Source organism: Falco rusticolus, chromosome 9, assembly GCF_015220075.1.
Source record: "Falco rusticolus isolate bFalRus1 chromosome 9, bFalRus1.pri, whole genome shotgun sequence".
NCBI lineage: Eukaryota > Metazoa > Chordata > Aves > Falconiformes > Falconidae > Falco > Falco rusticolus.
The window spans coordinates 40,082,988-40,218,584 of NC_051195.1; the positions used below are offsets into that span (position 1 = coordinate 40,082,988).

Below are 135,597 nucleotides of genomic sequence, written 5' to 3' on the forward strand. Positions count from 1 at the left end.
GTGATTGAAGGCTGGAACCTGAAGCCAAGCTGAGCAGTAACTGGGAAGAAAATAAAATGAGCTTTACATGTGCCAGCTGTGTCACTGAACATGTCGCAGCGTGCAGGATGCTGTGTGCTTTGGGCCTTCAGGAGGGTGGAGATACACCACCAGCAGCAGCGGGCTGCAGAGCAAGGCTGGGGGGAGGTATGTGTGCTGCATGGGCCTGGCATCACCGGAGGAAGAGCGAATTCCCCTTTCCGTGAGCTGAGACGTGACACGTGCATCATAAGGTGAGAGCGTGGGGCAGAGCGCTTTGCATCCCAAATGATCTGTGAGGCCATAGTCTGGGAACGAGTGGAGTCTGCAGAAGGGGAACAGCATGTGTAAACAACTCCCCAGTACTCCTGGAAGACTGGGGCAAGGGAGCAGATACTCTGAATACTGAGGTTAGCTCCATCCATCCAATGCATGAACAGTTCTTTCATCTCCCTTTTCTGCAGTCAGCAAGGGACCTGATAAAATAAGGGGAAAATGAAGTGATTTGCAAAAAGAACCGATAAGGGTTCAGCCATGAAACGTACCTTACATCGGCACTGGGTCCCAAAGCTGTCTCTGAGACGTGCCCAGGAATACCGTAGCTGCCTGCACCAGTCGAGAGAAAAGCAAGGCTGCAGTCAGGTTTCAAATGAAATACAGATGCAGAACTAAGCTTTGAGTGTTTTAATGGACAGAGGGTGACAAAAAGTACAATTATGGTTTGACCAGAGCAGCACTAGCACTGTTTGTCTGGACACCGAGTAATGTCCTCCCTGGAGGAGGGCATTTGTTAATGTCTCCTGGAACATTTCGAGCTGTTCTGCAGTTGCTGAGGTGATGGGGTTGGTTTGCGAGATGCAAGTTTTTACGCTTGATTTCAAGTTGCTAAAGAATGAGCGGCATGGTCTTATTAAGCCAACTCGAGCTCTATTTCTTCCGGCATCAGCTAATGCGGTGTCATTCGCCACTCCGGCAGAGAACTGTTCTCACCCTCCAGCCCCTCAGCCTCAGGCAGTACCTGCATCACCTGCCTGGGTTAGCAACCCTAATCCAGGCAGCAGGACAGGGTAAGAGGTTGGTGAGAGCACAGCCCTTCCTGCAGCCTCAGCAGCAAGGCTGCTCTCGCGTGTTCCCAAGGCAGTGGATTGTACCAGTACAGACATCGTAGCCACGCAACAGACTGACAGAAAACTTCTAGAAAGCTAGAACAGTTCAGTGAAACTTCAGCTACTTCCCATGGAAGTTACTTTCATAGCTGTGACAGTCATGAACAACACATGCTTCTGGGCAATGCAGGCTTTCTGAGACAAACTCTGCTGAAATTGGGTAAACGAAACCTGAAGCAGAAGTCTTTGTAGGCAGAGACTGAGAGGAGCAGGCACCTTCCTCTGAACCAGCGGAGTAAGATTTACCAGAGCTCACTGCTGCTCAGAAGGATCTGTCCTGCAAGGCCTCCTGGCAGCAGGAAGTTTGGATTTTCTCATTTTTAAACTTTTCTTCATAGCAGAAGCTCCCAGGAAGCTGTCAGACCCTCTCACCAGGCAAGGCAGGCAGCAGTTGAATGCACATTTATTTATTGTAACACATTTTCAGCACAAAGTATAACACTTAAGCACAGGAGTGTTAGTTACTATAGTCTGTACAGCGTCTTCTCTGGCACAGACAACACAGACATGCAGGCTCTGCAGCAGATTCAAAGGCAGCTGCAGTGGCTAACAAATACAGCTTAGAACAAAGAAGAATTCCAACAGTGTCTCATTCTCTGACCTCCCCCTGGGCCTGGCTGGGTATACACAAGCTTCCAATAAACAGGACAGTAAAATTAACATGCTGAACGCTTTTAAAGAAGAAGTTGCTGTTTCCAGCAACCATTTGGTCTAAAAAAAATATCTGAAGGCCATTTGTCTTTTCAAAGAATTCTCCTTAACACCTTTTCCTGCTTTCTGTGTCTTGAGTCAAAGCACCGCCTTTCCCTCCTGCCTCCCCCGCTTGCTTCTTCTACGAGGAGCTCAGGAGATCCCATCCCCATGCAGAGTCTGGTACCACTCAGGCCAAGCTGCAGAGCCAGGCTGCGGGGTGCGTGTGCGCTGTGGAATCGTTCAGGTTTCAGTACCAGGAACACACCCTTTGGTTCCTCAGTCCATGAGAGGCCCACCTCTGCCTTGCACTGCTTCCATTAAACTGCACTCAAATGCTTGCAAAGATTTAACTATTGCCTTTCTGGCTTATGAGATTAACAAAGAACTTTTTTAAGAGCCCTGCTGAGAAAAGTAGAGTTTAGCCTTTTTTTTCTTCATTCCTCTCTCTGCTGCCTGCGAGCAGATGCTCCTTGGCCATGTTAGTGGCAGTAGGATGGGGAGCAAGTTCTTTCTGTTCATTAAATGAGCCACTGTATACACAAACTACATCTGTGTTGAGAAGCTGGAATGACCTCAGCACACAGGTGGGCGCTTGGCTGCAGAAAGCAGCTGATTCCTACAAAGCTGCTTCAACAGCCTGGGACCTGCTCAGCCAGGCCCCTCCCCAGCACTGAATTACCACCCTGTCCAAGGGTGACCCATCCAAATTGGCTCTGTGTGAACAAAGGGGCTCTTCTGCATCCTTTGTGCCCCCTCCACATCTCATGGCAGATGCGGAGCCATACCTGGGCTCACAGCAGGGCCAGTCTGAGAAAGGGGTTACGAACCAGCAGCCCTAAATTCCACATGAGAGCTGTCCTGTGTCCTGCTCCAAGGAAGCCTGCTCTAACAGCTCTTGAGTTTAAGCTGCTCATGTACCACCCCTGTTTGCTGAGCACCTGGAAGGCTCCATCCCATAGCTACAAAGCTGCAGGGAGCTTTAGCAGAAAGGGTACAGCGGGAAGCCACGGGGAGAGAGGACTCATCTTCCAGCTTTGTTCTCTGAAAATGTGCTGAACACATGAAATCAGGTACAAAGAGAAAAAAAAATCTGCGGGACCATAAAGGTGTGGCTTTAGTGGCTAGGGGAGAAAGAAACAGCCTCTTTCAAAATTTCTTAGTTGATTGTAACAGAATTTGCAAGAACTGGATAAAGAGCAAAACCAGGAAGTTGTGACAGCTGTGCACCACCAACACAAAACTACCAGGAGACCATGTGGCTTTAGTCAGCCTCAAATAACAGGTTTCTCTAGTTGCAACACTGCCAGCTGGAAACATAAATAATGTTTCATTATCTTTATACATTTGAGTTGAAAGAAAAATACCAAAAGCAAAACCTGCAAAGGAGCAGAGACTCAGTTCACTGAGGGCAAGCTGGGAGCGCTGGCTTCTTGTAAGCAAACAAAAAGGGGAAAGGGCTTAGGTCAAAACATATCTTAGCAAAGTCTGGCTGCAGTGCCAGAGAGGAATTACAGAGAAGCTGCTTTTCTCCCAGTCTTGCCCAGCACCACCCCTATATTCAAAGCCACATGAAAGGACGGCAGAGGAAAACTGCCTGCCCCAGAAGTGGTGGTGCGAGCTGCACACACCTTCGAGTACCGGACAGCGGAAGAGATTGGACTCCTCAGGATTCCCCAGCCTTCCATCCCCACACAGGTGTATCTGTGCCATACCTTTGCTGCCCCATCACACACAGATCACACAGCCCGTGTTTCTGCTTCAATCTTCTGCTCCCCATGTAGATTTCCCAGGTCTTGGACCTGGGCCACATTCTGTCTGATAGCAATCTCTGGGCCCCCTCCATACAGTGTGCTTAAATAAATCCACGTCTCCTCGGAAATCTGCCCGTAGTCTGCACCTGAAAGGGAAAACAGCAGCCATCAGGCATGCAGCCAGTCTGCCCCTGGTGCAGCTGCTGGAGGGAAAGGTTGGTGCACCACAACACAAGGATGTCCTCTCCCACCACCGCTGCCTGCACAGGCCCACCCCCAAGAAAAGTTAGGCACACGAGGTCCCCCCGCCCTGCTGGCAGGTCTGCGTGGCACAGCTGTAGCCACAGCAGCCCCCACCAGCCCTCTGCAGTGCCACCGCTGCTGGAAGCCACCAAGGCTCCACAGCAGCATAGCTGAGCACTGTGGGGTCCTGCTGCAGCCACTTCTTCCTTTCCCCAAGAGGAACCGAGTGGCAACAGCCCATGATGCCAGGACCTGCCTGATCCCTCTCATACACAGCTGTGAATGAGCGCTGAGAGCCCAGGACCTACAGCCACGCACCCAGACACCCCACCCCAGGAAGCTGGGGTTGAGCTGCCTGGGAGAGACTGAAACCCCTCTCCAAGCTGTCCTAGAAGGGACACCTTAAGGGGGTCAAAGCACAAAGCAGAGAAAAGCAGAGAATGTTGCCATAGTTTAGAGAAAAACCAAAAAGCGTTGCTCCGAGAGGTAACCAAGATGCAAATACTATCTTTAGCTGCTTGGCAGGACAGCCCAGCAAGGACAGCACAAGCAAGGTTATTTCACAAGCTGGACCACAGCAGATGCTCAATAAAGACCAAGTCAAGAGCAACACAAGATCGAAGCCACAATGCAAAGGTGGGGGGAAGGGGAAGGGTGGAAGGGGCCTGCGGCACAGCAACAGCAGGAGATGGAGACTGCAGGCTTCACCGTCACAAGTCGTGTCAGCAAGCTGGTCATGCAGGAGCTGCCAATGAAGAGCAGAGATGGCTCACTCAGGGCAGTCAGCACTGGGTTGTGCAGAGAACTGTCATCTTGTTGGGTCATGGTTGTGCAACTCCGTCCTGCTCTGTGACTGCTTCACTACGGACAGCTAGACCCAGTGATACATTTCCCTTCACCTTTTAGGAACATGGCAAGATGGCAGCACAAGCCTTACCCTGCTTAACTTGCACATGGCCACCTGCTTTCGTGAGTGCAATCTTGCTGTTGTCAATTGGTCCGGGAGGCTCTGTAAGAGAACAAACATGTCAAAAGCCATTCTCCTTTCCATGTTGCCACCAGATTCAGCTTTTTTCCTGAGCTAGTTTCTCTTGTTATTTCTGCTCTGCCCTTGGGGAGCTGCAGACAGTCTGAGCAGCCGGTGTCTGAACTCCAGTCAGCTTCAAGCCACGGCAGTCAGGTGCAGTGCAGTGCTCACTGAGGACCAAGCAAATACTTTTTGCCTTTCTACCACTCACCCCTGACAGACTCCAGAGGTCTCTGGCTTCTTACCATTATCCTTCCCCTTGACAAAGGCTTCCCACTCACGGAACCACTGCATGCTGATACAGTAGATGACGCTTGGAGACTCCTCTGCCTGGAAAGCCTTGTTCAGCTGGGATAACAGAGGAGAACAGAGACATGCAGGAAGGATTTAGTCACTCCAGAGATCTGGGGGAGCTTCCATTAACTGTAAGACAGCCTTGCCATTCTTGAGAAGAACCCCATCTAACTCCACCTTCCACACCTGTTCCTGCTCACTATAGCAGGCAAGAGACTAGGATGGTTTAAAATTTGTGTCTGCGTGCAGCCGTGCACAGAATTATTGTGTTGCGGCTGCCCCTCCCCATGCTGTGAGCCCTGGGGAACCCCGAGGTCAATCTCCTTGCCATGCTGTAGATAATGTTCTGGAAAACAAGGGCAGGAGTCCTCCACTAACTGTCCGTGGTGACAGGTCTCCATTTCCCACCTCTACCCTTTGCCACTGCTTCCAGATGCTTCCCATACAAACCTTGATGAAGGTGTCGATTTCAATTCTCCTGCGTTTGGCAAGTGCCTCAATCTCCACTTGGCAAATGGAGCACACATACAGATGGTTCACAGCAGGGCCGCCCCCAAACCTGCGCACAGGACAAGAGGGAGGGGAATGGAGAACTGCAGGAGAATGGAAATGCCTCCCAGCCCTGCATCCTACAGAGACGGATTTTTATACTTCTCAAGACACTGGAAAAGGAGGTGTGTCTGCAGCCGCATGGGGAGTACTGCCTTTACTCAGCACAGCGAGGGTCACTGTATCATTCTGGGACAATGCATCGATATAGCTTGTTCTGGTTTAGATTAGGAGGCTCTATCAAATACCAGTCTTTGCCAAGCCACACCAAGTACTGCATGCCTTTAAGGTACATGGCCCTGGGAAGGCATTACGTCTTGGTCACTGCCCAAGGTGTGAAATAAAAACCAAAACACATTGTGAGAAAGAAAGAAATGGCCATATTCACCTGTTGTAGAGATATTCCCACACGTTTTGAGGCAGAATCACAACCAGGTCATCAATGTAGTGGTACTTATTAGGAGGGATCCCTGTGAAGGAAACACAAGAGGAAGAGTTAACCAGGAAACTCACTGCTGGGTAAAGATGCAAATACAAAAAGGCAGATCTTCCTTGCTGAAAACTCTGATTCCAGAATCTGCTTCCTTTGCTAATTGAAAACAGACAAGATTTCATTAATTGTGGAGGTTTCTCAATTCATGGTCTCAATTTCTAATCAAGTGCTTCATTTCCAGGTGGAGACTTATAAACATGAGGGCTCCCCAGCACAACAGATGAAGAAGAACAACAGTAAAACACAGTATCGGTCTCTTCAGTAGCGCATGCTCCGTTCTCCAATGAAACACTGAATGCCAGCCTTGCTGACAGGGTAACACAGCTAAATGCTGCCTTATCTGCTCTCTACAGGTTTGTTTTTAAAAACAAATGGACAACTGAAAACCATTGTTTCCCAGCACTACACATCCCTTCAGGCCTCTGAAGCCAAAGAAATGAATCCTACTGCAGCATATACTGTATCAGGATGAGAGCTGGAGGTTTTTTTCCTGCATTTGTTAATGCACCAAGAAGCATAAAGGTGCAGCTAAAAGCTGCTATTCCCAGGTCCAGCAGCACTGCCTTACCTCCGTGAGAGCACAGAAAGGTGTGATTGGTGATGGGACCAGGCTCAGCAAAGGTGTTGAATTTATTGAGCCACTCTCGAGAGATGTAGAACTGCAGTAAACTGTGCTCCTTCATGCTGGCAAGAGATACAACTTTCTGACGCTCTCGCACAGCTTCTTCACTGCTTTTCCTGAAGTGGGGAAATGGAAAAATTAAGCAGTTCCTGAAGACTTAAGTTTGTGAAATGCATTTCTAGGTATTCCGAAACCAGCAAGGGACTACTGCATGCAGGGGGCACAGCTCACCTGTAGAACAAGACATAGGCTTCTGCATTCTGTACCACAGTCTCATGGACTTCAGTGACATACTGGTCATCAAACTCATACCACTGGCCATTGATCACATTCTGGCAGTAGGCTATGTAATGCCCACCTGTAACAGAGAAAACACAGCACTGCTTGGATTCAGAGTGCAGAGAGAAGTCAGGCCTGGGACAATGTCAGCAGCACAATGAGGATTCGCTTCTGGCAGAGAACAGAGAGCAAAAGAAGAGAAGAAGAAAAAAAAGGCATAATTCCAGCTCAGACAAGCTTTGCAGGAGCAATGGAGCCTTGCACCATCACCCTGATTTGCCTTCCTCAGAAAGGCCTCTCAGTGGTGATGCTGAAATAGCTGCAGGGCATCTGTCACAAGCTGCTAGGTTCACTTTTCAAAGGGAAGAGGCTGAACAAGCCTGGGAACGGAGAGGGCAGGCCTTACACTGTACTTCATCCCAGAAGAGGTGCTGGCTAGTCCTTCTGCTTTGCCTAGACTCATCTCGCTCCTGTTCACCTCTGCCCATACTCACAGAAGGAGGACTTACTGCCTGCTGTGCCGTGGTGACAAATGACTGACAGGAGATCATAGGTCGTGATCTGGGAGACACACTCCTTGGCTAGGAAAGGTTGCAGGTCCAGCCCTTCCAAGGGGAAGGAAACATGACTGTTGATCTTGAAGGAATACATCACCTCATGCCGGAACCGTTTCAAGTGGATGCAAAGAATCTAAAAGACCCAAGGACAGAGAACACCAAAGTACAGTTTTGCCATGGGTCTTCTGATAAAACAGCACATCTCTGTGCATCTCATCTTTGCAAAAGCTCTTCACCTGTTAAGTCATGAATCCTGCTGGCTCATCAGCTTAGAATGGGGAAGTCTCTTCTGGTCTAGATACAGGACTTTGCCACCAAAACAAACTGCTACTTCTGTTCTACCTCTAGCCTCCTTACCTCCTCAGCGGCTGCTAAAAGAAAACTAGAAAACAAGGAGCTTTTACTCACCTCTGGCAGCCGGAGGACTTTGCAGTACTTTACTCCATTCCGCAGTCTGAGGGAGGAAAAGACACTAGCTGTGAGAAACCTCTAAAGCAAAGGGATGCCAAAAGGCAAGGCTGGGTCTTGCTAGCTTTGAAATGCAAGACAAATCCTGAATTCTAGCAACAACAAATTCAGGCTCTTTGCAGTATCCTTCCCAAATGAGGCATGGCCTGAGCAGTTTGTCACGCCTCTTCTTTCTAACACAACAGCTCCTTAACTGCCAAGCCACATCCTTGCTCATATCCTTCTTTTCTTTTCCCCCCAAAGACAGCACTTTTCCAATCTGCAGTCAGTGACCTCTCAAGACCAGGACTCTAGTATAAGGCAAGGCAGATTTTATATGCCACTCAGCAGAAGAAATGTCCAGGCAGAGGGCATAGCAAAATGTCTGACAGCAGTACAGAGAAATAAAGTGCCAGACACACAACATGATACAGATAATGCAAACTTACTTTTTACACCGTTCACAACTGTACATGTTGTCCCCTGTAGACAAAGAGAAGAAAGCCATTATGCAGATTCTCAGAGCACACAACGCTGATACGTCTACATTTCTATCCAGTGCAGACAAATCAAGTTAAGCAACCTCTTGGGGAAGCCAGGGTGAGATCAAAACAAGCACTTCTCTCAATAAGTGTAGGCAAGAAGAGAATGCAGTCAACTATCAGGAAAGAATGCAATTGCCCACCAGCATAAATGAATACAACCAATTGTTTGAAAGCAAAGAAACTAAGGTGGGTAAGGAGCTACAGCACTCACAACTAACCACAGCTATGTCTGCTCCTTGCTGAGGACACTCTCACCCAGATTTCCCACCCTGAGCAGGTGGAAAAACTCACTTCTGCTCAAAGAAGCTGAACTGCCCACCTTTGGTACTGCCAGTCTCTAAATGAAATATTAAGGCAGGATTTCCAGGAGATTCAATCGACCTCCAAAATGCACATGAAATACTCCTCCACGCGGTTTTCCTTGGTTTGTGCTGTCAGACCCCACTGAAGAAAACTCACCCTTCAACTCATCTGCTGCAAAAAAGGCAGCAAGGCAATCCTCCAGCGTCACAACAGGACCCCAAAACCAGCTAGGGATACAGGACACCACAAATCTGCAGAAGAGAGGGGATTAAATGCAAGAGTTACACATAAAATAGCTGGATGCTTTGGTGTACAAAATTCCAAACAGATGATGGGCTTCCTTCTAGCTGTAGGTCCTAAGCTCATCACACATCCCAGAGGAGCAGGGAAAGCACGATTTCTCTCAGCTGATGTTCCTACTGTGATTGCTCAAGCTGGAAATGATTTGGAAAACTACACCAGGAATTAATTTGCTCTGGAGGGCAAGACTGAGCTAAAGGCAGAAGTGAGGAATATCAGCTGCCCAAGAGATCTCAAGGTATGTGATAAAATTAGAGGAACAGTAGCAACTGGTTTAGATGAAAAGGCTCAAAAGACCTGTGAGGTACCACATACTGTCCTCCAAAGAATGGTTCCAATTGACATTCTGCTGTAAATATCACTGGTTAGGGAGAGATGCCTTCCAGCACTGCTGGGCAAACCCCAGAAAAAAAGAGGTTCTGCAGAGGGAACACACCTCCGGATATACTCCATGATGAAAGCAATCCAGCTTTGTGAGGCATAGTTGTCCCCACATGCCCCTGTCTTAGCTGGCACATTTTGGTAGATGGCAGAGTGCAGCTTGGCCAAGTCCTCCTTCCCTGGGATTGGGAGTGACAGGTCCTGGAATGTCTCCACTGTCGTAGAAACCTGGAAATATCCAAGAGAAGAGGTCTGGGTTTCCTGTGTGTGTAATGGATCTAGCACATGACGTTCATCACCTTTTATCACTGCCTGGATTTTGTGTAGGATAGAAACCCGAGTTGGCAGTAAGGCAACTCACACTGGCTAATTATTCTTCACTGCTGTTAGCAGGATGACTTTTGTAATGTTTTTCATAGCACTGGAATCAGTTCTCTAATGTGAATGTGATATTGCTAGGCCAACTTAGTAAACGTTGGTAAGCAAACAGACCCCTACAGAGAAATACAACTTTTTGGCATGGCAGGTTTCTCACAGCTCCCCCACCACCAACCTCTCATCATTTTAGCAGGCCCACTGCATCCTACAGTGTTTGGAAATAGAAGCACCATTTCCTAAGAAGAGACCTATAACATCTAGAAGACTGTACTCTTTGACTGACAGCCACCAGGAGACTCACTCTGTCACACGTGAGACACTGCACCAGGCTGAGAATGGAGCCATCAAAGATGTCAGAAATCACACTGCGATAACGAAGTTCTTTCTTCTTTTTCCCAGAAGCCTGCATCTGAGCTGGAAGACAGACAAAGAAGTTCCATTGTGTAGCAATTCCTTCCCAGTCTCCTGTCTCAATAGAGTCACGCAGCCACATAAGAACACAGGACAAGTGCTGTCCTGCATGTTCAGACACCACTTGCATGCCAGTGAGACAGTGGAGCCTGCTGTAAACACTTCATGTGGTACAGAAAAGGGGGAGGTAGCCAAATGAACCAATGCAAACATGCCAGCTCTCAGCAGACAGAAATTGTCTTACTGGAAATCCTGTTTCCATTCTCTTACTACATGTTTAGAAGTCTGGCTCTGCCACAGAGAGTCCCTGCTTTTCTCAAGTCTTGTGACATTTTGCTCTAAGCTTTACACTTTACTTCCTCTACTCCCTCACCTGCCTGTGTACTTTGTCCTTTTTTTTTTCCCCCTCTGACATTTGCCATGTGTTCCCCAGGTGTCTTGCACTGGAGAGGACTCTCCACAGCAGGGACTGGCCAAACACAAAGTTTTGTTTAATAACAAACCCTCTTCCCCATGCACACGTGCATGAAGACAGAGTGCTTTTTATCCAGCCAGAACATCTGTGGTTGTGCTGACCTCAGCCAAGGGGCTGGGACACAGCTGAAGAAAGAATGACATTATTGAACAGCAGTGGTATAAGCACATGCCATTGTGCTTGCAGACTATGCAATGCTGAGGGATTTCAATCTGCAGTTTGCTCGGGATGAAGAGTCCAGTTTGCTAACAACAGAAGCCAGGCTCCACTTTGAAGCCTAACAATACTCCCAGCACTGGACTGGTATCTGCAGCCTTAGTTCTATTACCGTGAGCCTAAGATGTCCAAGAGGACAGCAAACTCTCTCTCAGTAACATCATCTTACGGTTCTTTGGCCCACACGCTATGAAATTCAAGTCTGGCAGACAAATGTTTACACATACCCACACTCCCCTAAAGGGACGAAGCTTGTGCCTGGGACTTCATAGCCATTTTATTAATAACAAACACAGCATGCAGATGCAGACATGGAAATCATTTCAGACTCCAATATAAGAGCATACTAGAACATCTGTTGTGCCCAGAACTTGACTTTACCTGCATGTTTAATGTAGTCTTTGCCTAGTACTAGTCTGGAAAGCACTGATGTCCAGGGGCATCAGCAGTTACAACTGTTAATCAAGAATCATGATGGATTCCTTCTCTCTTCTGCAAATGAACCTCCTCCTCTACATGCTCCGACCCTCTGCCTCCCAGCACACACACTCTGGCTCTACCTTTCTTGAGTATGTAGGAAGGTCCAAGCCTGGCAGGACTGGAGCGAGGAGGACTGCTAGAGAGCTTGGAGTGCATTTCATGATGGACTGGACTGCAGGGGTGTGAGGAGCAGCGCACAAAGGCATCGTTGTCAGGTTCTGTTTGGGAGAATGGGGAGGGAGAAGAGCACTGGTGAAAACCTCAGTTATAAAAGGCAACCCTAGTATAGTCAGTGACAGCCTGGCTCTGCGTTCCAGCACAGAATCTTTCCTGATACGTACAGTTCAGTGTCTATTAACTGTCCTGCTTGCACAGGTTGGCAGACCCAGCTCCCTCAGTGCACGGGTAAGAGTGCATAGAGAGCTACACTGAACAGCTAATAATTACGTATTAAAAAAAAATGCCATTTTTTCCCACTTATGACTAACTAGGATTTATAGCTTGCTCCTGTATCCCTACTCCACATAAACAGCATTGCTGTCTTCAGTACCAGTTGGCAGAATAAGATTCTTCTCTAAAGAATTGCTGAAAGGTTGGATATGTTCAGTCTGAGGTGACTCCACACCTACATCTTAACTGCTGCTCTTTTCTTTTCCCTAAGACAGAGAAATGCACAAACTGTGCCTCTCCCTTTTCCCTCCACAAAGCCCACAGTCCGACATGAACAAATACCCTCTTCCACACCTTTTCCACAGATAACATCTCCCCAGGCCAGCCTATCAGCTAAAGCAATGTACACATACAAAACCTTTTTTCTAAATTAGGAAAAGGCATAAATACAGTGTTTGCAGGTTTGGCGGAGGCAGCTATCACTGTCTTCAGGACATAGTCTTTACTCAGCTCCATAGCACTTTAGCCTGGCTAAGCACCTCTCTGGCTCACATATTACATTTTCTTACAGAAGCAACTGTGCACAAAGGCAGAACTGCTGCCAGGGACACTAAGGAAAAACCTGGATGCAAAATTTCTTGAAACCCATAGAAGGAACAGTGACATTATGTGTTGTTTGCCACTGCACTACAGCACTGCCCCTGTGTAGACTAACATCTTCTCACAAATAACATGACTGGAAGAGGTGTATACCTGGTGTCCTGCATGGGCTGGCAGGACGAGGAGCTGACAGCACCTCAGGTGAGGCTCTACCATCAACTGGCATCATAGTAGTATCAACATCTGCATCCTCATCCACCTGCTCTGAGTTGCTGCGTCGATGGCCACAGGAGAACTTTCTGTCCTTCATCCTCTCTTTCTCAGAGATGCCTCTCCCTGCTTCATCCTGAATCAACAGCTCCGTCTCTGCAAAGGAGCTGCTGCCCATGCCTCCTGTGGTCCGACTTTGACCATCTCCTTCACCCCTGTCACTGCCTGAGTCACAGGAGAGGAACTCATCCTCCGAAGGACTTCGGTCACCCTCTCGCTTTTCATCGTGGTCACTGGTATCCAAATCCTTTGCCTCTGCCACAACTGGTTCCTTCAGTTCTTCATGAAGCTGATCCATCAGGCATCGCAAGAACTCCTGAGTGTCCTGAAAACCAGGAGTAATTCCATGTTAGTATCCATCCAGAAACGGGGCAAATGAGAAGGGGAAAAGAGGAGAAGGCTCCATTCATAGCCTCTTTCAATGCTGCCCACAAAGGTTAGCCACCTCTGCAACACAAGGAGGCCCTACTAAAGCAGAGAAAGTACCGTGGCCATGTACCAAGAAGCTGTCTGCTACATACATGTTTTTAACTTCTAAATGATAAAAAGCTCAATTTGCATCTGAATATCTTCAGCTGAAAGACACCGAAAAGCCACAGAGCAGCTATAGCATGCAAACTTTATCAGGCGTTTACCACTGATAAGAGGCAAGAGAGACAAGAAACCTAATGAAGACAGCAGGCTGTAGAGAATACTCTTACCCACAAAACAGATTTCATGAACACTTGACTTCTGCTCATGGCAATCCCTCTCTTAGAAAGGGCATAGTAAAATATCTAATAAATAGGGAATGGAACCAGAAACCAAAGACAGTCTAGGTGCAAGTTCCTACATTCATAATACATGGTAAAAAAAGCTGAAGCATCGGCTTCAAAGGACCAGCTGGAAAGCAACTTGGTATTTTGACAACTTCAGAAAGTTAATTATGACACTTCTCTTATTTTATGGAACTTTGGCTTTTAGCCTGCCCTGCCTTCCTTTCAACTTTATCTCTTTACAGTTGAGAGTTTTCCAATCCAATGTACTTCACATCAAAGATAAAACATAGGAGTTCTTGCATTAATCATTATTTTTATTCTCTGTTTTGATTTCCTGTCAGTATCACAGTTTAGATGTACTGTCACTTCCCTTGCAAATTTTCTAATCATAGTTTGATGTTTATGTTTTATTCTAAAGAATAAACACAAGATATACACTGACAAAAACTTTAAAGAAAAAAAAAGGATACTATCTTTAAATAAGATTTAATTTGCTGTAATTCCCCAGAAAAAGAATATGGAACATTCATATCTTAACTTTTTAGTTCAGATTTATCCAGGTTTCTCAGCTCTGATGTGAATAAATAATACCCGACTCTCATGTAGCACATTATCAATAGATCTCAAAGCCCTTTATAAAGGAGGTGACCATCATAATTTCAGAGGTGAGAAAGCTGACACAGGAAAATGCACTGATCTGGTACCAGCAAGGCAGAGACAGAGCCTGGAAGAGAGCCCAGGTTTCTTAAAACCCACCCAAGTGCTCGATCAGATCATTAACACTGACACAAAACGGGTACGACCCCTGAGCTCAAGCTCTTCCTCCTGAACACAAGCACCACCACTGCAGGAAGAAGAATCCCACCATCTTTGGAATAATGGCATGGTTTTGTTGAGGCCCCACCTGCTGTGCATAGCCTCGGAACATGGGGTTGACGAGTTTAATGCCATGGGATAGACTGCTTGGAACAACATAACTCGGGCTGTTTAGATATGGGAAAAAAAAAAAAAAAAAAAGAAGTTAGTTTGCTTATCAGGCCTGGAGCCAGTTTGTCTAATAAGCCATAGAACAGGGTGTGGTAATTAAAGAGGCAAAATATAATTATGCACCTGCAAAGCCTGGGCATATATTTCTCTATTAGCTGGATTTTAAGAGACAGAAAACACCTCGCAGTCATTTCAGTCTATCCTTCCAGGGACACCCTTGCCTAAAGCACATTTAACTTAAAGCTGTGTCCACACTTCGAATTGTCTCAAGTGATTCCTTCCAGAGCAGGGTTCTGCAATTAGTAACTTGATTTGACTTTGCAGCACCATGTCTGTCTCAAAATCTGTGTGGGCTGAGCCAGTAAATGAGGTAAATCAAAAGCAATATTAAAATGACATTATACTACTTCAAGGTCTACAGCCTTCTCTTCCAGAAAGACACAGTTCACATTTGCTCTGTATCTTACTTATCCTTGTTACCAACTAACACGAAATGAACATGCAATACCATTTAAATTCCTAGTTTGATTTTTTTCAGTTGACTGCACAGAGCAGACATCTTCAGATTTTAAGAGAACTGCATTATTTTACACTATCCTTTGGACTGGTCTAGAATTTGAACCAATAGCAAGTATTTCCCAAAACGTCACCTGCACTCTCCATTCTCTTTGGTACAACTCTCTGTATTGCTTTTTCCACCCAAATCCTCAACCCTGCTGACCAGCAGTGCAACTACAAGCTGGTCAGTCCATGCAAGATACTCAGAAATGGCCAAGAACATTCCCTTACTCCATCATTTTTTCTTCATTGCCAACAGGAAGTTATACTAAAAAAAAAAATCTTCCTTTTTGAAGATATAACATTAAGTACGTATTCTTTTCACTGACATCAATATGCCAATTTTATCGTGAGTAGCAGGACATTGGATCTCCTAGATATGAAGGAATCCTCGCATACCCATCTATGTAGGGTTCGAACTGACTCCTTTAGACAATGCAATTATCCCTGAAGATCAAATTTCCTCTTTGCTGATGCCAGACTTCAAAACTAACATAACTATGAAACCTGTCCATATTAGATTAGGGAGTGATTACTCACCGCTTCTTATGCCAAACCTCAGACACCAACTTCTGGTAACTTTTGCACAGTGCTGGTTTCTTATCTGTACGGACCAGTCCACCACATTCCAGAAAAAACTGTGTGAGAGGTGGGCTACAAGAAAAAAAAGGAAGAATTCAGTGTACAGAAATTTCTCCTCTGCTTCTGTGTAAGGGTTTATCAAAACTTAAAAGCATGCCTTTTCAAAACCATGCTTAAGATACTGTTTTTAAATCGAGAGAAGTGATTCCAGATACAGACTTGTCTCTTAACTTGAAACAAATGAAAAAGGCTGATCTGAATCTGTTCCCAGTACAGAGAAGAGATCCTGGAATTAGCTCTCAACAGGATGGCTAGAGGGTATTTTAGGATATGGGTTGTTAGAATGATATCACTAGGGGGAATAAAGAGCTGTGACATGGCTTCCCATGTGATGAATTACATTTCTGTCACAACAGAAATGATGGAGTTATACTTCAAGCACTCATCTAAACATGAGTCTTGTAAGTAGTCACTCAAGTTTCCTGCTGTAAACCTTCTGTTGTCCAAAACAAATACTTAATTATTTCTGCATCTAGTCTGGCTGATTTCTCTTTGCAAGACTCATGAAGGTCTCAGATCAGAGGTGCCACTTCTGGTATTTAGTGAAGTCTAGTAAAGGCTCTACTGAAAGGCCCTAATGCCTACCAGTTAGAGAGAGCCTGAAGTGCTGCGTTCATGTAGCAGGAGTTCCCAAGATTTTTCATTCCAGTAAGGCCTAAAGCACAAACAAGAGAGGCATGAAACACTTTCCAGATGTGCTGCTTTCTGCATTCCTCCCCATTCCCCAAAGGAGAGGGGATTCAGCCCTTTCCAGGCAGTCTGCACACTCTGCTTGTAGGAACCTCTCAGTGCAAGTCCTACAGATTGCAGTTATCCTCACAGTCCTTTCATCAACTCAATGCAGAGTTACCTCTTGGTTTCAAATCGTCATCCTCTGATTCAGATTCACCTTCATCAGCCACTGCAATTGGAACAGCTTTCAGAGGGTGAGCAGGCAATGGTGAATCCTAAAGATGGAGAAATAAGCATCAGTGAGAGGCCGGCTTTGAAAGATGAGTTATGACAGAGACTGTCTTATACATAAATCAAGCCAGTCTTGAAAAAAAGCACTCTGGAGAGAAAAGAACCAGTTGCACTGTCTACCATTCTCACTAATGCAAGGAGGGATTGGAAATAGTACCATTACTGCTTCCAGTACACATGATAAGAGAAGCATCGGGAATATGCAGCAGTGTCACAAGTACATGTGTTTCTGGTCTGACAGCTAAAACTTCCACAGGCCGTGCTCTGAAGTGAAGATGTGACAGCTGTTTTGATTCATCTCAGAAACAGATGCCCCATGGAAGAGGCTAGGAAAAGTTAAAAATAAAGTCAGAATGGATATTCAAGTCATATGGAAGCCTGCTTGGTGGGAGACCCTTAAGGCAAGGCTTTGGGTCCCCTGGCTACAGGTAGCCACTTTCAGTAAAAAGAGCTCTTCTCACAACAAAAGCCTGGACAATAGCGGAAACTGCTTTGCTAATTTTGCAACAGGTAAACAAAACCCCCGCCAAGCATTCAGCCCTTGCCACACTGACACAGACCCACCAGTTCAGTGAACTTTACTGGTGGTGACTGCGTGTGCGCTGCCAGCCGCTGGTCCAAGAACACCTCCTTTTCACAAGCATAACACCAGATGCGGAAAGTGGTCAGATTCACCGTCAGGTTGTGCTTTTTGGCCTAAAAAATTAAAAGGTGAAATAATGAATCTCCCTTGACAGCCGGCTCAAGTTGAAGCACTGGCCTACCAGAACAGGGTAGAGGAGGGTTAGGTAATGGGAAAAAATCCAATTCACTCTCTCTTAAGATGGGCAACAGAGAAAAGCTCACCTGTGCATGAAGTGTGCTGTGGTCAGCAAAGGACTCTCCACAACCAACATAAGGACAACCAATCTAGTGAGAGAAAAGAGCAAAAGTACAATGGGCACATCAAATTAGACCCCTCACAAAACAGTCTGCAACTCCAGTCCCATCAGCAGCTGCAACTTCAAAATTGATCTTGCCAGTTTTCTAACCAGCTTTTTATTCAGGGCCTGGAATAAGGCAGAAAATTGGAATTGCTCAATTTAGGAAAGAAAACCTGGAGCCAGGTTTACATCCATGTAAAGGCTCCATACCAAGGCAAGTGCTCCAACAGGCTGCTCATCTGAGCAGTCTCAAAACATCTGAGCACCAGTGTAAAAATCAACTGCCCCCACCCACCGGCATGCCCTTGTCATTCCTTTCCACCTTGCTGCCCTAAGCAATGTCACTGAAGGTCTCACACTTGCAGCCTCCCTTTGCAGTTACCAGCAGAGGCAGGATCCAGGCAACAATCAATGCTGGGCATGTTATTCATGTCCTAATAGGACTACCAGGGTAATCACCTCTGAGGAGTGAACTCTTACATACTGGCATACCCTAACAGTGTTAGCCTTTGATCTTAGTCTTCTCCTTGGAATCCATCAAAAACTGGTGGATAGTTCTACGGTGAACGCCCTCTTTGGCCGCCCAGTTTTGGGGTTTTTTTCCTTCAGTATAAATGATATTAAAGAGAAGTCCCACCATACATGCACACAAATAGCAAGCCATTTTTACCTGAAGACAAGCCCAGAGATTTGGTCCCACAGCTCCACATGACTGGCAAGTTCCCTGTATATTCATGATAAAAGAAGGTTTGTTTGCTTGTTTGGTTTTTAAGTAACCCAGTCCTTCAAGAGTGGGAAACCTCTACAAGACAGGCCTCGCCCACCTGCAGCTCACAGTATTTCATTTTTTAATACCACACTTCCAATTAAATAGACGCTTTGAGGCATTCTAGCTAAGTGACACATTTCAGCAGGGTAAAATGACAGTGAGAAACAGATCAGATGGGGATGATAAAGGCTTAAGTTACGGGACATGTGCAGGGTCCATCAGCACTGGAAGAAGAGTTTCTGCCTCTCCTCTATGGAGACAGGCAGCATTTTCTTCAAAAAGCAAACATGCAAACGCATGCACAATAGCTAAAAGGGAAAGGACTGATAACCAGAACACCCCTGTACCTTGGATTTGAGCAGCAGATCGTCCCTGGTCACCTCTCCTATGGAATCCAGGTGAGGACAGATGTCTCTTGTATCCCCCATTTTCACCAATGCTCACCTGCAGGTGGGTGTTCTCCTAGGACAAGTAAGGATAGTTCCTTTCAGCTACATGTCAGATTTGCTCTCACAGATCGTAAGAAAATAAATTAGCATGTTTTGTACATTAAAGATTATGGTGTTCATCTTTAAAGTTCAGAGATCAAAACAAATCTGAATCTGGAGCCAATCAGGTTAACTAGCCCAGTTCTGACCCATTGCTGAGCAGCTGCATTGTGGTATTGTAAGGGAGCAAGGCAATGGCAAAGAGAAGGAAACACATGAATAAAGCTAATAATCTGTACAATGAGGAATGTGTGTTCAGAAATGCAGGGAGGTGCTCAGTACGCAGGCAGAGCTTCAGCAGAACAGCTGCCGACTTGGTTTCAGGTATGGGGATGGATTTGCTGCCACCCCAAAATGAAAACCGCAGTACAGTGACCTGCCGACCAGCCTCTTCTTAAGCTCCCAGACTGCCTGGATCACATAGCATCTCTGAATGACAAGAGTCCTACAGCAACAAATACAAACCCTCACTAATTCATACATGCTTTCCATACATAGCTTAATGGCCTTGTATACCATGAATACTCCATGAACCTGACTAGATAAGCTATGTTCTCCCCCCTAAAAACCAGGTGTTCTCTGCTAGTTCAGCAGGTAGGGTGAGAAAACAAACGTGCTGATCTGAACTGACTTCCTCTTGCCAACCACAAACACACAGCATGAGAAGATACAAATCTAATTAGCTTGTCTGCATCAAACGTGGATTAAAAGTGAAAGGGCACTGCAGCCTAAGACACAAGTATTTAGCCTATGGTGTCTGGGGCTTCACGCTACCCATACCATGCTGATCTGAATCTAACATTTAGCTATTATGCCAATTTATCAAACACTAAAAATACGATTACTGTTGTAAACAACGCTGGGCAAGAGGGAGACAGACTTAAATGATCGGTATCACAGATAGCCAGTCTTCAGTCTCTGAAGAATTTACCATTTGACAGATGGATTTTTACCAATATGATCCACATAACTCTCAAAGACTGTACAAAACGTACCAACACACTCTTCTGCCCATCTTGTACATCCAAGCACTGCAAGTATAGAGAGTTTCATAGCTGCGTGCTTATGAGCACAACAAACACTTTCATGGTGGTCTACGGGTACTTAAAAGACTTTAAACATGTCTTGGTAATGTGCAGCTATAAAAAAAACAAGTTAAAAGTTTGTAGTTTTTAAGCATAGTTTAAAAAACCTCACTCCTGGCTGTTAGGAAAAAGCAAGCAAGTGATACTAGTAACACAGACCAGGATCTAAAATATTACAAGTGGCTGGAAATGAGGCAGATGTGAAAAGTCCACATCGTTACAAAAAAGACGTGGAAAAACCTGATGAACTTGATGTTAGCAACTCCAGCAGCGTGGCTGCTACTCTCTGTTGTTTTCACATTTTGAGGACATTTGAAGGAATCCCCCGTGTTATCTGGTCTGAATTACAGACAGTGGACTGGAAGGAAGGAGGGGGGAGGGATATAAACAAATAAGCTATCAGCAACACTATCTTGGGAGCTGAAAAGCTTGCCTAGCACCTTGCATTGGCACAAGACAAACCTCAAGGATCACTTTATAACCATGTTTATCCAGCACTCTTTGGAACTGAATAAACTGAACTGGAGGAGCAAAGCAAAACTAGAGAGGGAATAAATCATCTTTGCATGCCAGAAAACACAACAGTGGTTGTAACCAGGATCTCAGTAACACATGAAGAGATGCTTAACAAACAACTGAGCAACTTCATGCAGCCTCACAGCAAAGCAAAAGAGTATCAGGTAACATATGCTGATTTACAAAACAAGTGACAGGAGCACAGTATCTTTGACTAACACATAAAACTGGGACACTTTCAGGCTCTCAGTCCCTTTATCAAAACCAACCCTTTTTCCCAAATGCATCAGCTGCTGCAATTTAAAGAAAAAAGCATCACTGCCACATTCGCTATTTCACCTTCCTTTATTTCTCATTCCTTTCCTAGAAAACCTAGGAACAAAATACTGTTTTAAAATTAACTCCAGACCATAATCTTCACCAGCTTAAGCTAACTGGGAATTGGTTTTGGAGCACACTACGTTAAGTACAGTCTTGTGGATGTGGATGGTTTTAGTGCATTCTGTGAGACGACCCCTCTACTCCAAACTAAAACCAGGCCTTTAAACGGTCCGGTACTGGGATGCTGATCATCCCACCTGAGGTTTCCTTTTGTGAACAAAACAGGGAAATTCTCATCTTCGACTCTCAGCCCTGACTGAACACATCTGAAAAGGTTTGATTTTTAATTGTTCAGAAAGAAGCATTCAATCCCTACCGTCCCATGACTCTGCCCTAAGAGCTTCAGCTGGCACACACATCTCTCCAATGCTGCTCAGGAAACTAGAAACTTAATAATAAGCACTGTCAGAAAGCTTAACTGTGCTTGTCAAAATATACTGTGTATGACGGGAAGTTACCTTAAAACAAGTTCTTCAGCCTGTCCTCTCAAGCAGCACTGTGGAAGAACAGTACATGAACATGTCAGAACAATTCCACGGTAACTGCAATCCACTTTCAGTTGCTTAAATTGCTGACAAACCCAGTGTCTCTGCTTTCTACGTATTTCTTGGGGGGGGGGTGGTGGTGGTGGTGGTGTGTTTTCTGCTTAGAACAACTGCGTGCTTCTGTACCAAAGCTAGAGACAACAATGAAGAATTTTGGGTCTATGCAGACTGACAGTCTGCAGAGTAATCCTGACCAAATAAAAGAAGTCTTACCACCATTCATCTGCAAAACAACTACCGAGTCTACTTGCTCATCTTGCATAATCTACCAAGATAAAGGAGTATCTGCAGTTTGTGGCATTTTATACTTGAGATACTGAAGAAATAAATATTTACTGAACTGCCCTACTGTACAAGGAGGAACCAGAAAGCAGGTGCTTCTGACTCTTAGCTGAACGTCTCTGCACTGCATCACAGATTGGAAAGCCAGGCGTTTTATGTAGAACAGGCAAAGCAGACCAGGTTTTAACACAGATTTATTATTAGAGGTCACAACATGACGGCACACCTAGGGATTTAGCTTTTAAGAAAAAAACACCTTCGGGTTAATGTCCCCCTTCGCCCTGCTATGTCGCTCCTCAAGTGCGGCAGACCCCCCCCCAAAATACAAGTCCTCTCCTAACAGACGCTACGGCTGTTAAGCAGGGGTGAAGATGAACGTAAATACGCCTGCACGCCGCCGGATTCGGGCAGAACGAGTCACCGGCACAGCTGCCCCGCGGAGTCCCACTCCGAGGGTCGCGGAGGCCGCCGTCATCCCGGGGAAGGCCCCGGGCCCCGTCCCGCTGCCCGGGCACCGCGGGGCCTCGGAGGGCCGGGCCGGAGCCACCCCCGGCCGCTGCTGCTGCATCATCCCCGGCCCGCCCGCCCGCTCGCCCCGCAACACCGCGGCCGGGGCGGAGCGGCCGCGAAGGGCCCCGACCCGCGGCCCACACGCCACCCCCCCGCCCGCGGCCCTCTCACCTGCGGGATACTCGGGGCGCCGCCGCCCCCGCCCCGCCGCAGGGCTGCGCCTCAGACCGCGCCGCCGGGTAGGCCGCGCCCTGCGGCCCGGCACGGGGTAAGGGCCGCGACGCCCCGAGCAGTGCGGGAGGCGGCGGCGGAGCTGTAGGCGCCGCGCGGGCCGTGGGCGGGGCGGGCCGTGGGCGGGGCGGGAGGCGCGGGCGCTGCCCTTACGGGCCCCGGGAGCGCGTTCCCGGGCGCTCCCCACGTAGAGGGCCCGCCCGGATCCCGCGTTCGCTCAGGGCCGGGAGCTCAGCCCCCAGCCGCGGCTTTTGGCGGGGCATCTGCTGCAGCAGGTGCCGCTGGAGGGGCAACCCCGGCTCCCCTCAGTGCGGCCCCGTGGCGGGGACACGGCGCCTCGTGCTCCGGCCGCTCGCGGGTTTGGCACTGGCCCGACGTGAAGGGCCACGTCCCTCTTGCGAGGACGGGCCTTAACACACGAGTGGGCGACAAGCGCTTCCGAAGGCACCCTGCCCCTTTGGCGTCCCGGCCGGTCACCCGCGCCCGGCCGAGGCGGCTCTGCCGGGACTGCGATAAACGACACGGCCCTCGTGACTCACACGGGATCCCATCGGGAAGGAGAACTCGTGGCCCAGGAGGGCACGGAGGGGTCTCGGCCCGAGCGGCAGCGGGAGGAGAGGTCGCCTGGCGGGGCCGGTGGCTCCTGCCCGGCCGCGGAGCTGGCGCACAGGCGGCGCCGCCCGGCTTCGTCGCGGCGCTGTGGCGTCATCGCGGCGCGACGCGCCCAGCGCGGCTGGGGCGGGGGGGCAGAGTCGCGACGGCGCAGCAGCCGACGCCATGCCGGCCAAGAAGTCCTTCCGCCGGCGGAGGGAGGACTCCGAGGAGGAGGAGGAGGACGAGCAGGTCGCTGAGGAGGTCAGGTGGGTCGGGAGCCGGCGGAGAGCCCGGCTGGGCGTGCCCGGCCCCGCATTCGCCCGGCGGCGCTATGTCCGCCCGTGTCGCGCCATCGTGCCGTGTCGTCATCTCGTCACGTGATGCTTCAGCGTTCCAGCATTGCGTTGCGTCACGCCGTCCGTTGCATCCTTTTGCTACGACTTCGTCGCGTCACACCATTGCATCGCCGCGCCGTGGCGTCACATTGCGGATTTACGCTGTCTGCCGGTGTGACGTCCCACCGCCGCACCTGGCGCCGCCGCCCGAGCGGAGCCCTCCGGGCGCGGGGGGGGGGGGGGCGGAGTGGTAAAGGTGCCCGGCATGAACCCGTATTGCTCAGTGACCGTCTGTTTTATTGTGGGTAGGATATTGTCTGGAGGCCTTAGCAAACTAAGCGTGGTGATCTTTGGGTCGTTCTTTCCATATTGGCTTCTTATTAAAGCCTTTCAGCGTTTGCGTGGTGCTTTCCTCAGTGGAGGCAAGGCATCTTGAAGGGACGTATGCAGCAGACGCCATGGGGATTTTCTTGTGATTGCTTAAATAAATGGAATTGCTTAAAGAAAGGAGAATAGAAAATAATCTGTCTAATCTGTAACCACAGAAGAGGACAATGATATGCAGGAGTTCAGGGCAAAGTCTGTCTGGAAGGTTCCGTGTTAACTGCAGAAAATCAAATTAAGTTAGTTAATTATAGCCAAAGCATCAAGTCCTAAGTCAAATGTTTTTTCTTTAGGTTAAAAGTTGAGGAAGCCAAAGAAGTTCAGAGCCTCAGAAAGCGACCCAATGGGGTGAGGTAAGGGATGTGGCACCAAGGATGTGAAGTTGTGTTTTGCCCGACAGTGTAGTATAACAGTAGATTTCTCTCTTGTCACGTGCCTCCTTTCAGTAGAAACTGTTACATGTCAGATAGTGGCAAAACCATGGTAGAGGAGCTTCTACATTAAAGTCTGAGATGGAAAAGAGGGAGGCTTTGATACAGGTGTGCAGTGTCAGTTTAAGTGAGCAAAGTCTGGTCTGTATCCTAGCCATGAAGAAAAAGATCAAGATTGGGATTTACCACGGCATGGATTTTCACCAAATTACTTCTGTTCTGCACACATGATTTAAATTGGACACTTTCACACCTACTCCATCCTAATTTTCCTCTCTCCCCTCAACTAGTGGCATTGATTAGCTGATGAGCTAGTTGAAATGTGCACCAGCAGTGAACTTTGTTCTTTATTGTGGTGGCTCACCTTCTCATCTCCCCAAAACAGTACTAGTTCCTCTATCTATGTGGGGGGATTAGAAAGATTTGACAATTTAATGTTAATACAGTGTGTAAATCTGCTAGATTTAGAGAACGACAAACAAATTCAGTCTTGTTGGTATGTTTCCTTCTGCTTAATGTTACTTTATCTGCTTGACCAGCGCTGTAGCTCTGCTTGTGGGAGAGAAGCTGCAAGAAGAAGCAACACTTGTGGTAAGTGTTAGACACTTTCATCACCTCGGCACTAAGATGTAATGAATCTGTAACCATCAGTGTGGTCCAGCCGATCACCATGCAAGTCTGGCCTGGGATAGGACTGATGTCATAGCTCAATACTGAAATGTTTTCTGGTTTTATCCAGATTTCAGAGAGTAGCATTGAACTAGAGGGAAGCTTCAGGCTTTCTTGTTATTTCTTATTTTACAGGATGACCCATTTAAGATAAAATCTGGGGGAATGGTGGACATGAAGAAGCTGAAAGAAAGAGGCAAGGACAGGTTGGTGCATATGAACTCTGAAGATCTCTCCCTGAACTAGTACTCAGTGAGAGCTAGTGGTGACATAATCAGTTGTGTTGCTTTGAAGAGTTTAACATAATGCAGTTTGGCTACTTGCTGTTACCCTAACTTGTCAAATTATTTGTAAAATCCAAAATAAACCCAAAACAAACAAAATAAAACAACCTAAAACAGTAAACATTGTGGTTTCCCTTCAGGATTAATGAAGAGGAAGATCTAAACTTGGGAACTTCCTTCTCAGCTGAAACCAACAGGCGGGATGAAGATGCTGACATGTAAGTTGTGCTGCATTGTGTCTGTGATGTTGAATTCGGGGTTTGTGTCCCCTCACGATTATTTTTTTTTTTGTCTTGGATTCTGAGTAGTCCCAGAATATCTTCCCAGTTCTCTCTGAAACTTTCACTTGCTCTTTCACCTCTGAGCTGCCAGATGTGAGGCTTTTTATCATGGACAAAGATGGGAGGTGCCCACCAGCTAGCTTGGCACTAAATACTAGTGGGAGCCTTCCCTGCTGGTTGTGAAAGAGCTTGGAGAACCCTGTAACTTCTTGAACAATTGCTTCTTGCAATTGATGTTAGCTGAGCTGTTTTGGAGAGATTATTCTTTCCTTTCTCTGAGCTATTGGGGCAGCGATGCAGCTGTGCTCAGTTTTCTGTGTGCAGTTTTCAGTACAGAAAACAGAATTAAATGCTCTGTCCCTCGTGTGCTGCTGTTTAGGATGAAGTACATTGAGACTGAGCTGAAGAAGAGAAAGGGAATTGTGGAGAGTGAGGAGCAGAAGGTGAAACTTAAGAATGCTGAGGACTCTCTGTACGAGCTGCCAGAGAACATTCGTGTCTCCTCTGCCAAGAAGACTGAGGAGATGCTGTCCAACCAGATGCTGAGCGGCATTCCTGAAGTGGATCTGGGAATTGAGTATGTGGTTCACAGAACCTGTTGGTTATGGCTTGAATTGCCAGGATGAGCAACTGTTGATTGGCAGAGCAGTGGCATGGTTGGGTTCTACAGGCCCCGTTTGGCTCTGTGATGGGATTGAGCCTTGTTCTGGATCAGCACGGTATGTAGCACAGCATGTTCTACACAGTGGTAGGGCTCCAGTGCAGCTCCATCATATGGCTTCTGGGAAAAGGCTCAATTTTTGTGATTTGAATCTCGCAGCTTTCTGGAGGATCTGTTATGCCCTGCACTGAAAGAGGGTGCATTAAAGATGCAAGCTTCTTTTTTACATTTGAAACAAAACATTGGTTTCTGTAGCACTGCCCCTTCTCTCAAAAAACACATCAAATACCATAGCAGCGCTATTGCTATCACTGAAATCCACTTAGCATTTCTATGCCTACTACCCTTTTAAAATATGAATCGGTACTTTTTTCTTTGTTTTTCCTCTAGCGCAAAAATAAAAAACATCATCTCAACAGAAGAGGCCAAGGCCAAACTGCTGGCAGAGCAGCAGAACAAAAAGAAAGACAGCGAAACTTCCTTTGTTCCCACCAACATGGCTGTTAACTATGTCCAGCACAACAGATGTAAGTCTTGCATGGCTCTCCTGACCCAGGCGTGACCCCCTCTGCTGAAGAAAACAGTTGGGACAGGGTCTGATGCAGGAGAAATTAGACAAGCAGCTGTCTGATTCTTTGTTCTGGGATGTTCATATAGACCCCACCTGGTCTGGTCATCTTCTTCCATCTGTCAGAAAGGAGAGGGACATACTACTCATAGCTGGACTTTCTGCTCTTGAACTCCCAGCTGACACTACCTCATAAATTACAAGACTTTTTAAGTTGTGTCTTGAGTGCGTGCTTGAAATGCCTGCCTTGTCAGCTATGATAAATGATGGTTTATAATTGAGAGAATCCATTCTGTAGGCTGCCAAAGCAGACAGGTGGTCAAGAATACATATACCTTAGTAGACCAGCAGAGACAGGAATTAATTTCCAGGAGAGCTTCTCATACCACAGCCATCTGGGGGAAAGGCAGCCTTCTGTGTGTCTGACCATTCTTACAGGGGTGATTTGGAGTCAGGTTTGTGTATTCTGAAGGAAATGAAGAGTCTCGGGGCCACTTCTGATGGAACTGGGATACAGCAAATTTCAGTAGCACATCTTGTGTGTATTGATTCTCCACAGAACCCAATTACAAGAATGCTTGTTCTGGGGTTCTATTGTTTCTGCTAAAGATCAGTTGTAACAAATGCCATAGAAATGCATCTGTCTGCCTTATCTGATGTTTTCCCTCTTTCAGTTTATCATGAGGAGCTAAATGCACCAGTGCGAAGGAACAAAGAAGAGCCAAAGCCCCGTCCGCTGAGAGTGGGGGATACAGAGAGGCCAGAACCCGAGCGTAAGTTCCTCACCTGAAATGTTGTAAGGAGAGGCACTGAAACTCCTCAGGGGTCTCACACTGAAAAATGATCTGGCTCCTGAGATAGTGAGGAAACAGGGCAGTCTGAAGTTCATGAGGGGCTGTTACACTTGATGTGCTGCTACTAGGTCAGGTCACACCCGAAGCCCTCGCAATGGAGGATGTCTTTAGAGATGCCCAAGGGTGGAGTAGCAAAGGTCACAACTGAAACATGTTGCCAAAGCAGGCTGGCAAGGGTTTGATGAAAGCTGGAATAGCAAGGGTTGCACCCCTGGGGAGCACTGACGGGTAAAGCAATAGCATTTTACATAGCGAGGGGCTGTATAAGGGAAGTGGTGGAGTTAAGGAAGCGTCTCCTGTGGAAGGACAGGGAAATAGTATTTCCTCACCTTTCTTTTGAAGGGTCTCCTCCAAATCGCAAACGTCCACTCAATGAAAAAGCAACAGATGATTATCACTATGAGAAATTCAAGAAGATGAATAGGCGATACTGATGAACATGGACTGAAGTCTTTGCAATTCTCATTTTCCGCTAATAAAGGATTTTGTGTCAGTGACCTGAAGTGAAGTTGGGGAGAGTTGCTACCTTCACGTGCTGGTGTTAGCCTACAAAGCTGTCCTTGTGATCTTGTAGTGAATCTGTTTGCAGGTGATTGTGAACTCTTCGGTCAATAAAATCTTGTATATTTTCAGTTATAAAACTTCATTTATAAAAATGTGAGCTTTCATGGTTGGCATTCTTTTGGCAAGAAGACAAAGTTGCTTTTAACGTTCTTTAACCATCATAAATATGAAAAAAAAAAAAAAAAAGATCCTTTAAAAGCAGCAGTGCTGTTTGCCTTGCAAATATAAAGGGAAGGTTTAAAGCCTGTTTGCTTGAATGTAACTTTGTAAGGGACTTCTTGTTTGTTCCCAAGGGTCTTTGCTGTATAGTAATGCTGCAGCAGCATGTTCAGTGCTGCAGTTCCGGCACCCGGCTGGCCAGTGCTGCAGAGCTGCGCCTGCTGCTGCCTCACTGGGTCTGCTATCAGCACGAGAAACAGCATAAACTGTCACTGGGTCTTTGCTGTCATGTGCCGTGTTGGTTTGTATCTTTTTCTCCCTGTAGACTTATTCTGTAGCAGTTTACTGCAATTTATTTTGGCTGCGAAGAAGAACATTGGATCAGGTTGTAACTACTGGAGGAAAGTCTCATTCTCAGCTCTTATGACCAGGTCCCGATGGCAGAGGCCCCACCACCGGTGTTGGCCATGTCTTCCCTGGAGGTGTGATGTGCGGGCGCTTGAAGGAGGGCTTGGAACTTGAAAATAGTAAAAGTGGTTTTGAGGGATTTTAAATGATATTTTTTCTTCTGGGACACACATCAACAGTTTCCAGGTGCTGGTGGTAATGAGGGCCAGGGTGTCCCATGGCTGTGCAGGCACCTATGTCTGGTCACTCAGGAGTGGAAACTCCAGGGAGGGGTGAGAGAGCCCCAGATTTTACTCTCTCTCTCTCTCTTTTTTTTTTTTTTTTTTTTTTTTTTTAATTAAAAAAGAAAAGTCTCTGAGCCTGTGCCCCCTTGCAGGTCGGGGATGGCATCCCCCCTGCGTAGCAGCAAGCGCGGCACCGCGCATACAACGTCCGAGCCTGAAGGCAGGGCTCCCAGGCGCGCCGCGCGGGGCCGTCCCGCAGCGCCGCCCTCCGTGCCAGCCCCGCCTCTGCCCGCACCCAAGATGGCGGCGGCGGAAGCGGCGGTGCGGGGCGGAAGCGGGGGCGGTGGGGCGGTGCGGCGGCAGAGCCGGGCGGGCTATGAAGCTGCGGCGGGGCACGCTGCGGGTGGCCTGGGGGCTGGTGCTGCTGCTGCTGCTCCTCAGGCCCGTGAGCGCCGTGGAGCCTATCAGCCTGGGGCTAGCGATCGCGGGCGCCGCCGCCTCGGCCCTCACCGGCTTCATCTCCTACCCGCGCCTCTACTGCTACTTCAGGGAGTGCTGTCTCCAGCGGCAGGACCAGCGCGCCGCTGCCGGTGCGGGGCCGGGGCGGGCTCAGGAGGCGTTATGGAGGTGGCAGGAGGGCGGTTGGGGGTGCAGAGGCCCCGGGAGCCGGGCCGGGCCCGTGGGGCCTCCCCGTGGGGCACTGCTGCAGCCCAGCCCTTCGCCCCCTGGCCTGGGCCTGTCAGCCTTTGTGCCGGGGCGGGTGCTGGGCCCTCGGAGGGGGGCAGCAGGCGGTGCGACCCCGTGCCGGTCGCTGCTGACGGTGGGGTCTCTCTCTCCAGCTCTGCAGGAGAACTTGGACAGGAGGCTGTTCGGGCAGCACCTAGTGAACAAGGTGGTTGTCAAGGCTGTGAAGGGCTTCTTGAACAACACCAACACCAAAAAGCCTCTTGCGCTGTCCTTGCACGGGTGGACTGGAACAGGCAAAAACTTTGTCAGTAAGATAGTTGCAGAAAGCATTTATAAAAGAGGTCTGAAAAGTAAATATGTCCATCAGTTTGTGGCAACTTTACATTTTCCTCACGCTCACAGCATCAATCTCTACAAGGTAAGAGTGTGCTATGGAACCCGTGGCAGTGGGACACGGCTCTGTTGCAGTGAATTGCAAATGCTATGGCTTGATCAGTACTAGAAACCTAGATGTTATTTTATGCAGTGAAATATAGCCTGTGCCATCTTTGGAATCTTGTAAATCCTAACATCCATCAACATGGGTTTCCCATGAGTCCAAAGTTGTTTGCATGTGTTGAGCCTCTCTTTAGGGACGAACAATAATGGTTAATTTTCATACAACACTTTGCTTAAGAGATGTGACTGACTTAAGGGTAAGCAGGTGCTGCAATTCATCAGATTTCTGTGGTTAGGTGGTATGCTAGTGGGTGCTGCAAAAAACTAATGGTTCATGACTCTGGGGAACCAGCCAGTGACTTCCAAGTGTGTCAGGTACCATGGCAAGCTGAAGCTTGCTCTCTGAGGCATGGGTGTAGTTGCCAGTTTTAATGCACACTGAGCAGGTAATTTAGTTTTTTCTGTGCATCCATTTCCCAGCCGTAAAATAAAATCACAAAATACTCTGTTGTCAGAAAGGTACAGATAAATGTGTTCAGAATTGATCTGTCAGTTTGTTAAGTGTCAGCACAGTTCTGTAGGCTGGTGGTTATCATGTGGAGCGGTAGCCCAGATGCATGTTTTCTGCGAGTTTTTTTGTTCTGACTTTGTTAACAGCAGAATTTGAATGAGAACCACTGTCTTGTAGTACTGAATGTTTATATTCAGTTTGTATATGTTAAAAATGGGAACAGGATGGTCTACAAACCTGATTTCTAAATAGAGGAAATGCCTCTTTCCTCTTTTAGAGCTTACTTTTCTCCTTCTTGCAACTGAGTTGTTTTAAAGTAAAATTAATCCTTTTTTGATTTGAGGTGAATTTGTTTGGGAAACTTGCTGCCCAAGGCAGTAGGAGAAACCATTGCTTCTTACCCACAATACACCTGATGCCACTCCTGTGCTGCCTCTGCAGTTCGGGGCTAAGTAACAGTGAATATAAAAATGATGAATCATTGGAAATGGTCAGAACAGTTACTTCTCTTTCATTGGCCAGCAGATCAACCCCTCCCCCGCCCCTCGTTACTTCATTTATTGATCTTAAATTTAACTTAAGTGGAAGAATCTGTTAGCCCTTCTGAACAATACTGTGTTTAAGAAGGGCTTGTAATTGTCTTCTTTTAACTGCTGAATTATTAAAGCACGGGGTGAGAACTGAATTCTGTTTCTGCTTCTGCCAGTGACTGCAGGTGCAATTTCTGGTGCTGCTCAGGTAGCAAATTTGGTACTGTTTGTAGCTTTGACACCTAAGGATGTTTACTTTTGGCAGTACTTTGGTCTAATCCTCTTGTCAGGGCTTTGCTTTTTGTTGCTGTTCCTTGGTAGTACCCATCCCTTGTCCTACTGTGCACTTTCATTTTTGTTATGTTTACAGGAATATCTTTCTCATGAGGAGATTTTCTGCTTGTCCCATCCTGTCTCTTGGTGTCTTTAAATTTTTCAGAACCAGCACGAGATTTTGGTAAAAGGTTTTATTTACAGCTTTTAACCATGTTTTAGTCAAGAAGCCAAAGCTATTAAAATGACACCATTAAAATCACTCTTTCAGGACAAAGGTCATTAAGCAGAAGTGCTATTTTCTGACTTTCAACACAAACCTTTTCAGCATCTTTTATTTGTGTGCCACTCAGGATCAGTTGCAGTCGTGGATTCGGGGAAATGTGAGCATCTGTCCCAGATCACTCTTCATATTTGATGAAATGGATAAAATGCATGCAGGACTCATTGACTCCATTAAGCCATTCTTGGACTACTATGAGCTTCTGGATGGCTTGTCTTACCGACAAGCCATCTTCATATTCCTCAGGTAAGAGGAGGCTTCTCAGGTTTGTTGTTCTGTACACTCAAAGCCTTTCAAAACTACCTTGAGCTATAATCTTTTTCCTTTATTTAGCAATGCAGGAGCTGAAAAGATAACAGAGGTGGCACTAGACTTCTGGAGAAATGGGAGGACAAGGGAAGATATACAGCTCACAGATATCCAAAATGCATTGTCTGTGTCTGTTTTCAATAACAAAAACAGTGAGTAAAACTGCGATTGTTTTTGAGGTAGTAAAATTTCCACAAAGGGATGGGCTGCATTTTGTTGCATTTTTACAGCTATGTTTTCTACTTGATGTGGCCTCCGATTTTTACTAGCCAGGAGCCACAATGCAGTTTTGGGGCCTACAGTCATTCAGCATTTAGAGATGAAATGTGTACACCTTGGCTACCAGTGGGTTTGCTGTCTGTTGGATTGCACGTGTTGGGGGAAGTCTACACTATGCATTTATTGACATACTAATGGGCTAAAGGGAAAGCAAACAGAAATCCTGACAGTAAGGCTAGATATTGCGGTAGCTGAAAAACCTTTAACCAATAAAATGTTTTATTATGGGGAAGCCACCTCCTTGGCCCCCAACCCACTTAGCCTATATCTCTGTCTGTTAAAAGCCTTCAGGCAGCTATTTAGGAGCAACAAGCAGACGTGCCAGCCCTGCTGTGGGCAGTCCAGTGCTTCCTAGGTTTGCTCACGCAGGACTCCTGGTGAAAAGGGGTTTTAACATAATTGTGCATTATAATTATCATTACTGTAGTTTTTTAGAAACGTGAGATGCAAGGTCCAAAAAAATGAGCAAGGAAGCTGGGCCAAGAGAGCTGGTGTGAGATAGAAAATCTGTTCTTGCCTAGTTGAGGGAGGGGAATATATGAGACTAGCACCTGGGGAGCCATGCTTAAATGCATTCAGTCATTCAGCTCCAATGGACCACATTTATGTGTCTGTCCAAAACTTATGCAGAAAGTGCCAAGAGAAGGGGCTTGTATTTGGACTGACTTGTGCATTATAGGGCCCTAAAAACACAGGTGAATTCTTACTGGTAGGTAGCAGAGGGCTATGATATGCCTCTTGTTCCCATTCAACCCATAGTAGTGTTAACTAGAGGAGTAGTAACAAACCCTTCTCTTTCCCTTTGTAGGTGGATTTTGGCACAGCACCTTGATTGATAGAAATCTCATTGACTACTTTGTTCCTTTCCTGCCTCTGGAATACAAACATGTGAAGATGTGTGTTAGGGTTGAGATTGAATCACGTGGCTATGCTGTGGATGAAGACATTTTAACCAGAATAGCTGACGAGATGACCTATTTCCCCAGAGAGGAGAGAATTTATTCAGATAAAGGATGTAAAACTGTGGATGCAAAGCTGGATTATTACTATGACTTCTAACACTTTATTGCTACAACCTGCAAAGAAGCAAATTTAACTTAATCACAAAGTGGCAAACCCAGGACATTTCATTTTTAAGCACTTTTTAAAGGAAGGAACATTATTTTAAAACTGGTGTGTAAATAAGCAGCAGTGCCTCTGCATTTTTATTCTGTCACTAGTCACAACTCCCAGGTACTTCAGCCTTGTGTTGTCAAGTAAGAACAAACCACATTGTGAATGCGGGGGTCTCTGTCTGACAGTGCCAAGGACTCCTCTCGGATCATGTGTCGATCATCAGAACCCATTGGCAGGCAGTTGGCATGTACATAAGGACTGAGACTATGACCCAATTTTAATTGGATTTTGGTTTGATGTGGATGATCCCTAGACAATATTGAGAATTTTAATCAAAGTTCCTATGTCTGTGAAAGCCTTCATTGGGCTTGTGTGGGAATAATCCTGTCACTGCATTAAAAGCAGAATATGTGTCTTTTTCCCTTGAACAGCTTGGCTCTGGTAAAGATAAGGGGGGATTCTGTAATTAAAAAAAAATTCTGAGTCTTCTATCCAACATCATGCAGTACCATTATCTTTCTCGAAACAGTTGTATAATTTGGTCTTCTGCATGTCAAACCAAGAATATGAAACTCTTTGGTGTCAACAGTGTTCAGAGGAGTGGACTTCATATTACAGGGAAGTGAGTTGAAGTCCTTGACTGCCACATCCATGTAGTTGGTTCCTTTTTTGGGTGGTTTTAAGTATGCAGTTGCCCACAGCATGCTCTCCCAGGAGTGATCTCGGGAGGGAGAGTGTGCTCAGGTGTGCTGTCTGGTGAGTCAGCCTCATGGAATGGGTGTAACCTAATAGGAAACATGTACAGGTTAAATTTTACACCAAGGAAAAGAGGTTTCTCCTCTTCACCTACATGTAGAATTCGGGGGCTGGCTTGCAGGGTTTTCCCATTTTCATCTTCTCACAATACTGTGTGCCTCTGAGGCAGGGATGAAGATGGATCTAAAGGCATTTGGTAAAAAAAAAAAAAAAAAAAAAGTTAAATCTGTCAATGGAAGTTACTGCAAAGAGTGTTAGACTTGTTTCTGAATGCGAGCACTGCAGAGGCTTTTTTTCACTCCAGTTTCTATTCAAAATAAACTTTTCTCATTGGAAGTGTGTTTCTTAGCTAACTTCTGGTGTTCTTTGCATTGAGTGATTTGATGTTAATTTTGTACAAACTTGCTACTTGTTGAGGAAGAGCATACTGAGGTTCTGCGTGAGGTGTTCAGCTGTGCTTGAATATCAGTATCTCCTTTCTTGAGTTCAAAGGGAATAGATATGGGAGATGTGACTCTTTGCTACCTGCTGAAAGAGAAACAAATGAAGTTTGCAGTAGAAACTGCACTGCTAGACCATTGGTGCTAAATGCACTCGCATGGTTTTTGTAGAGGCAGACTTTCTAGATGCATATGTGCTCAACAGTATCATAAGAATGAACTTGTCTTCTAGAGACTAGTTAAAACCCTTCTCATCTCCTCCTCCCACTGTGATAACCACTGACTGAACACCTTACAGGCTCTGATTGAAGCCATCCACACTTTCAGTGGCAGCATCTTGAAGTTTTCTCCGTAAGGGGAGAAAAAAACGGCCAGTAAGACTCCCAGCTGTCCAGTTTTGCTCTGAAGTTGTAATATGCAAATTGTCAGTCCCAGTGTTTGTCAACAAATGTGTGCTTTGAACTTGGGTATTTATCTGTGTGTTTGACCTGATTATAGCAAATGACTGGCTAATGGAAAAAAGAAGACGTGGAAACAATAAACTTTTACTACTATCTGGTTCCTTCTCATCAAAAGAAACAGTTCAACCAAGCAGTATTGTGGGTCTCCAGCCTTAAATAGTTCTGCTTTGTGTGCCATTGCAGCATTGATAACTTGATTTGATACAGATTCGTAGCAAGTAGTTCATTGTATCATAGCCCTAGATGGCTTAGGGTGGATGGAAGCTTCCTCTAGACCAGGGGTCCTCAAACTTTTTAACCAGCAGGCCGGCGCCGATGAAGTGGCAGGCAGTCATCTGCGGCTGCTTGGTTTCCACCCCCCCCAACCCCCGCGGGGGGTGTGTGTGTCTGTAAATACCGGGGGCTGGACCGAGGATCCTGGGGGGCCGTATCTGGCCCGCGGGCCATAGTTTGAGGACCCCTGCTCTAGAGGGTGTAGTAATGATGTTCAAAGGGTGGGGAGTGCCTCTGTTTAGTATCTGTTTTGTTCTTGAAAGCAGACCCGATATGCTGGGTTTTGGCTGGGATAGAGTTAATTTTCATGACACCTGGCTAGGAGACCTCCATCTGGGTAAAAGAAGTAAGTGTGCCTGAAATTCCCACATTTGATCCTTGCAGTCCTGTCATTATTCCTCCCCTTTAGGCTGTATGGTTTCAAAGCTGAGGTCCTCACCTTCTCTTTCTTGCTGTGACTGGGTAACTTTGGCCATTACTCTTTTTAACAGGCCACTTAAAACTGGATCAGACAAGTTAAAGGAAAATGTCCAATGGGGGGGAAATGTCTGATCCCTAGAGAAACAGTCCATGGGCCAGGTGAAAGTAGCTGAGTAGTCACCGAGACTGAATTTTGTTCTTACCAAAGTCCAGTACAAGCAACTGCTGTTTCAATTCAACCCTTTTCCTGCAGGGAATGTTCCAAGATCTGATGCTGTGCTTATAAAATGAGAGGTTATGGTTAAAATACAGCAAAGTGCTCTTCTCTTGACAGAAAGAGGCAGCGTAGCTCTAGAGATGTGTCTGCCTGATGCCCTGGGCCAACCAGCCAAGCTGCCATGTGTGCAGAGTAGCACAGGCATAGTACAAAGTCCTGATGAGTGAGACCGCTTACACTTCCATATATGCTTTGTTAATTAGTTTCCTTGTGCATCATTATAGCACAATCCATGGTGCACAAGCGTGGACACCTGACTGTTCAGTGAGGTGTGAGTTGATGCCAGCAGCTGTACCTCCCTTGAATTCGGCCGTTACGCGCTGGCTTGCTTTCAGTGCTAGACAGGCTGCAGGTGCTCTGGCCCACAGAGATACGATGAAAGCTGTTGCTACCTAAAGAAAAGGTGAAGTGCTGCCTTGAATGACAGCTCTCCAGACACAGTGCACAGAGGAATGGCTAAACAGGCAACGTGAGGCCTACTTGTCCTGCAGTGCCTGGCAGTGTGGTCAGAGATACCCACTAATAACCATGAAGCAGGGCAGGCAGAGACTTTAAAGCTTATTCACAGGTGTTTGTTTCTACTGAGGTGTATTTAACTGCTGAATTCCTTACTGTGCTGTTGGATGACTCAATATGTTTTAATATCAAGAGGCTATTTAACCTGCTTATCAATTGTTACGAACAAATTTTTAAGAATAAAGGAAGCTTAACAGAAAGCTGTGGTAGAGCCAATTGAAAACTGCATAAATTAGTGCTTTCCTACAGCTGAAAATGATTAAACCAAAAGAGAAAAATTATTTGAGATTTATTCCAACTGCAGTATGGTAGCAGTATTTAGTGTTTTGAAATTGCACGAGTATTTCATATTTGAAGTAACTGAAACCGGATGCAGCGTATATACCTACAAGTAAGTCAGTTAACAGGGAAAACATGAAAAGCAGCAGTCCAATGTCCCAAGGTTAATGGCTAGCTAACATTTGGCTCTGGAGATTGCATCAGCATGAACAGTTTGCCAACATTTGACAAAATCCAGATGGGGCTGTAAAAGGTAATTGACACTTTTTAATTAAGACTTTAACATAAATGCTAAGATCTCTGTTGTAATTTGAATTAATGTAGTAAGTGTTGAGACCTGTAAGTTTGTATCACATGTTAAAGCAAGTTTAAGTACAAGTGAGGGAATGGATGCTGCAGCACAAAAACAGCCCAATCCCTCACAGCAGTTTAAAAAACACACTACAATCAACTAAATGATAGGCACTTCTGTCTTGCAGTACGCTATCTGATCCGCAAGTGATGGAGTACAAAAGAGTTAAAGCTTGCAACAGTTTTAAACCTCAGCCTTACCAGTGGGTGAAGGTTAACTCAAATCCTTCGCAGCTTCCTATTGCTCACCTTTCCACACAGCCATTATTTAACGTTAAAAGCTATTATAAAACATACTTGCCTAGAAGGTGTGGGATTGTTGATTGCTCCCATTTCCCATACTGCCTTCTCTGTGGCACTCTAGGAAGAGCTTTGTATTACTGCTGCTTACACTTCAGTATAAAAATACACTACTAAAAATAACTTTCTGCCATGAAAATGTCTTCCAAGCAAGGCGAGAGTAGCATTACCCAGTCCTAGACTCTTGGGTGTAGCTGGGAGGGACTACTAAAGATCTTGCAGACTTCAGGCCTGGGAGCCTGCACACAGATTAGCCTGAGAAGCTCTAACAGTCAAATCCTCATGAGAGACTGTTCTGATTAAGAACAGGAGACTGGCCTAGCATGTTGTGATAGTCATATGCCTCAGATGGGTCCATCTGCTTAGGAAGACCTAGAGTTTTGGATACCATTTGGATGCATTTGGATACCAGTCAGTTTAGAGATGCACAGTGGGATGTTAACTTAAAAAAAAAAAAAGTTAAAAAGCCCACACAGCTCACTAGTATTCATCTCACTAGTATTTTCACCATACTCCCTGCAATAGTAAAAAATGCTTCAGTGCAAATACACAGATTCCCAAAAGCTCTGAAAGTGCTTTGGAGACCTGAGGGGCAATTAACCCTTGGCTTTTGTATCTCTCATCATGTCTTCGTGAATATCCAGCTTAGCCTGTACAGTCTTGCAGCCTTTATCAGAGTAGATTTTCTGCTCTTTTGGGAAGAATGTCATCTCATCAGCCACTGCTTGAACCACCTTCTCATCGACAGCATAGCCACGGGATATCATTTCAGCCCTGACACACATCTTCACGTGCTTGTGCTCCAGGGGCAGGAAGGGGACAAAGTAGTCAACGAGGTTCCTGTCAACGAGGCTGCTGTGCCACAGTCCACCTAGAGGAGTTGGGGGAGGAACAATCATAGGCAGGAATTTCTCTACACTTGAGCCTGCATAAGGTAGGACCACAGGCCAGACTGAATTCCCAAAGGGGTTTGTCTCAACCACTGCCCAGGGAAGAACAGCATGCCAGTTAGCTGGATGGATCAGACTGATGGTACCCCCCAGTTGCCACTGCTACCCATCAGTGGCACACAGAGCAAGATCTGTGCTGAAAATTCTCTTGTGATGGCATGACACTAAAGTGAAGGGACAGAAGGGCATGGGGCCAGGGCACTGTAGGAAGGTGAGGCACAGAAGCAGGGCAGGGTCAAGGTAAGCTGCAGTACAGATTGCAGAGATGAACCCTGTGGTACAAAGTAAAGTGAATTTCCTATTTTCTGGGGAAAGCAACTTACTATTCTTGTTATTGAAGACTCCTACAGATAGCATGGGCTCCAGGTCTTTCAGCTGAATGTCTTCCCTGCGCTTTCCATTTGTCCAGAAGTCCAGAGCCGCTTTATTAATTAAGTCACCACCTGCATTGCTATTCATAAAAGAAAAAAGGCCAGTAGTGAATACAAACACAACTGAGCCAGAATTTCTTTTTTAGCCAGTTACATGTATTGCTATCTTCTTGATGTCAACAGCATCCTGCAAGCCAAAATTTAGGGAAAGTCTCCAGTGTTTTAAATAGCCATCAGTGTGTGGTGGGTTGACACCAGCCAGCAGCCAAGCACCTACGCAGAGCTTGCTTATCCTCTCCCACCTCAGCGGAACTGACGGAGAAAATAGGAAGAACAAAAGTGAAAAGACTTGTGGGTCAATATAAAGACAGTTTAATAGGTAATGAAAAGAGGAGACAAAAACCTCAAGGAAGGCTAAGAAAATCACTCACCACCCCCACAGTAAGACTAATGTCCAGGCAGTCTCTGAAGAACCATCACCTTGGAAGCTGAAATCCTCCCTTCTTTCGCTACCCCAGTTTTTATTGTTGAGCACGACATGACAAGGTCTTGAATGCTCTCTTGGCCAGTTCAGGTCAGCTGTCCCAGCTGTTTGTCCTGCCATCCTCTTGCCCACCCCAGCCTACTTGCTGGGAACAGCATGGGAAAAAGAGAAAGCCTTGAGGCTTTGCAAGCACCATCCAGAAACAGACAAAACATTGGTGTGTTATCAACACTGTTTTAGCCACAAATCCTGAACATAGCACCAAACTGACTGCTGTGAGGATGGTTAACTCCATGCCAGCCAGACCCAGTACGCAGTGCACCCATCCCAGATAACTTCCCCACCACCATCTGTGCTCTGGGCCAGGCTCGTGAGCCCAGCCCACTGCAGTGGTCTGCCGGATGGCATCAGACCTGCTCCGCTACAGCCACAGGTCACACAAGAGCTCACAGTGCTCCCCTCTGTCTTTATAGAGAGGGTCTTCACTCCAGAGTGGTTCTTCTGCTGTTTTTTGAATGAGGTCCCTTAGGAACATCATTATCATCATAAACACAGATTTATCTTAGTAACTCAAAATGACTGAAATAGGTGCTACAGACCTGAGGAAGATGAAGATGGCTTTCCTGTAGGACACTCCATCAACTTGCTCATAATAGTCTAAGAATGGCTTGATGGCATCAATAAGACCTGGATGCATTTTGTCCATCTCATCAAAAATGAAGACAGAGTGAGGACAGGCACTGACGTTGCCCCGAATCCAGTTCTGCAGTTGCTCCTGGAATAAGAGGTCGAAAAACACTGAAAAACTAGGTCTCTTTGGGATGTACTGCAAGATGCTTGTATGTGACAGACCCTAGGGACACCCTTTCAAATGTCAGCATCTCATACTCACTGGTTATACTTTTTCCTGAAGAGAGGACCATAAACTCTGTGACTGATCCTTTTGACATGTGACACTGAATTTAAATGTGAATTATTTTCCTGCTCACAGAGAAGACTTCCTAAATCTTTCTGCTTAGTGTATGGATAAGACACAAAACCCAAGCTAAGATGGGAAGTCTTGAAGAAGGGAAAACTTCCTGTTTATTTTAAAAGCATCAGTGTTCTGTCTTTCATACGGAAACCACATCTATCGGTACATCAGTTTTAGGTACCTTCAAACATTAAAATAAGATGATCAGAATTCTCCAATGTCGAGTAATGAAGGCACTTGAAAAATCTCTCAAGCAGGCCACACTTTCTCATTGCACAGTGCATGATGGGTTGACCTGGCCAGCAGCCAAGCACCCCAGCAGGAGCAGGGAGAGAGGACAAAGAATAAAAGTGAGAAAAATAATGGTTCAAGATAAAGACAGTTTGATAGGTGATGGAAAGAGAGAAAACACAAGCAAAGGGAATCACTCACACCCTGACACATGCAGGCCAAAACCCAGGCAGCATTAGAGCCACAACCACCTCAGAAGCTAATGCCCCCCCACTTTTTCCTCCTTCTACCCCAGTTTTTATTGCTGAGCATGACAGCATATCCCTTTGGACAACTGGGGTCAGCTGTTCTGGCTGTATCTCCTCCCAGCCTCTTGCCCACCCAATTTATTTGTTGGGGGGGAGGGGGCGGCGGGAAGCAAGCTCTGAGACTATGCAAGCACTGTTTCATAACAATCAAAACATTGGTGCATTACCAACAGTGTTTCAGCCACAAATGCAACACATGGCACTGCAGGGGCTGCTATGGGGAAAGTTACCTCCATCGCAGCCAGCCAGTACACGCAGTTTCAAGGACGGAGTTCTTTCCCAACAGCAAGCACCGCAGAAATCAGCAGATGGCACCAGTGAGAGGACAGCGCTAGGAAATTACTCTCACTATGGATTTATTGGCTTTCTGGTGCCGTTCTCTTTCACCTTCCGTATGTATTTCCCCCTCCCTCTCTCTTAAACACCAGTTTTGGAAACACATTGCTGTACAGCTCCAGCTGCCAGGTATCTGAGGGACATGTGCAGCACAAACAGCCGACCTCCTCTGCTAGGAGGTCTCAGGACAGGGAGTAACAGAATGACCCTGTGCACCTCCTCACCTTGTAGAGCTTGAGCTCATCGTGGTGGGGGAAGTGCAGAGTGGCCAAGAAGAGATGGACGAACTTGCTGCGCAGGCCGGCAGGGTGGATGTGCTCCGCCAGGATCTGGCTGAGGAAGTTCTTGCCAGTGCCAGCCCAGCCATGGAGCGAGAGCATCAGCGGCTTCTTGGGGCTAGGGTTGTTGCTGAAGCCCATCACCGCCTTCAACACGACGTCCTTCGCCAGGTGCTGCCCAAAGAGTTTGGCATCCAGCTGCGCCTTCAGCGCTGTAAGGAGAGGGAGAGATCAGCATCGCATGGCCACCAACGGGTGTCAGTCACTGGCCACACACCAGGCAGGCGAGCTTGGTATGGCCACCGATGGATGCCCGTCAGTGGCCATGCACCAGGCGAGCTTGGCATGGCCACTGATGGATGTCGGTCACTGGTCACACACCGGGCGAGCTCGGCATGGCCACCAACGGGTGTCGGCCAGTGGCCGCGCAGCAGACGAGCTCGGCGTGGCCGCTGCCCCGGCCAAGTTCCAGGGCAGGGCTGGGCGCCCAGCGCGGCCCGGCGACCCCTCGGCCCCACCGTACCGGTGGCGTTGAGCCGCTGCCCGCCGCTGGGGCAGCACTCCACGTAGCGGCAGTAGAATCTGGGGTGGGACAGGTAGCCGGTGATGGCCGAGGCGACGCCGATGGCCAGGCCCACGCTGAGCGGCTCCAGCGCCGCCAGCCCCGGCAGCAGCAGCCACAGCGCCCCGGCCGCCCGCAGCATGGCGGCTCCGCGCGGCTCCGCACCCGGCCCGCTTCCGCCCGCCGCCGGCAGCGCCCGCCCCACCCGTAGCCGCCGCTCCCATCTTTGTGAAGGGCACGGGCGGCATCGCTGCCCTGCTGATGGCGTCGGTGGGCCGTGACGTCCCGGGGGGGCGGGGAGATGGCGCTGCGGGCGCGGCGTGACACATTCAGAGCTTCGGGCAGCGAGGTGCGACGGGGCGAGGGGGCGCGGCCTGCTGGGCCCGGTCCCGCCCCTCCCCCGCCTGGCCCCGCCCCGCCCTCCCCCGCCGCGCGTGCCGTTCCTGGGGCCGCCGCGGCCGGCGCGGTGAATCAGACTCGGTGGCGTTGATGGGAAACAAGCGGTTGGTACGACAGGCAAAGGTCCCAGTGGCGGTGTGGCTGCTGCCTTCTGTAAAGTCCTGCGATGGGATCTAATGTATTTGCGGGCTTGTTCACGGCATGTGCTAAATGCTTGTCAACTGTTTGTGGCATCTAGCATATCTTGCATTTATAGGAAAACGTGCTTCTGTTGCTGTATCAAGATCTCTTTCAAAAGTGTTTCAGGGGCTCAAGTACTAGAAAACAGCCTGTTTGCAAGCAGCCGAATCCAGAGCTGGTAGGAAGTGACATACTGAAGTACCTGGTGGCACACGGGTCTCCAGGAGTTGAGGATTTGTTTCGAAATCTGCATCCCAGCTCTGAAATGAAGCAATATTTGCAATCCCATGATAAAGGGAAGGGGATTTCCAGGTGGCAGGATCAGGAGTTTATGGTTAAAAGGTTGTGTAGCTCTTTTTCAGACCATGCACTAGCTCCCAGCAGGCAGGGTGAAACAGTGCTTTCTTCCCCAGTTGCTGAGGATTGTCAGCCTGCTTGTCTCAGGGAAGTGAAGCAGCATGTTTTGAATCTAGACCTACCACTAACTGCTGCTCGTTTGAGATGTATTACAGGCTGGGGTGTGGGATACCACTGGGGGGTGTCCATCTCAAGAAGATGTGGGATTATTTCATTAGCTCTTAGCCTTGAATTCACCTCCGGAATGTTGCCTGCCTTTGCCAATATAAACCAAGACGCTAGCAAGGAAGATGCTCCAGTAGTGCCATGAGAAGCAGGGTACACAACCCCCTTGTGGGATAAGCAGCATTGTGTTAGTACAGACTTTGCCCTCTAGAGCCACCATGGGTTCCACAACCACCCCAAAGGAAGCTGGCATTGAAAAGGAAGCCCTTACCACCAGCTGGTCCCACTGATAACTTGGCTCAAGGTGCCCTTGCCACTGCCTTACCTGAGAAGTTCAGCATGTCGTTCATATTGCAGCCCTCCAGGAGACTGTGCTTGAGTCAGGAGTGAGGGCAGAGGAGCTGCCAGGTGACATCAGCACTCCTCATAAAGGCTGAAGTGCTGAGAGGGTCCAAAGCTGGTGTCAAAGCGAGCACAAGAATAAAGAATACAGCAGCATTCAGGAGCTTCATGGTAGGAACTAAAAGCCAGCCTGGCTCAGCAGGAAAGGAAAGCAAACCAGAAACTGCAGAATAACTTCCTGGAGCGAGGGGCCAGAGGCTGTTCAAGAGGATGGAAGCCAAGTCTCCTGTAGGCTGGAGGTGTTAATGAGTTAACAGACTTATCACACTCCTCGAGAACTGAAAGTGCTGTGAACAAGGTATTGCCCCACGGGTAGGGTAAGAGTTTCATCGGAACAATCCCAGCTCTGAGGGCAGCAGGACTGGAACATCACTGCATCTTAACCAAGGTGCTAATTGGTCTGGTGATTAACCAAGAACATAACAATGCTTGTTTTGGGCTTGGTTCAGGGTGGGTTGTACACCTAGCATCACAGAGCCCAAAGATTTCTGTAGGAGTGTTTGAAGCTCACAGAACTCACAGAAGTGAAGATGTCAGAAAGCTGCTTTATTAAAACCAAGCTCTCAGAGTAGATATTCATCACACACACACACCCCCTGCCAAAAAAGTGTAAGGAGAAGGACAGAGACTGAAGCAGCTTTCATTTTCTCAGCACTTTTTTTTTTTTTTTTTTGGTAAACGAAAAAAAGGTGAAAAAAACCTTTAGGTAATTCTCATTTTATTTTCAAAGTCTGGTTGGAAAAACACTGAGCAACATTATTTAGTATTTGAAACAGATGCTCAAGATTTTATGTCCTCCTTGAAAGGAGTGCCCTGTGCTGCTGACTACTGAGCACCTGAGGAGAGTCCCGTTGCGTCCTGTGCTGAGGGAGTCCTTGCTGTCAGCTGCTGTCGAGTCTTGAGGTGGGCACAGCTTAGACTCTTGGCTCGTCATTCCAAGGCAGTTTGCCCAGATGACTTACCTACAGAGGGGTGTCCTCAAAGCCCCAGTGTTGCCCACCAAGGAGCTAACACCTGAGGAGCCGGGCTTGCTGGCTGTGAGCCCTCCATTGGGAAACTCGGAGGCTGCATAGAGGCCAGAGGAAGGAACTGGCAGTGGCATATGAGGGTTTCCATGTTTCCTGGACTCTGTCAGAGCTCTCCTGGAAACAATTCAAATGATCGTTTTACAAAGGTGGTTTAATACCGCTGAAAAATGCTGGGAGTTTTCCAGTCCACCCTGTTTTCTTGATGCACCGGCCCTCTGCATTGGTCTGTGCTGAACACCAGGGGGGGTGTCAGACACAGGTTTTAGCCCAGGATTTACAAGCTGGAACAATTTTTGCAGAAAACTAAGTCGTGCCTCAGAAAAACAGAAGGGGAATATAAATCAGCAGAGCTGACCACTTGCGTTATGAAACGTGATTTCTTGGGATACCGTGCAGCCTGGCCCTCATAGCTGCTGAGGGTTCACAGAGAGCAGGAGGCTCAGAGACAATTCTAGCAGGGGACTGAGAACAGCCAAAGTCATCCTCTTACAAAGGAGAGTTTGAATAAAGGAATGAAGCTGTTCAGCTGGCATCTGCAGATTTTCTTGTCTTTACATTGGAATTAAAGGTGCAAGCAGGTTGCATTGCTTGCCTCACAGGCTTCAGCAGATGTTTCACCATTCCTCCGTAGAAACAGTGTGGTCCCTTGAGCGCCAAAATGGACTGTTACCCCCAAATGTCTCTGGGATAAAGTATAGTGCCAAGTTGTGTCTTGCAAAGGGTGAATCAGTTTCATGATTTATGGTTCACCCTTTCAAACCTGGATGGTGCAAAGCATCTTCTGACTGATGTCTGAAGAGGGCAATGAGGTGTCCCCTGGTAAATTTTTCAGTGTGGTTATGTGTCCTTTCACAGGGTCTCACCAGCCTGGAAAGGATAGCATCTCCCAAAACACAGACAGAAAACACAAAGTGATGTGCTAGAAACATCAAAGAAAAGGAGAATTACCTCATCTATGCAAAAAGAAGGAGTAACATGGGACACATCTATAGATCTTCTCCTTTCTATGTGGGAGAGAGGCAGCATATATTTCCTATACAACAATAGGATGTATGCTGCCTAACAGGTACCAGATGGGTGTTTAAATAACCTTCAGCTGCAACATGTCATGCTGTTATCTCATTATCCCTTACAAGTTAAATGGGTTCAAGCTGGGCCTGGACATGGTTGAGATGTCTAATAGTGGTGGTGAGACTGACATTGATGGCAATTTCCTTGAACAGCTGTCTGGAAGCTCCAAGTGGAGCACAGACACTGCAACACGCAGTCCACAGTGCAGTATCTTGTTGCCTGTTGTGTTGTGCTGATGAGCACATTGTTCTTCTGTCTCAATGTTCTCCTGTGCCCTAGGCACAGAACTGACATCCTATCATGTATTCACACTGCCCTGCCGACCAGACCAGCGTGTGGGTGTGGGGTGGTCAGCCAGCAGCGTATCATCTTGAATCAGCTGCCACAAGCTGAAGGTACTGAAGATCTATAGCAGAGAACTTTCAAAAAGTGTTCAGTGTGCAATAGTTGGCTTGGAGTATCTGTGATTTGCAGTGTTGATCAGAAGTGGAAGTGGTGTGGTGGGAAGGTGAGGGTGCAGGAGAGGTAAGGAGGGGGATTACAGAAAGAGGGAAGGCAGGGATCTGGGGAGCAGTGGTACGAGCTGGAGGTTATGGGGTGTTTGCAGTGAGTAATTTGGAGTGCTAAAGCTATTGTGGTAGATAGGGGAGGTAGTGGAGATGGGGTGAATGTGTTGCAGAGATAAAGGATGCAGAGATGGCATACTTAAAGCCAAGGATGAGGAGAGAAGAAAGTCCCAGATGAGACCTTTGTCTGGTCTTACTCTGCTTTCAGTATGTTGAAATTTTCTGTCACCCACCCACGGTTTGATTTGTACATTGTTGATTTAAAGTCAGCATTCTCAGGACTTTGGGCTTGCAGCTCCATGGCAGAAAGCCTAGAGAATTTGGGATATGGCTGGTTAGCATGGCTTTCTGATCACAAGGCAGCACACCTCACAGTTTGCTGGTGAGCCAAGAAACATACTGTTACCAGTCACAGGAAAGGGTGCTAGGAATTGCTGCTGCAGCCCTGCCTGGAGTTCGTGGAGTGCAAGAGGTTTCCAGGTACGGATTGTAGAATCAATGAATCAATGCTTTTCCCAGAAGAAGGCTGTATTTTTGTTGGAGAATGTATAAGGTCCTCAATATTTCCAAGTGCTTTATGATGGAGGTTTGGTAACATGACTGCTATTTTACATAAGGTGCTGGGCTGGCAAGAGGTTCTCGCTGGAGGTTTCTAATTGGAGAAGAAGTGGGAGACTAATTTTTCCCTATGCTCAGTTTAATTTCTACCTAAACACATATCTTCTCTCCCTGCTTTCTGACTCTGGCTAGACAGTCTCTAATGCTTGAAGTTTTTCTAAGAGGAGTTTCGTTTATTTTTACCCTCCTCCCCCACCCCCGCCCTGCCAAATGTGTGGTTTGGGTTTGTTTTCTTTCCCTGCTTCAATTTCAGCATCATCTTCCAAGTGCTTCTTATCCTAAACATAGAGATGAGGCAGTGACAGGAAAGGGCTGCCACTCTGACGTACATTGAGATCTTTTAAGGGTGGGATTGTGGTGGGCTTTATCCAAATACAGAGCCTGGCTAAGCTCTGAGGATTATGCTAACACTGTGGAAAGGCTCTGACATACTGGAATGTGTTCGTTGACCTTTCTATAATGTGACAGTAGCAATAACACAGACACCAAAATCTACGTTAATGCTGAGCAAACATTGCCTAAACCTAGCAACACCCAGGGAGTCAAGAGACTGTCATTCTTCTCTTGCAGGTTGGAAAATTGAGGTTTGCAGATGATGAAAGTTCTTCTTAACATGGCATTTCATAGCAAAGGGTTTAGCAATTCTGTTCTGTCTTTGAAATCTTTACTCAAGAGCTTGAACCATGATTTGCCTTGGGCAGGCTTAAAAACCCCTTGTCTGGGGCACAAAATCACAGAGTCCCTTGGGTCAGTGTGTGCTGCTGTGCTGTGGGACAGCCCAACAAGGAAAGGTATGGAAGAGCTTGGGAACTGAGTGAAATAGAACATCATATACCTGTCCAAATAAATCTGCCCATGTTAAATAATTGCTTTGATCGTATCTGAACCTTTGTAAAATTCTGATGTACCAGTAGGGTTTTTTGCTCCGTTTGCTGTCTCTAGAAGATGCAATTGAGAGGTTCTTCCCAGCAGCAAAAGAAATTTTCCAGCATTCCCATCTGGATGCCCAACCTTAAAGCCCTTCTGCCAGAGCCTGTATTGCAGAGACCAGAGTCTCACTGTGCTGTACAAACAGAATGAATAACAAGCCGTAACAACCTTACACTGTTGGGATGCAGTGGTGGTCCAGATTAGAGTTTTACCTGGACTACACTGGTGCAGCACCCACCCAGAGCAACGTACAGCAGCTGAGGATCAGGCAACATTTGTTAATGCTGGTGATGCCCTTTAACCACGCTAACAGTCTCTGCAGAGGGAGACAAATGTGATTTTTAATCTGATATCAAGTGATTTTCAGCAGGCAGAGCTACACAGGTCATGTTACCTGGTAGGGATAGGAGTGAAAGGTAGATAAGAGTTTTTTAAAGCCATACTTGATCTATAGCGTTGGTGGAGGTGAGGGAAGCTGCTGCCTCACATTTCTTGCCTCCCGTGGGAACTTCCTTGAAACATAATGTTTTATAGATAAGTGCAAGGTGACGAGTTGGCAGGGCTCTTCTCTGCTCTTTATAAGGTGAGGCCTGGTGCTGAAACCCATTTCATCTGTCAGTCATATCAAATCCATCAAGCAATGACAGATGGAGATGGTCTTCCTTAGAACAAGCACAGGGAGTTGTTTAAGTGCCCGACACCTAAACTTCAGCTCTGCTTCTCTACAGACCACTGTGTGGTCCAGAGGGAGAAGGGATGGAGGGAGGCAGCCCTTTGACTCTGGAAAAAAATGGGAGGTTTCTTTTCATATGAACAGGAGATGCCAAGACTGCCATAGTGACAGGCTTTGAGGAGAACCATTTTTTAACCTGTAGCTGGGTGATCTTAACAGGTGTCCAGTTCTAAAGCAGACTTTCATGGCATAGACATGTTGCAAGCTCATGTAGGTTTTGGTGCCAGGAGTCAAGAGGTTAAGGTGTAGCTTGGGCAAAATTGCTGTTAAGAATTTAAATACCAGTGCGGCAAGGACACTGGGGCTCAGGCGGCTGTTTTACATGCTGGCTTGGGTGTCTGCTGTTGTAGGGCAAGAGGATACAGCTGCTCAGGGTCTAATGGTACCACCCAAAGCCAGGTGCAAATAAGCAGGAGCCACCCATGGACCATGCAAATCCACCTGGGCTGGCAGCTGAGAGAGGTACCCTGGGGGCAGGAGCTGAGGAAAGCAAAGCAGGGTGTGGGGGGCTGGTGCTGCACCAGCCTCCCCTTTTCACCCTTGCCTCCTGCAGAGCTGGCTCTGCTCCTGCCTATTTGCCTCTGGGTTCTGATTTCAAGGCCCCTGTTGTGCAAGATCGAGATGAATGTTGTATGGAGTGGTATCGATAGACCCAGTAGATGCGCTATCGGGTTGCACTTGTGTGCTGGCAGTTGGACTCTGTTTTGACATGTAAATAGAACACTCCTGGTGCAGACATCTTCTGTGGTGTAGTGACTAGATCTGGGGGCTGCATTTGGAGCCCAGGGGTCAAACCAAGGTGCTGTCACCGAGCTCTGAGCAACACTGGGTAAGTCACATCATCTGTTCTTCCTAATACCTCATGTGTCGCTTCAGGACATGAACAAGAGAGGAAGAAGGTCCCGTAAAAAGATTATAATTATCATCATCATCATTGTAATTTAAATTGTGTTTAATTATGGAATTTATTGTCACAGGAAGTAATTTGACATTAACAGTTTAGACAGTGGACTCGACGTGTGTAATTATCAAGCATTACCACCATGGATGACAACCAATTTGCAAGGAAGAGAATTACACCTTGTGCTGTAGGTTACTCATTGGTAAGATGGGGATGCTGTGAGAGTTGGATTTCACCCACTCCAATCCTGCCTTTGGGTTTTTCCTGTCTCTTTAAAATTGAGCCCAGAATCTGAAACTGGAGACTGTTCCTGTTTGGCTTTGACTGGGCTCCAGGCTGGGTCTGGAAGCTGCTTTTGGTTTTGTTCTCCAGGCTGGCTTGGAAGCAGCTGCAGAGGAGTAGCTCTTGTGTGAGCCCGTCTGCTGCATGTAGCCATAGCTCTCACTGAGAAAATAAAAAATAATAGGAAAACTTTAGCCCAATTCTGTCTTAAAACTTCAATTCTGTCGCAAATAATAAATTAGTGATAAAAACCGTGTGAAAGGGATGAAACTTGAACTTGATGAAATAAGAAAACACTGTGCTTACATGGCAGGGGAGGATTGCTACAGGGAAAGGACAGCAGGGCACGAGTAATGCTGTGCCCTCACTCCAGTCGTGGACGCTGATGTGGTAAGTGGCTTGTATCTCATCCAAAGTACGTAAGGTGGTGGTGTTATTAAGCAGATGTCCCCATCCAACACTTTGGGACCCTTGGGTGAAAAAGAATTTAAAAGTGCTCCGTAAGTTTTGGGTTGGACTGGAATCAGAGGCTGTGTTTGGACGGGGTTTGCAAAACTAAACATGCTGCTCTTTCACCCATCTCCTGTGGAAGAGCCATAAATACAGGTCACTAAAATTAGTCTTGCAAAGCAGCTATTGACTGGTGCCTCTGATATTCCTACTCTCTCCAACTCGTGCTTGAATAAAAGACCTCTGTGTGGTTTTAATCAGCTTTGGCAGTTGGCATTGAGGAACAAGTAGGTTCACCAGAAGAAAGCAACTATTTGCTGCTGTAGTAGTTTTCCCATTTGTTCAGACAGGTTAGATCTGGCTGCCCTTGGAGGGCTGTGGAGGTTAAGGAGCTGGGCTGGGTACTTACCAGCTGGTTGCAAGGCAAGAGAAGAGCATCAGGCAGTTTGCCAGCAAAGGCTAAAAGATAGCAGTGCCTCTTCAGGCTCGTGGTTTATTGGAGAGCCTCAGAGGGGATCTGTAACCAGAGAGCAACGGGCACCAGCAGCCAGCAAACCTTGGCACTGCTCAGGAGCAGTGAGGTCTCCTGAGCAAGGAGGGATGCAGTGAGGAGGCTTCCTGGAAATTGCACCAGGTCTGACCATCTCTGTGGTTTGGACATCAGGCTGTCGACATAGGATAGCCAAGGCATCTCTCCTGTTTGGCGACTTGCTGTCAGGAGCTTTCCAGTCCCTCTCTGACCTGTGTGCGGAGAACAACTGTGAAGAAATCACTCAGGGTAGCATCTTTTAGACTGGGACTCCAATGCAGAGTGAAACTCTGAGATGACAAGCTATTGTGCAGCTGTTTCCTCTAAATAACAGCAGACTTAAGCAGCCAGCTGGAGAAAAATGGCTTTGCAGGGCCTGAGTGGATTCTGTTACATGTGGCCTTTTGGAGTTGAAAGTCTCGGGCCTATTCTCCAGGGAGGACTGTGTTTCCTACAGCCTGCCTGTGTTTGTCCTTTACACCCAGGGTAGAGCTCTGCCCTACCCATGCTGGTCACTTCTGTACTGCAGATGTAACTTCAACTCGGCACTAGGTTGATGGAAAATAAATTCACACAACCGCTCAGTTCAGCTGATAGAAAAAATGTCATCTTGATTTTTATCTAGGTTCTTTCTGGATTGGTTGGTTTGTGTTACTGAAAGAGGAAAAAATAAAACCCAGGAGCAAATTTTAAAACTTATCTACATGTACTGAGAATTTGGGGAGGATCTTGTAGCTTGGGAGCATGAACTTGAGAGACTGCAAGCAGACACTTAAACTGACTTGGGGAAAAGCATGACAGCATACAGAAGCTCCTTTTGCTGGTTCTGTAGGTTGGATGTGAAAGAGCTCTTGGGCAGGTAAAGCTCACAGGAAGGCTGTAGCCACCAGTTCTGCCCTCATCCCTTCGTGGTGAGCACTGTCAAGCATACTCAGTGGCTTTCCCAGTCTCCTTGCTCCAGCTCCCAGGCTTGGCAGCCACATACAGGTTGTGTTCTTCCTGTGCACTGGAGAAGGCACGTCTGTATTTGCTCCTGTGGAGAGACAAGTGACACACTTACTGAAAACTAGTGACAACTGTTCATTGATCTGGGCTCAGTGTTCAGAAATGTGTCCCTCTAAGCAGGACCAGCTGAGAGGTATTTAATTCTTTCACTTCTGCAGTGTCTAGCTGAAGTGCTTTATGAGGACCTGTTAATTTAAGCCTCACATCTTACTCTGAACAACCTGGAAAGTATTATTCCCATACAGATTCATCAACGTTAAATAAGGATGGAGGGTCAGGAAGGGATCTGGAAATGTTAGGTTCTTTTTCCAGGAGATGTTATCTATCAGGAACAAAAATGTACTCTGCTAAAACAAAAGATTTCATGCAGGATTTTAGTTTCCAGCTATTGTTAAAATGTGTGTTTGAGAGCTGGGAACCCTGTGGTCAACAGTGAACTGGAATGAGTTGAAAACAGGAGAATGGACTCGCACTACGAAGAACAATGTTAAGTCCATGCTAATAGCATAGCCAGAAAGGAGGCCATGCTGGAGGGTACAGAAGGGCCTCAAAGGAACAGAGATGAGCAAGCCAGATCTATTACTGGATAGCTACAGAGTGAGCGTCCCAGGGCTGTCTTCTGTAAGAACATAGCTGGAATTCCTTCAGTTTGGGAGTAGCCCCTCCAGACTACGAAATAACTCAGTGTGAAGTTGTCCTAGACACCTCAGTGAGGACTCCTGGCATTTAAATGAAAAATGAGCTGTTGGGAGGCCTAAGGACAATAGGAGTGCAAGGGTGAAAGGAGTTGGCAGTCATGTGCTGGTCATTGGCTTGCTTCAGCCTTGGAGGAAAACAAGAAAGTATGACTGGGGTAGTCAAAGGCGTGGAGGAATCACCTTTGAAGAGAGGTGAAAGCGAATGGCACTGTGGTAAAGCTGAGTAAGAGGTGATTTCACAGACATGTATCAAAGATAGGAGTATGCAGGACAAAGCTGAGCAAGAACTGCTTGCTGTTCTTCCTGCCTCCCTTGTGTGTCTCTCTGTGACGTGAACAAGAGGGGAAGGAGACCCCATTAAAAGTTTATTATTATTATTATCTTCTTAATTTAAATTGTGTTTCATTATGAAACTTACTGTCCCAGGAAGTACTTTAATCTTAACGGTTTGGACAGTGACTTGACGCTTGTAATTATCAAGCATTACCGTCAGGTATGACAACAAGTTTGCAAGAAAGAGAATTAAACCTTGTGATTCAGAAGTTAAGTTAATCTCTGAAGACTGGATGAACTAGGGTGTATGGGGCCAGAGAGCTTCAGTCTATTGCTAACTACCACAGGGGCACGTACTACCTTGAAATCATGGTGTGCCCCACACCTGGCACAACCCGCAGGCTCCTGCTCCTGTGGAAGAGCAGCAGCTCCCTTCCACCAGTGAACACGCACGCAAACTCCCCACACTGTGGTACGGTGCAGTGCAGCTCCCTACCCCTTTCTGTTCCTAAATCACCTTGTGGGACAGCTCAAGCCCAGCTAATGTGGCTGTAGCATCCTGTAGCCTCCTGTCCCTATGCCTGTTCCACAGCTGCCTTCCCACCTAGATCCAGCTCCTCCCCTGCTAATGGGGAAGTGCTTCTTGTTCAGTTTTGGCTGAGGTGGTGGCACTGTTAACAGAAACATGCTGTGCTAGAGATTCATTCTGCTGCTTTGTAAATATTTGTAATGTGCCCACATCTCCTCGTGGAGGGCTGCATAGAGCAGTCAGGGTCGCATAAACACAGGGTAGAGCAGATTTCTGGGAATGCATCATGGATGTGAGGACACAGCCTGCAAATCAGGAGGGTAATCAAAGCGTGGGACCCAGGCAGGTTCTCAGAGTCCTGCTGATGGATAATTCAGGCAGGGAAGAAATCTTAGTGTAGTTTAGTCCAAGCATCACTGCCTGTGGAGTAGCATGGAGACCTTTCTCTACTTCCTTGCATCATTTAGGCCAAATTCTGGTTTTGCTAAAATTGGGGGATCACTCTGGGTGCTTGTATGGTCCTACATCCCCTTCCCTTTTCTCATTGTGGTTTTGGGAAATACACACTTACTGTTTTTAACTTTCAAGTGCAGTAGATGCTGTATTGCACAGGGTATGTAATACCTGCTCTGACGTGATGTCCTGGCAGGGGTCTGTGAGCTTCATTCCCTTCTTATCTCCTGCTCCACTGCCTCAGGACACAACTGCAGCCTGGGTCATGCTCTGTGAGAGAGCTCCCACCAGTGTGAGCAAGAGGGCAGCTGAGACAATGCAATAAAAAGCTTCCAGGCAATGAGGCTGTCAATAACATAGCTAAACTACTCCCTGCTTTCCAGGCTGATTATGGGGAGTGTGTTTTTAGCATTGTGTGTGCAGGGTGTTTATTAATAATGTCAGAGTTGAGACCTCAACGACCTTTCTTCTGGCTGCTGAGATGCTGAAGCAAGCCTAAAAGATGTGTTGTGCATCCCCCAGCGCAGGGAAAAGAAAGGGAAAGTTTTAACATGCGTCTGGAGCATAGCTACAGCTGACAAGTGGCTCAACTCAAAAAAACTCAGACTGCTGAGAAGCTCTGACTTCTGCCTGGGTTAGGTCACCTGAAAGGGAGGTTCTGGTCTGCTGCTGTAGGAAGCCCAGCCACCATCCTTCTGCTGAGGACCTGGCTTTGGGAAGTGAGAGCGTTTAGGAGGTCAGCATGTGTGATAATGAGATTTAGAAAACATTGCTATAAGGAAGAGTGGGAGGAAATGCTGCTGTTTAATCTAGGGGTGATGGAGAGGATGCAGAAAACTCAAGGTTTTAAAAATAAGCTTTGTGTCTTGGAAAGCTTTGTGGTGGGTGAAGCTCTACAGCAAGGCTGTGAAGGAATGCTGTCCTTAGAGTTGGTCTTGCCAGGATGATGTAGCCACACTCAGCTGGGGTCAGGGGCAGGCAGTGAAGCACTGACCTTTCCATTCCCTCTTGTCCTATGTTTGCGTGCCTCTGTGACAACTTGGAAATGCCTTTTTGTTGAAAACAGAACTTAAAAGGCTTTGAAATGGGCAAGCTCTGAAGCCTGCTGTTCTTCTTGGGTTTCAGGGCAGGATTAACAGCCCATGAGCCAAAAGGTGCACACCTGCCAAAAAAGGTCCCTGTTCTTAAGCTGGGCACCCCATTGCACTTCTGAGGGTGAGTACAGCCATGTGGATCAGCACAGCAACAGATCACAGCTGTTGGTTAGGCACTGAAGAAGAGAAAGGCCATCTTGGCTTGTTTTCTACTTTTCTCCTTGAAGCTGCTCATCTGCTGTTGAACGTCAGGTTTCCATAAGTCTGAAATCTGGAACCACATCTGCTTTCTCTCCCAGCCCTGTTAACGAGCCAGTGCTCTTAACGTTGTAAAACATGCCCTGATTCCCGTTTCTCCATAACACAGCATGTGGAGGCAGGACCATGCAGCATCCTTTACCTTTGCTCTTGCTCAAAAGCATCCCACCAGGGAATCTGTACTTACTTTGTAGTTTTGCAGATGCTTGAAGCGTAGGAAATGTTTCCCAGTCCTGAAATTTTTGGCAGTAGGATTTGTTTCTCTGCTCTCCCAGTCTGGCAGGGAAACTCTCTCTTTTTAGGCAGTAACAGAAGTGAGTTTTGCCTGTTGTTTACAGCTGATGGGATCTGGTTCTTGGGAAGAGAAACACATCACAAGTTGCTGTGGTGTTGGCTAAGTGTGAAAGGTGCCAGCTTCCCCCACTCCCCAAGCCCTGACCCCTGTTTCCCACCTCTGCCCCATGGCAGCAGTGGCAGGTGCAGCTCTACTGAAAGACAGCTTTTAAACCAGCTGGGTCAGAAGGAGAAAGCAGGAGAGAGGGGAAATAATTTTCCTCGACCCCAGAGACCTTCTCCCCGTGGGGTTGCATGCCTGAAGGCACAGAGCATCCTGGCCAAGGAATTCTTTCCTCTAAGAGAAAGCTCAGGCATGAATCCATGTGAGGCTCGGAATAAGAGAAAATAATCTGCCTCCCACGTGCTCATAGCTTGATGGCCTCTCTTCTAATGTCTCCTTGCTGTCAGAGCAGCAGGGGACACAGTGACCCCCCTGCAGCCAGGGTGGGTGTGACAGCTCGGGGCAGGAGAGCAGCTGAGCAGGGCAGCAGCCTGGGAGCAGGCAGGGAGGGATGGCGGATGGAGCTGGAGGGAGAGGGCAGGAGGACGTGACACTGCCTCTCGCTTGGCACTGGGCCCGTCGTGGGGCTGGCTGAGGGACAGCAGCTTCCTCCGCTTCTCTTTACCCTGCACTGCTGCTCCCCTGCCCTGTCCCTGGGCCTCTCCTGCTGGCTTTCTCCTGCTGCCGACATCTGGTCTTCTGAGTGTGAAGGACTATTTGGGAGAGTCTGATGCTACATTCCTCATGCCTGAGGCCTCTCAGATATCTCCAGCCAGTACAGTCACTTTAAAATGCAAAACAGATGAAATCTGAGTTTGCCAGAGGCTGAAGAGCCGGGTTTGTTTCAGGAGGTGCTAATGCTGATGGTTTCCCTGCTGAGGGACTTTGCAGTGTCTTCTGCCATCCTGCGTGCTGCAAAGAGTGGTGAGGAGCCCAGGAGCTGAGGAATGGGGAGCTGCAGGTGAAGCAACAGGAGTTTCATTCATCTGAAGGAGAAGGTGCGTCAGGGTGATGTAACTTTTCGTGCAGGTTAAGGAGTGAATGCAGGTGGAGTGCCTTTCTCTTTAATGAATAGCTAAACCACTCATGCCTTTACCTGAACACATAGCTGTGTTTGATGAGCCAGCACAGTGGTGTGCAGCCAGATTTCCCAGGGCTGGGTGCAGCCAAGGGCAAGTGATCACTGGGGCAGGGCATGTCTGCAGGCTCTGAGGCTTTGTGCTGGGAGCAGCAGGAAGAAATGAAGAAATGGCAGGGAAGGAGGGCACTGGTGCCCGCGGCAGCATCAGAACAAGCTGGGAATATGGCTCAGTGCTGCTTGGAGCCACGGGCTGAGCTATGAGCCTAGGGCAGACAAAATCCCAGCTGGGCTCTGCACCTTCCCCACCAGCCATGGGGAGCATGCCGGGGAAGTGGCACCCACCTGCCTGTCTTCTCCAGGCTGGAGCGGTCCCCTTGGGCTCTTTACCTAGCCCGGACTGTGGGCTGTAATTGCTCATTTGGAAAAATTTTGGGGAATCAGAGCTGTAATTGCCCCAAATGTCTGCTGCCTTTTGAGGTCTGGTTGGATCCCAGGCCGTGCCACCCCAGCATACATGCTTGTGCTCAATTGACAAGGATTTGTTACACAACCAACCCTCTCGTGTAGCTGCCACCAGGAAATTCCCCAGCATAGCAATAGTGGAAAAATATGTAGTTATCTTACCATAGTATAATTAAGCTGGTCAAATAAATAACAACCCGTGTGGGAACTGAGAGTGATTTTTATTCCATAATCTTTCCAAAGCAGGATTGTTATTTAGAGGCTTCTATTTCTAAGTCATTTTCTCAAGCAGCTCCCATGAATTTTTCATTCCTTCTTGCCTGCTGCAGTTCAGTGCCTCCTCTAAAACCCTCCATCTCTTCCCCACAGCTCCTGGAGCCAGCTTAACCTGATGACTAAATCTTTCAAAGCCTGGACTTGATTCCTAATAATTTCTAAAAAAAAAAAAAAATAAATACAGTTTTTTGCTAGCAGTGTTAGTTTTGGGTAGGTCTTATCCTGGGATGAGACCTCTTGTGCTAAAGGCTTTAAGGTACAGCTTGTAGTTCAAAGACATGCTGCCCTTAGGAACTGGTCTCATTCAAGCAATGGTTCTGTCCTAGCAGGACATGGTCTGTGGAGGAGGATCAAACTCTTAATATTAACAGCCTGCTTCCACCCAGATTAATGGGATAGTTAAACATGCTCCTGGCAGCTGTGTTGCTTTGGGTCAGGAAAGCCAGGAAGGTGTGACTGTGGATGTGTCCTACCCAGCGTGAGACCCCTAAACTTGAGAAATCAAGCAGGAACAGGGATCACAGGAGCATTACACCTACCTTTACAGGCAGCTTCTGCCCCCCATCCCCATCCACATAGGTGCTGTGCTGACAAACACCAGCCCTCCTCACTGGGGTTCAGCTCTGTAATAGTGACAGGGTCTGAAATGTGTAAACACATGGAAGAAACAACTAACTTTGCCAACATGTTTTTTATACACTGCGGAGCCTGCCCAGCACATACAACACCCATGCCTGGGTCTGCCCCAGGGGCCTTATGCTTAAACAAACTGTGCTTCTTGATCACTCCAATTTAAATTTGAGCCAGCTGCTGGTACTACCTGTCCAGGGCTTCCTCCCAGTGTTTGAATAATGTTGAGGAGAAAGTCTGTCTGGCTAGCAGGAGAAGTCCTGGCTTGTCTGCCGGTGGTACCAAGCTTGTGCATATTCCTGCTGCTCAGTGAGGCGTTCTAGCTGCCTCAGGAGGGGAAGAAGGTGCACAAAGGAAAAAGGTCTCACTACCAAAGAGCCCGCGGGCTGGGTCCTCAGCTGGTAAAAACTGGAGTGGCTTCATGGAGGGCATGATGTGCTGTTGGTGAAGGGTCTGGCTGCCTGCCCTAGCCCCAGGCTCCCAGGAGAGCTGGGAAAGGGGCTGCTGCAAAAAGTCTCATCCCTGCTGCAGGGCAGGTGTGGCCCTTGCATCGCCCCGGTTCTTGAGCAGCAATGTCTTCTCAGCTACAGATTTGCTCCCAGTCAACAATGGAGAGAGGAGATGGGAGGGAGCAGTGTTTGGGATGTAACTTTGCCATCAACTGTTTATGCTTGGCATTATGGTATCTCTAACGCTCTGCCAAGCTCCACAGACATGTGAGTGGTGTTGGATGCAGTTTGGTGGCAGCACAGGGCTGGGGTCCAGGGTCAGCACCCCAGCCGTTACTGCAGTGTTTGAACCCACATGGCTGCTGTGTGTTCCAGTGTCCCCATTCCCATCCCCAGGGAAGCAGCCTGTCAGAGGCATTTACTGCTGGGCTGCAGAGCTCCACACCGGGCTGTGCCAGGACTTGTTCTGCAGCCGCCCTGACGCCAGGGTGGTGGTGACCAGCTGCAAGTACTTCTCCCTTGAAAGCATTTGGGGTTTTCAAAGGCTCTCTGCACCCTTGGATGTCATGGAGCTGAGCTGGTGCATTGCAATAAGTGGTGTGACATCTCTGGGTTTGCAGCATCAGGGCAGAACAGCTGTGGCGAGAGAAATTCAGAAGCAAATGCAAAGAATTTGCAGATCTCAGTGCCAGGAGTGAGACTGTGTGCTTGAAGGGTCTTTCTGGCTCGGAGCCCTGGCCTGCCAGGCTGAGAGCAGCACAGGGGTCTGGAGCCAGGTAGGCTGGGGTGGAGGGAAGGACATCTGCTCTGGAGAGGCACAGGAAGAGCTCAGCCCTTCGTGGGATGGCCAGAGCATGCAGTTCGCATCTGAGCTGAGCAGGACAGGAGTAAAACCTTTTCCACAGCACTGATCCTGGCAAGAAAGCTGCCCTAGTGTGACTGTGCTGACTGCTGGCAATACAAGAAATGGTGCAGCCCTCCCTTCTGCAGGAGCAGAGGTGGAGTCTGGCCTGCGGCATCCCTCAGCTGCTGGTCAGGGCTGGTGGGATAACACTGCCCAGAGAGAGATGACTGTTTTCCTTCTTAGCTTACTCTCTGAAACGAGCTGATCTTCCAGATCCACCCATATAACCTGACTCATGTTCTCATCAACAATCCTTTTGTATTTCTTGAGCCCAGAGCCGCTGTGCCCTAAGCATGAAGCTGCTTTAAATTCACACCAGCACCCCAGGAAAAGGACTCCTGTAGCCTGTTCTCCCCAAGGAGTGGGGTGCCACCAGCATCCCATTGCTGGGGAAAAAACTGTCCTTGTGCAACAGGGTCTGTAGTGATGGGACTGGAGCCTGGTCCTGGTCTGAGTGCGATGCTCCTCCTGGGTTACTCTGGACCCTCTTGGAAAGCAAAGGATTAGTTTTGCTCAGTGGCAGTTAAGAAGTTTAAAAGCCTTGAAGAACAAACCTAGTCCAAGAGACACAAACACTTTAATGGATGGTTCTGTAAGTGACAAACTGTCATACTTTGTTCATTGTTTTTTGAGGCTTTTTGTGGCTTGAAACAATTTTTTTATTCCAATGTGTCAGCTTATTAAAAAACTGCTTGCATCCTCAAAGCATTCATTTTCCCCTCAATCTCCAAAAGTTTCCATTTTCCTGAAAAAAGTCTTGGGGGTTTTTTTGGGTTTTTTTAACGTGTGTGTTCTCTCTAAAGTAACTGAACCCCACATTCAGCCCTCCAACACTAATAAACTTGGAGAGCTCCTATCAGTCCCCATGCTGCCAGCTTACCGGAGGTTTGCTGCTGCCAGCACTGGGACCAAGGCTGGGGAAGAAGGAGTTAAAAGGTTTGCACTGGGAGAGCAGCCCAACTGCCTGCAGAGGCTTAGATCCCACTCTTTCTTCACCAGTGTTTTGTGGCTGGGGAAGAGACAGCTCCGAATTCAGATGCCACTGTCTAGACCGAGGACAAAATTATACCCGACTGACCCGGTTCACCCTCTTGGAGAAAACGAGGACAAGCTGTCTTTGGGGCTGGGCAGGTTGCTTTTTACTTTTGTTTGCATGTTCGGGGCTTTGTGGTCCGAGACTTGCCCGGTTGTTCTTCCAGGCTGGTCACTCCAGGAGCACCCCTGCTAGCCAGGGGGTGCAGGGGCAGCCCAGGCCCCCGGGTGATGGGCGCTGGTGGGGCAAGGGATGGCTCCGTCCCTGCGTCCCATCCCTCGGCAGGTGGCTCTGTAGGGGAGGGCTGGCTGCTACTGCCATGGGACGCTCAGTCTGCACTGGGCGGGACTGGGGAGTACTGGGAACGTCGCCACGCAGGGGTGAGCTGTGGGTTCGGGGACGGAGGGAGCACAGGAGCACAGGGCTGGATGTGGCTGAGGTAGGTCCCTACCTTCCTCCTAACTCCTTCTTCCAGGGCTGATCCGCTCATACCTGTGGGTGAGCAGTGCCTGGCTGGGCGAGGGACGCTCCGTCCCTGTGGGCACGAACAAAAGACGCGGCGGGACGGGGGATCGTGGTGGGCTGCTTTGGGGGGGCAAGAGGTCGAGCTGTGGCCAGGCTGAGCCTTGCTGTGGCCCAGACGGTCGAGGGGGCTGCATCCCAGCCTGGGGCACCGCATCCCCACGGAGCCGGTGGCAGCAGGGTGAGAGAAGCTGGAGCCGCTCCGTGTCCCGCGCTGGGCGCGCTCACCGGCAGCGCGGCTGCATCAGCCTGGAGGGGGGGTGTGCGGGGGCTGTGGGCTTTCGCCGAAGAAACAGTGGTGACCTGTTTTGTGTTTAAACGTGGCTGCTCCTGCCCCCTCTCCTGCAGAGCCCTCTTGAAGCCCCAGCGAGATCTCCACTGGCTGCGAGTGTTGCAGGTGGTCGAGTGGCACCTACCCCCAAAATGATGGAAAACAAAGTGTTTATGTCGTTTACGTTCTACAGCACGATCTTGATTTTAAAAATGTATGTTGTTGCCATCGTTACGGGACAAGTGAGACTCAGAAAGAAGGTAAGATCCAGCTTCCATTTCCTTCTCCCTTTCTGGCTTTTTTCCTTGGGGTTCTGTGTTTTTTCTTTCTTCTGTTACTCTTGTGAAGGCCAACAGAGTTTTCCTGAAGCAAGCTCCATTTTTTTTGACCTTCAGTTGAAAGCAAAACATGTTTCATAGCTGCAGCAGATATTTATCTCACTTCTCTTTGGTACTTTTTGTTTGTTTCTACCATCTGTAGCTTCATGTTTATAATTTCTGAATCCCAGTCTAAATAGTAATTTCAGATCTAAAATGCCATGCAGGTGAGCTGCTTCTGGAAAGAGTCTGTTTACACTTAATTTGCCATGTCTGGAAGAAGGAAGGGGAAAACAAAGTATTTAAGAGGAAATCGTTGCAATGTTTTTTTTTTCCTGCAGCTTAGCAGAAAGCCTTTTTCAGAGGCTGAATGGCTATGTGAATGCTCCAGGAGAGCAGGAAGTCGTGGGGAATAAAAACAATAGCTGGAGGAAATGGTTCTTGGACTCGGGGAAAATACAGGGAGGACTGGGAGCTCTAGCTGCTGTCAGGAGATGGGGTGAACTGGACCTTTTATCACCTGCAACCCAAATTGAACTTGTGGCAAAACTCAGCTGCTTGTAAAATCTGTTTTAAAGTATTTGAGGAGTTTCCGACTGCATCGGTAGAGTGGGAGGGAGAGATTTCTGCTCTCAGATAAAATACAAAGAGATACCTGTGTGCTGTAGCATCATTGTAACTGATGACTTGTCCTCTTCCCTTGTGTTTCTAAATGATGCTCCAACCCTAGGACTTGGCTTGTAACATGATTAAAGAAAGCACCAGGGTCCTTTTCAGGCTGCAAAGTGAAGCTGTTGCATGTAACCAAGTCCCTGAGGAACAGTTTCTGAGCATAGGTGGGGAGCTCATATAAGTAATTTTTATTTGTAAGTTTATTAGCGTAGGATCTGATTTCCCCAGGGCTGGTTTCAGTCACAGTATCACTGCCAAAAAGCCAGTGAGGGAATACTCTTTCTTGGTAGGGTAAACTAATCTGACAGTCCAGGTTATCTTTTGGATGCTGCATTCAGCGTCTGCAAGCTGTGTGCCAGCAGTGATCTCATTTGGTGGTTGAAAAAGTCTCATTTAAGTGGGTTTCATGGGGAGAAGTGGGCTGGGATCAGGAGCTCCCATGAAGCCCCCTGTTTGGGACTCAGCAGGCAGAGTTGTTTTTTTCAGAGGATAAGGAAACCCCTTGGGAGGTGCAGGGTTTAACCCCCAAGACCATGCACATGGAAGTGCAGTTGCTCTTGTGTTTGTGAAGGGTGGTGAGAAACTGGGGCAGGAAGAAATCTCCATAGGTCTTAAAGATTAGGGGCAAAGCTTCTACCTGTGAAGTTCCTGAAAACATTATAAGCATACATATTATGGGGATTCTCCCTTGCAGGCATTTGCAAACCCGGAGGATGCACTGCGCAACGGGGGGCTGCAGTACTACCGTGAAGACCCCGATGTGGAGCGGTGCCGCAGGCAAGTAGGCGGCGGTGCCGGCATTCCCACTGTGCTGCGAGGTGATCCCTGGCAGATGCTGGCAAAGAAGCAGTGGGAAGCTAAAGGGCTCATTATTTAATTACCTAGATGGGTTGAATGCCTGGAGCTCAGCTGTGTGACCCTGCACACTAGAGCAGTTTAATCTTTAATGGGAGCATGTTGTGTGCTGGAGCAAGGACACGGAGAAAGACCGAGGTTTGGGTCCAACAGCCTACTCTGATGCAATTAAACTAATTTTTAGATGCTCAAAGTCCCACAAGCCCCCAAGGTCTTGTCCCATACCCGCAACCAAAGGCTCCTCGTGCCCTGCCCCAACAGGACCCAAGCTCCCTGCACAGCTTGGAGAGGTAACTGTGTGACTGGTCCCAGTGCTATATGCAGCTGCCCTTTTTGTGCATTTGGGAAGAAGCTGGATGTGATTGCAATAACTTTTGCTTCCCTAACTGTGCAAAGTCTGAATCTTCCCCCTCTTCTGTGGGGCTCACAGTTCCTCAGGGGTAAAGCATGGGGTTATTCAGCCCCAGGCTTGGTTTGCCATCTCTCTTGCGCAGAAGGAGGTGCCCTGAGTGTTTGGCTGGATCACTGGTGACATGCAGGAAAGGGGCTGGAGCCATGCCCTGCTGTCAACTGAGACCTTGGCTGCCAGCTCTGCTGTGGGTGGGGAACTGTGCCGCTCACCTCTCGCTGCCTGCAAGATTTGCTTTAAAAAACGTCCAGTGCCACCTAATCCCTGGGCTTCCAGAGGAAGGAGGGTGGCAAATGAGCTATTTTCTTCCTAGGAAAAAGAAAATCATCATAATAAAATAAACAATCAGAAAATCATTAAAAAAAAAATCTTCTTTAATTAGTCAGAAAAGACAAGCGTCCATAAAAATAAATAAATGGAGCTGCAGCAAAGACCTGGGGGAGGTCTGGGATCTGACTTGTGCAGTTAAAGCACTCTGAGTCGGTCCTTGCTGATCTGTTCACAGCCCTGGGGAAGACAGATTAAACCCAAGGTGTTTTCCCTGAACAAGGGTGTTGTTGGGTTTTCTTCACGGGTGTTACTGGGAGCGTAGCAGAGCCATGGCTGAGCTGCTGGGGTTATTGGGAGTGTAGCAGAGCCCGGCAGGGCAAAGGAGAGCAAGCAGCAGCCAGGAGGGAGGTTTCCCCCTTGGTGTTTAGAGAGGCCCCTGGCTGTGTCTCAGCTCTTGCCTTTCTCCTCCCTGTTATTCCGTTTGTCCTTCCAGCCCCGCTGAACCTCCAAGTCCCTGGGGCCGGGTTTAAACAGGGCTGCTGTGGGGTGAGGCGGTGGGGGTCCGGCAGCTGCCCTCTCCCAGCACAGCTGGCACCAAAGCAAACCATGCTTATCATCATGGTCCTGCCTGGACTGCAGAAGGGTTTTTTGGTGGTACCCGCAGAGGTGATGCAGGCCTGGGAGGGCAAGCAGGGCCCTGGGCTGGGAAAAAAAGGGGCTGTGACTGGGCAAGCCTGTCCACATGGGGTTGGCTCTTCCCAGGGACTGTCTGACCAGGAGAGGCAGAGGGTTTCCTGCAGCTCCCCTCCACTCTCCTGGGTTTGGCAAGGAATACGTCCCCTCTGTGTCCAGGCTGTGACCAGTTCATCCCCAGTGAGTTGTCCTGGCAATGCTGCTACAACAGCAGGACCTGTCTTAGTGTCTTTTCTAGGCCCATTCCTCCATGCTGTCCCAAAATCACACCCAGAGAGCAGCTGAAATAAGGTTTCCAGCAGGCTCCTTGCCATGTTTGTCCCCTCTCTACTTGGGGATGTGGCCTTTAATCTAGGGACTGCTCCCGATGGAGGTGCAAGAGGCAGGGAGGAGAAAGCTCCTTGCTCTCCTGCCTGTTATGGGGATAATGGGGTACTGAAAGCCCTTGGGGTAGCTCTTTTCTGGGTACAACAGGCTGTGCAGAGCCCCTTCATGCTTCAGCAAAGCTGTGGCTGGAAATGGCTCAGGTGCACTATTTACCCACAGGTGGCCTGGCCCTGCTGACCTGGTGCCTGGCCTGGGCTCTGGCACGGGAAGGGGGCAGTGAGAGACAGTGGTGGGGGCTGGCATTCAGCACACAGGTCATTTCATGTGATGTGGTGATGGGAACCAGCTGTTGGACCCAGACCCTCTGCTCATGTCCCCATGCTTCGGCATCACAGTAAAGGGGAGGAGGTTGGGGCAAGCTGCGTGAGCAGAGCCCTTCCTGATGGCTCCTGCTCCATTGCTCAGAGACTGATCCTGCCTTTGGGAGCAGTCAGCCTCCAAAAACCTGGTCTCTTGGTGCTGAAAATTTCTGATGGAAAGAAACTTTTGGCAAACCTTGGCCTGAAGAAATCAATGTTTGGTGGGGCATTTGCCAGGGCGGGCACAGGGACATCTGCTCCATAGACCTGACTCCAGGGGCAGGAGAGGGGCCTTAAAACACAGCCCTCTTTCTTTTCCAAAGTCTGTTTTCAGCCAGGTCTATCACAGCCTGTGTCTGCACTAATGAGTTGTGACAGAGGGTCCTAAAACTTCCCAGACACTTCTCAGCTAGCACAGAAAAGCAGCACAGGCATCTTGGCCTTTGTTTCAGGGAAGAAATAACATTTTCTCTTGGCTTTGTGAGTCCTTAAACATGCTGGAGCACAGGAGTGGGGAAGCAAGGGCAGCTCTTATCAAGGCTTCGTCTCTGCCTCTCAAACTTCTGAGATAACAGGGAAAAGGCAAATGAGTCTTGTGATCAGGTCACTTTGGAGCCCAGATCCATCCCCACCGGCCAGGGCACAACCTGAGAGTCCCCACATTGAAGCATGGGGATGGGGCTCTGTGCTGCAGAAAGCATCTCTTGCTTTGCAAGGGAACAAAAGAAGGAGAGGGGCAGAGGCAGTGGGAGGGCAAGGGCAGGTCACTGCTTTGGGGACAGGTTTCCCTCCTTCAAAGGATAGTACCTTGGGGGAGGAGGGACACAGCCCACGCTCATAGCGTGATCGGATCCTGTTTCGGTAGTGGTGTGGGTGGTGGCAGGTGATGTGATACTCAGGCAGGCACATGTTCAACTGGAGTGCAGGTTCTGGCCCCATCAGTGCCGATGTGTCACAGGGGTGCAGGGGGCACTTGGGGTGCTCCTCCCCAGTCCCCTTTGGATGCACTTACAAGAGAGTGATGAAGCCACAAACCCTCCCATCCTGGGAGTTCCTGCTCTGGAAACTGTGGCCCGGAAACTGCCTTTTATTGTGTAACATGGCCACATCTGGGACCGTGCCGTGCTGGCACCGCACCAGCTTTGATTTTTTCGCAGCTTCGCAGGGTCTTTGTTTTTCTTTGTTTATTTAAAAGCTCTAATCCACAAGCTGTCATCTGTCATGGCAAAGGCAACCCAGTCACAGAGGGCAAGCTTCAGGAGTGCAGCATCCCAAGGGAGAGACACTGGGTGCAAAATCCTGTTGCCTGCATGTGTAGGGGGGATCTGAGTCTTTTGGGGCTGCGTCTACCCCACCCAATGGAAGAGAGAGCCAGAAGCACCCAGGGATGGGCACCGTGGCTAGAAGGGATAGGAGATAGCAGGGAGCCTGGTGGGAAGGAACAACGTTATCTCCCTTTTCAGGGCCCACCGCAATGACATGGAGAACATCTTTCCCTTCCTCTTCCTCGGAGCCATCTACTCTCTGCTGGATCCCAGTCCCACAGTGGCCAGGATCCACTTTTTCATCTTCTGTGTGGGGCGCATCATCCATACCATCGCCTACCTCCTGCAACTGAAGGCGCCTATGCGCTCTGTGGCCTACAGCGTGGCACAGCTGCCCTGCTTCTCCATGGCTCTGCAGATCCTCCTCGCCACCACCCCATACTGGTAGTGCCCAGTGAGACAGACCGAACAAACCCCTTTGTCCCGCACTCTGCTGCTTTCCTCGGCTGGACCGGGTGGTGCGTGAGAGTGTGAGAGTGTGTGTTTGTGTGGACACATGGTATGTTGCCAGGGAGGCCATCTGCACCCCAGTGGTGCTCAGTGCAGCCTCGATAAAGTCCCCATGTTACTGAAATTGGGCAGGGAAGTCACCAGAGGGAAGGGCCGCATCTGCCTGCAGAGTCAGAAGACGATGTGGAGGCAGGTTTCTCTTGCTTCTAAGGGTGAGAGGGGGAAAGCACCTGGACTACCCCTCGAGGAAGGGGTTAATTGAAAGAAAGGTTTTCTGCCCCAACTGCATTCGGAACTGGGAAGGGGAAGATGTGTCCTTTCCCCCTGGTCACACAGCAAGGGAAAACCATCAGGGTCCTGTGAAGTCTCTTGGTCAGCAGATGTGAGTAGTAGCAGAGGGGGGTTATAAAACAGCCGCTGTCCTCCTGCCCAGCCGTGTGGGTCTGTGGGCAGGGGGCTCTGTCACATTCCCTCTCCTGTGAGGACAGGAGGCAGGTGCCTGCCAGGCAGCATAACGTGAAAGTCGAAGTCTCAGGGGTGACGCTGTGAAGCCACTGAAGTGTTCAGTGCTCCCAGCGCTGCCTCATCTCACGCCACGGGACGCAGCTCCCTACCAGGGAGCCTCGCTGCCGGCAGGAGCCTGCCTGTCCCGGCAAGGATGCCACGCAGCCGGCATTCAGCAGGTCCTGGCCAGCAGCAGCTGTGGCTTTTCCATCTCACTCTCACTGTGGCAAGATGCAGAGGGACATGCCTGGAGCAGCCAGCAGGAATCACTTACCCTGTAGAGAGCTGAACACAAAGCTCTAGGACTTCTGGAAAGACTGAGATGCTCATACAAAATGGGGTCTGCAGTTTGAAGACAGACCTTTCTCCCAAGTGTGGTATCTGCGTTCACATGCTGCTGATGTGTGAGAATGCTCCCAGGACAACAGACTGGATTTCTCCCCCTCTGTAGCCTTTCTCTGGCCACAGAATGGCCATTAATATCTGGGGAATGTGCCGTGCCATGACCACTTTGGGAATGTTTTCTTTCAGCTGTTTCCTGCTGTACACTGCTGCCGAGTGGTGCGCAGCCTGGATTAGCTGGTGTTTGCAGAAAGCTCTGGAAATGAGTGGCTTTGAACCTCCCTGTGTGAGAATACCACTGCTCTGTGGTGTTGTCTTAAAGTTGTCATGTTGGAGAAGAGAGGCTGGGACCAGAGTATTGCAGGATGATAAACCCTTGTAAGCACCTCTGCTATGCAGCTGTCTCAAAGTGCCAAGGGCTGGTCCAGGCAACAGCAGCATGCAATGGAGCACCCCTACAGAGGACAAGGCAGGAGGAAGCCTCTGCTGTTCAGTGCCTCCTCCCTCCCTCTGAGGGTAATGCAGAGTTTTACTAAGATCATATGTGGAAACCAGAATGAGCAGAACACAGCACACCCTTCCACCTGCCCTAAGCACTAAAGGTGTTCCTTTAACCCTGCTGTCCTCAGGTGTGCTCTTACTGAGACCTCACTGAGTGTCTGAGTGCACAAAGCACAAACTGATGCTCTGAGACCTTGCCGAGCTCGGGTAGCGGCTTCTGTACCAGTAACTCCTGACCCCTGTGCATATGTGGCTTTAGGCTGTTGGTGACGTTTGAAGGAGAGTACTTTGCTCTCCCATGGGGGAACTGTGTGTGGAAGGTGGGCAGGACTGCAGCTTCAGCAGTTTGCTTTTGGCCACTTCTCATTTACATAGCCTCAACAGATGTCTGGGTAATATATACCCCTCTTAACAAGACTCTTCTGCCTCAAATGGTGCACAAGATCCTGAACCCCTGTACATTTCTCTGCTGCTGCACATGCATCCTGGTGGCAGGAAGCAAATATTCCCAATAAAAACAAATCATTGTGCTCTGATACATCCTTCCTTTGGGAGCAGCAGATGCAGCTGGGTAGCAGCTGGGTCCAACCCCAGCAGGATGGCTCCCCAGCTGCAAAGTGCTTTGCTAAACCCTGCTGCAGAGCCTGGAGTGCCCTGGAATTCCTAAAGAGACGTCCCCCTTCTCTGGACTCACCTGCTCTGCAGAGGAAGCTCTTTTCCAGGTGTAATTTTTTTGTGCTGATCCTTTAAATTCAGCAAAGCTGAGACTTGGAAAGCAGTTCTGCTTTGGTTTTCCTTCCCAGAGTAGCAGGTTGCTACAAAGCTTGGTGTTCACCCAAACCTCCTCCATCCCAGCTTTCCCCAAAGCAGGCTAGCAATATAAAGTGCTTTGTCCCAGTAAGCTTTCTTCGCACCCTGCTTGCACTCAGCTGGGAGCTTCTTGCCTGTGGAGTCAAGCTGGTGCTTCAACCCTGGAAAGCTGGACAAGTTTAGGTAAGATGTGGTTGCTCTCTTTTCTGTGCCTATGACTTGCAAAGGAGCTGCCTGTATTTTTCAAGCTCAGCAGCCACCTCTTTTTGTGGGTAGGTTGTTGGGAAGCAAATGCCTCGTTTCTGCAGTTTTCTCCTGTTTTCTTAAACTGATGGTGTTTGGGAAGTGCTGCCCCATCGGTGTCTACATTAGCTGGTTGAGATGGATAAAATGGCTCAACTTGGTAGTTTTTCCTTTCCCCTATGCTTTCTGCTTTCAAATAAGAAAGGTAATGGCTTTATAAAATGGACTCCTTCCAATACATGTTGCTGTGGCTAGAGATCTAGCTGGGACTGAAATTTTTGGCATGGAAAGGAAGAAATGGGGCTGCAGAACCTCCCCAGTCCCCAGAGCTGCCAGCTCCTTCAGCCTCTTCTAAACTGCCTGTTCGGTGCCTGAGGCTGATGCCCTGGTCGGGGAAGCCAAGGTTACATGCAGAGCTCTGCTTTCTTCTTTTTGATTAAAAATAAATAAACCCTGCTGTACTGGCAGCAGGGAAAAGCTTGGGAACACAAACTCTCTTGGCTCCAAAAAAAAAACAAACCAAAAAAAACCAAAAAAAAAAAACCCGAACAGAAAAAGCACACGAGGCAAACTTCAGGCAGGCCTAACCATTGTGCTTATTTTGAAATGCTGTGGGGGTTTGAGGGAGGCAGGACAGAGCCTGGTCTCGGCTGACTGGTCAGCCCAAGCCCCATCGGGCTGAGGTGTTTGGAGCTGCTGGCCCTCCCCTGGGCACAGCCAGTGGTGTTTGCCAGTCTGGGGCAAGTGATGAGCATCCCATGCCTTTTCCCAAATAATATGCTAACGCCCAGAGCTCCCAGCTTTCTGCTCTGGCATCGGTGTGGGGGAAGGGTGCACCCAGAGCCTCGTGCAGCCCTGTGAGAGCGAGGATGGTGGCTGCATTTGCCAGTCTGTGGGGTTTGGTGTGTGCATTGTGTGTGCTAACAATTTGGTTTTCACACCTGGCTCAAACCTGAAATTGTAACACTGCAAAACCCACCTGGGACTGCAGAACAACAGTGTTTGGTGCTTAAATATTTGAGTAGGACTCACCCTGCCAGTACATGTCTTCCCTCTGCCCTGCTGAGCCCAAGGTGTCTGGTTGTGGGGAAAAAGTGCGCAGAGACCCAGCGCAAGCCCCTTCACACATGCCTCCAGCCCTGGGATGCTGCTGACCCCTTTCTCACCTGCCTGTGCTGCTTTCCAGGTCCCTCTGGTTCATCCAGACCTTCTCCTGGTGTGATCTGGAACCAAGATCCCCGCTGGGTATCTCTCCTGTGACACAGGTCACTCTCTCTGCCCTCCGAAAATCTGTTTCTCCTAACAGACATGGGGCTCTCCCATCTTGTGCTGTAGGGTTTTGCCATGCAGATCCCCTGGAGGAACTGGGATCCCTGTGACATCTAGGGAAAGCAAGTTAGTTGCCTGGAAAGGATAGCGATGTTTCCCTGCTCCTCTGGCATACACGAGGGTGAAGCTGGCACAAGGAAAACTATCCACCGGGATTTTTCCTGCCTGGCTCTGGAGTTGAGCTGTGAGATGTCCCGTTTGCGACGTGGATGCCATGCGGGTGCCAGCCCCAGCTGCGGGCAGAGAAGAAGGAGCCTGACGGGGTGGGTGGGTGTCCCTGGCCCCATTTGGGGCGGGGTGTGGAGCAGCGCAGCACGATGGGGGGCTCAGCCCCGCACCCCAGACCCCGCCGGCTTCCGCGGGCCGCGCCGTGCTCCCCCGCGCGGGGCTGCAGCGCCCTCGTGTGGCTGCGCGCGCCCCCAGGGCCACCCTGTGCCACGGGGGCTCCCTCCCACGGGGACCCCCGCCCGGGTGCTGGCTGGCCAGGGAGCTGCGGGCAGGCCCCGGGGGGTGCTTGAGGTGTTCGACGTGGAGGGACGGGTGGGTGGACGGACGGTGGGTGCCGTTCCTTGGGGAGTGCCTTGAGGAGGAGGCTCGTGTCTGCTCCTGGGCCCGTCGGCCTCTCTAGAGCCAGCTGACTTGATGCTCTGCCTCGCTCCCGGCCACGCTGTGTGTCTGCATGCAGTGATTCTTCCTTGCACGCAAACTTCCTTTGTAACACTCACTACAAAGGAAACCTTTGCTTCCTCCCTTCTTCCCAAATTGTTAGTTACACCCTCAGCAGATAGCTACCATCCAGATTCTGAAAAGCTTTCCTGCTGCCTTAGGTTGCTCCCTTTTGGGGGTTTGGAAAGAAGCAGCAGTGAGCAAAATACCAGCTGCTGGGAGGAGATGCCCCTTCCAAACGGAGCGTCGAGCCCCATGACCATTGCACCACCCGGGGCAGGAGGGTCTCAGCTGCTGGGAGACGACATGTTACTGTTGTTTGTACATACATTTCTGCAGCTCAGAGGTGGTGTTGGCAGGACTGGGAGGGTCTCTGGACCTTCCTGTTGGCACCAGAGGGAGAAGGGCTCAGCGCAAGGGTGGTGGGAGAGGAGAATGCTCCAATCTCTAAGATGTCTGTGTAATTCATTCTGATGGGGATAACCAGGCTGGCATCCCTTTGAGCTGGAAAATGTGAGCTCTGTTTTGTCTTGCTGTCGTGGCAGCCGATGTTGATGACAATACAAAATTGTTCTCATTAAAATATTGTGGAGGCAAACTTCAGCTTTTCATCAGTCAGAAAGCCATGCACAAGTGCTGGGCTGTGGGGTCAGAAACAAGCTGAGACTTGCCCTTTGGGAGTCAGCTGGTTGAAACCAACAGCTTCAAGGAAGGAAACGCAATTTGCAAATAATGTTCTTCCAACCTTCCCCCACCTGAAGTTGTGCTGTATGGAAGGAGACCAGCACTCCTGCAGAAACTAGATCTGGTGATGGATGTGTCCGTGACAGACTGGTTCCTAGGAGGAAAAAACCTCATGTGCTGGAAGAGAAAGAGAGGCAGCACAATGCCTTTGACGTCCTCTTCATTGACATCCCTCTCCTGTGGACTACAGACCCTGCCAGGTGAGCTGCAGCTCTTCATGCCTGTCTGTCTCCTGGTTTGCAGTAGTCCATCAGCTCCTGGGAGCCAGTGAACCATGAGTTGAGAACTTCTGCTCTAGTGGGAGCTGAGCTGAAGCTGGGACAGTTCAGGCAGGAAATAAGTGACATATTTCCAGCAGCTAACAGTAATGAGTCACTGGAAGAATCTGCCCTGGGATCTGTGAGCTCTTCACTTTCAAGGGTCTTTTGACTCAGGGCTGGATGCCCTCCAAAGGATGCTCTGCATTGGCCACATGCTGAGGACATGAGGATGCTGCTTGGGTGATATTCCCAGCCTGAGAGCAGGCAGGAGGCTGGACAAATAACCTTAATGATCTACAAGTCACTTATAGAATGAATTATAAAGTGGTAGCAGAGCAGTACGATAGGGATGGTTAAGCTGCTGGTGGGCAGGACCCTGGCTGCTGCAACAGGCCAGCATGGCTTTGTGGGCTGCACGTCCCACAGATCAGATCTGTAAACAGTGTGTGGGGTGCCCTGAGGCCCAGCAGCCAGTCATGGTTCTGTGCACTAGCACAGTTCCAGGCACGGGGACAAGATCACTGTGTCTGTCCATGGAGTTGCCCACTGCTCCTGTGATGGCACAAGGAGCTCTGCGGCTGCATTGTGGAGAAGTCATGCTCCTTTCAAACCTTTCATTGTATGGCCATCCCCAGGGTTTCTCTCCTAGAACTGAAAACAGGATGGAAAGACAGGAAAGCTCAGGCCGTTAGCGGGCTTGGGATGATGTCTAGAGCAGGGACTTGCTCCCCTTCTACTGAGCGTGCACTGAAGTGCTGGGATGAAACAGGATGAGCCTTGTTCCTCTCTGGGGAAAGCTGGGATGTGTTGCTGTAGGGGTCCTTCCTCAGCCTTGCAGTCCCATGGGATCCATGTGCCACAAAGACTATGGTGGTGGGGGACACGGGGCTTGCTGCTGGGAGGGAGCTGATCCTGTGGTCTCTCGTGGAGCTGAGGTCCTCAGGGTGTATGGAAGAGAGCTGTTCCCCCCCTGGCTGTGTAGGGGGCATTGGGGGTGGCTTGAGGAGGAGGTGACACAGCCATCCTGTAAACAATACCATGGGAGCTGCTTTGAGAGGAGCCTGCTGCAGTTCAGCAGGCTAAGACAGGTAAAAGAAACAAGGCAAACCCAGGGTGTCCTTTCTCCACCCAGCCTTCCCCACTCCTGGAAGTCAGCAGGGTAGCAGCTTTCTGCACAGGCAGTTGAATCTGCCATTTTGCACCGGCACAGACCCACACACCATTAACTCTCTGACACTCTCTGAATATACTTTATACCTTTGGTCTCTGCAATATCTTGGGGTGATGAATTTCAGACTCTAGTTGTGCTGTGAGTTTCTACAACAGCCATGAGGATGTTTCCTGCCTTGGTTTCTAATCCTTTCCTAGCAGTCCCAGCCACTTGACTCGCTGCTTTTCAGCCTGTGTGCATACTGGGCAGTCTCCCCAGGCACATCTTCACACCTCTCAGCACTGAATTACCTCTGCTGCTTTATAGCTCAGCACCATGAGGTCCTGGAACTCTTTTCAGCTTTGGCTACCTTTACTCTTTGGTTTTTCCTTTGCCTGACTACTGCTTCCCCCTGCTTTTGGGTGCTCTGTGACTGCCCTGACCTGTGAGCCTTTGCTCCCTGGGAAGCACTCTGCAATCTAAGAGCAGATGATTTATTCCTACCCTTTTGTTTCTTATCTTTTAGCTAGTTGCCTATGCAGAATCTGACCCTTCTCCTTGCTGCCTCTTAGCTCAATTTCTGTAGACCTGAAGGAGAAAACCCCCAGGGAGCCACGTGCTGCTCTGTGTGCATGCTCCCCTGCAGCAGACTTGTATCTCTCTAGGAGCCATCCTGCTCACAGCATCCTGTACTGATCCTGGCTCCTTGCAAATCTGCTCACCTGTGAGGCTCTGCTGAGCCCCCAGCGAGGCTGGGCTGCCCTTCAGGTCCCACATCTTCTCACCTCTTCAGCCTGACTCTCTGCCTGTGTGCCCCATCGGTGCCCAGCCTGCAGCCCACAAGGTTAATGCCCTCCTTGGTGCACGGAATGGAGCCTGAAAGAGCAGGATTTAGTGCTGATTTGGGCTCCCAGTGCTTGTTCACCCAGCCCTTACTAAGTCTGTGTGCTTGACAGAGCAGCATCTGTTCAAGTACCTGGGTGTGCAGGCAGTGATGATGTGTTGAAGACAATCTTATTTCTCCGCTGCCTCCAATTCTCTGCACAGGTCCAGACTTCTGTGTCGCCTCTTTCTGGCTCCCAGGGCTGTGCGATAACTTTGTGGTGGTCTCTGCTGGGGTCACTGATGAGCACTTGTCCCAAGAGGATGGGTTGTCTCATCCCTAATGTCTGTGGAGCATCAATTGGTGTTTATAGGTTTCCCCTAATTTGCAGTGCTGGATTTGGCCTGATCACCTAGAAGCCAGGGGCTCTGCTGCCTGCTCTTGGCCGCATCCCATCTCAGCCCATTCCCTTGCTGCTGGGGGGAAAGTCGGGTGCTGCTCCCAGAGCTGTGGTGTGAACTGGGGCTGGTGTTAACATGAGCTGCTGCTTCGTGGGGAATTTGTGAGCTGTTGGCTCCTGCTCCTCTCCTGGGGCATGTGGGCCACTTGCTGTTTGGGACTCTGGGATGAAATCCAGGTCTTGGAGAAGTTGTGAGGTGCCACCATGACATCAGGTGAAGGTGGCTCTGTCATAGCTGTCGGGTCCCCTGCCCATGGTGCTTGTCTAAGGCAGGTGGGGAAACCACAGCGGCCAGCAAGGAAAGAGCCATGTCCCTGTCACACACGCAGACATGTCTCTACTCAGTAAAATATTTATTCCTCCATTATTTCACAAGAGTTGTTTTTACAAAAACCTTACAAAAATTTCCAAAACACAGACATGCAGAAGAGGAGAAAAAAAAAAATCCACCGTGGATCTTGTTACAAGTAATTGAAATGTACAAATAGGAAGGGTGAGAGGGAGCTTAGATTACAATAATCCCTCTGTCCTGCTACCCCTCCATGGGTGCAATTTGTATCTTGTCTTGGTGAATCTTCAGCGCTGACTGACAAGCTGTGATAAGCTGTCAAGAGCACGGTGAAGGAGGGGCCTAAGATTAGGAGCAAATGTTTTCAAATATATATATACATATAGATATTTAGTGAAGAAATATTTATTCCCTGCTTTTTTTAGGTTTACAGAAACGGCATCTGCAAACTATTAAATGGGTTTATTTTCATTAATGCTCTCAAAGAGGCAGTGACATTTATATCCCTGTGGTTTCATCTTGTATAACCGAAAAAAGAGCCCTGTGCTTTCCATGGGAATAGGAACACCTCCTCCCCAGCCCCCTCCTCCCGCCCCAAGCTGCATTTCTCATGGCAAATGATTTGATTCACAGTGGATCCATCTTCCCCCCAGCCTGGCATGTCTCTGTGGTGTCTCACTGTGGCATGGGGAGCTGTGTGCTCCCTTTCTGGCATGGGAAATGGTGGAGGATACTGGCCCTGGAAATAGGGGTGTGGGGCACAGGGTGAGTATTTAGGGTGACTTTGCTCCCTGGATGAGGTGGGCAGTGTCAGTCAGGCTGTGCCCCCTCTTTGCCCGCTGTGCTTGAGGAGGAGGCAGCTGTCCCCAGCTGGGAGGCTGCACTGTGGGGAGCAGAGAAAGCTGGGGCTGGGGGCAGGATGGAGGGGCTGCTTCATCCCTAACCAGAAGAGATGTGCTGCTTTCCTGGTTCTACCGCCAGGTCTCCAGCTCTGGGTGCTGAGTGAGTCCCCCTGGGCAAGAGCTGCCTGGGGTGAAGCTGAGGGTCCTAGTGCTGCAGCCACTGGGTACCATGTACAGCTGCAGTGTGAAAGGGAGCAGTGGGAAAGGGAGAGGATGCTCCTGGGAGCGGTGGGGACTTGGGTGGGCACATGTGTAGTTGGAAAACTTTCAGCCTTGGTGTCACACACTGGAGGATGTTTGTGTGGAGGAAGAACCTCAGCAATTGTTGTATTAATTCTCAGATCTACTGCTACAGTCCTCAGTGGGACTAAGCCCTTCTAGGCAAGAAGGGCTGGTGTCTTCTCCATCCAAGCCACCCACCTGAGCTGGTGGCTCTTTGTGGTGAGTGAGGAAAGGGTGGTCTGGTTCCCAGAGAGCTTTGTCCACAGGGTAAAACCTCCATCACTCCAGCTCGTCCCCTGGTGCTGTGGTATTGGTAGGGGAAGGTGAAGGGTGCATCTCTCTGTGGCTCAGTGGGCAAAGGACTGGGGCAGTGCCAGCCTGGGGCAAGGCTGCACACCCTGTGTCCATCCCCCTGCACATCCCACCTTGCAACTTCATTAAGCTGCACAGCGGGGTGGGACAAGAGGGAAACCATTTCCTTTCTGCAAAACCAAAAAAGCCCACCCCCATGGAGTCAGCCCCAGACCCCCACACACATCTGTGGAGCTGCCGATGGGGAGGCTGTGCCTCCGGAAGGCAAAGCCTGCTTTGCCGTTGGCACGAAGCACTGGGAGCCGCCTACTCAGCTGAAACCCAACAGCTTTTTCCAATTTTCTCTTTCCCTGGGACGGTTCAATGACCTGGGGCTCTGCAGAATCGCTCACAAACCCACCAAGGCAGGGCAACAGTGCCTGCCTGGGGATCAGCAATGCTCCCCCCAGCTTGCAGAAGAGCTCACAGACTCAGAGCAAGTCTGTGCAGATGCTCCAGCCCTCCTCACTCCTCTGGGAAGGAGGAAAGCCTGATGCCATTGACATAGGCAGCTCCTAGATGTAGGCAGTGTGGTGTGCAGGGGGCTGGCTGGGATCGGCTGTGGCAGGGGTGAGCTGTCAGCTTCCCAAAGTCTCTCCCAAGCACCATGGCTGGGGATGCACAGAGAGGTGAATGTGCGGGTCTGCTTCGGCACGCACGGTTGAGCGCCGCGAGTCACAGCCTGGCAGAAAGGGGGGCTCTTGATCCTCCCACTGCTGCGCGCTGTCCCTGCGGGAGGAGAAGACCCAATAACTCTTTGGCTCTCTGGGTGAGATACCCAAATTGGTCAAATCCAATAGTCCAAGATCCTCCCATGTTTGGAAGCAAATTCTTGTTTCCTTGGCAAGTCTGTCTGTCCTCGAAGAGCGTGTGGGGGGTATGTGTGTGTATATATAGCCTTTTATTATAAGGGTGCGCGGAAAAGCAAGTTTCTAACCAAGTTTGCTCCATATGTGGCTATAATTATGTGCCACTCTGTCCTGGGACTGACTCTACCTTCAAAAGGGAAGAGGAGAGGAGAGGTGCTGACACATTGGATGAGTGGCATGTGGGTTGGGCAGGCTGCAGATTCGTCCTGGACTGGCACAGGAGCTTCACGCTGTATCCTGGAATGAGGCCATGAGGTGGGCTTTGCCCTGGTCAGTTCACAGTTGGCACCTGGTTCTGATGAAGGCTGAACTCTTTGGCTTTGAGGCGCAGACTGGCAATGCTGTTGGCCATGTTCACCCCTTGGGTGGGCGTTGCAGTCCCGCTGGAGCTGTAGGAGGGCACAGTGCTGTGGGGAGGGAGCAGGAGAGGAATGAGGCATGGCCCACGAAGGAGTCCCCGTGTGCCATGCAGTCCTGCTGGCTCCCCAGGCCAGACTGGCTGTCCCCTCTTAGACAGCTCCCACAAGAGCAGTCAAGGCTTCAGCATTTTTATGTGGCTGGATGCACATGGGAACCCCTCAAACTGTGCACCAGGAGGCCCTGCCTTGAGATTTTGGACAAGACAGCTGGACATGGAGAGCTGGGAACCAGAAGGGATCCATGCCACCTCCTATGCTGAGATGTGGGAAGGATTAGCATGAAGCTAAATGAAACTCTTGTGAGGGCCAGGGGCCCCCCTCCAGCCCCAAAATGCATGGAGGCAGGGGAGCCTGTTCAGTGGCGGGCAGGGGATGCTCAGATGGGGCTGAAACAGGTTCCCAAAGCAAAGCCGGACAAGCTCCTTTTGGCCCCATAAAACTCCCCACGTCCTCAACAGCAGCACAGGGCTGCGCTCCCATGGTGGTGGGCTGGATCCTGGGCAGCCTGTCCTGTGGCCACATCCTCCCCAGCTTCTCCAGCACCTGCACCTACCTGTACGGGGAGGTGCTGGTCCAGGAGAGATACTCCGGGGTCAGCGCGGTGGGCCGCGGTGCCATGGGCTGCTCAATGGCTGCTTCTTGGCTGTAGGATTTGAGGAGTGATGCTGATCTGTTGGCCAGCATTGCCCTCTCATTACGGCGAAACTTGGCTCTCCGGTTCTGAAACCACACCTGTGCAGAGAAGGAAGGTGGTCAGCGAGGACCCGGCGTGAGCAGGAACGTCCCAAGCATCTGTCCTACTGATCATAGTCATGTGCAGGATGAAATGAGAGAGCGGACAGTCCCTGCTCTCACCGGCCGACAAGGCAGAGGGTGTTGTTTTCTCCCACACAAACCTTTGCTCACCTGGACTCTTGCCTCGCTGAGGTTGACTCTTCTCGCCAGCTCCTCCCGCACAAAGGCATCGGGGTAGTGCGTCCTCTCGAAGACTCTCTCCAGAGCCTGCAGCTGGCTGCTGTTGAAGGTGGTGCGGTTCCTCCTCTGCTTCTTCTTCCTCTTGGCTCCGCCACAGCTTGGGCTCAGGCTCTCACCTGTGGGGAAAGCACAGAAGAGGCCACATGAGAGCCAGACCCCTTTGAGACCCTGAAGACCCCATATGGGGACCCAGCCAGGCTCGAGTCTTCCTAGGGGCCTGCACTGCCCTGCTCAGTACCAGCTGTGCTCCCTGTGGGCACCTGGGACTCTGTGAGGAGCAGCATATGTGCAACCTTGTGGTCTCCATGAGAATCAAAACCTATTTTAGCACCTGCTGGAGCTTAGGGCTAAACCTAACATTTGCAAAGACCTGTGGTGGTTTCACACCTGGCTAAAGCCACCTGGACCTGATTTTTGAATGCCATTCTCAGTGGATTCTGGGGCAGCACTTGACCCAAACTGCTGGGACTGCGTCTCACAGCCTACCTGCAACAGGGACACATCCACAGGATGTCTGGGGCTTGGCTCTTACTAAGGGTTTAGGTCAAGTTTTCATGGATGGCGATGGAAATTCAGCAGCAAAACATCTCTGAGATGTAAGTCTTGGCTCCGCCCTCCAGCACCCCCTGAAGACCCAGCTGTGGCACATCCCCAAGGTGACACAGGACTGCAGCTGAGCACCTGCTCATCCAGCCCTGGTCTTTGGAGCTAGGAACAAATACCACTGCATCTTGCAGAGCTCAGACTCTGCAGTGTTTATTTCTGGCTCCGCTGGCTCATGGAAACATGAAGCTGAGGGTGTAGTTTGGTTTCTCAGTATTGATCTTGGGCTTTCAGCCAGGTTGAGATTAATCTCCTCTTTGTCACTAATATCATCAGGTTTGGATAAGTTTATGAAGTCTTTTTCTGAGATACCCAGTCAGCTGCCTGCAAAGACTTCACACGGAACACGTCTTGTTGTTCTTCCTTACGGAGGTACTGGTTAATTATTCTTTCAGTTAATAGAGCATCTGGATCCAATCTGTACCTACTGGTGGGAAAGTATTTTGGAATTATTTGAAATGTTAATAGTTGTATGACATTCTGATTCATAGTGGGGTTATATTGGGGTTTTCTGCGCTATACCATTGCAGAGGCTGTGATGGCAGGAATTACAGCTCCCTAAATATGCTCAAGAAATAAATACTTGCTAATAAGCTATCTTGATACACTGCACATATTTAATAAGTTTTCAGATGATACTTGAGCAAGTAACAATCTATAGGAAGGGATATTAATTTACTCTTCTGCTTCAAGACACCACCAAGCTGTTGAGGAGGAGAAAACTATGGGTTCCAAAATTTTTAAGGCCAGAAAAACCTTCTTGGACCTTAATTCTGAATAATTCCAGCCATGAAACCTCCACCAAGTTCTCCATCAAGTCCCTAAGGGCCCTTCCTGCCTCATATGCCACTCCCAAGGGCTGTCCCATCCTGAGATGAACCCTGAGGACCAGAGAAACCCAAAGAGTCTGCTGGAAGGTTGTCCCTGGGACTAATCACCTTCTGTCCAAAGCAAGATTCAAGCTCAAACTACTGCAGTTTCCTTACACCCTTCTCTGAAAACCATGCTGCTAGCTGATGCCACCAACAGCATTCCAGTACCAAACATGAGCCAGGGCAGGGGATGCGGCAGAGGAGGAAGAATTAAATGTATTTCCATTACTGGCAGTGGCCTCCTGGAAAGAGCAGATGACTTCTCTGGTGCTTTGCTACAGTGAAGACCAGTGCTGGGGCCTGGGAGTGCTGAGGGCCTCCAGCACCCTGACCTGTTAAGGGAAGGAGCGTTGCGCTGGAAGGACAAAATGCAGGGATGTGGATGTGGGACCTGGGCACCACCACCAGCCCTGTTCCCCATCTCCCAGGCACTTGCAGGGATGCTGCATCGTTTTGGCCATGATGGGGCCAAACTGCTGGGACTGTGGGAAAAGGAGAGCATCCCTGTATGGGAAGGGAAGGAAAACGATCTACCTCCCAGGGCCTTGCTGCAGCTGCCAGCATTTCTCTGGGTCTTCTATTGTGCTCTAGGTGCATTAGGACATTGGTTGACCATCCCTTCGGCTGGAAACAGCCTGTACTCTTGTATTTGGGACGTGGCCTTCTTGGTTGGGTAAAGACAAGACGGATGGTGCTGTGCCTGAAATACCTGCAGGTCTGAGGCCCTTTCCCTGGCCAGGAAACCACAGGCTGCCCTTCACTGCTGTTCATGTTTAAAGGCTCACAAATAAAATTCTCCAGATTCCCTCCAGCCCTTGTTCCTGCAGCTTCAAATGTTCTGCCAGTCTCTGCTTTCCAGTTGCCCCTTTTAGTTAAACTCCTTTTTTGGTCCTGTTTTCCTTCAGCAAGCTAATGCACCGCTAGATTAAAATACATGAAGTCCAGCCATGGAGTTTTCCGGGGCCCTGGGACTGAAATGGGAACCATCCGGCTGGGAAGGAGCTACAGGGTGTGACAGGGTGACAGACATTTCCTTGTGGGTTTATGGCCACCCCATAGGGCTTCTAGGGAAATTATAAGATAGGGCTCAGTTCAAAAAGTGCCATCACCAAGGGCACCCACTGCCCTCCCCCCTTTAACTGGCAAAAATTTCAACAGAACCCTAGTAAATGTCTACATAAAATTTAAATCCCTTTTGGTTTTGTCCTTGATTTAAAATCTGGCTGTAGGACTTTTCCATAAGTGATGGCTTCTCTCACCCACTCTAATTTGGCTGAAAGCAAGGAGGAGGAGGAGAAGTTTCTCAGATTCTCAAACCAGCTCTGTAGGATCTGGCCCTGTTTCTGGCTGGCTTCTATCTCCCCAAACCTATGCAGGCAAGAGCTAAATGGTTGTGGGATGCAGCTGGTGCTGCGCGATTCCTGAATGGGGCTGGCAGGTGTGCTGGGATGGAGATTTAAGACTGGAACTGGGTCAGGATGCATCCAGGTGCCAGCAGTTCCTGGGTACTTGGACAGCTGCAAGCCCTAGACCATGCCTGGGTTGGGGCATTTTGTTCATCCCCTATTGCTGGTTTTAATGGAGGGACCTTCTTCTGCACCATAAAATCCTGTGCAATGCTCCAGGGAGCTTCTCAGAGGATGCTGGTGGCCAAAACCCCTTCCCCACCTACTCACACCTTCCCTAAAGCATGCTGTACTCTGACGTAGCTCAGAGCTCCCCAATCCCCACCCCCAACCCTTTGCTTTCCAGCTCAGTTATCTACTACGTTAATTTTCACCCTCATTTTCCACCCCATCTCTGCACTGCAGGAGTGCACCACAAGCTGGGGTGCTTGCCTGGGTCCTCAGCTCCGCTCAAGGATGAGCCTTGGTAATGGATCAACACCTTTTCCCCATTAGCTCCGGAATCACAGGCTTGTAGGACCAGATAAATGCTACCCTAATTGCTGGTGGCCTGTCTGACAGGTTTACAGTGTGCAAAGTTAGGCCAGATCGCTTCTATCAGAGATGCTTTAATAGCCCCAAATCCACTTTCCAGAAATAAGGATCGCTAAGCACTCTGTGGCCCTGGAGAAGGAACAGGGAAGGGGATGGGTTGAGTCCCCTGAAGACTCCCTGCCATCTTGCTGCCACCCAACTGCAGGAATTTGGTTTAACCAGATCTGCTGACACCTTGATGGGAGAAATCAAAAACCAGTTCCCTGACCCGATGGGCTTCCAGGAATAAGAGTTTGTAATTGCACAAAGTTAAAACCCAGCTTGCTGTTGTCCGTCTTTTGCCCCAAAGCAGTGCTAGGGATGGTTACGGAGAAAGCCTTTGTCAGTTATATTTTGGGTTTTTTTCTGGGGCACAACTGGAGGTATTGGCTTGATTGTTTAACCCCGAGGTCAGAGGGGACTCCAGAGCCATCCCCCTGCCATCTTTGCCTTCAGTGTATTTATCTTCCACTGACTGCAATTTCCGCTAAAGGGGAAAAAAAGTTTGCAGTGGAAGGGGTAAAATGGGGGATAATGTTACTGAAGAACAAAAGATGACATGTGGGGGAGGATGAGGAGAGGGAGGAGCAGGGGCTTTGCACAGAGCAGCATGGGTCCAGTGCGCTTCAACAAAAAAAAGCCAGTGTGTTAGAAAAGACACAAGTCTTTTTTATCTCTGTGATGTGGATGAATTTTGGGGTGCTGGATGCAGCCTGGGTGACCTCCAGCCTCCTCTCTGTGATGCCCAACTGCAGGCAACGCTGCCTGCCTGAGAGCTGCGGGCAGCCAGGGGGCCGGCACTCTGTCCTACGGCTGCTGTGGGGTGCTGGGGCTCACCCCAAAACCCTCCTCTGTGCAGGAATACTGATGCTAGCAAGCCTGTGCTGTGCTGTGCTGGGCCAGACAGCTGCCCTGCCACCGAGAACTGGGGAGTGACTGGTCCTGCCTCGTTCGCAAAGGCAACAACCCCAGTACTGCTGGGTCAGAGCTGTGCTGGTTCAGCTCAGCGCCAACCAAGCCCACTTCTCCAGCTCTTGACTTTCCCCTCTGTGCTTCTCTTAGTTTTCCATAGGAAGGACTCAGTGGGTTTCAGCTGCTGAAGCTCAGGTGCTGGGCTTGCCATGAGGGGACCCCACACTTGGCAGGGCCCCCAGCCTCCCACACAGCAGCCACCGAGTGCTGTAAAGAGGTAATTTTCACTAGATTTCCACCAAGACTTCAGCTTCGACTTACAACCTCCATTAGTAAGCGATAAACGACCTCTGTGCAGCTGTGATCCAGACCTAACCAGCATTTAACATCCCAGCTGCTCACAGGTCTGAGCCCTGGGGACCACAACATCCCCAGGCAGGGATGCTCTGGCAGGACAGCTCATCCCTCAGGATGGTTTTCAGTGGTGGGCTCCATTGCCAACAATGCTGTTTCCCACTGTGGGGCAGCTCCCCTCTGGACTCCCAGTTTGGGGGATTTCTTTGCAAAATACTCATCCCAGAGTGCAGTGTTTGCCTAGCAGTGTCCTTGTGACCTGGATGGTCATCTCTGCTGACTGTAAGCCACTGTCTCTCCCCTAGATGATGCTGCAAACCACCCCCCTGCGTGCACTGCCACATCCTGAGATAGGTTTTGCTGGCTCCAGCTCTGATGCTTGGCTTTGGGGTACAAATACCCCCCTTTTTCAGGGCCTGTGCCAAGAGAGAGCAAGTTCAACCTTCTCCTGCAAAAAACCCAGGCTACATCTCCTCCAACGTGTTTAATTTTCCATAGACCCTGGAGCCCCAAACAGTTTTCTGCCGTTAAATTATTTCACGCTTTCCATTTATTTGCAAGCAGTTTGCCAAAGACCTTTTAAGCTTTAAATTTTTCACCCCCTCCCCAGCCAAATGATCAAATCTGCCTTACCATTTACTTCCCTTCTCGGCCTGGAATGGCATTTTTTCTCCCCCTTTTTTCTTCTTGGGTATAATTTAAGGGTTGAAATAGCCTGGAGGGAATTAGCTGTAAATTCTTCCTAAGACAAATAAATTCAACCCTCTAAGTTTCTACGTTTTTCAAAGTGTTGAGAGACATTTTGGGTTTGTTTTACTTGAAATAATGATCATGGCATATCTGACCCTCAGGCTGCAGCCGGCTCTAACCAAATAAATAGCTTTTATTAATTAAGGTTTATCCTTAACAAATAAAACCCCAATTTGATCTCGGCCGGCTGAATTAGCAAAAATAAACAACGGGTTCTCTGGGCACTTGATGTGGATTTAACAAATTAACGCTGGACCTTCATCAGGGAAGCCGCAGGGTGGTGGAGGCCTTTTACAGCCAAGAAATCCTTTGGAAAAACAATGTCTTTCGTTTCTCCCATGGTCTCTCTTGGTAAACATGTGGACTCCCTTTATACACTTGGGGGAAGCGAGGAGAGCTCTGGCGATGATGTCCGCCAAAGTTTCATGTGTAATTGTTTAACTTGTTCCTCTAAATCATGCGATGGGGAGGAAGCATTTCCCTTTGAATTGTGGCAAGCAGTGTTGGAGCAAAGATCTTGGGTTTGGGAATTGCCCCTCCATGGTGTCCAACAGCTCCGCCTCCTTTTTATCCTATAACCTTCAGCCGAGACACTCAAAGCTGAAGGGGTGACATGGGGGTGCATGGGCAACTGAGTACGGCTGAACCCCCTTTCCAGCAGCTACTGCCAGTGCTGCCCTGTCTTGGAACACAGCAGGGGACAGTCTGGGAGCCCCGGGGGTGTTTACCTGGCCACACTGGGGCTTTGCAACACGAAGGGATGGCAGGAGGGATGCTCTACCAGCCAAAGGGGAGCTGGGGGCTTGTCCCTGTTCGCCAACGCAGGCTGCACAGGGTTTGTTGCAGAAGCAATGGTGGAGGGTGCCTGTGTCACTACAGGTCCTTAATCTCCCCGAACCATCTCGGGAAGCCCCGGGGGGGCTGAGAGGCAGCTCAGAAGCTGCCCCTCTGTGCTGGGTCACCCAGCTGAGCTGCCTTTCCTGCACGCACCAGTGAGCCCAGCTTGGGTACACGGGACCAACAAAACATTGCAGGTTGGGGGCAAAACCGTATCAACGTAGCTCCGTTTTCTGGGTGGTTTCACCCTGCTACCCAGGGGAGAAGACCCCTGGCACCACCAAGCCCTACGCGCCCTACCTGTCTTTGCTCAGTGCAATGCTGGGACATCCAAACCCATCCTGGGAACAACCTGCAGGCACAAGGGACTGGGTGTCCCTGGGGAATGGGGGCTGCCAGCCCCTCCCTCTGACCTCCTTGTCCCAGGCCATTGCTGCTCCCTGCTCCCCTCCAGCCCCAGCCTCGTGAAGACCCCAGGAATGCCGGAGGCTTGGGGGGGGGGCGGGACTGAAACTGGGGGGGTGTCCAAATGTGCTGAGTCCGAAGGAAACTTTCTCAGCTCAAGTGCTGTACATGAAAAATTTAAGAGAGGGGCAAGTCTCAGCTACTGGAGAAACATTACAGCGAAATGTTTCCGAGGATGTTTCACCTCATTAATTGTGAAAAAACTGAAACGCTGACACGTTTTTACAGGCTGCCAGTTTTGCTGGGGGAAAAGTGTCTCTGTTAAAAAGGAGCAGCAAAAGCCTGGACCAAGAAAGAGGCCAAGGCTGTCCCGGGAGGGCCTTAGCCTGTGCTCACTGACAGGCAGCAGCAGACTGTTTTATGGTTATAGAACTGCTGCTGCACCGGCCAGAAACCACCCAGTGCCACGGTTTGCTGCCCCTGGCTGCACGGACACTCAACTTTTGGGAGGCCTCTGCCCAGAGTGCTGCAACCCCAGGGATGCTCCATGCAGAACCTGAACCCCCGAGCCCAGGAGGCTTTTCCCCTTGCACCCCCAGAAGCTGCAATTGCTGCTCGGCAGTGATGTTAGGGATGGTGTGTGGTGCCTGAGCATCCACTGCAGCATGTCCAACTGAAAGCCTGAGCAAGCCAGGAAGCTCCTGGAGAGCCAGCTGAGCCAGCAGCATCCCTGCATCCCAGTGGGGATGTGTCCAACCTGTGCTTGCAACCCAATGGCAGCACTGAAGCCTTTTTTTGGGTCATCCCTATCTTTAGTGCAGTAAACACAGTGAGAACATGATGCTTAGCTGGGTTTTGGGACCAGAAGGAACCTGGAAAGAGGAAGCCCCATGTCACAGGACACTGCCTCTCTTAGGGATGGTCCCAGCCCAGCAGCAGCCACCAAATTCACTGGCAAAAGCTGTGAGCATGTTCAAAACTGGCTCTCCAGCAAGGGCGGCAGTGATTTATCTGCTGCTAAGCCCAAGTACACAAGAGGGAGAAGATCAGGAGGTCACAGTGAGGAGGGGAGGAAGAGAGGGGATGAAGGAAGAAGGGGATGATGAGAGGGAAACCAGATGCTGGAGAAGGCAGGTGAAGACCTGGCCAGCCCAGTTGTGTGCTGTGATTCAGAGAGGATGCACTGAAAAGCTGAAAGCTGGTGAAATCCATGGGGCTGCAGTCATCTGCCACAGGTAAATCCCCAAGGCTTTGTCATGCTCAACACTCCCCAACACTCCCTCCTGCCCCGGCTGGAGGCTCACACACAGCCCAGTGCGGCGCTCACCCAGTTGAGGCCAGGCCCCAGGAACAGTGTTTTGGCATGGCCAGCTCCTATGTCAGCAGAAGTGTTTAATGAATTAATTGCAGCTGCATTCCCTGAAGGAGGAGGCAGGGTTGGTGGGATGTCATCAAGCCTCAGGAAGGGGCTGGGGAACATCTTTGGCTGTGAAGCTCAGTGGGAGAGGGCTGAGCGGTACAAGAAGTTCTGCCCCCAACTCTCCTAGGTGGCTGAGGGAGATGGTGCCATCACCTGCCTTTTATCTGGAGTGGGAACTGCCTGCCTGTGGAGAGACCTTTAGAGAAGGGGACTGGGGCAGACCCCACTGCCAGGTTCACCAGCTCTGGGATGCACCCCAACATCCTGGCCCCAGCCTCGACCCTGTGGTGGGATCCAGACCACAGATCCTGGCACCATCAGCATCCCCTGAAACAACGGATACAGAAACAGCCTTTAAAGTCTTGCAGCAGTTTTGGCACCCGGTGCAGGACTCAGTGAAGCCTCTTGCTACCCTTTCCCAGCCACCTGGCTCCCACGCACCCTGGGAGCCAGGGCCATTGTGCAGGGCCACAGCGATCAGACTGCCTGGCTGTGCCTGCAGATGAGTGGCACCAGCCCAGAGCATCAAGCCTGGGACCCGGGGTGCCGAGCACATCCCTTGGGCTTGATCTGCAAGTGAAAAATTCCCTCCTTTGGCCATGCCCATGCAGCGTGTGACCACAGCCTGGCAAAGCACTTTCAGGAGCTGCCAAGAGCACCCTGTGCACACGGACGAAGCTGCAACCACAGCCTGTCACAATGGGCTGTCCCGGCTCCAGTGCCGCCATCGCCTCCATTGTGTCAGGTCTCTGCAGGGATGGAACCACAGAGGAGCGGAGCAGCAGGTGAGCTGGGGTGCTGCTCCCTGCCAGGTACCCCAGTTTCCCCCTAAAGGATGGCAGGGTGAGGAGAAAAGCCTCTTGGGACAGGTCTGTTGTCTGTGCAAGTCTGCTGGGGACAGTGGCACTGTGGCAGTGACAGCTGGACACTGCAGTCGGCTTTGTGTGGTCAGGGTCTGGGCAGAGTCTGGCATCTTCACTGCCTGCAGCAAGGGAACATGCAGCTCAAGGGGGTTCACTCCCCTGTAGGATCCCCCTTTGTCTAGGGGCCAGGGTCACACAGAGCCTCCAAAAACTCAGCCACAATGGTGCTGCTCTGGGATGTCCCCTGCAAATGCCAGAGGGAGAGGAAACAGGGTAGATACAGGGATGTGGTGTGTGCTGTGCCACAGCTCCCAGCATCGCCCAGGGGTGCTCAGAGAACTGTGTCAGACCGAAGGGCTCCTTGAGCAGATGCTCGCGGCCATGGGGCCAGGGGTGGCAGGAGCCACTTGGCCGAGCAAGCTGAAGCCCTCATGGCACAGCCAAGGGCCTCGGGGAAAGGCACAATGGTAGGTTTGAAGCACCAAGCCGGGCCAAGTACAGAGTGGCACTGACTGACGGGAGAGCAGGAATTTTAATTTTATTCTCCCACAAATCTGCCAGCCCCCACGGCAGAGGCCTGGGGACCAACAAAAGGCTCTGGCTCTCCCCCAGCCGCCGCTGGCTGGGAGCATCCCTGGTGAGGAGGCATTCACCAGCAGGGGGTTGCTTTCATCTCCCAGCCACGAGACCTTCTTGGAGTGGGACAAGACCAGTGCTTGGGCTGTCCTGCACCTCACACTGCTGTAGCACCCCAGGATGCCCCAGGGGACGAAGCCCCTGGGTACCTACCCAGGACACAGCCTCCCTGCTTTCCCAGCACCGGTTATGCCATGCATTAAAATAGCTGAGCATGGAGAGTGGCAGGGCTGGTGATGGTTAACAGATGTGTGAATGGGCTTCTGCAGTGCAGGGAAATGGCCAGCCTGGGCTCCATTGCCAAAATGCTGGGGTTTGGGTCAGCCCCGGGCACTGCAGCTAAGGGGTCTGGGCAGAGGGGATGGCTACGGTGGCCCCCCACAGCCATTGGCGAGTGGGATGCAGGGACAGGTGATGCCAGGATGGACAATGTCAGGACAGACAGACCCCACTGTCCTGCGTTGGGGCTGAGCACAACAGATGTTTCTTCTCTCCCCATACTGCAAACATTTTAGGCACAATTTGGTGCATCCCTGACGCAGCTGCAGAGATACCAACATTGCTCGCACATGGCCACCTGTCATAACAGGTGACATGATTTCTCAGCAGGGCACCAGCCATGTGTAATTAGTTAACGCTAATGAGACTTGTGCAAGCACCAGCCCTGAGAGCAGCACCCGCCTGCACTTGCAAAGCTCTGCTGAAAACTCAGCTTTAACTGCAAAGTGGGCTTCCCCAGGGGCTGGGAGTGGGACGGGATGATGGGTGCCTCAGACCATCACAGTGTCAAGAGCTTGCTGGGACTGTTGCACAGTGTTTAAAACAAAAGTAATCAGCCAGAGCTGCATAGCAGGAATGCTGTGTAGAGGGCTGGCTCCCAGCCAGGGACCCCTGGCATGGCAATCCCAGCCTTCGTCTCCCCCCACCCACCCCCACCCCCAAAAAAGGTGGTTTCTTGAAATTTAATAAGCAAACGCCCATACCAAGCCAGCCCCAATGGCATCTGGCACGGAAACCCAACACCAGCCCACGAGGTTAAAGCACAGACCCCATCACATTAGGGTCACTGCCAAGGCGGAGGGAAGATGACAGGCAGGGACCAGGGGGAATGGTGGGAATCCCCACGGTGTCCCCTCCTGCTGCCTCCTGCCACCACCCCATCTCCCCTCCCTTTTTTGAGGCCAATTGGGTGTTTTTCACACTGAGGCCAAGATGCCACCTAGCACCCATTTTATCAGTGAGCGCCAGCACCTGCTGAGCCTGTCCCACGGCTGTCAGCCAGTGTCCCTGGGCCCTGGGACACCAGCACATTTGGCCAGGGTGTGGGATGGTTGTGAGCCCCCAGCTGGGACCCCATCCCACCACTGCTCTAAGGAGGACTCTTGTGGGTGCCTGCACGCACAGACGTCCTGGAAACCCTTGCCAGCAAGCAGCATCGCTGTCCTCCTGTCTGGTTTTCATTTGAGGTCGGTGGCCTCTCGCCAAATTTATTGTAAAACATTCATTTTAATAAGTGGCTCGTATTTTGTTTTTTTTTTAAACCCAGCCTGGTTAACTGTTTCCAGGTTAAAGCAGAGCTGTGCGTGGCGGGGACAGTGGGAATGGAAGGAATCAAATGGATGGCGGGGACAGTACAGCAGGCAGGTTGCTGGGGGCAAGTGCCAGCCACAGGCAGGACACCAGGTGACACCTTGGAGATGCCAGGGTAGGGGCAGCTGCATCGAGGTCCCTCTTCTGCAAGCCCAGTCGAGCTGAGACCCTCATCCTCATCACCCCAAGCTTTCATCCCCTTTGGGTCCCCAGGGAGCCCAAACATCATCTTGCCACACTGGGGACCATGATCCCAGCACCCAGCTGGCCAAGGCCCCCAAAATGAGCCAGGAGCAAAGTCAGGGACATGGTGGCACTGGTGGTTAGGGTCCCAAGGTGTGGGTCAGGGACCTCCAGGTGCTCTCATATAAATCCCATTAAAACTTAACCCTCAACGCGTAACCAACCAGGTTGTGCTGAACATGCAAAGGCCTTTGCAAAATGGACAGTGCCTGGTAGTTTAGTTTCGACATTTGTTTTAAGTTTTATAAACCTCTAATACTAATAGAAATGCTTCAGTGTCTTTTAATTTAAATGAAAACAGTTATTTTTTTAATTTAAAAATTCCCCTGAGGTATTTACAACCCCCAAATTACAGCCATGTGGCAAGCCCAGCTGAAAAAGTGAAACTTGTGAGGAGGGAGTGTGGTGGCCACCCTGGCCTGAGCCTAGCCCAGCATGGCCCCGAGCAGCACCGTGCCAGTGGCCATCCCCACATAACCAATGTCCCCTCCACAGCACCCCACAGACGGACTCTGCTTCACACCTTTTCTGGGGGCACAGGATCCCAGTTCACGGGGCAACCAGTTCCCCACACTGCCAGCCACGGCTGTCCCCGGCAGGACAGCATCCTGCTTTCCTTCTGTCCTTCCCTCTCGCTTCCCTTCCTTCCTTCTCTCTTTCCCTCTCCTGGACCCACAGGAGGCTGCTGCAGGCAGAGGCAGGAGCAGCCCTGCAGCACCGGTGGGTTTGGTGATAGAGCTGTCCCTGCCCATTACCCCATCCCACACCCTCCTCAGCCGTGCTGCTGTCGGACCAGGCTTTTTGCTCCCCACTGCCCGCCCAGCACTGTGTATGGGGTCCCCTGTGTGCTCCCCTGCAGCATCACTGCTACTCCTATCCCCAACACACCCCTGTAGCAATGCAACACGCCTCCCCGTCCCCAGCTCCTGCAATGCCCTGCACAGCTCAGGGTGCAATGACACACACACACACACTGCAGTGCACTGGGCAGCTTGAGGTGCAGTGCAGTCCCCCCACCTAACAATGACCAACATGACCTGGGATACAATGCAATTCCCCTGTGTGACCCAGGGTACAATGCAACACTCCCTCCCCCTGTAATGCCCTGTACAGCTTGGGGTGCAATGAAGCTCCCCCCATACACATATTGCATTGCTCTGTACAACTCGGGGTGCAATGTGGCTCCCACCCCGCCCAAGCAATGTGCCACATGGCCTGTGGTACAATGCAGTCCCTCTGCATGACTTGGGGTGCAATGCAATCCCCCCCACACACACACTGCAATGCCCTGCACAGCTCCAGGTGCAGCACAACCCGGCCCCACCAATGCTCTGCACAACTTGGGGTGCAGCCCGCAGCCCAGGGCAGCACAACCTGCTGCGCCAGCCCCTCTGTTCCAGCTCTGTAGCTGGGCTGCTCTCCGCAGCCCCCAGGCTCAGCTCCCGTGCCTGTGAGGAGGGCCTGGGCGCTGCCCCCTCCCCAGCGCCCCACTCGCACCAGCGCTGCCATGTGCTCCCCGGCGCTCCCCCGGCTCCCCTGCCATGTGCACTCCAGTTTCCTTGCGTGTGAAGCCTGCAGCCTCTCAGATTCAGTGGCTGGAAAGGATGGCGCCTCTCCACATCTGGTTCAATGCGCGAGCCTGGCGCCTGGCTTAGCCACAGTCTCCATTCAGAGACACACAGACTTTAATAGACTCATACAATTCTTCCTGATCTATCACTGCAGCCACAGCTGAAAAGCTGCTTTATTATATGCACTCCAAAGGGGGATGAGGAGGGAAGGGGAGGGGGCCAGCAGCCCGCTCTCTGAAGGCTCCCTGCCTGCCCGGCGTCCCCCCAGGACCTGAGCTGCACCCCTGGCCCTGCCCTGGCTCTCAGGGGCTGCTGGCCCCCCAGCCCTGGGGTGAAGGAGCAGCACGGCGGCCTTGTTACACGTCCTGCCCAATTAATGCCTGCGGCCTCCCGAGCTGCTGTTTGCACCCCAGCAGCATGCACAGATGGGGCAGTTGCCAGCAGAGCTGCAGGGAAGGGGGGTGGTAAAGGGGACTCCATCTGTCCCCCTCATGTCCCCAGAGGGGTGTCACTGCCCCTCCGAGCTGGGATAATTTCCCCCAGCCCCTCCGACATCAGCATCCCATTTAACCCCCAACTCTCTACTAGGGGACCCGCAGCTGGAGCTGCCAGCATGGGCTGTCCATGGGCAAGGGGCTGCCAAGCAAGAAGGAGCCGGACCCCCCTGCACCCCCAGTAATGCCCCCAGCAGGTCCCAGTGCTGGGGCTGGTTTTCCCAGGGGAAGCACAGGGCAGAGAAGCATTCCATGAGGGTTGCTGAGTGTGGACAGGACATTTCATTACACTGCCGTGGGAAGTTTTTGGAAAACATCGCCTGCAGCCATGTGTCCCTTGGGCGGACACAAATATTGGGAATGCCTCAAGGGTGAGGGTGGGATTTTTTTTTTTTAATTCTCAGAAATGTGGAGGCCTACAAAGCAGTTCTGCCGTGCTGGAGCAGCGCTGGCCAACAGGCATCAGAAAACCACCTTGAAATTCCAGATCAGCCCTTCCTCCACCAGGTTTGCTTTCCCCATTCTTCCTGACTCAGCTGGGCATTGCTGGCCCTGCACAGGCACCAGGACTGGGCAAGGGACAGCTGCCTCTGCCAGCCACACTTGCACCCTCTCCCAGTTGCTTTTTCCAGCCAGCAAAAAAACCTGATCTGCATTAAGCCTGGTCTAAATCCTTGCCCAGTCCCAGCTCAGCCTGGCTACAACCTACTGCCTCGGCATTTTAAAGGATGCCCTGAGCCTGCTCCGTGGCTCAGGGATCCCATAGTGGGGGATAACTCCTTCCAGCTGCTGCTTGCACTGCAGGGAGGGGACGAGGTGCCAGCCTGTGGACATCAAGCCTCTACCAGCCCCAAAGCACCCAGAGCCCATCCTGCCTCAAACCTCATCCCTTCAGCTCAACGTTTTTACAGCTCGGGGGGGATAACTCCTCATGGTTGAAAGGAATCAGCCCCAGGAGAAGGAGTGATCAGCCCCACTCCCTGGGAGAGAGGAGGGTTTCTAACGAGGCAGCCTCAAAGCCCCAAATCATTTCATCAGCCTCCCAGCTACAGACACACACCCAGGCTCTCTTAAAATGCTGATTCGTTGAAATTCACCCATCTTGGCTGCGCTGAGCCGAAATTTCATATTTTTCCTGTGAATCAGCCCTGTTCCCTGAAATAACAGCCCAAAAGGACAGGGGAAATAGTCTTGCACTGAGCTGTTCCTGGTTGAGCTAGACATAACAGCCCCAGGGGGAACAGGCAAGGTGTCCCCATGCCCAGGCACCCTCCTGTGCTGGGGATGGCTGTGCCACAGGGGTGTCTGAGCTGCTGCTGGGGCTTAAAGCACATCAGTGGGTGCTGCCAGGGCTCCCAAGGGAGTGGGGCAAAGCCCAGTGTCCCCCTGCTGTCCCCTCCAGACCCTGTCGAGCAGTAGCTTTTGCAGCTCTGTCCCATGCTCCTGCACCCTTTCCCTGCTGGAAAGTGGGGTGGGAATGAGCATCCTTGGTGGCGATGCCTTTCAAAAACCTGGCTCACTGGGGGTGCTGAGGGGAGAAAAATCCCAGCAGCGAGAAGTGGGGAGGAAAGTGATTTTCCCGGCCTGGCTAAAGCTGCTCTGCTCTCAGGCTTCCCCAGCAAGAGGGGACCCATCTCCCCAGGCCCTGATTTGGGTTTTTTTTCTCTTTACCCTCTGGCAGCAGCTTCTCCTGGCACAGATACAAACATGTGCAGGGACCCCACAGAGTCCTGCAAATGCTGCAAAAAATGTGCTGGTAGGTCTCCTGCACCCCTGGGGAGGACTCTGAGCAAGCAGGGCTCCTTCCTGGGGCTGCAAAAATCCCCACTTCAACCCAGAGCCCCCTGAACTGGGGTGGGGGAGCTCAGAGCCCAGCTGGATGTGTTCAGCCCATTTGGGTACAGATTTTCCCCAAATTGGAGCCAGGTGCCACCAGTCAGTAAGAGCCTGACTGTACCCCAGGGCACACAGCATCCTTCCAGCACACAGGGAGAAGCAAGATGGTGAGCAGGTGTCACTGCAGGAGGAGCAGGATGGTGAGTGAGTGTCGCCCTTTGGAGCTGGAGGGCACGGAGAAGCACAGAGTAGTGGTAGCAGGGTGAGCCCCATGCCAGAAACCCCGTGAGACCTGGGGTCTCCCAGCCATGACCCCCACCCCAGGGTCCCTCCCTCCCTCCCTCCCTGCCTGTGCCTGGCAGCTGTTTATGCTGCTCTGGCTGGTTTTGGCAGGCCTGTGACCTAACTCAGCCTCTTGTCCTGCCTGCACCATAAGAAAAGCACCACTCCCTGCCCAGCCCCCCCCACCATGGCCGTGGGTTTTGGATCAGTGAGACCTGGGGAACCAGTTTCTCCTCCTCTGTGTGATAGGGGACCACCCGCAGGACAGTGGGTCCCATGGCAGTGACACAGGGTGAGAGCCATGGTGGCGGGGTCCCCAGTCAGGGGGGCCGAAGCCTGCCTGCAGGGATCACACTGCCGGTTCGGACTGTCCCCTGTGCCCTGCAGCAGCCCAGGGGGGTGCAGGGTGGGGGGTGGGTCCCTCCCCTAGCCCCTTTTTTTCCTGACTGGGATAGACCAGGCTCCCTGTGCATGGCTGGAAACTGTCTGGGTGAGCCAGAACACGTCAGGCTCCCCATCCATCCCTTGCCTGTTGCTGGCCTTGCACTAAGCGCAAACAAACGTGGAGGGTTGGGAGGTGGGCTGGGGCAGGGAGCTCCCACCCGGATTAATTGGCATTTACTCAATATGCACTGATGGATGCTGTACTGGGGACCTGCTGGCATCATGCAATGGGCAACTGCTGGTCTCGGGTACAAGGCCTGGCTATGCTGTCCCCTCCCCTCTAGACCGTCCCACTCAAGCAGCCCCTTGAGCATCATCCTTATGTGTAAAAAAAAAAAAACAAACACCCTTGTCTCTGTGTCTGCAGCCCTCAAAGCCCTTCAAGCAGGGGGATGTCCCCAGGCAGGCACTGGGGACAGTGAAGGTGGCATCTAGTTGCAGAGAGTCATGGCTGTGCAAAGATGGCTCCTGTCCTGGTGCCACCCATCCTGGCTGTGCTGGCCTTACAAGGACTGAGATGGTTTGCCTCCCCCGTTGCTTTGGATGCCACTGTTCCTGGTTCTACCACATGGAAACCATCCCCACCAAGGACCCTGCAGAAGGTCTGCCAGCTTGGAAGGATGCCACAGACAGGGGCTCCTGCCCCCAGGCACCCTCAACTGATGCTGTTTTGGGGACCAGTGAGGGACAACAGGTGCTGTAAACCCTGCACCCCAGCCTTGCTGCCCACTGGCGGGTCATGTCCCACCCCAGCACATCCTAATGTCATCCCCCCAGGCTGGGGTAAGCAGTTCACAGTGCCACCCCAAGCAGCAGGGACCCCAGCTGTCCCATCCTGTGGGGAGACAAAAGCACAAGAGCCTTTCCTTGGAGAGCTGCAGCCAGGTCCATCAGATGCTTCTCAAAGCCTCTTCCCACCAATGAGGGCTGAGTCAGGGTCCCAGCAGCCCTGTCCCTCCCTGAGCAGTCATCCAGAAGCCACAGCAAGCCTCCTAGCAGAGGAGTTTGGGAGATTTCCAGCACTTTTGGGGCCACAGAAAGCAGATGCATGCTGGAGAAAGGAGTGTGACAGGTCCAGGGTTATGAGGCAGGGGGGTCTTGGCTGGCTCCCCATGCCCATGGCCCAACCTTGCTGGGCCCACGGGTTTGTGTTGCCCTGAGCTAGGCACAGGGGGTCAGCCACAAGTCAATGATGCTGAGTGTAATTGCAGCCAAGCCGTGTACGTGCACAGATGTCCCAGGGAAGGCAGATCCCCACAGGCACATCCTGGCCCTTTTTCAGCAGTCGTGGTGTTACAGAGCTGCCTCCTGCCCATGCAGCCAGGAGGGCCAAGGTGTCCCCGAGCTGTGCCCCCCATCCAGCAGGGACAAGCAGCATTTGGAAAGGCAGAGAAGCACAGCCGAATTGTGTCCCATGAGCCAGGACTAGCAGAGCCCCTGAGCTGGGCCACCATGGGGACATCAGCTGGGATGGCTCTGCCCCACAGAAGGTGCCCAAGCCTTGGGAGCAGCAACAGGGCTGCTTGGGGCAATCAGCCGCTGCTTGACCCCAAAAGCCAGTCCCTTCCCCTTTTCCATTCTGTTACCAGGTCCCTGCCCCTCCCTGCCATGCTTCTCCCTTTTCAACTGCTTTCGTTTATGAAATTAAACCAAAACCAATTTCCTGTAACATCATCTTAATCCCCTCTGCCCCCTCAGGTGTAGCCTCTCCTCTCACTCCATCACTGCTCTGCTCAGCATTCCCACAGCCCCAGCATGGGTCAGAGGGTCCCTGTTGCCCCGGGGGGTGAGGAAAGGGCCCCAGAAGCTGTTCTACAAATGGGATGCCCAGGGGCCACCAGATCTCCCCATGCCATCGCCCAGTCCCGTTGGCTGCAGCCAAACGGGCAATGCATGCATGCCCCATGCTGGAGGATCCCCTTGGAGGGACTACAGTCCTTCCTCCAAGCCCAGCTGTGACAAAAGTGGCTTTTTTGAGTTTTCAGCCCTGAAGCAGCCGCTGGAGCCAGCGCCCGACTCCCTCTCCCATCCCCAGGCGGCACCAAAAGTAAGTTCATTGTTTGAAAAGCCATCAGTCAAGGCCTGCTGGCTAAAATTACCCTCCTGCTTTATCATCTTGAGAACATTAAGGGCTGTTGTTAACAGATGTTTCGCGTTACACATTATTTGTTAGTCTAATGAAAGGAGGTGAACAAGCTTTCAAGACCTCAGAAGTTGTGCAGAAGGTTTTCGAAGGGAGACTGCTGCATGGCTCCAGGGGAGAATGAAGTTGACTATGAGGATGGGGACAAGCCTGCACCACCCTGTTGGCATTTCCTCACTCTCGCCTGGCTTGTGGGATTTCTGCCTCTTAATTTTGGGGTGCCATGAGAGCAACACGTTGCACAGATATTTGTACTCATTCTCCCATGTGGATGCACTGGGTGCCCTCAGGGCCACTTTGGGGCTGGGGCCAAGGCAGGGGCTGAGCAGCCCCCTTGGCTGGAGAGGGAGGCGGGGACAGCTCTGGTCCTCGATGCCAACAGGAAGGGATGTGCCAGGGGCTGCTCCTGGAGGAGAGATGTGCTCAAGGCCCTGGATGTGGGGTTGTCCCCAGCCACCCGCCCCAGTGGGGAGGACTGTGGGCTAAGAACGGTGAGTAAAAGCAGGAGGGGGTTGAATCCCCCTCTGCAAAGAATAAAACCCTACCCCAAGTTTCTCTGGCTCTGCCAGCCTCTGGAACAGAAGCCTCCTCCTGCTGCGGCCACCTGGGAAAAGGGAGAGGATTTTGTTGAGGTTGCAGTCTGCTGAGCACAGCCTGGGGCTGCCTAAAGCAGCCCTGTGCCAGCTCTGCCAGCGTGGCCCCCCAGACCACGGCAAGACCTGCCCGGCGGAGGGGGTGCCAGCAGCATCACAGCAGGCTCGGGGCTGCTCTTCCTCCAACTCACCAGTGCGATGACCCTGATAATGGCTTCCCAGGCAGAGCGCAGAGCCACACCCCGCAGAGAGACACTCAGGTACTGGGGCCCATTTGCATTGATAATAAACCCACTGCCAGTGACCTGCAGGGCTCCAAACTTGCATCTGGCAGAAAAAGCCATGATTGTGAAGAGGAAGATGAGAGAAAATGCTGAGAGATTTTTTTTTTTTACTTTAGGATGCCAATAAAAGATAACGTTACCAGTAAAAGTTCCTCTGCTGTCACCACACTGATGCCGAAAGCATCACAGATGTGTAGCAAAATGCTGATGCTTGCAAAGGCAGGGCATTTGCCTGGTATTTAGGGTCTCCCCATCTCAGTTTAGGAAACTGCATCCCAGTTAAGGCAGTGGCAGTGGGTAACGGGTCTCACAAGCTGATGTTTGCATGCACACAGGATTTCTTCTCTGTTTCCTTGCTCTCTTGCCTACTGCTCCCAGCTCTCATCACTCAGGTATTTCTTCCTCCAGGTGAGATCACAGGGAGAAATGCTTCCACTCCTGGATGGGTTGTCAGAGCATCCCAGATGCTGCCGGTGTCTTCATCCCTGCAACCTCACTGAAACAGGTGCTAATGGAAAATATCCCTCGTGGTCCAGCGATGCTAGGATCAGTTGGCCAAACCCCACAGGACCTCTGCCCCAGGAGGAATGGGCCTTCGGGGTGAAAAATGGGCTTGTGGGGATCAGCCAGCTCCCTTTCCTCTCTCTCTCTCTCTCTCAACCTCTCTCACTCTGGTATTTCCATCACCCCCAGTTCCCACTGAACCTCTTTGGGGTGCAGTAGGAGCTCAGCAAGGTGGGTAGTTTCTCTGCTGTTTTGCAAATAGGCCTGTGAGATGAGCTGGCTGCTGCAGGCTGGGCTGGGTTTCCAAAAGCTGCAGTGATCCCACCATGGCATACTGTCCCCCTGTATAGTCCCATCAGCAGGCAAAAACCTCACCACAGTCCCAAAGGCATTGCGAGAAGTACAAATAAAACCCAAGGGAAAGGGAGAGAGGATGGGAAACAATGCCAAAAATACCAGATACCATCCCAGAAAGCAGCATCCAGCCTCACCCACCCCTCAGCATCCCAAGCAGAGGCTCAGCAGGCCTTCTCCATGGAGGACGGAGGTTGTGCAGGGAGTCAGATGTGGATAGGAGAAAGATTCTTCAGACCTGCACACAATGTGGAAGCCACGGGAGGGGACAGTGGGGAGCACCCTGTGGGGGAGGGGGGTTCTTGCTAGGAGCCCCTCACCACACGTCTTGGGCAGCCTCTGGGGTGAGCTGAGCCCCTTCACTGGCACAGCTTCCTGGGTGGGCTGGGCACCCCGGCCAGGTGCGGATTAAGCCCTCGGCAGGGCCGTCAGCACCCCAGGGCTGCACCCCAGGGGCTGCAGAAAACAAGCTCGGGGTACCAAAGTCCAGTCGGGAGGCACATTTGGGGGATGCCACTTCGCAGAGTGCCCCGGGGTGGGCACCAGGGCCCGGGCCGTGGGGAGGTGTGGTGGGGCTGCATCTCCACCCCATGCTCCGCACCCCCTCTCCTTCCCCATCCCCATCTCCCCCCCGTGCCCCGAGGGGACATTCGGCTCCGTGAGGGCTCTGGGGGCTGCCGGGCGCCCTCGGGCCGGAGCTTTGCCGCAGGGACGGGGCGGATCCTCCTCGCCCCCCGCCCCAGGCACGGGAGCCGGGATGCGCCGGGGCCTGCGGAGCGGCGCGGAAGGATGCACGGAGCCCAGCGAGGGCTGCAGCCGCGGAGTCCCTGGGCAGGCGGGGTTGCCCCGGTAAAAAAGCGTTAAAAGCTGCCAGACCGTGCACGACGAAGTCGGGTCCCGGGTCGATCCCCGTCCCCTCTTCCAGCCCCGGCTTTGTCCCCGCCGGCCCGTCGCTGCCGGTGCTACCGGCCCGGAAACGTGCTGCGGCGGGCGCCGGGAGAAGACCGCTACGTCCCGGTCTCCACGGCCCCGCCGGGCCGCCTCCGCTCCCCGGGCCCGGAAACCCAGGCGGGGAGCCCCGGGGGAAGGGGGGGACCCCGTGGGCCGCGCAGCCCCGGCGCGCCGGGGCTGCCCGGGACCGTCCAATACCCGCCACCTCCGGTGCCGGCGGGGAGGCAGCCGGTGCGGGGTCCATGTGCCCTCTCTCCCCGGTGCGGGGTCCCTCTGCCCCAACCATCGGAGTGTCGGCACCCCCGCAGCTCGCCCCGACGGGGGTTACCCCTCGCCTCCACCCGCTATCCCGGTGCCTCCCACCCCGTCGCGAGGGGATACCAACACCCTTTTTTCCGCGGTGCCCGGCGCTGCGCAGGGGCACCGCGGTTCTGCAGCCCGGCCTGGGGGACGCCGGGGGCACCCCATCCCCAGAACTGCCCCGCACCGAGGGGGACCCACCCGGGGCGGCGGGACTCACCGTCCTGGGGCGCCGCCTCACTGCCGCTGCTGCCTCCCGACGGCTCCGGCATGGCCTTGCCGCCACCGGCGGGCGGGGGACCGGCCGGGGGGGTCCCGTTCATACCGGCTGCCACCTCCTCCAGGTCGAGGAGGTGGCTCACGCTGAAGTTTTTCCGGCTTTGAGGGTTTTCGGGCGGCTCCGGGCCGCGCACGGTGCCGGGGGCGAACGGCTTGTCCATGGCGAAAGCTGGCGCCGAGTCCATGGCTCCCACCCCCAGCCCGTAGCCCACCCCGAGATGCCGGGCCGCTCCCCGGCCCCTTTCCCCTTCCCCCCCCCCCCCCCAAAAAATATAAAAAAAATTTAAATAATAATTTTCTTAAAAAGGGGGGGGGGGGGGAAATCACGGCTGCCCTGTGAGTCCGGCTCCCTCCCCAGCCCGTTCCGCCTTGTGCTGACGTCTGGGGAAAAAACCACGCTCCCAGCCCAAACTTTCTTCCCCAGCTCTTTGCTCTGGAGCTGTTCAAACAAACGCCCCTGTTCCGAGCCGAGCGGGGCGGCCCCTCGCCCCCCCCCCCCTCCCCGGCACGGCGACCTGCCCCCCTGCCAGGGGCCGAGCACCGCCGGCAGCCAAGGCGCGGAAAAGGGGCGGGGGGGGGGGGGGGCAGAGAGGGAGGGAGACCCACTGTTGCCCCCCTATTACCCTATCCACATCATTTCCCCCCACCAGCCTGGCTTTAAGTGCTTCTATCAACAAGTGTAAGTGGCTGCGCTCCGGGGGGGGGGTGGGGGGGTGGGTGTAGGGAAGTAGAGGGGCTGGAGAAACTCAGCCCCAAATGGGGCTTGAGGGAAAGGTGACCTGCAGGTTAGCGGGGGACATGGCCCCCCTCCACCTCCAGCCCACCCCTCCACCCCCCACCCACCCACCCCCGGTCCCCATCAACCCCAGAGCAAGGTCACCTCTCCTGGGAAAAGCCTGGCTCTCTCGCCTTAATGAGATAATTATGTCCTGCACCACAGTTAAAAACTCATAGGCTGCTTCCCTTGGGCTCAGAAAGAAACCTCCCTAATGAAAACCAGCCACCGGGAGAGGAAAAAGGAGTTTTCCCTCTTTAAAAATTATATATATATTTATATATATACACATATACGCATGGAGGTGGTGGTGGTGGGAGGGAGGGAGGCAGACCCAGAGGCTGGGGCTGGTTGCTGGTGTCCGGCGAGGGCTGGCCGCAGGGCGATGAGCAGAAATCGAAGAGGTTAGCGGTTAGTATTTCTTCCCCTCGATTCCAACGTGCTCTCCTGCCCGCCGCTGCAGGCACATATGGACAGGGCTGCGTGCACGCAGGATTCGACGTGAAATCTCGGAGATGGGCTGCTGCAGCCCAGCTCTGAGCTCATAAACATCCCTGCTCCAGCACCGCCGAGGGAGGCAAACCCCTGGCTGAGTTATTTTAACATTTGTCAAAAGCTTTTCTTGTGCTCTCTTCCCCTTCAAGTCAGAGGCGTGCAGATTTTTAATCCAACCAGCGCTGCCAAATCTGATCTTCCTGATAGGGAAGCAGCTTCCCAGAGCTCTCCGGCTTGGAAGGGGTGTAGCTGAAGGCAGATTTTGGCTCTCTCTGACTCTGCGGGGGGCTCCTCCAGTGTGCAAACAAGACGGCCCAACCTCCCTGCCCCCATCCTTTTTTCTTGGGTCCATTTATTGGCCCTATTGGCCCAATTTATTAGCCCTAGGAACATTCTAGGAGTCAGCTCCGGTGTTTGGTTCTTCCCCCCTTGGCTATGTAAATTACAGGCTGGTGTCACATCACTTTCTGCTCCTGCTTCCCTTGGGATGGCTCCCCAAGGATGGGTGTTTAACCTCTGCCCAGCACCTAGCTGGATGGGTCCCCAGCAGCACGCGGTCCCTGGGAAATGCTGTGCACTGTGGTTACACACTCAATGTGCGTATTAGGATATATATTGCATATATTGCCATCAGCCCTCCTGGCTGCTCCACGCTCTTGGGGGAGAGATGCCTGCATTACTCCTGGGACCACCAGGCCCTGGGTGACCCAGCACAGCCTCATGCCACCCCTCCTCAGCCAGGTACCCACCTGATCCTGCTTTTTTCTGCCACGGCTGCAGGGACAAACCCTTCTTGGGATGGGGGTGGCACCATGTGCAGGAAAACTACTTGAGGACCATCCTGGGGGATGCAGACATCCCCTTGGTGGACAGTGACCCACCAGCAAGGCGCACCAGCTGCTAGTGGCTGGCGGGGGGCCCAGGGCAGTGAGGACCCGTGTCCTTGCCTCAGCATTTCCCCCCTGGCCCTGGAGGCTGGGAGCATATTGCTGTGATTAGGGGGGGGGGTGTGTGCGTGGGTGTGTGTTGGGGGGGGTGCTGTGGGGCAGCTGGTCTTGGTCCATGAAGCGGGTGAGGGCAGAAGGGGGGACACAGCAGCCCCAGCCCCATTTATAACCCTCTTCCTCCTCCTTGTTTGGGACCAGACCTTATTCTTGAACTGTCTGGCTTTTCCAGGGGAGATGGCTTTCCCTCAGTTCATGGCATTAAATAATTAAATGGAGAGAATAATCGTCAGTGAAACCCCCTTGGGTTCGCACTTCCTCGGGCCCTGTGATTGCTCATTTTTTTTGGGTGAAATATGACCTTTTGTATGATCAAAGGGGATCAGAGTTCCAAAGGAAAGTAAAAAAAAAAAAAAAAAATAGCAAGCATTTTCTTTTTCCCAATCCTAGCGGTCTGGTAAAGTTTCTTTAGACATGCAAAGATTTACACACCTTTCTGCAGGGTGCCTTAAATTACCCTCCGACTCTTTACACATTTCCATGGGCAGAGCAAGAACAGTAAGTCATTGAGAAATTAACTGGCCTTTCAGTAATATCTCCTGTCGGCCTTTCAGAAGGAGAATGTCTAATGGCTTTTTTGAAGTAGAGGTCAGGGTTTGCTTTTTTTAAATAAAACAATCTGTATTAATGCAATTTCCTTTTTAGCTGTAGGATTTGCCTTTTTTTTTCAGCACCATTTTTTTTAAACTCTGCCAGCCACACAAGTCATCTGATGTGAGACCCAGTTGTTTGAAACCCACCCTCCTGGTGTTTCCTAACTCTCTCGTGCAAGCTCTTCTCTTTTTTTGGTAAATAAAAAGTGTTTTAAGTGATTAAAACTGGACCTTGGAGCTGGCAAGGTGACTCTCGGCCACGCTTAGGGCAAAGCATGGGTGGTTTGGAGACGAAGCCAAGCAGGTTTGCTTTGCCTGACACCAAGCACCTGGGTTTTGCAGAGCAGGGTGTCTGCTCAGAGTCCGGCTTTGCTGAGCCAGAGTTGTTGGACTGATGAACCAGAGTTGCACCAAATTGACAGGGCCATGCCAGGCTGCTCGGGGTGAGGATCCAACTGGCCGCAGCCTGCTAGGTTTGCAGTTTGCAGCCTTTGAGATGAATGTTTCTGTTTGCCAGCCCTTCATCTTCCTCTCTTAAAAAAAAAAAAAAAAAAGACAGACATTTTTTGTTAATCTCACTTTGTGTCCTCCTAGGGGTTTCCTGATATTTCTCTCATGCTGCGATAACATCTCGCACTTCCACAGCACTGGCAATGGCATGGATCCGGATGTGCCATGCCAGCCCCAGCCATCCTCCTCACCCCCAAATGGCGGTGGTGGCTAGGGTGGGACAGTACGGCATCTTTGGAGCACTGTGTGGGCTGGTGCTGCTTGCTCCCTTCAGTACCTGCGTGCTTGTTCTCCTTAATATTCCCAGAATCTTACCCTATGGATATTACACAGAGAAACTGGGCTGGCTTGCCCTTCCATGGGTGGAAAAGTTTTCTTACTGTGGAGATGCACCTCTGCTCCACTGTAAGGATGATGTTCAGAGCAAGGAGATAGTAAGGACTAGAGTATGCGAGATGGTGGGGGCCTGATGGTGCCTGCCCAGGACTCAGCAACGGACTGTCAGGGTCAGTCCCTTCCCTGGCGCTGGGGAAGCAGGTCTGCCTGCCCCATCTTCTTAAATTGCCATCCCCATCTGCCCCTGGCACTGAGGCCAGGGCAGTGCTCACCGCAGGGGTGACAGCTGGGGACGATTCCTGGAGGAGTCTCCCCGTGCCTGGCCCTGCTGCTCCCAGCAGGGATGGTATTTCTCTATCCTCTGAGAAATTCTTCTTTCTCCCTCCATCCCTGCCAGACCCTGAAAGCACAGCATGCCCTGATCTAGCTCCTCTCCTCCTTCTCTCCCCTCCAGCTCTCACAACTCCCCTCATTCCCTCCTAGCTCCTTGTCTCTGCGGTCGGTGACATTATAAAACACCCCAGACGGGCCCTTGGTGAAGGTTTTTCTCCCAGCTTTCTTATTCCCTGTTTCTGCCTCTTTTGCTCTTTCTTTCTCCTTCTTTCTTTCCCTGCCAGGAATCTCAGTCCCAGATGAACCAATACTCCGTGGCTCTGCTATTTCCCTTTTATTTCCCCCCCTCCTTCAACAGCGAGATGGGAAAAGAGTGAACTAAAAAAAAAAAAAAAAAGAAAGAAAGAAAGAAAGAAAAAAATCAAAGCTCCACATATTGGATCCAGATGTGCTTACAGCCCTTTCCAGCAATTTAATTAAATTCCCCCAGACAGCCAGGAGGATTTCTTAATGATCAAATTTCCCTGGCTTTCCTCCTAAAATGCCCCTCTTTCTTTGGCTGGCTGTTGCTCTGTCTCCCTGATGGATAGCCAACTTGCATTCTTCCTAGTCCGCCCCGCCAAGGCAATTGGGAGGAAGGGGGCAGATCCCGACGCTGTTATTTTAGCTGGGCACTTGAATGCCCCAGTCGACCGCACCAGCGACATCCTTATTTGCAAAATGGGTTTTTTCACCCAAGAAATGTAGGGATGGGGAATCACCTTGCCGGAGGCCGTGGCTCATGGCACAATCATGGGAGGACCACAGCAGGGATGCTCCAGGAAAGGGCCCCTGTGTGCCTGGCCCCCCACCGGCCTTACTGTGCTGATGGCCAGGGAAGGGTTTCAGCCCTTGGGTCTCCAGGCTCGACACCTCCCATGGCCAGTTTTGAGGCAAGTTTGGCCCCACACTGTACACCCAGAGCCTCCTTTCCAGCCAGGGAGGATACCAGGGTGGGGGCAAAGCCTCTGTGGGGCTCACGGGGCCATGGCTGGGCTGGCAGGGCCCTTTGGAGCAGCTCAGGGTCCCATCTCATCCCTGGAGCCAACATGTCTGGGGTCAGAGGTGGCAATGGAATGACCCACACCTGCCAGCCCTCCTTTCCCGGCCAACAGTGGGGAATGCAGGGGGGCATTTCACTGCAGAATGGTGTCTGGTGGAGGGCTAGACCCAGCATGGTCTCCACCAGTGTCACACAGCTGGAAACAGTGGCCGTGCCTGGTGCTGCCATCCCGACTGTGAAGGGTCCAGGGTTTTGTGGGACCACGGAGGGCTTGGGCTTTGCCTGGACCACAGAGAGTCCAGGCTCTGGTTTTAGCCATCCACCAGTGGCAGCGAGGAGGCACTTGGGACTGGATCGAGGGTCTTAGCTGTCCTACCCACCCAATGCAGGGTCCCCACAGCCAGGCTGTGCTGCTTTGAAGCCCGCCCATATGGGCTTAAAGCATTCTCCATACGGAGGGAGAAATCCTCGTTCCCCATTACTCTTTCTGCTGCTTTTCTGTGCTGGTCCCTGCCCAGCGCACCTGGATGGATGGAGTTATTTCCACCGCCCACGCAGGATGGCAGAGGGATGATGCCCTCCCCAACCCCACCCACGGGGGCTGCAGGGCTGCACGGTGGGTCCACACCGGCTGCCCAGCAAGATGCCACTGCACAGCATCAAAGCCCCGTGGCACCGGGGCCAGTCACCACTCTGCAAAGGGTTTGGGACCCCCTGACCTACTGCAAAGGTGGGCTGGGGGCCAGGAGGCTGCAGGCGCTGGGGTCCCCCACCACGGCACCCCCCCTTGTGCGAGGAAGGAAGGGCGGGACACGGGGGGGGGAAGCGTGACAGCATGTCAGAAAAATGCCAAACCGGCGTGGCCCCCTCACCCGCACTGCCCCGGGCCACGGCTGCCTGCTGAGACCTGGAAGCGCTCCACCGGCATAAAATAAACACGTAAATAGGAAACCCGAGGCGGCTCCGGTTGCCGCCGACCCCCCGGAGCGCCCCGCGCCTGCGGACTCCACCCCAGCCACGGTAACGACAGCGATGGCAGCGGTACCGACAGACGCTGTGCGAACGCTCCCCCCCAGCAACTCCGGCGGCGGGGCAGGGAACGGGCGTGCTGCGGGAGGCTCCCGCGCCCCGCGCCCGCCCCGGCATGAGCGAGCAGCGCCGGCGGCGGGTGCTGCCGGGGGCCCGGCTGGCGCGCGGGCTGCGGGACCGCGGCACCGCCACCCCGGCCGCGCGCCGGACGGCGGTGGCGGGGCGGGACCCGGGGGCACGGCGGGCACGGCGGGGGCGCAGCCACGCGCGTGCCTGTGCGCGCACGGCCCTGACACTAGCCCGTGCGCTGCTGCGCGTGCCGCTGCGGCCGCAGGTGCGCCCCGTGCAGGCGCGAGGCCGGCTGGGGCGTTGGGCGCGCACGTGCGCGGGCGCTGCCGTGGGTGCGCAGACCCCCCGCGCAGACCTGCGCGGCGCGCACGGGGCGGAGCGTACGCGGCCGGTGTGCCCGCGCCCTCGCGGCCCCGGGGGTGTGTGTGTCCCGCCTCCGCCGCCCCGCCCGCCTGCCGCGCGCGCCCGCGCGCGCTCCCGGCGCGCCGCTCCCGGCCGCATGCTGCCCCCTGCCGGCCGCGCCGCAGCCCCGCCCCGGCGAGGCCCCGCCCCTCTCGGTACAACGGGCGCCTTCCGCTTCCGGCAGCGGGGCTGAGGCAGGTGAGGGGTGGCGGTGCTGGGGCGGTCTCGCCGGCTCGGACGCTCCGCAGCCTGGGGTCCCTGCGGGCTGCTCTCGGCGTCGCCCCGGGGACTGGCCGCGTGGGGCGCGGGGGCGCCCGGGGCCGCTGGCGCCATCCCGGTGGGGTCCCGGGGCCCCTGGCCTCGGTCCTCCGGGGTGCTGGGGGGTTGTGGGCCTCTGCGCTTGCTCCCGTGGGGCGCGGTACTTAGGGACCTCGCGGGTTTCCCCCGGGGTTGCTACCCTGTGTGCTGCGGGGCTGGTGGTCCCCGGGCTGGCTGCTGTGGCTCGCAGGGGGCTACGGGGCCTGCTCCAGCCCTGTGCCCCCTCAAAAAGCAGGCAGGGCTTTGCCGGTTGCAGGGACCCCGCAGCGCTCGGGGCCTCGCTCTGCTCTGGCCACCCCCCCAGCACCTCCAGCGTGCAGGGCCTTGTGGCAGAGCCGCTGCAGGCAGGGTCCACCCTTGGGCCTGGGTCCTGCCTGCCCGTGGGCCCCTCCTGTGCCCAGATAACGGCAGTTTGCAGCTCTGCCTGAGGGAGATAATTTGAATGCACCTCTGTGGTGTGTGGGAGGAGATCCCTGCACTGGCCTTCCTTATCCTTTAGAAACACACAGGGAGGGAGGAAGGCCGTGTTTTTTTCTAAATGTTAAACTGCTGGAAAGGGTTGTTTGTTTTAAAAGGAGGAAAAAGTCCTTTGGAAACCAGGCAGCACCAGGGTCTGCCTGCCAGAGACCTGTGTCGGTGAAGACGCTACTGCCATGCTGGAAGCCCCTGGATGGTCTGTGCATGTAGCAGAACACGATGCCTTTCCTGCACGGCTTCCGCAGGATCATCTTTGAGTATCAGCCCCTGGTAGATGAGATCTTGGGGCTGCTGGCGATACAGAATGCGGAAGGGCAGAGCACCCTTGAGAGGTAACTAGGTGTGGGGCTAAACACCCAATTGGTGTTTTAGGGGGTGATAGCTGGAGCTCAGTGCTACGGCCAAGGTCAGACATGGCACTGGCTGGGAACAAATGCCATTCCCAGTGAGCAGCTCATCCCACAGACCCTTCTCTTGCTGCTGTTCTCAGGGAATATGGTGGGGAGCAGAGCAAGGACTACATGTGCTCCCCAGGAACAGCTCTTTGCCTCCACCATGGCAGTAAGACCTAAACTGGGGTTTAGCTGTGACCCTGATGCTGCTGCATAACCCCACAGCCAGCGGGGTAGAGGGGTTACAAGAGGAGAGACCAGGATTTTTCTTCTTCCCTGGTGCTACTTTGACCCTTGCACACCCTGAGATGTGTGCTGTTCAAGTGAGTAACTGGTTGGTTTTGTGTGTCTTGAGTCCTGCCTGTCTGAGCAGTGACAGGAGCCAGCTCTCAGCTGTGAGACGAGTCTTGGAGAGGGAGACACACTCCCCGTTTTATCAGGAAGGTGTGAGCTATGCCCTGCTGAAGGTCACCGAGCTGGGTCTTGTCCCTGCTGCAGAAATCCTCTTGGAGTTCGGAGCTGACCTCAGCTTTGAAGGTAAGGCTGGTGGGAAGGGGGCTGGGCCTGGTAGGGGGGAACCGGCTGGTGAGAAGCTGCCCTGGCAGGCAGTGATGGCTAGGGCAGAAAGAGGGGGTCCTGCCAGGTCAGACCCCACCGCTCCTTGCTGAGGTAGCATGGATATGCCTTGTGGTAGCTCTTGTCCGGGCGCAGCCACAAGGATGGACTGGGGGATGGCCGGGGGCTGGTTTGCAGCTTTGAGGGCTTTTGCCAGAGATGGAACTGTTGCAGAAGCAAGACTCGGGGTGTATGTGACAGCCCTGTTTTCATGGGTATCACTGTGTTCTCAGGGCCCTCCTCAGCTGCCCCCTTCCACTTTCGGCAGGTGTCAGGGCTGTTCTGGGGAAGCCCTTAGTTCTCTGTGTTCTTGTCCTCAGATCCAGTCACCTACTACACCCCTCTGCACATTGCAGTGCTCCGCAACCAGTCGGATATGGTGGAGCTCTTGGTGAACCATGGGGCCGACATCAACCGGAGAGATCGGGTAAGAGCTTAGCTGCCTGGGCGCAGCCAAGCTGAGCCCCCCTGAGGTTTAGCTGCAAGAGACTGGCGAGTGGGGACAGCCCTCCCTTCTCCCCACGTCCCAGGCCTCACTGAGTGCCACTTCCCCTTGGCAACCTCCTGAGCCCCTTGTCTGTAGTGCTCTGGTGCTGTGGCAGAAGTTCAAGATGCCTTTGGCTGAGCAAACCTGCCTCTGCCATGGAGCAGTGGGTGGGAGGAGGCTGCAGTAGACAGACCTCTGCCTGTGGATACACTGGGGAAGGTTCACTTTGATTTTTGGGGATGGGTTCAAATATGCTGTTATGTTGGCTGTGATGAAGCCCCAGCAGTGACCCTCCGGAGGCACTCGCAAATAGTCTTCAATACTTACTAGCATTGTTTTTGCTCTCACTCTGTGCAGATCCATGAGAGCAGTCCCCTTGATCTGGCCAGTGAGGAGCCTGAGCGGTTGCCATGCCTCCAGCGGCTGCTTCAGCTGGGGGCCGACATCAATGCAGCTGACAAAAATGGTCAGTGTGCCCTGTCCAGCTCCCCCAGCCTGAGTGCTCCCAGCGGTCAGCCCACGGGTGGGCTGGAGCTGGGCACAGCGTCCAGGTTCTTCTGTCTTGCTGCTGCAAGTGCTCTCTGGTTACAGACTGGTTTGGAAGTTGAGTGCAGGCTGCAGAACCTCCCTGGTGTTTGTTTTCTCCTTGTATGCTGGCTGTGTCAGGTGCAGAAGGGGGCTGAAATCGGTTCTGTGCAGGCTGTGGGAGATGGGTGGTGGCCGTGCCTCCTTAGCATTGTGGTGCCCATGCACTCTAAAACTCACTCTACCATGACACACATGCCCTCTGGGACCACCACCAGCCCTGCATGTGTGGCCTGTGACCCTGTCCCCACAGGGTCATCACATGGACAGCAGAAGCCTGCTGAAGGAGAAGGGTTGTCTCTCCCTGTATTTGGCCATCTAGTTGGTGGGGTGGATTGTTTTCCTTCCTGCTTTTTGGGGTGTTGCCCTGTTTTCATCTGACTGACAGATTGCTCTATTGCAGGAAAGACAGCGCTGTTGCATGCCCTGGCCAGCAGTGATGGTGTCCAGATCCACAACACTGAGAGTATCCGTCTCCTGTTGGAAGGAGGTGAGAGCAGCCTTCTTCCCTCTGCACACACAGCCTCTCCAGGCCTGGCACTGGCTGATTCTTTGTACAGTACCAGGCGCTGCCCTCCCAACTCCTTTATGTCCACCTGAGCAAGAGTAAAGCCCAGCAGTGCCAGAGTTAGTGCTGCCCTGGCTGGCTCCACTGTCTGCAATGCCAGTTAAGTTCTCTGTCCCTTCCTCCAGGTGCGGACGTCAGGGCCACCACCAAAGATGGTGACACTGTCTTCACCTACATTATCTTCCTGCTGGGAGAGATGGTGTGCAGCAACACTGAGGAGGCACAGGTGATCAGTCGCTTCTGCTTTCATGTCACACAGCTGCTTCTGGCCCACGGAGCCAACCCCAGCGAGTGCCCGGCCCCCGAATCCCTCACCCACCTCTGCTTCAAAAGCTTCAAACGACACTTCCCACTGCTGCGTTTCTTGCTGGAGTCAGGTGCTGCCTACAACTGCTCCCTCCATGGCCCCTCATGTTGGTCAGGCTTCCACATCGTCTTTGAGTGCCTCTGCTCACACCTCAGTGTCTCTGAAGATGATGGTTTCTCTACAGACCTCATCCAGAAGGGTCAGACTCTGCTGGAGCTCATGATGGCTAGTTCACAAGCTGTCCAGCTGCCCAGCAACTTTGAGGTCAACACCAGCAGCTGTAGGTACCACGGGGAGAAGATCAGGACTCTCTTCTGCTCTCTGAAGCACCTGGAGCGCTCCCCGCAGGCATTGAAACATCTCTGTAGGGTGTTTATCCGGCAGCGCCTTAAGCCGTGGCCAGTAGATGTCAAAATCAAGGCTCTACCTCTTCCAGACAGGCTGAAGTGGTACCTCCTCATTGACCACACTGCTGCAGGGCATGAGGACCTCTGATCTTGACTAATGCCTCTCTGTCTCCCCGCCTCCATGGCCATGGTGTGCCTACAGCCACCAAATCTCCTCTCTGGGCCAGTTTTCTCTGCAGCAAGAGGTGTTGCTGTCTGTGCACCAGCTTGGCTGGTGCTGCACATGGTGTCCCCCTCTGCTGCGTTTTTGGGGCAGGGGGTGTGTCTGCGGTTTTGGACACAATGCCACATGCGTGTCTGCAGAGGCCTTGTTGCTCTGGGGCACGTTGTGAGCACGTGGGCAGAGCTCTGTGGCTCCCTGGTGGTGAAGAGAGCCCCATGGCACCGGGCAGCTGGATACTGTGGGCAGAAGAGGACTGGTTTGTGTGGATTTTAAGAAAAAGCCTGGTGGGCAGGATCAGTGGGCTGGTTGGGGGGTGTGACTAGACAGGCAGCCTGTCCCCTCTCTGGACTCTGCTGGGTCCCAGGCAGGTGAAGCAGTGCCTTATGCAACTGGCAAAGCTGTGAGTGCCTCGGGGTGCTGGGAGGAGAGGTGTTCCCTGTTAGAGGAGTGCTGGCATCGGTGTCCTGGGTTCCTGCCTCTGTCCCTGGTGGTGGGAGCGGGTCCGGCATCTCCATGTGGAAGTGGATGCCTTCCTCGCTCATGTGGGCTCCTGAAACCAGGGGTGGGGGCGAGGGGAAGCAGGACTGGCAGTGGTGGATGGCTGCTCCGCGTCCTTCGAGTTTCTGCATCCCGTCCTCCTGGCACAGAGGACCATCCACCAAGGACACCTCAGAGGTGCTGGGCTCCAAAACAGATAGACAGTGGGTGTTTCTTGGCTTTGTAGTGTTTCCTCTGCAAGGAGGAATGACGGGTGGCTGACTGCCCAGTGTCTTGTGCCTCCCTCCCTGTTCCTTGGCGGACTTCTCCCGCAACCCTACTCTCCAGTGCCTCCTTTCCAGGAACAAGACGTTGCGGTAGGACTTGGGGTTTTCTTTGCAACCTGCTACTGGAACCTGCGAACTCTGGGGCTGTGTGTGGAGGTCCCATGTCCCAGCCTTGTCACAGCCATCGGGCTCCTTCTAGGCATCTGCTTCCTTGTGATGTGCCAGAGACTGGCTGCGGAGCTGAGTCCCCCACGTTTTCATTGTTTTGGTTTTTGTTTGTCATGGGGGACAGATGCAGAAGAGGATGAAAAAAGGAAAAATCTATTCTGAGTAGGTAGTTTATAGCAGGTGGATCTGAGATCTGCTTGCAGCTTGGCTGCAGAAGAGTTGTCTCCCCCCCCATTGTCCTTCTGGCAGCATCTGAATTTTACCCTCTCCTGCCATGTGGAACTGGAGCTGTGCATCTTGATGAACTGATGTTTAAAAAAAAAACCTAGTAATAATGTGATCAAATACTCCCCTGGTGCCTGGAATGGGAAATGAGCAATTAAACGAGGCTTTTTATTGTAATGACAAGGGGCTTGTTTCTTCAGCAGGAGAGATGGGGTGGAAGAGAGGGCTCTGCAGAGATGGGGGGAATTGCATGTGAGCCCAGCTGGAGGCACAGGCTGCAACTGGGGTCTGCGTGTGGGCTCACCCACCTGGCGAGCTGTTTTGCCAGTGCTGGCTGAGTTGTGCTGGATCAGGCTGGCACAAGCCAGGGGCCAGACTTGGGAAAATGATGTGGGTAAGACCAAGAGGGAGACAGGAGTGTTCAAAGCCAGGTGATGGTGCAGGGTATTAGGGAGCAGCTGTAGCGTCACAGCCTTTGAGCCGGAGGTGCTGGGCATCACTGTGAGCCTGCAGTAATGAGCTTTGGGGGCTCAGAGGCAGCTCGGAGGAGGTTCCTCATTAAAGCCCAGAGCACCCCAGCTCCCTCCCAGGGTTACCCCTGTCTCTGGAGGAGGATGTGGGGGACCCAGGATTACATCCACCTCCCTTTTTGCTGTATGTGGGACACCTGCTCGTGGGTTTAAAGAAGAGACCCACAGAAAGCCCCAGAACCTGGTGTTGCCTCCTCAACCCACCACAGGGAAATGGCAGATTTCTCTCATTTGCCTGACCTAGCCTGTCACTGTGAGCAGCAGCAAAGGGTCAAACACCTAAGTAAGGCCTGGAGCCTGGACTGTCTCAAAAGTGCTCCCAGTCCTGTCTGCTAGCAGGAGCCCTGTGCAACTGCGGTCAGCAACCTGTTGGTGCCCACTGAGCAGGCCTCCTGCAGGGGAGACCCTCTTACTCCCGTACAGAGCCCCCAAGGGTGACATCAAACCAATACACTGCAGCCACCAAAGCCCACATGCAGAATTGCAACAGCAGGAAAATGTATTTGGCAAACACCTCTTTTCACAAACAGCAGTAACTTGGAAGACAAAGCCCCGTCCTCGCCACCTAGCCACCAGCCCCCGAGAGAGGGTTGCGACACCCCTGCTTCTGTCTGCAACCCTGCAGTGAAGGCACGGTCCTCACCCCTCCCGGCCCTGGTAGGAACCACCATGTCGGCCTGTGCTCTGAGCTGGCCCTGGAGAGACCTCCTCCCACTGCCCTCATCTCATGGCGAAGGTGTACACGTGGTAGATCTCATCGGGGAAGTTCTCCTGGCGCTCCTCAGCCAGGAGGTGCAGCCCAGCTCGGTGGATGATTTTGCGGACCACATCCAGGTCCCGGCAGACGCTGCTGTCCACATCGTCCATGATCACGCCCTCCTGAGCCATGTTGTCCTTGATGACCACGATGCCATTGGGCCGCAGGCCAGCACGGCACCGCTTCAGGAAGTCAGAGAGGTGGTTGTCGGTGAGATGTCCTAGAGGGGCAGAGCTGGGGTTAGAGGGCACGGAGTGACCAGGGCAGGAGGAGGGGAGGAGGCTGGGGTTGGAAGCCCCCCTGATCCAGGCAGCCAGATACTTGAGCCATTTGCAGGTGAAAGCTTTAGCTTGGGGGTGTCCAACTTGTGTCCCACTATCCAACTCCATCCAACCCACACCTCTGACCTGGTCTCCAAGGGCCTAGGGGGTAAAGGCCCCACAGTACGGTGTCCTGCGGGTGCCCCTCCATGGGGCAGGGATGGGGGGCAGGTCCCCAACCCAGCCGCCAACCCATGCTGTGATGCTCATCCTTCATGCAGACCTCAAGCTGCTTTCCCCAGCACGTGGGGCATCTGCCCCTTGGGGGAAGCTGGATGGGTCAGGCTGGTGAGAGCCTGCAAGCAAAGTGACCCTCACCGATGACCCACTGGATCCAGATGACATCGTAGGAGTCTGGCTCAGGGCTGAAGTCCTGGAGGCCACAGCAGAAGTAGTTGCGCACCCGCCTGCCCTCCTCTCCCAGGTAGCTCTTGGCCTTGGTGAGGAAGTCCTCTGTCACATCCACCATGTCCACTGTCTTGAAGAGAGGCAGCAGCAGCCGCTTGGTGATCCGGCCAATGCCCGCCCCACAGTCCAGAGCACGGGTTGTCCCTGTCCGGTTGGGGCCATCCTGGAACGACAACCACAAGGGGCTGAATCCCACTGCAAGGTACCCCCAGAGGAGAAATGAGGTAACCACACAGGACAGGGCTGGGGTATTGGGGCATCCATTGCAGGGCAAAGCTCTCCCAGCATGCACAGAACAGAGGATCCCATGGAGCATCTCAGAGGGAAGGGCCCAGGTGGGAGTGCTGGGAGACAGATGGCTTTGGGAGCATGACAGACCATGCCACCTACCCGCAGAAACCGCTGCAGGAACTTCCTGGAGCTGTTGATGTCAATGCTGGAGATGTGGCCGTAGCCCCCCAGCATGCCATCCACTGTGGCGGGCACGTCCTTCCAGTACTTCTTTGCCTTGGAGTAAAACTCAAACTCGTTCTCTACCACCTCGCTCGTCATGCTGGCCAAGGGGCACGTGGGACTCCCTGCTCTTCCGAAATGGGAGAAATTGCTGGTTAGGTCTGAGAGAGCTGTAGGCACAGAGCTCCCCCTGAACTGTGAGTACTTGCTCACAGTTGTACTTGCAGAGTACTCAGCTCTGTGAGTACCCCAGTTTCCATTCATCACTCCCTTCTCCCTCCCCAGGGCTACTTCAAACCTTAAAATCTTTCAGCTGAGAGCAAGAAGGAACAAAGATCTAAATCCTGGTATTTTCTGGAGACCAACAAGCTCAAACCCCCTTCCTGGGTAGGGATGCCTCAGCCAGACCAGGCACCCTGGAGCCTTGCTCAAGAATACAGCCAGTTACTTGTTGGGTTTTTTTTAGGGCTGAGCCACCCTTTTCACCCATTCTCCCTCTTCTTTCCCTGTCTTAATGTTTTACAGATTACATGTTTATCTGTGGTGACAACCTCATCAGTCACCTCCAATTACATTTGGAGTTGCTAAAAGTTACCTAATCACCTACCTGAGGATTGTAAATCTCAGCCGTGACCATAAGTTAGATATTTGCAATATAATAAGGTCAAGGTATAATCAGCAATACAAGCTATAAATCCCCCCCAGGCATCTCATAATTCAAACCACTGTGGATTTGATTAACTGCACTGTGGATTAGAAACTAGATTTAAGGTGGCCAAAGGATAAATCCAAGGCCTTCAAACTCCTTTACAAATAAAGAAATATATAGCGTTTGTGGTTTGAATTTCTGGCAAATACTCCTTTAAAAACAAAACCTTTTCTATGGCAGCTTAAGACAGTTTCGGTGGCCCTTGCGTGGTCTTGAACAGTTTGAGAAGGGAGCAGGGGGACACAGCATCTCACCTTACAGATCACCGGTTGAAATCCAGTTTGGCTCAGTGGTGCCAAGGACTGCTCTGTGCTGTGATCTAGGGGAAAAAAAAAGACGGGAATTTAGTCCCAAATCACCCCTTTAGTCCTGCAAGCCTGGGCAAGGCTGACTGCAGCCCTAGGGAACTGGAGGAAAGGGCCGCCCCAACCCCCGCAGGCAACCCCATAGATCCGAGGGGGCAGGAGGCCGGAGGATTTAGGCCCTGCCGCTTGATCTCATGGGCTGAGACCCGGGTTTGCCCTCTCAACAGTGTCACCCCTTCCTTGGCCCCGGTTTTGACTTGGTGAGTCCTTGGTGACACTCCTCAGGGTGTCAGGGGCCACCGGCACAGGTCGGGAGCAGCCAGCAGGATGACCCAGCCCGGCGCTCTACCCACCTGGGCCTCGGTGCTGGCATGTCCCCGCTGCCGCGAGAGCCCCGGTGCAGTGGCAGCTCCGCAGCCGAGCTGCAGGCACCAGGTGCTCGCCCCGCAGACCCGCACACCTGTGGGGTGCAAGTCACGCCGGCCCCCCCTGCTTTCGGGGTGGGGGGTCACCTTAGAGTGAGGCCCCTTCCCCGATCTCTGGGGCCACTTGCAGGGTGGGGGGCGGCTGGGGTCCCATCCCGGGCGCTGGGGGGTTACACCAGCCCTGCCCGTGGGGGTGCGAGGGGCGGTTCCTGGTTCAAGGCCTAAACCAGCCGTTTCCCCGGTACCCTCCGTCGGGGCTGGAGGCCCGTCGTGCTCCTGGGCTGCGGCGTAAGCCGACACCTCCCCACACACCCCCGCGGGGAGCCCCGCAGGCCGCCGGGCTGCGGCTCTGGCCGCCGGGGGGGCGGATCCGGCGCCGGCAGCTCTGCCGAGGGGTGCCCGGTCCCGCCCGCTCCCGCGGACCGGACAGCCGCGACCCCCGGCAGCCCCCGTGGTTACCTCAGGCAGCCGCCGCACTCTCTCCCGGCCACCAACCAGGCGGCGGAGCTCACGGTAACGTCAGGGTGATGTCACCTCGGGGCGGGCCCTCCTCGCTCGCGCGCCGGCTGCCCGCGGGGGGGCGCCCCGGGAAGCGGGGGCCGCCGTGGGGGGGCGCGGGAGGGCGGGGGGCACCGGGGGGGCCGGGGGCGGCGCCGGGGGAGCCGCGGTGCGGTGCAGGGCGGCGGGAGGGCCCCGTCTCGCCGCGACGTGTGCCCGTGCGGCGTCACGAGCGGCCCCGGGGCTGGCCGCGGGCCCCGGCGGGGCTCCGTGCCGCCCCCTCGGCCCGAGCAGCGCCCCACCCCCCGCCAACGGCCCTCGGCCCGGCACCGTGCTGCGGCTGGGGCGCAGGCGGGCGCGGAGGCCCGGCGGCGGGGCCCGGCGGGGTGGCGCCGGGGGGGCAGGGCCCGGGGGGCAGGGCAGCCGAGGGGGCGTGGGGAGCGGGCTGCGCCCCTGCCCCCGGCCGCGCCGCTGCGCCGGCCCTGTCCCGTTGTCCTTGCCCCGTCCCGCCGCGCCCCGCCGCGGCCGCGCGGTGACGCTGTTGCCCTGCCGTTGGCCGCCGCCGCCGCGGGAACTTGGCCGCCTCCTGCCGGGGGGCACCGGCCCCGCACGCCCGGCGCTCCGGGCCCCGACACCCCACTGCCCCGCGTCCACCCTGCGCCCCGGCGGGGGCACCGCTCCCGCCGCCCTCGGCGATGTCCTCGGCTCGCCCTGCCCTGCCCTGCCAGGCCAGCACGGGGAGCTGAGGCCGGGCAGGCTCAGCACAGCTGTGGCCATCTCCGCACGGCACCCCCGCGGCCCGGGGTGCCCCTCCGGTGAGGCTGCCTCCCCCCCGGCCTCTGCGTGATGGCCTCCCTCCGGCCGAGGGCAGCACCCCACCCCATCGCCCCCCGCCCCTCCAGTCGGACAGGCATGAGACACACACACCCGCTCCCGTGGACAGGGACCTGCAGCATCCGAGGCCTTTGGAAGGGCATTGCTGTGGGGACAGGGACGGTGACAAAACTGGCTGGCTGCAGCCTGGGGAAAGGAGGACAATGTGGATTCTCTGGTGTCTAATACAAGGTAAGTCCTTCCCTCAGCAGGGCATCAGCCCCCTCCCTCACCTTCCCCCTGACAGCGACTGGCACAAAAACTGCAGGAACAGAATCTGCCTGACGTCACCCAGCGCAGGCAGAAGGTAGCTGCAATGGGGACATTGCTGCACGGGCACAGGGGGAGCGGGGTCTGCTCCCATGCAGCCAGCACCATTTACACCCCAGAATGTCCTAATGGCCCCTGCAGGGACTTGCTGTGCCCAAAACAGTGCTGCTCATCCCACAGCCATTCAAAAATCCATGGCACAACCAGGACGCGGTCTCAGTGCCAGGGCCCATTGCCACCCTTCCATGGCGCCTGTGCAGATAGTGGAGGAAGACCCCACCACTGGGCATGCAGCTGTTGCCCTGGGACAGCTCGTGGGCACCCCCAGGTCCCCCGAGTCCCTGCATCAGGGCCTGAGCGTGCCAGGGGCAGCAGCGACTGGAGCCAAGGGCTCATGGCAGGGGCTGGGAGCATGTGTCACAGTCGGCTGCAGAGTTGGGGATGCAAGGAGAGCATCTCTGAGCACAGGAAGTGCTGCTTGCACCCTGCTTTGCTTTCCAGATTTTAAAGAAACGAGGCTCTGTTACCAGGCGGGGAACAGTGAGCACAGGACAGCAGTGCCTGGCTGCTCCCAGGGTGGGGTGATGTCTTGGGAGGTGCATGGTGGTGAATGTCCTCCATGCACAGGCACCTGAACGACCAAAACCCACCAGGTTCCCCCTCACTGAAGCCACCAGCAGCCACTGCATCACTTTGCTTGTCACCTGCATTTTGAAGCAGGCCATGGCATCCACATACCATCCATGCCCCCTACTTCCCACAGCATCCTGCAGTATTTGCTCCCCTTGCCTCTCCAGAAAAGATATTTTTTCTCCTTTTTATTCACTGTGCTGCACTGGGGCTCCTGAAAATCCTTTCCACTAGGTCCCAGTCACCCCCTCCATCCTTCCCCACTGCAGAAGCCCTTCATGGTGGTAGGGAGGGACCGGTGCTCCTGTCCCTCTGGGGCTGGGGCTCCGCTTCAGCTCCTCGGGTTACAATGAAACCTGCAGTGGTTGCCTTGACCCGGGGCCCAGCCTTGCTTACTTGTGTTCCCTTTGATGATTTCTTATTATTGTTTATTATTAATATTTTTTTTAATTTGTATTTATTTATTTATTATTATTAAGGCAACAGAGTATGGCTGGAAATTAAGAGAGGAGAAAGAAATTGGTTGAGCTTCCCTTGGCTCACCATACTCCTGAGCCTGGTAAATGGCTGGGGCTGGGGATGAGGGTCCCATCATCGAGGACACCGTATTGAGTCCCACTCTTTGCTGGAGACAGGTCCAGCCTTGGGGCCAGTTTGCGCAAAGACAAGTCTGCAAAAAACATGGCAGCCGCAGAGCTCCCCTCCTAGGCTCAGCTGCCTCCCCGTGGTAGCTGCTGCTGGGAAATGCTTTTCCTCTAACTGGTTTCAGTCTTGTCATTTGGTAATTCCTTGTGTGATGAGACAGAAAACACCGCCCAGACCCCCTTCTCCAGCCCATTTGTTTCCCTGCACGCTCTCCACTGGCTCCCGCTCACTTGCCACTTTTCAAGGTAATCACTGGCACTGCAATTGCCCTTCAGGAATATATATTTTTTTCTTTTCCCCAGGTGCTTAATCACCCTTATTACCCTTTTCTGATTAATTAATTCTAATTAATTTTGCACTATCATTTTTGAGAAAGGGTGACCAGGACAGCGCGTATCGTTGCAGGCGATTTGCAAGGCAGGTCCTGCAGTGCCGGCATAGCCCTTCCCTCGGTGGCATTTAACCCGGGTCTGGGCAGGCACCTGCTGCCCTGTTTGCTGCCATTAATGGCAATTAATAGAGCAACGAAGCCCTCTGAGGCCTGGGGAAGAGCCCCGAGGTACTTTGCAGGGAACCGTGCAGGACAGTCCCACCTCCTTTGCTCTGCTGAGACGGCAGGGTTTGAAGCTGGTCAAACCTGCCCTTGTGTCCATGTTTGCCCAGCTCCTTCAGCTGCCTCCACAGTGACACAGCCAAGGCTTGAATAGTCAGAATAAATTAGGTCAGGGCTTCTCCTCGCTCTGCCAAGAACTGCCAAGGTGCTTAGAGGGGTGGCAGAGACGTGGGTCCCTTCGTGCCACCCATGCTCTGTCACCTCTCGTCTTCCAGCACCAGTGCCAGCTCTTCCCTGGATACCGGCACAGGCGTCACCTCTGTGTTGCCCTGAAACCTGACTGGTTTGGGTGACCCTGCCCTTAAAATAAATACAGATGTCCTGGGGACGGAGGTCATTGTCCCTTTGCTGTTTGTCCCAAAAGCAAGCCCTGGTCTGTACCTCGTCTCCAGCACCCAGCAAGGATAGAGGACCCAGGCTGGGAGGCTGCGGCCACACTCGTGCCCAGGGGGCTTGCCAGGGCCTCCCATGTCCCTGTGACCAGTCACTGTCCCCAGGTGTAGCTGGTTGGGCAGTTCTGCTGGCCAGGTGGCCAGCCAGCATGGCTTGGGGCTGGGACCGTCCATCCCACCTCACTCCTTCAGCTATTGGTGCTCTTGGGGAGGCTGAAGCATCACCACCAACACTGCTGAACCCCCCAGCAGCCCAAAAGATCTAAAATGTATTTATTATATATAGTGTAATATATGTGATATACTATAAACTGTATGCTATATACTGGATAGGAGATAATAGATATAGTGTGTGTAGAGATATATATATATAAACATAAAAATTCTGTGCACTGTGTATAATATTGTGAGTATAACAACTGTGCATATGTGTGTATATATATATATTGCAAATGGACCATTTGTGCCTGTAAGTACATATATTCATATACATAATACATATACATATACATATACATAATACAGCACACCATACTTATATACACATATATTTATACATCAGATAGATAGATATAGGTATATGCATATAGATACATGCACATGGATATATGCATATATATATGTGCATACACACAAATGTATATACATATATAAAAACCATATTTTTATATATGCATGTATGGTGTACACGGCGGGGGGAGGAGGGAGCAAGAACAAGTATGTACTTGTGTGTGTATATGCATGTGTAGCGCACAGTGGAGCTGCCTTGGCTCCGTGGCTGGTGCAGGGCAGCAGGGAGGAAGAGGAGAACAGGAGGGAGACATGGAGGAAAGCGCACAGTAGGGAGAAAGAGAGAATACAAACTGCTCTGAGTTACAAAAGCTCCCCTCTTTGATTAATTGTGCTTTCTGTTTGATAAATGTTACTCATGAGTATAAAATATGCAAAGCACTTAGCAAGTTCACACTATTTAAAGAACTCAACTAACTAAATTAAAATTCGATGATACGAACGGAGCCACTGAAGAGGAGTGTGGCAGCATGCTGTTCGGGGAGCCAGCCTGAGCAGAGAGACTGTGCCATGGCCATGCATCCCACCAGCGCATCCCTCTGCGGCACACTGAGCCACGCTGGCCCCAGCACGGCAGTGCCCAGCCCACGGGAAGGTGCCCCGGGGCCAGCTGCAGCGGGGGTTTTGGGGAGGCTGTGGGTGGGGATTTCTTGTGTGGTCCCCAGCGCCCCAGCTGGATCCCTGTGGGGCAGCAAGGGGCTACGAGGGGCCAGGCCAGAGCATCCTCACCCTGCGACTCAGCTCTGTGGCACTGCCTGCCCCGGGCCATGCAGCGCAGGCAGGAGTGACCCTGGCACAGGGCCACCTGCCAGCTTGGAAGGGGGGCAGCTGAATAACTCGCTGTAATTCCCAAGCGCCCACCGTTGCGGGTGGCAGCAGCCAAGCACCCAGCTCCAGTGACCAGGGTGGTTCCAGTGGGTCACCCAGATCAGAAAACCAGGGGTTTTCTGGCACTAATGAGCTGTGATCAGCTCCCCACCCTGTGACTCCTCACCCGCCTTGAACCACAGTGTGACAGCTCTCTGCACACTGCCAGCACTGTATCCTTCCAGACCTTTGAAGAAAACCAGCTCAGTCCTTTCTGGGTTTCCTGAAATGGCAGCTGAGCCCTCTCAGGTGACGGGGAGCCCTCTTGGCATGGGGTGCTCTGCGGTCCTGCCAGCTCCCACCTCTGCCCCAGCTCATGGGCTGGGGGATGCAGCAAGCACTCTGGGGAGGACTCAGTGGGCACTGGGCAGATGCAGTGTGGGCGCTGGGACGATGCGGTGTGGGCACTGGGAGGATGCAGTGTGTACTAAGCAGTTTCCCTGGCTCCCGCTGCCATGTGCCTGGCTTGCACTGGCCACACTCCTGGGCTTCCCAGGTGAGCAGGGCTTGCTGGAGTGCACTGCCAGCAGCAGCAGCCTGTCAGGGTCCCTCCTGCCTGCATTTGAGAGGAGAAAAGAGGAGGAAAACCTGGCCTGGATCCGGCCTTCTAAGCACCTGCCTCTCTGGAAAGATGTAAGAGCCCCCCTTGAGTGGTGTAAGCGTGGCCCCAGAGCTGCCCCCCGAGGCCCTGGGCACCCGCTGGGTCCCACAGGACCCCAAGCCACCCTCACCTTGGCTCAAAGTGCAGGGGTCAGCCCACTGGAATCCTCTAACTTAGCAAACTGGCTTGCAGCCAGGATAAGCCCCCATGCACAGCCCCGCTTCCTCCTCCTCCCACCTGCTGCCCTGTGCCCCCACCGCGGGCAAGGGTCCCCAGCCCCACAGGTACTGGACTGTCACATCCTGATAACTCTACAGCTGAAACACTGACAGAGCTTCAAGTTCATTGTTTTTGTGATGCTAACAAACCCAGCCAGTGTATTGGTGCCAAGGGGCCAAAAGCCTTTGTATCTTACTGGCCAGGGGTACTTCTTCACCTCCTCATCCTCCTGAGCCTCCTCTCATGCCTTTGGCCAAGCTGAGCTCTTGCTAGCCACAGGCAGGGGACAGGCAGGACAGAGGGACTTAACAGGAGGAAAATGATATTTTTTTTCCAAAGTTAGTCCACTGGGCCAATAAATCCTTCTGCAAAGCGTAACCCCGCACCAACTCAGCTTGGATGGGGAGAGGCTGAAATGGCCCACACTTTGCAAAACCTCCTGGGACTTTTTGCCAGGCAGGGATAAGCCAACGTGACGTGGTGAGGTGCTGCCAGGGAGCCAGCCCCCAATCCCCCAGCACATCACATTGCGGCACGGCCAGTGCTGGGCTGGGTGGTAGAAAGCCGGCTCAGCTTATCCTTGCAGTTTGAGCAATGATTTAGCCCCTATGAACACACCCGGCTGTAAATCCTGGCACAGACAGGTCCCAAACATTCATTTCAGGCAATGCAGTTTGTGTCATCTCAGCATTAGCATTTACACTCTTATTAATTAATACTTGTTAAACTGAGACTAAAAATAAAGCGCTCAGCTCCTCGCCTCTTTGCCCTCGCCCAGCAGCACGGCTGGGCTGCAGCAGGATCAGCACCTAGCTGCTCCCTTCTCCATAACCAGAAAGAAGGAAAGAAAAGGAAAAAAAAAAAGGACTGTATTGAAGCAAGAATCCTGCTAAAGCAAAAACCACCCCCTTCTGCACAGCCTTGGTTGGACAAACCAACTGCCCTGGCTCACCCTCACCTCTCACTCCTGCCTGGGTTGAGCTGTGGGGTGATGGGGGTGGCAGTGCACACAGGGTTTAACCTTTTTTTTCCATTCCAGTTTCTGAATTTGTTTTTCTTTTGCTGCTTCTTTTTTTCCTGGGCTAGGCTGGCTCAGTTGCACTTCCCATTCAGAGCTGATGTAATTTCTCAGGAGGGACACCCCAGGAGGGCTCGCGTGCAGGAAAGGAAATGGTTAAGTGTGGTGGACGCAGGTGGGCTTTTATGCCTGCACACAGGCAGGCGCTGCCACCGCTGCCTTCAATTAAATCCAAAGGGCAGCAGTTGATGCAAAAGTCCCTTTTCCTTCCCTGGGGCTGCTGCTACCCATCAGCATCCCTTTGGCTGCAAAGTGGGTGGCTGCAGTGTGGGTTAGTGCTGCTGCTGGGCGGGCTGTGGAGCCGAGAAGGACCTGAAATGGGGGTCAAAGAGGCTTTTGGGGAACCCCAGGGGTGAAACCCAGCTGGGTTTGGGCACCGGCAATGGTGCTCCCCACTACACTCCAGCCAAGTGTTAAAACCATCAGGCTCTGTGTTTCCTCCCTTCCCAATTGCTTGAGCTCCTGGCCCCACTTCAGACCTCAACTAAGCAAAGAAAGCAAAGTCTCAGCACAGGCTGCTTCCCATATAGATTACATACATTGCACTTGGATCTATAGCACAGACCTATAGTGCATACAGAGCTGAGGCGCACAGCCAGCACAGTGCCGGATGGAAGAGGCTGTGCTGACTGCAGCTCCCTGATGCTACTGCTGGGGAAGGCAGCCTGGCCTGTGATATTTAATAACATCATCATCATTATTATTTATTATTATTATTATTAATAATAATAATAAAATAAGTTAGTTAACCTTTATTAATGAAAACCCAAAGCCTACAAATTTATGCAACTCCAGGAAAGCCCCAGGTTACCAATCTGCATGACTTAAAACCAAATCTTCCAAGACTTGGCCATGCCCTTGGCTTGGTTGTTTTTCCCAGAGCCCCCCAGCTTTCATTTTCTGAAAAAGCTCAAGCTCCAGCGGAGCAAAGCTGGAGGCCAGGATCCCACCCTCCTTTGCTTTGCTGGGGCAGCCCAGCATGGAGTCGGGGGGCAGAGGGGCTCTCCAAGCCTGGGCTGTGGGAGGGAAAAGCTGACACCCAGGTCCCTTCAAGCCGGGGCTGGGTACTGGACCCAGCAGCACCAGTGGCAGCCCTTGGTGATGCAGTGCGGCTCGCACACATTGGGAGTGAATGTTAATGGTGCTGAGCTCCTGGGAGAAATGATCAAATTCTCTGTATAAAGCGGGGAGGAGAGGAAGGGGAGGGGGAGGAAGGGAAAATAACTTCACAGATTAATTCTGCTGATGAAAATTAAAATCGGGCATCTCCAAACCAAGCCCAGAACAAGCTGCTTCAGAGCCGCAGCTGAGCCCCAGCCTGGCCACAAGCACCCTGCAGGGTTGGGTCTGCCTGAGCTTTGCTCCTGCTTGTCCCCCAAAAGCCCCCAGATGTGTTAAGCCAGTGGCTCCCTGCATGAGTAAATGTGCTGCAGCCTATGGGGCAGGATCAGGCCCTGGGGCTGGGAGGGGATGGGCTATCCCAGATGCATCCTGCTCCATGAGGGATTTTCTTCATCCCTGGTACCTTTGCTTCACCTGGCTTTACCTGTCCAGAGGACAAGTCGGAGCACCCAGATTTGTGAGTCATTTCAATGGCAAAGATTAAAAAAAAGAGGGAAATGCTGAGGGCTCTTTATTTGTCTTTTATTAACTTCCTGGTGTTTGAGCCTTTAAAGGCTCATTTTCCCCCCACTGTACTCTCTGGTGAGGACAGCTCTGAAGGTCCTCCTGGCCTGAAATGAAGACAGAGATTCAGCAGTGATCACAGGACTCCAGGAGCTGCTGCTTTAAAAGGAAAACCAGCTTTAAAAGGAAAATGAGGTAAGAATCTGGGAGTGGGCCATGCCATGAGCCATTGCAGGAGCCAACTCTCCCAGCCGGCAGCTCCCTCCTGCTCTGCTCCTGTCGGAGCTGGAAACCTCCTGTGGAGCCCGGGAAGTCCTGTGGGAGGGATGTGACTCCAGCATTCCCAGGGTGGCTCTGGGGCACAAGGGGACTTTCCTTGGCTTGGACCACCGTGGGCACATTGGATGGTGCTCAGGAGCCACAGGGCTCTGTGCTGGGGGCACAGCGAAGCCTCAAGAGTCTGTGCTGGGGTCAGGACCACAGCAATCCTGGGGGGCACCCACGGGTGGGACCCGCTTGCATGCCGTGCTCCGCTGCACCCCACCTTCCTGCTCCCCCCTGCTGTGCTGCCAGCCATCCCCTCTCCCTGGCTGTGATTTCATTTTGATCTCAGTCAGCTTTCCTCCCTCCCTCCCTCCCTCCCTCCCTCCCTCCCTCCTCCCTTGCTCGCTGCTGCCAAGTCCGAAGGTTCCTGCTGTGACCTTGAGCTGGTTTCTGGAGCTGGTTGTGGGTTTCTTAAAGGAGCCGTGGGGGCTCCCACCCTCTGGGGCTCCCACCCTCCCACCCCCTGCTCCCCCAAACCCCAGCCCAGCCATGCACCAGGACAGGGGGAACTGGGAGCAAGACTAGAGGGCTCCAAGGGCACAAAAATTGGGAGAGGGTGGAAGTGGCCAATTCTATGGCCATGGAGCCATGGCTCAGCCACACTCACCACCGGCTGCTGCATTTACTCTGGGGCCAAACAGCTGCTGGAAGGGGGTTCCCAGCCACCAGACCAGCACAGTGTGAGGAGTGGAGTGGGCAAAGCCCCCACTTGCATGTGGTATCCAGTGCCAGTGATGGCATGGGGAGGGGGACCCCGGTGCAGGCATCAGGAGGTACGGGAGTGCTTGGGCTAGTGGGGTGGGCCCACCTTCCAGCACCAAGGCAGGTCAGCGGTCCTCCATGGCATCTCAGTAGCCCTTGAAGCCCCACAGCGTCCAGCAGTGGCAGGGAGAGCTTGAAAGCAAAGGCGATGCTGGCTGCTGCCAGCTCCTCTCCAAAGCCAAGCTAAGGGGCAGATGATAGCCTGTGCACCATGGAGAGCTGCAGGGTAAAGCCAGCGGGCAGGCGTCTAGCTTCCTTACTGGAGCACTCACACTGTGTGCACACCCGTGTGAACACAGCGTGGCTCGCTGGGAAGTTGTTGCTTGCACCCAACAGTGAGTGTTGCACATAAACCCCAAATCCCATAAGCATCTCCATGCGCCAGGGTGCAGATGTCTCAACAGAGCAGAACCCCCCCAAACTGCCCTCACCCCTGTTCCTAACAGCACCTCAAACTCCCCCAGAAAAATCCTTCTCTGGGTTAAACCCCAGGCGGGATGTGGCATGGCCTGGGGGCACCAGCTCTTGGGCTGAGACTGAGAATCAGAAAAGCATCTCAAAGTGCAAACAGCTTCAGTGAGGACATGCACATGGAGATCCCGCTCCTGGGAGCAGAGGTGTCCCAGCACCTGTGTCTCAGAGGTTTTAAGCCACAGCTTAGCTAAGCTGGACAGGCTGAGATTTCAGCCTTGCTTGGCCAGGCCAGGCCATACTAAATGCTCCATCAGCTGGAGAGGACCCCAATCAATAAGTGCCTTCAAGGCAAGTAATAAAACTTTGAAATTATGCAGGCAGCACTTGGCACTGTGCAGCAGAGGCGGTCTTTAATTCATGGGGATGCTCTCAGGGTACCAGGGAGGAGGGTCTTAATTCAGGAAAAAGAAGCAAGGGGCTGCACTGCTGCCACTGGGTGTACAGTGCTTAGATGGGCTTGGAAGATGCTGCAGTGACAAACCCACTGCTGAGCCTTCCCCGCAGCAGTGCCCAAGCACAGCACCTCATCCACAGCCTGCTGGAGGTACTGGAGAGAGCCAAAGGTGCCCCAGATTCAACCCTTGTCTGTCCCCCTCTCAATCCCAGGGAGATGCTGAGTACACAGCATCACTCTGCTGCCTTGCAGGTGCATGGATCATGGGACCCCACGGATCAACCTGGGGACCCCAAGACCAAGCACTACCCTGTGAGCTGGGAGCGAGCAACATCTTCTGCCCCAGACATGGAGCCCATGGTGGCTTGTAATGGCATTGGAGGGAGCAGGAGAGGATGTTCTCATCTATTAGAGATAATATGGGGGGAAACTGAGGCACCATGGGGTTACAGAAGGGATAAGGAATGGTTATGAGAGAAGCTCAGTAGGGCTTGTGCCCTGGAGCAGACCAGCCAACCGCTCAGGGGATGAAAAACTAGATATTTTGCTCTGCATTGCTATAAAAATAAGAGTCACGTTTGGACCACATAAAGGCACCAACAGGCCACCAAAAGTCACAGCCCAGTAGCCAGGGCGCCCTTGGGAGCCCCCGATCCCACCAATGAGAGGAGAAACTGCTCCTCTACCACCTTCATCCGCGCTGCTGGGACCGATGCTCTGCACAAGGAGACAGGTCCAGCAAGTGATGGGGACTGAAGCGCTCAGGGCTGTTGAGGCAGCACGGGAAGCTCAGCCATTGCCCCCGCCACCAGAGGGATGGCTTGGGAAAGCCCAAGCCCACGTCCCACCCAGTGTGGGGACACAACCCTCGGCTCAGCCAGCACCACACTGGGAAGAGGAGGAGGAGGAGGGATGGAGTGGGAGGAGGTGGGAGAGAAGGAAGAAAGGAGAAAAATGAGTTTTCCTGCTGCCCCAGCGGTGTGGCGATTGATCGGGTGCAGGCTGGTGTGGAGCGGTGCTGAGAGTCTCATTCCCCACCACCGGCTCACAATTATTGGAAAAAAACCGGCACTGCTGCTGCAGTGAAATTAGTTATTGATCTCTTGTCTGGGTGACAAGCGCGGCACTTAGCTGCGGGGCTGCCCTCCCCACGAGCCAGCCCCACAGCCTCCTCCGCTCACTGTGCCAGGGCTCAGCATCCCTGGGGCTGTCCCATGGGTGGAGGTGACAAGGAGGCAACTCGAGGTCTTTGTGCTCACCCCAGCTCCAAAGCTGCTCCCCAAGGATGTTTTGCCCACCCCGCCGCACACAATGAAGATGTCAGCAGGAGAAAAAGGGCTCTGCCTCACGCAGGATGGGACCACTGAATGCTGACAGTCCCCTGCTTTTGCCCTTTGCAAAGCTTTGCTCCCCCACCCACACCCCCTCCCGCCCCCAGCCATCTCCCACCCCTGCCACAGGGACTGGGGTCAGGTTGTCCTGAGGCCTTTTCCACCTCCTGATAACCTGGCCATCGGGAGGGAGATAAGGCAGTAGGAAATCAGGCAGCAGAAGGGATTTTGTTGCCTGGAAAGACTGCACATCCCTGGCTGCAGCTGGCCGCAGAGGCTGGCCCAGCATCAGCCGCCTGGTCCTACGGGGACACAAAGGGACCGATGAGGCTGGGGCAACGGTTTCTGCTCATCCAAGGGTCACTTTCTCAGTTTCAACAACGCGGGGGGGGAAAAAAAGGTACTTCTTTCCTTCTTGCAATTCCTGGTGTGAGGCAAGAACAACGGGGGACATTTCAAACAATCCTGTTTTACTCCGAACATGGTCACCAGAGAAATGCTTCGCTCCAGGGCAAAGTCGGGGTTTGCTTTCCAGCAGGTTTGTTTGGAGTCTCACTTTTGCTTTAATTGAGGTGTTTCTTTTACACAGAGCAAGGGTGTCACTACCAGGGATGTGGTTTGAGGCTGGCATTTGAGGCATGGAGTCTCCTCAGTCACATCGGGGTTGTTTGTCTGTCCATAGGCGTTTATTTCCACCAACTTTTCACCCCAGAAAGCAACTCCCTGAAGGGATCCCTCCTGGGGTGTAATTAAAGTGGCTTTTGGGATGTAAATGAAAAGCCAGGTGATAGGTTCCTGGGGGCCAGAGGTCTCTGCAAAACCCACATAATTTTTGCTTCGGCTTCTTCTGTGGGGTCTCTGCAATGGGGATGTGGCCAGTGCCCCTCTGCCTAGAGGGTCTCATAGGTGGTGGGTGTAGATTTGCATCTGGGGGTGTCCCCGGAGCTGGTGGCACTGCCGATGTGTACAGCCTGCAGGCTGTGCTGGTGGCAGGGTGTCAGGAGAGGACAAGGTGGGACAGGATAGATCAGAACCTCTTCCATGAGAAAAAGCATCAGCGGGGTGGCAGGCAAGGGGGAACAGTGGCTGGAGGCCACTGAGGCCTACGAAGGTTGTTCATGGGGTGTCCGTAAGCCCTGCAACAAGGGGCACAGCAGGCTCTCATCTCCTGCCTCCCCTCAGCATCCCAGGCAGCACAGGACCCTGTCGGCATGGGTGTCCCTGGGGAGGCTAGGGGATCCTGGCCCCTTCCCCAGCCCTGGATAAAAGCCTGGGAACAAAGGCCTGTGGGATGTGGGAGGCAACTCCCGGCCAGGGGAGGGTGGTGGTGGTGGTATTTGTTTAGCCTGAAGGGAGAGGAAACGGCATTTCAAAGTGTTTCACTCTCTGAACCCTTCACAGCCCCCCTGTGTCCCCTGCATGGCTCTCGTACCCCTGCGAGAGGGCACTGGGTCCCCTACAGCCAGAGCCGGGTCTCTGCTGGGGAGGGAAAAAGAGAAGATGGGAAAGGGAAAAATGGCAAATCCAGCCAGGAGGAGGGAGCAGATCGCTGTGGGAGTGTTCCCCTGGCTCAGCCCCTCTCTGGGTGGCGAAGTTGAGGATGCCCCAGCTCCAAGGACCAACTGCTGGGCTAAGTGTGAGCTTGGGAATTCACATGTTTCTCCCCATTCTCTCCATTCGAGTTTGGTTTTGGGTCTGGGTCTTTTTGGGGGTGTATCTTGGGTCTGGATCAAAACTTGCGCCTGGCCCCTTCCCAATCTGCCAGTGCCCAGAGCAGAGCCGTGGACACCCGGGTACCCTCGGAAGCACCAGAGGAGGCTGGCAGAAGCCAGCCAGGCAAAGACCATCCCTTGCGGACCTGCCCAGGCTTCCCAGCAAGGTGCCACCAACACTGGGAGGGCTTTGGCTACCTGCGGTCATCCCTGGGCTGCTTTTGCAGGTCCCCTCATCACATCCATCACCCAAAGCTGGACACATCCCTGCACAGACCCTCCAGCCCTCGCTGCAACACCAGCCTGTGTCCCAGGGATCATGGCACACATGAGGTTTCCTGGGGCTGCTCACCAACCTAAAAGCATCCAATTCTTCCCCAGTCAGACAGGGAGGTGCAGCACAGTCAGTCATCGGTGTCTTTTCATGAGAAGCAGCTTTCCAGTTTGCAACTGGTCACCCTGCCAGTGCGTCAGCCTCACCCTGTCACTGGCACAGAAAGGCATCATGTGAGTGAGCCAGCGCAGCTCCAAAGCCCAGCAAAGCTGGGATGTGGATCCTAACTGCTCCCGACAGCCTCCAGAGCCTTGCACTCCGCAGGCACTGCACAGAGATGAAGAGGCAGAAGCCTACAGATGATGGGGCTGACCCTATCCACCGGCTCTCCTGCCTCCCCACTTCCCTCCAGCACGCTGGCGGAAGCTGAGCCCACGCCGACAGTGGTGGCTGGGCAGATGGAAAGACCAAATGATGGCTTTGCAGGGGGCCTGGGATTTGTTTGAGCCATCGCTGTCTCAGTGAGTGACTTCGAATAACGGATACACTTGAGAAAATCGCCATCTGCTCCTGGACAATTCGCAACCAGAGGAAAAGGTGAAATAAATTCAGTGACTGTATTATCTGCCCATCCCCAGCTTCAACAGCAGGGTCAGGCTTTGTGCAGCATCCTAAAAGTGATTTGGGAATGAGAGGATGGTTTGGGATGAGCAAAGAGTGGAAAGAACGAAGAGGTGAGGGCCCCAGGATGCTGTGCCTGCAGCAGGGCTCTCCCAGCATCCCAGGTTTGGTGATTTTGGCAGGAACACGAAATCTCACCAGATCCGTTATTTTTTCCCATCTCTGAATTTCAAGTGCCTCCTGCTTCCAGCTGGGCTGGAAATACCGCAAAAACAGATGCTACAATGCAGCACATTTAGTGTTTCAAACCCAGGAAGAAATCAGAGATGAAAAATAAATGCAGGGTGTTTTGTAGTACTGGCCGGGCTGCAGATAAGTCCAAGGGCAGCTGGAAGAGCCCTCGCACCTACGGCCCAGCCCACGGCAGGCTCAGCAGCTCCAAAATGCAAACCTCCTGTCCTCAGCAAAGCAAACCCATCTCAGAAGCGGAAACCCCACACAGCTGATTTTCATGCCCTTGCAATTAGGAGGGGGATAAATCCCACCCCAATGTCACAGCACCATGTGGCAGTCCCTGAGCTGGAGGGATCCCTGAATTATTAAATTCAGGGGAAGTATCATCTATAGTCTCAAAACAGGAACGGTCAATCAGAGTCTTGACTGAAAACCTGCAGACCGTGATCAAGTTCCACCGTTCCACCAGAACAAAGTCTGAGGGGACTCTGCTGAAGGAGAAAAAGTCTCAGCACTTGATCTTGCAGGGGCAGGATGAGCTGGGGAGGAACCAAGTTGGATGTGACCATTTTTGGTGGCCTTTCGCTCCTGGCAAGCCCAAAGCAAGGGTGCAGAGGTGCCTGACACCAGCATTGCCCTGCACTCCTGCACCAAGGGGAGCCTGCTGCACAGGTTAAGGCAACGACAGGGTTTTCGCACCCTTCTGTTCCTCCTCACTGGACTTTACCTGGGCATGAGGGTATGTTTGGCTCCTGGGGAACACCACCCAAGCTGGCACCACTGGCCATTGCCTTGGCCAGCATGGCCAACTTGTCCCACCCCAGCCCTCCCAGCCGGGGGCACGTAACCCACGTGGGTTGGCTCAGCCTGACGCCTGCCCAGCTGGCCCCTCGCCCCAGAGGGGGGTGTGCTGCCAGGCCCTGCACACCTGAGATACAGCCCTGGGCCTTGGTGTGCTGCTGCAAGCTGCTGCAGCCCAGTGGAGCTGCGCCAGGACTAAACCCTCCCGAAGGGGCAGCAACTGCTGGCACCGGTGCAGACGCACTGGTGTGCCCAGACAAAGCTGGGTGTGAGCAGAGAAGAGCCCCCCTGACGTGTTTGCTGCACACACAGGAGATGAAAGCTCCTGTTCAGTTTTTACAGCGGGTGGGAGATGGGCAAGGCACTGTCTCCAAGCACTGCTGTCACGCTCAAAGAGAGAGTGCGACCCAGTGCTGGAAGCACAGCCCCGACTGCGGTGTCACGGGGAGCTCCCAGCTGGGGGTCACTGCGGGGCCCCCCCTGTACAAGGTCCCGGGGAGCACCATAGCCCCACACAGGTCCCATTTGCCAGCACAGCATCCCTGAGCTGCGGCAGGCAACGGGAATGATGCTCCGGCGCATGCTTTGCCTTGCCGTGGCTGCTGTTGCTCCCTGCAGCTGGTCCCCTTCTCACGGGGGATGCCGGGGGTGCTGGGTCCCTGCCAGGACCCCGACCGGCTGCGTGCCAAGCAGCATGGGCAGCTCTCACTTGGCACAGAGAGGGAAAGCGAGCACCCGGGGAGCACGAGCGCAGCCGGCAGCCTGAGGAAGAAGAGCAAGAGCATGGGGAGGCAGGCGGGATGGCAGGGCAGACCGCGTAGCTGAGCCGCAGCGAGCGGGAGCGGGAATGCGAGGCTGAGCAAGCGAGGGAGAGGGAGCAGAAATCTGTTGCCCAGGATGTGTGCTTCGCTGTCAGCCGGCTCTGATTAACGGGCTGCCTTCCAGCTCCGCGCCGGCTGCGTTCCTGGCAGGAGCGGAGCCCCCCGGCTTCCTGCCGTAGGAGTGGCTCGCTGAAAGGTTACATTTGCACAATGTGCCGCTGGAAAAGCGGTGCCAGAGGTTGCAGGCGGGGGAGCCGGGCAAGCGGGCGAGCAGGCAGCTCCGCTCTGCTCTGCTCTGCTCTGCCTGTGTAATGGAAAAAACCCTCTGGGGGACGCGCAGGAAAATATCAAGTTACGCTCCCCCAGCACAGCAGAGCTGGGCCCGGCCGGCCCTGGATGGGGGGAACGAGGGTAAGGGATGGGGAGTGATGGTGGTGTACACCCCCAGACCCTGAGCACCGCTCCAGATCAGCCCCAATGCTGGGAAAAACAGGGCTCTGCCCATGCAACCCCATCACCATGGGCTGCAGGGCAGTGAAACCCTCCTTCATGATGCTGGGTTCCCAGGCAAGGTTTTGCCCTTGCCATAATCAGGATCCTGTGTCTCTGCTGCTTGGTGGGGAAAATCGAGGTTGCTGAGGGGAAATTTCCAAATCTGGCAAGGAATAATTTCCTTCGATGGAGATTCAGTCCACACCACTGTGATTTATAGGCCTTGACACAGCCACAACTACATCCACACACATGCACACATCTCATCCCCCACTTTCCCAGCCCCGCTACCCCATAACTTTTGGTCTGGAAGTATTATTTTAGTGTCTGGAAAGTCCAGCCCCTTGTGGGATCGATGAGCCCACCATAGCTGCTCTCTGCTCCACAGCATCCCCTAAAAACCTCTGCTCACCTCCTCCATCATCCCTCTTGCACCAAAGTAGTCTCCTTCCGAGTGGCTTGACATCCTCCAGGGCAAAGCCCTTCCTCCCTCCCTGCACAAGACCCTTCCTTTCACTTCTCATCTTTTTATTGCAACTCAACCTAGTCACCTTTTTGCCCCCCAGCTGAAGAGGAAGGGATCAGGGCAGCAGAGGCAGCACCCACCCTCACTCCAGGGTGCTGGCGCCAGCTTGCTCTGCTTTCCAGGAGCCAACATTTTCCTTTTTGTCTCCTTTGTTTCCTTGGTTTCAAGGTTTTTCTTCCTCGTTGAGACCCTAATTAAAAAAAACCCCAACAAGTAGGGAGGCTTCCCAGATTTCAGGCACTTGGAGGGGGACCATAGATGCCCCTGCAGACTCTCCCTCCCTGGGCATGGGACTCAATGGTCTTGCCCTGGTTCCTTGGGTTTGCCCCACAGCTTTCAAATCTCACTCTCCCCCTGTGCCAGGGCCAGCCAGAGTCCAAACTCCACAAGGTCCCTCTGCTTAGCACCCCCCAGCCCTGGTCCCCACCACGCTAGAGTGCAAGTCCTCCCCCTCCCTTGTACCCGGCTTCCCTCTGTGTCTTGTTTTCATTAGGATTTGGAGATAAGCTTCCAAATAAAGGCAGTGTTTTCAACCACTTCATCTTATCAACCAGCATCCAACTACCATCCACCCAGTGGGGCTTGGAAGATGCTCCAAGGGAAAAGGAGACCCAAATGCCCAGACCTCTCCTCTAAGATGCAAACCAGCCCCACAGCCTACAGCATGGCTCCAGAGGGCACCAGCGGCTCTAAGTTATTATTTCTACCTTTAATGGCCCCTGCCCAGGGACAGCAGTGGTAATGCAACCACATGCATGAATACAACCCAAGGACCAGCTCAATGCACCTGGATTTTATTCCTAGTTCTGCCGCTGGCCTGGCGATGACCTTCAGCAAGTTGTTTCCCTACCCTGTGCCTGTGTTTCCACTTGCTCTCCCACCACCAGCCCTTTCTAAACCCAGTGATGGTCTGCCCGGCGAGATACTCCCCAGCCTGAGAAGACTCCATCCGACTTCACATCACACCCCCCACAAAAGGTGTGCAAACAGCAGCAGCTCTGAGCATCAGTGGGTCCTGCATCCTCCAAGTGCTCTCCAGAGCCCCCGCTGCCAAGTCCCCTTCCCTGCCAAGCTCCCTCCCTGCTGGGCCGTTCTGTGGCTTGTTTTTAGGGCGTGCGTGCAAAGGCCTGAATATACGAACCAGCTGCTGGTGGCTTCCAGACCCCAAGCTGCTCTGGGGAAAATCAGCTCCTTGCAGGAGCTTTACCATGGGGGCGTCCCCTGGGATAGGGCTGGAAAGTCTCGCTCTCTTCCTCCAAGTCTTGGGGACCATGGCAGGGGAAGAAGTCCTCCGAGGAGAAGCAGGTGGGAGTAACACCAATGGTGGCAGCAAACTTGCCACCCTAAGCATCCAGTTGCTTGGAGGCAGCAAACCAACCCAAACACCCCAGATAAGCCCTACGACTGTTGCCCAGTGAGCCCCTGTTAAAGTTCTGGCCTATCAGAGACCATTAATGGCAGTGGAGGAGCACTTCTACCTGGATGGAATGGAGAGGAACACAAATAGCAGCCACTCCTACCCCTTGCTGGCAGGATCTCGGTGCACGGGAGGCAGATGCTGACCCAGGGTGTGGGCAGGGAAGGCAGGAGGCGATGCGTGAGAGCCTGGGCACAGTGCCCCTCTCACGCTGCAGCCCTGCTGAGCTCCCTCCCTACACACAGCAGAAGGTAGAGGGTGCTGGGTGGTGGCTGGGGGGCAGCGTGGCGGGCATGTACCCCTCCCCATCCCAAGGGAGGATGGTGGTGGTGCAGCCTTGCAGTAAATCCAGCCCTGGGAGCATTGCAGGAACCTGTGACCAGGGACAGCAGGGGCAACCGTGTCCCATGTTAAGTGCCTCCAGTGCAGAGCAGATGATTAGAAAAGCCTGGCTCCCAGAAACCTCCACTGCCAGCCCCGTTGCCAGAACATGCACAGAACCCCAATGCCAAAGCATGGCCAGGACACCCAGCTCTTTGGGGAATCAGATCTGGCCATAGCACTCACCATCTACAGATGCGGGCAACATGGTGGCTTTAGGGAGCAAGGATGTCACACCAGGAACTGCTGGGTCCTCTGGCCTCTGTCCTGCACCTGCTGCCTTCCTTGAGCCAGAGCATGTCTCAAAGATGAGGTTGTTTCCTGT

General features: G+C 52.3%; 9 protein-coding genes across 22 annotated transcripts in view; 5 read left to right on the top strand and 4 right to left on the bottom strand.

The window, feature by feature from the left end:
- The window catches only part of USP20 (ubiquitin specific peptidase 20), a 27,152-nt gene extending 3,982 nt beyond the window's left edge, over positions 1–23,170 (bottom strand). The window contains exons 1-26 of one of the 5 annotated variants that reach the window (XM_037401106.1): positions 22,467–22,598; positions 21,417–21,454; positions 18,836–18,950; positions 18,390–18,443; positions 17,643–17,705; positions 17,361–17,492; positions 16,684–16,780; positions 16,419–16,488; positions 15,732–15,845; positions 14,551–14,629; positions 12,772–13,213; positions 11,709–11,846; positions 10,348–10,460; positions 9,724–9,896; positions 9,144–9,238; positions 8,589–8,622; positions 8,101–8,146; positions 7,645–7,825; positions 7,088–7,214; positions 6,803–6,972; positions 6,130–6,211; positions 5,643–5,751; positions 5,144–5,246; positions 4,809–4,880; positions 3,590–3,774; positions 1–494 (exon numbers count right to left, since the gene is read on the bottom strand). The exon at positions 1–494 is cut by the window's left edge and continues 3,982 nt beyond it. In XM_037401106.1, coding sequence (XP_037257003.1) covers positions 3,614–3,774; positions 4,809–4,880; positions 5,144–5,246; positions 5,643–5,751; positions 6,130–6,211; positions 6,803–6,972; positions 7,088–7,214; positions 7,645–7,825; positions 8,101–8,146; positions 8,589–8,622; positions 9,144–9,238; positions 9,724–9,896; positions 10,348–10,460; positions 11,709–11,846; positions 12,772–13,213; positions 14,551–14,629; positions 15,732–15,845; positions 16,419–16,488; positions 16,684–16,780; positions 17,361–17,492; positions 17,643–17,705; positions 18,390–18,443; positions 18,836–18,916 — 2,736 coding nt within the window. In that variant the 5' untranslated portion in view covers positions 18,917–18,950; positions 21,417–21,454; positions 22,467–22,598 and the 3' untranslated portion in view covers positions 1–494; positions 3,590–3,613. Of the gene's footprint in view, positions 495–687; positions 3,775–4,808; positions 4,881–5,143; positions 5,247–5,642; positions 5,752–6,129; positions 6,212–6,802; positions 6,973–7,087; positions 7,215–7,644; positions 7,826–8,100; positions 8,147–8,588; positions 8,623–9,143; positions 9,239–9,723; positions 9,897–10,347; positions 10,461–11,708; positions 11,847–12,771; positions 13,214–14,550; positions 14,630–15,731; positions 15,846–16,418; positions 16,489–16,683; positions 16,781–17,360; positions 17,493–17,642; positions 17,706–18,389; positions 18,444–18,835; positions 18,951–21,416; positions 21,455–22,466; positions 22,599–23,065 lie in introns of those variants that run through there. The other 4 variants (XM_037401102.1, XM_037401101.1, XM_037401105.1 and 1 more) reach the window with 4 other exon arrangements.
- Positions 23,171–23,225: 55 nt separating this feature from the next.
- Positions 23,226–28,243, top strand: C9H9orf78 (chromosome 9 C9orf78 homolog). Its single transcript, XM_037401224.1, has 9 exons — positions 23,226–23,386; positions 24,133–24,192; positions 24,810–24,861; positions 25,075–25,145; positions 25,364–25,441; positions 25,884–26,081; positions 26,556–26,692; positions 27,408–27,506; positions 27,930–28,243. Exons 1-9 carry the CDS (start codon positions 23,304–23,306, stop codon positions 28,019–28,021), a joined length of 870 nt encoding a protein of 289 aa, XP_037257121.1. The 5' UTR covers positions 23,226–23,303; the 3' UTR covers positions 28,022–28,243.
- Positions 28,244–29,278: 1,035 nt separating this feature from the next.
- On the top strand, positions 29,279–35,118 carry LOC119154065 (torsin-1A-like). Its single transcript, XM_037401241.1, has 5 exons — positions 29,279–29,532; positions 29,782–30,047; positions 31,735–31,910; positions 31,998–32,125; positions 33,061–35,118. Exons 1-5 carry the CDS (start codon positions 29,319–29,321, stop codon positions 33,309–33,311), a joined length of 1,035 nt encoding a protein of 344 aa, XP_037257138.1. The 5' UTR covers positions 29,279–29,318; the 3' UTR covers positions 33,312–35,118.
- A 1,666-nt stretch (positions 35,119–36,784) lies between these two features.
- On the bottom strand, positions 36,785–43,602 carry LOC119154049 (torsin-1B-like). 5 transcript variants are annotated; one of them, XM_037401217.1, is made up of 5 exons: positions 43,361–43,602; positions 41,319–41,584; positions 39,846–40,021; positions 38,715–38,842; positions 36,785–38,312 (listed from the first exon to the last, which is right to left on the bottom strand). In XM_037401217.1, the coding sequence occupies exons 1-5, from the start codon at positions 43,383–43,385 to the stop codon at positions 38,038–38,040; spliced, it is 870 nt and encodes a 289-aa protein (XP_037257114.1). In that variant the 5' UTR covers positions 43,386–43,602; the 3' UTR covers positions 36,785–38,037. The 5 variants fall into 5 exon arrangements, 3 of the variants coding, with proteins under 3 accessions (XP_037257114.1, XP_037257113.1, XP_037257116.1); XM_037401216.1 differs by lacking the exon at positions 43,361–43,602 and adding an exon at positions 41,896–42,103; XM_037401219.1 differs by lacking the exon at positions 43,361–43,602 and adding an exon at positions 41,754–41,878.
- A 16,383-nt stretch (positions 43,603–59,985) lies between these two features.
- Positions 59,986–68,373, top strand: PTGES (prostaglandin E synthase). 2 transcript variants are annotated; one of them, XM_037401236.1, is made up of 4 exons: positions 59,986–60,125; positions 60,898–61,080; positions 62,504–62,586; positions 66,186–68,373. In XM_037401236.1, the coding sequence occupies exons 2-4, from the start codon at positions 60,973–60,975 to the stop codon at positions 66,433–66,435; spliced, it is 441 nt and encodes a 146-aa protein (XP_037257133.1). In that variant the 5' UTR covers positions 59,986–60,125; positions 60,898–60,972; the 3' UTR covers positions 66,436–68,373. The 2 variants fall into 2 exon arrangements, with proteins under 2 accessions (XP_037257133.1, XP_037257132.1); XM_037401235.1 differs by lacking the exon at positions 59,986–60,125 and adding an exon at positions 60,161–60,466.
- Positions 68,374–73,971: 5,598 nt separating this feature from the next.
- PRRX2 (paired related homeobox 2) lies at positions 73,972–100,041 on the bottom strand. Its single transcript, XM_037401230.1, has 4 exons — positions 99,797–100,041; positions 78,288–78,472; positions 77,935–78,113; positions 73,972–77,369 (listed from the first exon to the last, which is right to left on the bottom strand). The coding sequence occupies exons 1-4, from the start codon at positions 100,038–100,040 to the stop codon at positions 77,234–77,236; spliced, it is 744 nt and encodes a 247-aa protein (XP_037257127.1). The 5' UTR covers position 100,041; the 3' UTR covers positions 73,972–77,233.
- A 6,046-nt stretch (positions 100,042–106,087) lies between these two features.
- Positions 106,088–106,636, top strand: LOC119153536 (small nuclear ribonucleoprotein-associated protein B'-like). The gene has a single exon (XM_037400132.1). The coding sequence runs from the start codon at positions 106,088–106,090 to the stop codon at positions 106,634–106,636; it is 549 nt and encodes a 182-aa protein (XP_037256029.1).
- ASB6 (ankyrin repeat and SOCS box containing 6) lies at positions 106,566–112,099 on the top strand. Of its 4 annotated transcripts, XM_037401192.1 has the most exons (7): positions 106,566–106,641; positions 107,337–107,570; positions 107,986–108,167; positions 108,566–108,672; positions 109,090–109,198; positions 109,721–109,807; positions 110,011–112,099. In XM_037401192.1, exons 2-7 carry the CDS (start codon positions 107,458–107,460, stop codon positions 110,685–110,687), a joined length of 1,275 nt encoding a protein of 424 aa, XP_037257089.1. In that variant the 5' UTR covers positions 106,566–106,641; positions 107,337–107,457; the 3' UTR covers positions 110,688–112,099. The 4 variants fall into 4 exon arrangements, with proteins under 4 accessions (XP_037257089.1, XP_037257087.1, XP_037257090.1 ...); XM_037401191.1 differs by lacking the exon at positions 106,566–106,641 and having other exon boundaries at positions 107,473–107,570; positions 107,729–108,167; XM_037401190.1 differs by lacking the exon at positions 106,566–106,641 and having other exon boundaries at positions 107,453–108,167.
- Positions 112,100–112,923: 824 nt separating this feature from the next.
- NTMT1 (N-terminal Xaa-Pro-Lys N-methyltransferase 1) lies at positions 112,924–116,629 on the bottom strand. Of its 2 annotated transcripts, none has more exons than XM_037401233.1 (5): positions 116,286–116,629; positions 115,351–115,415; positions 114,325–114,517; positions 113,845–114,097; positions 112,924–113,426 (listed from the first exon to the last, which is right to left on the bottom strand). In XM_037401233.1, the coding sequence occupies exons 3-5, from the start codon at positions 114,484–114,486 to the stop codon at positions 113,170–113,172; spliced, it is 672 nt and encodes a 223-aa protein (XP_037257130.1). In that variant the 5' UTR covers positions 114,487–114,517; positions 115,351–115,415; positions 116,286–116,629; the 3' UTR covers positions 112,924–113,169. The 2 variants fall into 2 exon arrangements, with proteins under 2 accessions (XP_037257130.1, XP_037257129.1); XM_037401232.1 differs by having other exon boundaries at positions 114,325–114,512; positions 116,286–116,446.
- Between the last annotated feature and the right edge of the window lie 18,968 nt (positions 116,630–135,597).

What these genes read in the sequence shown, in the direction of transcription:
- LOC119154049 (XM_037401216.1), bottom strand. Translation starts at nt 42,076, where the DNA reads ATGCTGCGGGCGGCCGGGGCGCTGTGGCTGCTGCTGCCGGGGCTGGCG. An exon ending in GCAGCGGCTCAACGCCACCG is followed by an intron (nt 41,585 to 41,895) that starts GTACGGTGGGGC and finishes CTCTCCTTACAG; the next exon opens with CGCTGAAGGCGCAGCTGGAT. An exon ending in AGTCTTCAATAACAAGAATA is followed by an intron (nt 38,313 to 38,714) that starts GTAAGTTGCTTT and finishes CAACTCCTCTAG; the next exon opens with GTGGACTGTGGCACAGCAGC.
- C9H9orf78 (XM_037401224.1), top strand. Translation starts at nt 23,304, where the DNA reads ATGCCGGCCAAGAAGTCCTTCCGCCGGCGGAGGGAGGACTCCGAGGAG. An exon ending in CTATGTCCAGCACAACAGAT is followed by an intron (nt 26,693 to 27,407) that starts GTAAGTCTTGCA and finishes TCCCTCTTTCAG; the next exon opens with TTTATCATGAGGAGCTAAAT. An exon ending in AGAGAGGCCAGAACCCGAGC is followed by an intron (nt 27,507 to 27,929) that starts GTAAGTTCCTCA and finishes TTTCTTTTGAAG; the next exon opens with GGTCTCCTCCAAATCGCAAA.
- PTGES (XM_037401235.1), top strand. Translation starts at nt 60,347, where the DNA reads ATGGGACGCTCAGTCTGCACTGGGCGGGACTGGGGAGTACTGGGAACG. An exon ending in CAGGGCTGGATGTGGCTGAG is followed by an intron (nt 60,467 to 60,897) that starts GTAGGTCCCTAC and finishes CCTCTCCTGCAG; the next exon opens with AGCCCTCTTGAAGCCCCAGC. An exon ending in GATGTGGAGCGGTGCCGCAG is followed by an intron (nt 62,587 to 66,185) that starts GCAAGTAGGCGG and finishes CTCCCTTTTCAG; the next exon opens with GGCCCACCGCAATGACATGG.
- NTMT1 (XM_037401233.1), bottom strand. Translation starts at nt 114,486, where the DNA reads ATGACGAGCGAGGTGGTAGAGAACGAGTTTGAGTTTTACTCCAAGGCA. An exon ending in TCCTGCAGCGGTTTCTGCGG is followed by an intron (nt 114,098 to 114,324) that starts GTAGGTGGCATG and finishes TTGTCGTTCCAG; the next exon opens with GATGGCCCCAACCGGACAGG. An exon ending in CTGGATCCAGTGGGTCATCG is followed by an intron (nt 113,427 to 113,844) that starts GTGAGGGTCACT and finishes CTGCCCCTCTAG; the next exon opens with GACATCTCACCGACAACCAC.
- ASB6 (XM_037401190.1), top strand. Translation starts at nt 107,834, where the DNA reads ATGCTGCTGCATAACCCCACAGCCAGCGGGGTAGAGGGGTTACAAGAG. An exon ending in AGCTGACCTCAGCTTTGAAG is followed by an intron (nt 108,168 to 108,565) that starts GTAAGGCTGGTG and finishes TCTTGTCCTCAG; the next exon opens with ATCCAGTCACCTACTACACC. An exon ending in CCGTCTCCTGTTGGAAGGAG is followed by an intron (nt 109,808 to 110,010) that starts GTGAGAGCAGCC and finishes CCCTTCCTCCAG; the next exon opens with GTGCGGACGTCAGGGCCACC.
- LOC119154065 (XM_037401241.1), top strand. Translation starts at nt 29,319, where the DNA reads ATGAAGCTGCGGCGGGGCACGCTGCGGGTGGCCTGGGGGCTGGTGCTG. An exon ending in ACAGCATCAATCTCTACAAG is followed by an intron (nt 30,048 to 31,734) that starts GTAAGAGTGTGC and finishes TGTGCCACTCAG; the next exon opens with GATCAGTTGCAGTCGTGGAT. An exon ending in TGTTTTCAATAACAAAAACA is followed by an intron (nt 32,126 to 33,060) that starts GTGAGTAAAACT and finishes TTCCCTTTGTAG; the next exon opens with GTGGATTTTGGCACAGCACC.
- LOC119153536 (XM_037400132.1), top strand. Translation starts at nt 106,088, where the DNA reads ATGAGCGAGCAGCGCCGGCGGCGGGTGCTGCCGGGGGCCCGGCTGGCG.
- PRRX2 (XM_037401230.1), bottom strand. Translation starts at nt 100,040, where the DNA reads ATGGACTCGGCGCCAGCTTTCGCCATGGACAAGCCGTTCGCCCCCGGC. An exon ending in TCAGCGAGGCAAGAGTCCAG is followed by an intron (nt 78,114 to 78,287) that starts GTGAGCAAAGGT and finishes TTCTCTGCACAG; the next exon opens with GTGTGGTTTCAGAACCGGAG. An exon ending in ACCAGCACCTCCCCGTACAG is followed by an intron (nt 77,370 to 77,934) that starts GTAGGTGCAGGT and finishes CCCTCCCCACAG; the next exon opens with CACTGTGCCCTCCTACAGCT.